We start from the raw sequence: 113,065 nt of genomic DNA, 5'->3' as shown, positions 1-113,065 counted from the left end.
CGGAGGATGAATCCCAGTTGCCTCCGCGTCTGAGATTGTCAACCCGTGCATCTTATAACGTGGCTTGTTGAGCGCGTTGCCACGGAGACATAGTGTATGTGGAGGCCTCACGCCATCCACCGCGGTAACCACGCTCAACTCACCATGCGCCCCACCGAGAACGAACCACATTATAGCGACCACGAGGAGGATACCCCATGTGACTCTACCCTCCCTAGCAACCGGGCCAATTTGGTTGCTTAGGGGACCTGGCTGGAGTCACTTAGCACGCCCTGGAAATCGAACTAGCGAACACCAGGGGTGGTAGCCAGCGTCTTTTACCACTGAGCTACCCAGGCCCCTGCTGAAATATTCTTCTAAAAATCTTTGTTTGTGTTCAGTAGAAGAAAGAAAATCATACACATCTAGGATGGCATGATGAGAGTAAATGATGAGAGAATTTTAATTTTTGAGTGAACTATCCCTTTATGAGCAATTATGGAGTAGAGGATTTTTTAGTAAACAACGTTTTAAGCTTTGGTCTGATTGGCACACAAAGCTATCGTATGTCTTTAAGTCTTTTACGGCAAGTCAATTCACTCGGTGGCCATCTTTGGAACGTTCCCGGGCAAGCTGGGCAGCTAATTTCAATGTAAAAATGTGGCATAAATTTACAGCTCGAAAAACGGTTGGTCAAGATTACGATCAAAAACTCAGATCACGCTAAAAAGCGCTATTTTTCAGACTGGTTCAGCTAATGTGAATATGCATTCTCGAGTTGACTGACAGGCGATGTCTGTATCTGAAAGGTGATTGGCTCGTTTACCTGCAAGGCAGAACTTCCTTTTTTACATCCATTGACCTTTCCAATTTCTCCCATTAATTTTAATAGCAGTGGTCTGTTTCTGCTAAACTGTCTCTGAAATAGTCAGAAAGTCAAATGTGGAATACTTTTATGGTGTGTCATTTTTGGAGCTTGACAGCCCCGTCCCCATTCATTGTCATTGTATGGAAAAGAACAACCAGGTCATTCTGCAAAACTTCTCCTTTTGTGTTAAAACAGCATGAGGGTCAGTAAACAATGACAGAATTTTTAGTTTTAGGTGAACTGTTACTTTGAGTCCAATGTGGAAAATGTCCTTATGAGGCAATTAGGAATATTTCAAAGTGAAGATCAACAAGGAGCAAAGAAAGGTAATTGTGTGTTTATGACATGAAGAGCACAGTAACCTGACAGCAGGTCAGTGTGTGTGTCTAAGTAAACAGATGCTCCAAGCCAGATTTCTACACTCCCTTGTGCAATGATCAGTCAATAAAACATGCCTCTTTGAGAACACACGCACAGACTGCTCTCTAACACTATCTACTTCTCAACATACAGTATCTCCCATCACTATATCACATTAAATCTATTAACTAGCCAGACACAGGATGCATTTTAGACAGCTTCGACCGCAGGTTATCACACCATATTACTACTGTTAACGCTGCAGGAAACAGCAGTGAAAATAGCATGTTAATATGCAAACTGCAAACAAGGCTACATAAAGGGGTAACAGGGTTTTATTACACAAGACAATGACGTAATAGTCATTTAAATCAAATACAAATAACATTACAGCTGTATAAAATGTACAACCACAGCCTATAAATATCTGAAGGTTTAAAAAACAGATTGCATGTATTCACATTTGAATTAAAAAATAGCAATTTGTCTTATAAAAATACATTATCAATCAGAAAAAAAATTATTCATAGAGGAGATAGGGAAAGGACAGATAAAGAGAGAGATGGGGTGAGAAATAGGCAGATGGAGAAAGGACAAAGATGGACAATAAATTACACAGATGGCATGGCAGCTTTGAGAGAACTGTTAAAGGGAGAGGAGAACATGAAATGCCACTTTCAAAATAAACTGTAAGAAATGATAAACCCCGTTCAGCACTGAATTTACAGACAAACAAAAGTGCAGCACCGTTATGAATGGATATGATGCCAGAAAGCACATGGCAACCATGAGATTTGATTTTGCAAGTTGTTTTTGCTCTGTAAAAGTATGCGTACGTGCCGGACTGTCTTAGTGTATTTGTGGGTCACTGTGGGTTATGAACACTTCCACACGCACACCGCCAAACTTCCTCCAAAGAACATGTAAAGCAGGTTCTTCACTTCGTGGGTAATCTCAAAACCGAAGCCCTCGCCAATCACCACGTGCCAAGAGCTTCCAAACTTCTTATCCATCGACTCCTTTATCATTTTAGCAGCACTCTGTTGAGAAAGAAAGACTGTTGACACTGCTGGACATTGTTAGTCTTAGGGATGTGCCACGGTGGTCGACTAAACGACTAGTTGTCCAACAACTGACAAGTTGCCGACTACTCACATTAATATTTTTAGTGGTGGTGGTTTTAATGGGAGACACAATTCTCAAATTAATTGAGAGACATAACACATCTGAATCGTGAGTCATCTGGAGTACTTTTATGTTGCCCTTATGTGGATTTTGGAGCTTCAAAATTTTGGCACCCATTCACTTGCATTGTATGGACCTACAGAGCTGAAATATTCTTCTAAAAACCTTTGTTTGTGTTCAGCAGATGTATGAAAGTCATACACATCTGGGATGGCATGAGGGTGAGCAAATGATCACAGAATTAGAATTTTTGGGTGAACTATCCCTTTAAATCCTCTGCTGTGAGAATTGTTCCCATATTTGTGAGATGCTTTGGAGAGATTAAAGTCTTTAGCTGATTCTGTCTGACACTGCTTAAATAAATAGTTGCAGCAAAAAAGGTTTAAACTGCTTGATGTCGTGAACTAGATGTGCACCCGCATTGTTATCTGTGCAGTTTTGCACTTTTGAATTTGCCGCAAGGATCATCCTGAGACTCCCAAGTGCTCTGGTCACATTGAAGCATGCCATTCTGTGTTCAGGATGCACATAAGTAGCTTTGTGCTGCTCAGTATTGGAGCATTTCTTATTTCTTACTTCTCTTACTTTGATAGTTTTGTACAAAAGGATGTTACAGTTATTTAGCTTATATTTTTGGTGAATATACATTAGTTACCATGTTGAAGTGCAGCGCTCAGCGTCCGTATATTCCTCTGAAACGTGTCTGATCGGGGTCACGTGAACATAACAGAGGCTAATTATACATCATTATCCATAAACCAAATAGTGGACTACTCATTCAAACAATCGACCAACTAGACGATTATGAAAATAGGTAGTTTTGCACATCCCTTGTAAGTAAGCACATTTTAAAAATGAATGAGAGTGTGAATTTTTATTTTATTTTTTTTAAACAGAATTTTGATTCACTTCAACTGAAGAAAAAAAAAAAGATTCAATGAAAGTGAAATTCTGCCTAGCATCTCCTTTTGTGTTGCACTGAAGAAAGATAGTCATACAGGTTCGGAAGAACATGGGGTTGTAAATGATGACTATTTTTTATATATCTCTTTAAAACTGAGAGAATGCAGTTAGAAAACCATCCACTGCACTCACACATACCTCATTATTAGAGGCAAACTTCTCACAGGCTGTAACACAGAGCTCCATGGTCTCTACTCTCATCTCTTCAGACATGTCTGTATGCTGTGGGAAGTAAAAAGCAGGCAGTTTGTTTTAAGGGTTTGTAAATTCTCTCATCATTTATTCACTCTCATGCCATCCCAGATGTGTATGGCTTTCTTTCTTCTGCAGAACAAAGATTTTTAGAAGAATATTTCAGCTCTGTAGGTCCATACAATGTAAGTGAATGGTGACCATATCTTTGAAGCTCCAAAAAGTACATAAAGGCAGCATAAAAGTAATCCATATGACACCAGTGTTTAAATCCATGTCTTCAGAAGTGATATGAAAGGTGTGGGTGAGAAACAGTTCAATATTTAAGTCCTTTTTTACAATAAACCTTCACCTTTGACCAGCCTTGACCAGTAGGTGGCGATATGCGCGAAGAATGCGAATCGTCAAAAAAAAAAAAAAAAAAAAAAAAGACAGATGTGAGTTTGAAAGTGGAGATTGTAAAAAAGGACTTAAATATTGATCTGTTTCTCACCAACACATATCAAAAGCGCTTCATGATATGGATTTAACCACTGGAGTCGTATGGATTACTTTTATGCTGCCTTAAGGCCTATTCACACCAAAGACTTGATGAATTTGCAAGACGAACTGCTGGCGAAAGGTCTATTCACACTGAGATTGTGATGGATAAAATGAAAAATAATTTTATTCCTGTAAAGTAGACAGCACTGTTCCTCAAACATATTTATATTGTTTACCTGCTCAGACTTTATTCAGCTGTCTGTGCATAAGATTATACATTTAATGCTGTTAAGGCATTTATTTATTTGGCATATCTGTTTCATTGTTATCTCCATGTTTTTGATGCATTTTAAGGAATATAGAATCTGTGTTTTTTAAACGAGTGAGATGAGTAAAGAGCGCTGTTGCATAAATATATGTACTCTTTATATTTCTACATGTATTTTGCAACGAGTATATTCCAAACGGACCCCCAAACCCAAATTCTCTTTTTTTAGTGCTGGATAATATTACACAATATAAATTATATTATCCATTATTTTATATATAAAGTGATATAAATAAATGTAGAACAATGTTCATTAAGGAAAAAACAGGTATAGACAATATGATGCATAACATTAAAAATTATATTAAAGAAAACACAGGCTCATGGGCTTTTCTTTATTTAATTATTGCATATTTGTATTGAATTCAGGTTGTCTTGTGCGTGGTGAGAAAAAGAGCAACGTTTCTGGAATAAGTTATGCGTTTTATTATCCTTTATTATGCTAAGAGCTTAATCCAAACAAATTGCCAAACCTCACTTCTATTTAATGCCTAGATAATATAAAAGGTACAGTGATACACATATTAAATAATGTACAAGAAAACCAGGTATATTTAAAAATATGAGGTGTCAGCACAGTACATAAATGTTCTAAAAAATATAAAAATGTGCTTGCATATTTGCATTGAATTGTGCATGAAACGAGTACATTTAGAGTATGGACATTTATAATACACAAATATTTATTATAGCAGACTTTCAAAATCAGACTGGGTTTATGTTTTAAGTACAAAGTGTTCATTAACTACAATTATTAAGTTTAAATTTTTCAGGGGTGTGTATCAGCTGCACGTCCAATGTTGTTGTTTTTTTTTTCAGTTGATTAGCGCTGGATTGAGCAGCTGCAGTCAGTTTTCAAAACAGTCTGAAGAAAAAAAATATGGGGACTGCTCTCCGTAAAAAAATTCTAAATTGGATTGTCGGCAGATGATTTGTCAGACCCCATGTGGATAGCGCCATAGGAATACAATGTTCCTAGTCAAAAGCTTGTTCGGAACGAACATTCGCACCGGGAAAAAAACGTACTTGGTGTGAATAGGACTTTAATGTGCTTTTGATCACCATTCACTTGCATTGTATGGACCTACAGAGCTGAAATATTATTCTAAAAATCTTCTTTTGTGTTCTGCAGAAGAAAGAAAGTCATACACATCTGGGATGGCATGAAGGTAAATAAATGATGAGGGAATTTTCATATTTGGGCGAACTATTCCTTTAATGCATGTCTTTGCTTTCCTTACAAGAGTCTGGTGAACACAGTGATAGCATATTACAAGATGCCATTTAAAGCCCACTTTTTAGTGTGCAGTGAAGAGTCAAATCCATTCATGCACCAGAAAGGCCGGGTTTTACCCGTATGAGAGGGAAGCTGTGCAGTCTCTTGAAGTCTGCCTCATCTTTCTTGATGTCAGCTGTCTCTGCCATGATAATCTGCTCTGGATGAAGAAATAAGGACAGATATGAAAGTTTCAAATAATAGGTCATATACCTAATGCATCCAAGCCAAATATTTCTAGGGCTAATGAAACTGTGGCAGATGGATCATTAGCTAGCTAACGGTGAACAAACAACAGTTTCAATGTAATTATTGCTCAACTAAAATAATACTTATAAGAGTATATATGTTTAGCCTAGTAGATGGTTACTATGGCTATAGTTTATATATATATATATACATATATACACTGTGTGTGTATATGTGTATATATATATATATATATATATATATATATATATATATATATATATATATATACACACACACACACACACACACACTTGAAGTCAGAAGTTTATATACACTTAGGTTGTCATTAAAACTCATTTTTTTAACCACTTCACATATTTAATATTAGAAAACTATAGTTCTGACAAGTCATTTAGGACATCTACTTTGTGTATGATACCAGTAATTTTTCCAACAATTGTTTACAGACAGATTGTTTCACTTTTAATTAACTATATCACAATTCCAGTGGGTCAGAAGTTTACATACACTAAGTTAACTGTGCCTTTAAGCAGCTTGGACAATTCCAGAAAATGATATCAAGCCTTTAGACAATTAGCTTCTGATAGAGGTGTACTGAATTGGAGGTGTACCTGTGGATGTATTTTAAGGCCTGCCTTCAAACTCAATGCCTCTTTGCTTGACATCATGGGAAAATCAAAAGAAATCAGCCAAGACCTCAGAAGAAAAATTGTGGACCTCCACAAGTCTGGTTCATCCTTGGGAGAAATTTCCAAATGCTTAAAGGTATCACATTCATCTGTACAAACAATAGTACACAAGTATAAACACCATGGGACCACACAGCCATCATACCGCTCAGAAAGGAGATGCATTCTGTCTCCTAGAGATGAGTGAAGTTTGGTATGAAAAGTGCAAATCAATTCCAGAACAACAGAAAAGGACCTTGTGAAAATGCTGGAAGACAAAGGTAGACAAGTATCTATATCTAAAGTAAAACGAGTCCTATATCGACATAATCTGAAAGACTGCTCAGCAAGGAAGAAGCCACTGCTCCAAAACTGCCATAACAAAGCCAGACTACAGTTTGCAAGTGCACATGGGGACAAAGATCTTACTTTATAGAGAAATGTCCTCTTGTCTGATGAAACAAAAACTGAACTGTTTGGCCATAATGACCATCGTTGACCAACCGTGAAGCACTGGGATAGCAGCGTCATGTTGAGGGGGTGATTTGCTGCTGGAGGGACTGGTGCACTTCACAAAATAGATGGCATCACGAGGAAGGAAAATTATTTGGATATACTGAAGCAACATCTCAAAACATCAGCCAGAAAGTTAAAGGTCGGTCGCAAATGGGTCTTCCAAATGGACAATGACCCCAAGCATACCTCCAAAGTTGTGGCAAAACGGCTTAAGGACAACAAAGTCAAGGTATTGGAGTGACCATCACAAAGCCCTGACCTCAATCCGATAGAATATTTGTGGGCAGAACTGAAAAAACTTGTGAGCAAGGAGGCCTACAAACCTGACTCAGTTACACCAGTTCTGTCTGGAGGAATGGGCCAAAATTCCAGCAAATTATTGTGAGAAGCTCGTGGAAGGCTACTCAAAAGATCTGACCCAAATTAAACAATTTAAAGGCAATGCTACCAAATACCAACAAAGTGTATGTAAACTTCTTACCCACTGGGAATGTGATGTAAGAAATAAAAGCTGAAATAAATAATTCTCTCTACTATTCTTCTGATATTTCACATTCTTAAAATAAAGTAGTGATCCTAACTGACCTAAGACAGGGAAAATGTTCTACGATTATACATCAGAAATTGTGAAAAACTGAGTTTAAATGTATTTGGCTAAGGTGTATGTAAACTTCTTTCTTCAACTCTGTGTGTCTGTGTGTGTGTGTGTGTGTGTGTGTGTGTGTGTGTATATATATATATATATATATATATATATATATATATATATATATATATACTACATATAAAGTTCTGCACACTTATAAAGATAATATTAGCTTTGTTTCGAAAAGCAAACAACAGCTAGCTTGCTAGCATTCTTAGCTAACCTGGTTGGCTAGGTCGCTGTGTCCGGTTTCCATTAAAGTGTTTTCATGACCTAGTTTTAGAACGATGCATAAAAACTAAAGCTGGAAATGTAAATAAACATTTACGTACCGTAATGAAAGAACGCTGAAGTTCGATGGACTTAAACCTACGTCGCTAAAGAGACATGTCGACCATGGCAACTGATGCTAGCCACTCCAACGCGACAGCTGTGTACGTAGCCCCGCCCCTCAACTTCGTGCATTTGTAGTGATTGGTCGGAGGGCGTGTCCTTCATTCATTCGGTCTGCTGAAACTGTGGTCGCTTCCTTTGTGTATCCTGGTAAAGGTTACTTTAGAACATTTATATGCGATGTATGTAAGATAAGATATGTCAAGGCGAGTTATGTGCTACCAAAATGCGAGAATGTGAACTAAACATCGTTAATTACAAAAGCCATTGTTTTTAAAGGAATAGTTTAAAATTATTTTATTATTATTATTATTATTTTTTTACTTTCTTCCACGGAACACAAAGGAGATACTAGGAAGAATGTTCATGATGTTATTTTCCATACAATGATAGTGAATGGTGACAGGTTTTGTTAAGTTCCAAAAAAATAAATAAATAAAATAAAAAAAAGTGAAATAATTAAAATAATCCATACAATTTATGCACTGTATTTCAAGTGTTTGGAAGCCATAAAATAGCTTTGTGTGAGGAACAGAAAAAAAATCAAGTTGTACTCATTGAAAATCTTATTTGTGCTTGTGCATATTTAAACTTGACACGCAGACACTTTTCATGTGTGCTGTAATTGATTCTAACACACTAAGTTTCAATATAGGGGAAGATTTTCATTTTGGTTTGTTCCTCATGTAACTGGTCCTTCTCAACCCACTCCGAGCGGGATTCAAACCGGCATCAGCAGGCATGGGAGGCGGGCGCACTAACAAGGAGGTTAAATGCTACAGCCCCTAGTGTCAGTCTCTAGTGCGCCTTTTGAGGGCAGGGTAGTGAGGTTTACACATACAGTACAGCTATCATGTACCAGCTGGCCCCGTTGCACTCACACAAAGTTATCATTTGGATTAGAGGTCTGAATGGACGTGTAGTTGAAGACCGAACCCGGCCCGTACCCAAGACTGTGTGGCCCAACCCTACTTGACTCAACTGGTAGTCAAATTTTTTGCCTGAATTCGAAATCACAAAAGGGAAAAAACTTTGGTTTACCATTTATCAAGTAACAGTCACATGAAGTCCTCTTTGCAACCTGAACTTCTTCAGAACGTTGAATCTTTGTGACAATGAATAAAACAGAATGCAGGTATCACAAGGTGAGTTTTAAAAAATTTAAGTTCTTATTAACTTCACCAGTATCTAAAAATGTGACGGTCCCGCACGAGGTGCTGTAAAAAAAAAAAAAAAAGCGAGATGCAGCACAACGTCCAAAGACATCCATCCAGCGTGTTTTTACAAAGAAAAGCAACTGAAAAATACATTCGGTGTGAACCCTAACTCTTCTGTTGGCTTCCGTTGTTTTTCATTCATTGCAAACCCAAACCCAACCCGAACCCGAAGATATTCTTGAAAAACCAACCAGAAACCCGAAGGTTTGGATTCGTATGAAATAGAGAGCACATATTGTATGGACAATGGCTTTTATGGGACTTTTATGGTGCATTTATTGTCCCTTTTGGAGTTTGACAGCCCCTGGTCACTATTTGTTTTCTTTTTAAGGAAAAGAGCAGTGTGAATAGTCTTCCAAATTTCTCCTTTTCTCCAATCCAAAGAAGAAAGAAAATCATTCATGTAATGACATGAGGGTTAGTAAATTATGACAGGCTTTTTATTTTTGGGTGAACTACTCCTTTAAGCTTAGTATTTTGATGAGCACAGATGCTAGCTTTGACGTGCCCCTGTGTAACCCCAATGCAGTCTGAGCAGGATGAATCCTGCAATCTAAATAAACAGCAGCTTCAGAGGTGTTTTGCTACATTGGTCCCATTACATTTATCTCTGTGCTGTTTTTTTTTTTTTTTTTCTCTCTCCCTCACTCTTCACTGACCTGTATTAAGCTTCAACTACATCTGTGCCCAGTGGGTGATTTCGCCTCTGCCCCAGATAACTGATACATGGAAATTAGACCGGTCAGAGATGCAGCACTGGTGCTCTGCATTGATTGAGATGTAAACTAAACACATCTATAGATTCTTATTTATTTTATACATACAATATACAGTATATATAATATGTTTGTAATTTGGGGGATATTATAACATCTCATTGGAGCAAGAGTAAAATGGCAGGTGAAGAATTGTGCCTTTAGAGGTGAGGAGAGGAAAAGAGAGGAGAGATGGCTTGCGACAGATGGGAAACTGTGAAAATGTACTCTAGAGGGTGGCTGTGCTCTGGGGATAAAAAGCATAGAACAAAATGACACTTACAGAGGGTTAGTACCTAAAAAAAAAATAAAATAATAATAAATAAACTGTTTCCAATTGCCACTTTATGAAAGTGTGGAATAGATGCTAGATTATGTCATGTACAGGGTTGGGAGGGTTACTTTTAAAATGTATTCCACTACATATTACAGGATACATGCTGTAAAATGTCATTTGTAACGTATTCTTTTAGATTACTCATTGTCAGTAATGTATTCTAAATACTTTGGATTACTTCTTCAGCACTGGTAGATTTTTTTCACTTGTTTTAACTTTAAAAAATCTGGCAGTACATTAAGACAAAATACACATGTTAAAAATGCATTCTCTAAAAAGACAATATCTTTTGCAGTGTTGTTTCTAAACAAGATAAATCAAACTGATCTTGTTTTAAGGATTTTTTTTTATATTTTTACAGAATAAACAATACAAAAATTCTCGTCAAGAATATGATTTTTGCCCTAATATCAAAGGTCTTAATATATAAAAAAAATTATGATCTAATGTGGATTTTCTTGATAAAAAAAAAATAATATGATCGTGTCTGGTAACATGTGCATGTAAAATGGCTAGAAAAAGCATTTTAGCTTAGCATAAAGCTAAATGTTCATGTGACAATTTACACAAGGTTTATTTCAATTTCTTCTGCTCCAAACTTACTTCAAACTTACTTCTCTGTCTGCACGTATGAATGTAACACTTCATAAGAAAGTGTTTCACGCTGTTCAATAACATGACATGGAACACATGACTATAAAACAGTAACTAAACTTCCAAAATAAAAGACATTAACACAAAACATGAACAAAAACACATGAAACCATGACAAATAAACAAATGTATAAATACATCCATCTGAAAACAAATAAAAATATTATTATTATCATTATTACTGCATAAATAAATAATGTAGCTATAAATAAATGTATTAATAAATGAATATCTATATAAATACTTAAATCTGAAAACAAATATACACATTGTTATTATTATTATTATTTCATAAATAAATAAAGGAAAATGAACACATTAGTTATTTATAAATTATTAAACATTAAACATTATTATTATTGTCATTACTATTATTGCCTGAATAAATAAATAAATGTTGCTATAAATAATGTATAAAAAATACATCTGAAAACAAATAAATACATTATTATTATTATTATTTTATTATTATCAATATTATTGCATAAATAAATGTATAAATAAATAAATCTGAAAACAAATAAATACATTGTTGTTGTTCTTCTTCTTCTTATGTATTATTATTTTAGGGCTTGTATATTAAATACTGAACTAATAATTTAACTAATAACAACAATATAAAGAAGAAGAATAAAATAGGAATAATAAATAAATCAGAAAAAAAAAAAAAAAAAATCACTGTGACCAGTAAAATCTAAATCCAAAAGAGGGTGTTGAAAAGTGTAAGAGAGAGACTTTTGCTGTTAACTGTGCTAAGGTGTCTGTCAGTCAACAGACTATTGAATCTGTTAAATTCTGATGCAAGGCCAGACATCCTGTCAAGTGTTTCATTAAACCTATCAATCCACAGATTAATCAGTCATCTCTTTTTTTTTTAATCCCCTCCCCCAGCACAATGTAAATACACATTAATAAAGACAATGCACTCCAGTATTCATTTCCTTCACTATTTTAATTGTTTCATCCACATTTTCACAATATCATCATAGATCCTTGGTGGTGCAAATATAAAGAAGCACTACACTGACATCACAGCTGATGATCGACCAAAAGCAAGAATCAAATAAATAGGCAGGCACTTTCCTAAGCTTTCTCTGTGACGGGCAAGGAGAAGGAGAACTAGGTGCAATGCAATGGTAACATGACATGATGCTGAAAGATTCTGTATTTAAACATTGTTTTGCGTTCATATTTTCAATGTGTGCAGCAAATCATACTCATTTGATGATGGCGATCATCTTCACATTTGTGTGTAGTTTAAGTTAATCAGATGCTTAAATTAACTTTTTTTATAAAAAAATAAATAAATAAAAAAAGGCTTTGGATTCTTGTTGAATTTGTCTTTTGAAACAAAGTCGGTGATGGTACACTGTGTAAAGAACTGTGATGGGTAAGTTGGGTAAGTAAAAAACAATCCACTAACAAATTACAGATTACTTTACTGTTTACTTAATCAAAAAAGTAATCCCATTACTAATTACTTCACTTTTTGTTACTTTCTAAAACACTTTTCACAGAAATGTTTTTGTTTTTCTGCTCAATGAATTCAAAAGAAAAAATAATTCAAATAAGAATTCACAATTTAAAAAAAAAACAACAAAAAAAAAACAACAGAAACCCAAAACAGACATACATATGAACCTCTGAATTCATATTTTATATGTATTATACACAGTGGTCGAATTTTGTGAGGGGGGGGTGTCAAACTGTTTGTTTTTGTTTTTAATCACACAAAAATCGCCGGCAGTCTTGCAGTGGTTTATTGGTTATTACCATACAATTTTAATACAAAGGTGTAATAGCCCAACTATTTTGCCACGGTTTAATGTGATGTTAAGAAACATGACAGTAAACTTAAAGTCAACATTAACTGGCATCTGCAACCCATTTTACATCTGTAATTTGATGCAGGATTTTGAATGAGGAAAAAATGTAAGAAGCAATTTTATTTTATTCATCAGGAATTGAATGGATTTTGAAACGTGGTCTGTATTTGTCAGCCGAGAAGGAAAGTCATTTCAGAGGCAGAGCAAGTTATTACATTTGTGATTACTGAGGAAAACATTTGTTTCTTTGGAAAATCGTGTGCTGAAAAATCCTTCTCAGACCAGGAATGTGTAATAAAGTAAATCATTATGGGATCATTTTGATTTCATGTTGACTTTAAGATGCTGAAATTTTCAAGGTACGTTTAGACTATAGAAATGACTCAAAGGACAGATAAAACAAACAATAAAGCAAAAGCTCCACTTTACACGAATAAAGCACACAGACGATTGCTGTGAGAATTATCTACAGCCATCTTATTAAAAACATTCTCTATAGTATATCTGAAGGGACCACAGTGCAATAATGTGTTGGGAAGAGGGGCGTGAAAGAACACAAGCAACACGAGACGAAAACAGGCCTTAAATCTTTCTGCAGCCACTCTATAGATCCCAGCTGAAACACAGTTCAAAGGTAAATACATTCAATACAAATACTGGAACCATGATACAATTATTATCTCTTTGTCTTTCAGCATTTCAAGCCTCTTTTTGTCTCATTTTATGCCCCACTCCTATAAAGAATGGTATCGACCCATGACCCCGCTCACTGCCGGGGATGGGAGCTGTGAACGCAGGGGTCCACAGGGTCCTTGACGGCCCCACCAAACACATCCACATCTCGGTCTGTCCAGGGCACCACGTTTCCCAGCTTTGGCGATTCTGCACAAGCCGCAAGAGCGGCCACCTCCGTAGGCGACAGAACACGATCCCACAGGTTAAATAACGACAGCTCCCCGACCAGAGCCTGGGATGCATCAAACCGCCCACCAAGGGTGTCCTGCAGCAGAGCCATGGAGAGTAGGAGGGTTACACATGGACAAACACAATGTTTAATATTCAGACTCTTCTAGCATTCACTGTCTTACTCACCTGTTCTTGTCCCAGCACCAGCATGCCCCCGGATTTGATTGGGTGCCATGCTGACAGCCCTTCGCCCCGTCCTCTCAACTTGCCACCCTGATATGCTTTCCAAACCCCATCCCGTAGAGTCCAGCTCACACATACATGCTGCCAGATGCCCTGGGGCAAAGAAAGGGGCAACTGTGCCACCTGGAAATGGGCAAAAAAGTGTTTAATGGCAATCGATAATCAAATATACTGTCAACAATGTGCAATTTCTCCCTGAAAGCAGTAATTTTAGGTGTAGCGGGTCTTACCTTATCATTAATGAGTAGTTCTGCAGGGTTATGAATGCCCTGAAGCAGGACAACTTCATTTGGTTGTTCTGGCACTGCATAGGAAAATGGTGTTCCAATTCCATTCTCAGTAGGCTTGAGCCACAAACATGCAGTGAAGGCATACATCTCGGGAATATTCCGCCGGACTAGCCCATACATGTAGTTAGTTCGCACAGTGAAGGAAATTTTATACCCTTGTGGGTAACTGTAATCTGTAAGACCTGTAAGTGAGAAATAAATAAATAAATAAAAAATAAATACATTTCAAAGCCATGTCTAAGAATATTTTTATCCAGATAAACTACTTTGGCATGGTGCCTTAATCCAGTACTGGGCTTAACATGTGTTGAGAGAATCAGGCTTACATCTGCTAAACCATTTCATCCACTTTTCCCCTAAATTTGACCCATCTTCAATCCAGGGTTTTTAAAGCTTAGAATTTCTAATTTAGTTTTATTTCTATTTTATTTGTTTGTTTTTATTTCTTTTTTATTTTTCGGTCCAATCTGTCCTTTCAATTTAGGCCACGCCCACACTAATACGCGTTCGTTTGAAAATGCATTGATTTCTCGCTATGTTTACGCCTCTCTCTCACACTAGAACAGCATTTTCCTCCACTGAAAATGGAATGTTTCGAAAGCTTTTTCCATTACAGCATACTCTGGAAAATATGGAGCCCCTTACAGGACAGTTATATGTTGCCTTGCAACACTTTTGCATTCACTCATAAACAGTTTTGGATTCCCTCGCAATCATTTGCTTTCCCTTCGCAATTTTGCCCTCCTCGCAATAGCTTTATCCATTCCTTACAAAAACTAATCTTCTTGGTTTTACTACATCACCCATTTTAGAACTATGGTATTTGTAGTAAAACCATAGTAACCACAGAATTTACGATGGTTTTACGACAGTAACCATATTTGGACCATGGTTAAACCATAATAATAATACAGGAAAATCATGGTAATGAAAGACTATGGTAATAAACAACAGTAATAGACTATAGTATTTAAAATCAATCATTCTGTCAAATAACATGGTTACTACATGATTTTACTATGGTAACACTATAGTTTAAATAAAAAGAAAAGAAAAAAAAAGAAACATGGTTTCCACCAAAAAACATGCCCTTCTGAAAATTAACCATGGTTTCACTATAGTAAAACTGCTGTGACCATGACTGTGTTTTTTTTTTTATTATTATTATTTTTTTTATCCCCTTTTCTCCCCAATTTGGAATGCCCAATTCCCACTACTTAGTAGGTCCTCGTGGTGGCACAGTTATTCACCTCAATCCGGTTGGCGCAGGACAAGTCTCAGTTGCCTCCGCTTCCGAGACCGTCAGTCCGTGCATTTTATCATGTGGCTCGTTGTGCACAACACCGCAGAGACTCACAGCATGTGGAAGCTCATGCTACTCTCCGCGATCCACGCACAACTTACCACGCGCCCCACTGAGAGTGAGAACCACTAATCGCGACCACGAGGAGGTTACCCCATGTGACTCTACCCTACCTTGCAACCGGGCTAATTTGGTTGCTTAGAAGACCTGGCTGGAGTCACTCAGCCCCCCCATGGATTCGAACTCGCGACTCCAGGGGTGGTAGTCAGCGTCAATACTCGCTGAGCTACCCAGGCCCCCCTATAATTCATGTTTTAAATTCTACATAAAACATTTGTAAATGTAAAACTTTTTGACTAAAAGTAATTTGATTACAGTAACTAATTACTTTGAAATCAGATTACACCCAACACCATAACTTTACTGAGTATCAAAAACTAAAACTAATTTGATTTTTATTTTAGTTAACTTTAGAGTCAAGAATTTTTATTTCAGATAACGAAAATGTTTTCTTTCAGTTTTCATTCACAATAATAACACTGGAGCCATCCTTACTCTGTTCCAGCTCTGCAATCCGCTCTTGCAAGGTGTTGATTCCCTGGTCGATGTGCTGATGGTGGTTCTGGGTCTCTTTCCGAAGGTTCTTCCTCTCCTTCTCCAACAGCCTAATCTTCTTTTCAAGCTCTCCCTCCAGATCCTCCATAGGCCTGTCGGGTTCACCCACCACCACACTGCCTAATGTGCTCACAGCATGCTCGGTGTGGTTTATCGCAGCAGGGCCAATCTCCATCTGAGAGAGAGAGAGTTATAAAGGGAGAAAGAGAGCTAAATAAACCTAATATATACCCTGTTCAGCATGTGTATCAACAAAATTAGATCCATTTGTGTTACAAAAACATAATTAAGAGTATGTTTCACAATATCTACAATTCAGGTGTGACTGCTGATAACGCTCCACCAAGCTGAGAACCTGTGCCATTCTCTGTCCTCTCTCATAATTTATATATGTGTTTTTCTACCTAGGAGACACTCAGCAGGACAAAGCTATTAAAATACCTATGAGCATCACTACCCTTAAGATTTAAATATAGCCTACCAAAACAGTTATATCACTTTATCTATGCAATTAATACATGACTTGTATTACACATAGCTAATTAATATTGGCATTATGTTCATGCTGTATAGCCAGAGAAGTCTGATTTCTCCCAAGGTTTGTTTGTTTGTTTGTTTGTTTTGTTTTCACGATCATCTTGTGGAGTTTTTGTTCCTTGTCACAGTCGTCGTTGGCTTGCTCACTGCACTGTAAACCCTAATGTGGTCATTTGTGAAAAAATCTAGTTGTCTTAATTAAACTACTTGAAATGTCAAGTTTTGGGCTCATAATTTAAATATCTATGTTCCTTTAACTTATTTAACTTTAAAATCCATATACTTAAGATTTTAAGTGTTGATAACTCAAACGGTGAGTACAAAATTGAGGCTATGGGGAATAATCCAACTAAATTTGTCAATTCAACTAAAATTATAAAGTAGAAACAACAACATGTAAATAGGACATTTGAGTTTAGTCTAATTGAATCTAGTTACCTTTACTTAAATAGTTAAGTTTATTCTATATGAACACCTAGTTCATTGAACTTAATTACACATGTTCTGCAGATGACACTACTCAGTTCAATTGAGGGAATGAGTTTACTCAATCAATTGAGTAAAGACAGCTTATCAGTGTTTTCGGTGTGGGGGCTTAGAGACCAAAACTTTAAGGCATGATTTTCAATGAAATTTTACAATGAAGCTGTTCACTGAGGAGTCTGAAGAAATTACAGATATTACAGGATGATTTTCTTTAAAGCTGCTTTGAAACAATGTATATTTTGAAAAGAGCTATACAAATAAAAATGACTGTTTTCATTGAACCAGAGGACCCACCTGTCCTAGGACAGATCTACTATAGTCTAAGAAATGGTGATTCGGATTGTTGGTCAGTCAAATTTAGATTTTTTAATTTCTTGAACTTTTACATTTGGTCCACCCATCCAATCTCGAACATTTAATTACATCCTTCTCTAAAGTGTAGTAACAAAATTGTGTCCCCTTCTGGTGCACCAAACGCCCAAGAGATTTTGTCATTCCTTTATCAGATATTTGAACTTTAAATTATAATTTCAAGTTTGAAGTATTTACACACAAATGGAAAATACTGTTTATTTTATTATTATTATTATTATTATTATTATTTTTTAAGAATTACGCATTTCAATTTCAGAACAAAATTCCTTCAAGTTGAATTGAGGAATCTTTAACTAAATCAAATTAAATAAAATATTTTACATTTAATTTCATTTTCTTTCATTTGATAGAATTTTGTTCTGAAATTGAAATGCATAATTGCATATATATATATATATATATATATATATATATATATATATATATATATATATATATATATATATATGTGTGTGTGTGTGTGTGTGTGTGTGTGTGTGTGTGTGTGTGTGTGTGTGTGTGTGTTTTGTTTGTTTTTTTCACTCTCTCCATACCAACCTCCAGCTTCTCTATACGGTCTTTCAGCTGAAGAATGGCTCTTTCCAGTTCTTCCACAGCCCGGGCGGTCTGCAACTGCACTGCAACCGAGCTGCTCACATCATCCCCGGCCATGTGGCGTCGGTTACCCGCCCAGACCCCCATACTCCGCTCATTGAGACTCCTCTCCTCCAGGCTGTTCTCGCACTCCGAGAGCTTCCCAGTGAGCTCCGTGATGGTTCTCTGGTCCATGAAGATCTGATCGTTCTGCTGCATGACAATCTGCCGGAGCTCCTCAGCGGTCGTGCGGAGGCTCCAGTCCTCCTCGTCCGCGAACAGGTCTTCGGCTTGTCTCAGACCCCTCGATTTGCAATCCCCAATGGGAACAGGGGTGCAAATGAGTCGGTTGAGGGTGAACTGTTTCGGGCTAGGGCCTGATACATCGCCGGTCCTGAGCTCGTTGAGCGACGGTATCTCCAAGCCGATGTCCAAACCGCCTCCATCGTAGGATTCAGCACCATGGAGAGCTCCCAGCGGGCCGGCGTGCGCTACGGATCCCGGGAGCGGCTCCAGCAGTGAGAGCGAGTGGTTGTCTGAGAACGCCTGGGGCGCGTCGGCCGATGATCGTGAATTCACGCTAGCGATAATGCAGATGACCGCACCAAGAAAAGCTAAAAAGCCAGCGGAAACTAAAACCACGACGAACTTCATCGCGCTAATTTAGATATATTTAGCAAAACTGATTATTTGATCTAACGTTCCATTTCACCATCAAAGCAGTCATTTTAAAGCAGCGCTTGACGAAATGAAGGTCGGTGGCTGTTGACCGAGTCGTGAATGATGCCGTGTCTCGCGCGCTCTCGGTCTCCTCCTCTCGTGTTGCTAAGCGCCCATCGTTCTCGTTACCATGGCTCCCGCGCGGGAGAGAGAGCAGTGAGAGACTGTGATCATCTATGAATGCTTTGGCACAAGATGTACATGTGAACAGGAGACAGAAGAGGAAAACAGAATTGGATCAAAGATGAAAAGCTGCATGGCAACAGGCTTAGTTTTCAAAAAATGTTTTCACACCTGATGATCCTTGTAGACAAGCCATTAGAATTTGCAAACCTCAGTAAGCCTATACGTTTGATTCTCTGCGGTGAAAAAAACAATACAAAAATATGTATTCGCAATAGAAATTTCCATGACTTTTGAAATCCAGATATGTTATCATCACCAACTTGAACTTAAAGAACTGTACTTATTGTTTTTCCCCAGACACAGTGGACAGTCGTAAAATAAATAAATATTGCAAAGTTGAGGGAAAGGCATGGATGGATAGGTAATACTTTTGCCCTTTGTTTTGTTTTTTTGTTTTTTACAAGTTTTGAAAAGTAAAAAAGAAAAAAGGAAAAAGAAAAAGGGCTCTGATTATATATATATCTATATACAGTACTGTGCAAAAGTCTTATGTCATATAAGATGTTTCACACAAGCATTTGTACTTAAGATGGTTATTTATATCTTCAGCTTTAGTGTGTCAATAGGGAATATAAATGTTAGACTCACAAACATTACTTTTGCAAATAGAAAAGATTAGAATAGAAGAACAGGGAGCCCTGCAACAGATGTCATGGCCCCCACAGAGCCCCCCACTGAACATCGAGTCAGTCTGAGATTACATAAAGAGACAGAAGCAATTGAGACAGCCTAAATAGAAGAACTGTGGTGAATTCTCCAAGAAGCTTGGAACATCCTATCTGCCAACAACCAAGAAACACTGTGTCCAGGTGTACCTAGGAGAATTGGTGCTGTTTTAAAGGCAAAGGTGGTCACACCGAATATTGATTTAGCTTTTTTATGTTTACTGGACTTTGTATGATGTTAATTTATAAATGAAAATAATGTCATTTTTATTTTATTTTATTTATTTTTTTTGAAGACATCCTCACTATGCAACATTTTTCACAAGTGCCTAAAACTTTTGCACAGTACTGTATATATAATATATATATATATATATATATATATATATATATATATATATATATATATATATATATATATATACACACACACACACACACACACACACTGGCTGCCAAAAGTTTGGAATAATGTACAGATTTTGCTGTTTCAGAAGGTAATTGGTACTTTAATTCATCAAAGTGGCATTCAACTGATCACAAAGTATAGTCAGGACATTACTGATGTAAAAATCTGCACAATCACTATTTGAAAAAAGTCATTTTTGGTAAAATCTAGACAGACCCCATTTCCAGCAACCATCACTCCAACACCTTATCCTTGAGTAATCATGATAAATTGTTAATTTGGTACTAGAAAATCACTTGCCATTATATCAAACACAGCTGAAAGCTATTTGGTTTGTTAAATGAAGCTTAACATTGTCTCTGTGTTTGTTTTTGAGTTGCCACAGTATGCAATAGACTGGCATGTCTTAAGGTCAATATTAGGTCTAAAATGGCAAAAAAGAAACAAGTTTCTTTCTCTAGAAACTCATCAGTCAATCATTATTTTGAGGAATGAAGGCTATACAATGTTTGAAATTGCCAAAAAACTGAAGATTTCATACAAAGGTGTACACTACAGTCTTCAAAGACAAAGGACAACTGGCTCTAACAAGGACAGAAAGAGATGTGGAAGATCAGATGTACAACTAAACAAGAGGATAAGTACATCAGAGTCTCTAGTTTGTGAAATAGATGCCTCACATGTCCTCAGCTGACAGCTTCATTGAATTCTACCCGCTCAACACCAGTTTCATGTACAACAGTAAAGAGAAGACTCAGGGGTGCAGGCCTTATGGGAAGAATTACAAAGAAAAGGCCACTTTTGAACAGAAAAACAAAAAGAAAAGGTCAGAATGGGCAAAGAAACACAGACATTGGACAACAGATAATTGGAAAAGAGTGTTATGGATCTTAACCCCATTTAGCTTTTGTGGGATCAGCTAAACTGTAAGGTGTGTGAGAAGTGCCCGACAAGACAGCCACATCTATGGCAAGTGCTACAGGAAGTGTGGGGTGAAATGTCACCTGAGTATCTGGACAAACTGACTGCTGGAATGCCAAGGATCTGCAAAGCTGTCATTGCTGCATGTGGAGGATTTTTTTGACGAGAACTCTTTGAAGTAGTTTAAGAAGTTCTGAACATTTTTATCAAATTGTAATAGTAATTTTTCACGTTATTAATATCCTGACTATACATTGTAATCAGTTGAATGCCACTTTGGTGAATAAAAGTACCAATTTCTTTCCATAAGAGCAAAATCTGTACATTACTCCAAACTTCTGGCCACCAGTGTACTATGCATATGCAAAAATACTTGGAAATTCTCAGTATGATGGCTGCCTCGGTGTGGAGCTCCTCAGTTCTTTTGTTGTTTTTGTTTGTTTTTCCTGTGTTTAGTAATCTTTTTCCAGTCAGTTTTAACAGAGACGAACTGCTGAACATTCGACAGCATGTACCAGACAATCTTTTCAAATATTCAGATATTTTGCTATACATTTTAGTTGGAGCCGCAGCCCTGCTGTTCAAGAGACGCAGGTGAGGGACGGATTCTGAACAACGCTGCCGAGTATTCACTTAGCGAATCTCCGCTCTCTTCCTAACAAAACGGACGAACTTCATCTCCTCACCTGCACAAACAAGGACTTTCAACCTCTGCTGCCTTGTGCTTCACAGAAACCTGGCTGAGTGAAGCCATTCTAGTTAATGGGGAAAACGAGAGGCTGTGGAACGTGCTTTTATATCAATTAAAGTTGGTGTACAGATGTAACAACGTTAAAGAGAATGTGCTGTCCTAATTTGGAAGCGCTCTTTATTAACTGTAAGCCTTTCTACTCGAGTGTGTATATCGCGCCAAACGCATGTTTGAATGCGGTGCTGCAACAGCTGGCTTATCAAATCACCTCATTTTAGGGTTCCCCCACCTCCGAAATCCCAATTTAACCCCTGCTTACAATGTAAGTGAATGTGGCTAAAAGGTTTAAGGTTTAAAAGGGTTTAAAAGCAGAAATGTGAAGCTTAGAATTTTATAAAAGCACTTACATTAATTCTTCAGTTAAATCTCATGTATTATTTGAGCTGTAAAGTTGTTTAAATCATTTTTAACAGTCGTTTTAGGTTTTGTTAAAGTCACCATGATTTCAAAATTGACAATTCGTATTTTCTTATTGGATGTTTCTGTTTTTATTATAAACGATTTATCCGTGCATGCTATTTTTTTTATTTTATTAAATTTTTTATGGTTTGCCCTCTTTATCTTTAATCAAAAACAATATAAAACAAAATTTATCCCATGGTCTCATCACTTTGTAACAAGTGTAAATCATCAGAAAGCACTTTGTTTCATTTCTTTTTGGTCATGTTAAAAGATCCAATCATTATGGGAACAAATATTCAGATTCCTCTCATACTAATTTGGAGCCTGATCCTTGCCTGGGAATTCTAGGAGTGATCGAACAAATCTGTAATAATTTCAAAGCACAGGCCATTTTATTTTGCATATTAGCAAAAAATCACATATCACAATTGTGGTAATCAGAATCTGTTCCTACTTTTGAGATGTGGGCAAGAGAGCTGGGTTGTTGGGAACTTGTATCTGGAAGAAATAAGATATGTAGTAAGGGGCAAATTAAAGGAATATTTCACCCCAAAATGAAAATTCTCTCATCATTTACTTACCCTCATGCCATCCCAAATGTGTATGCCTTTCTTTCTTCAGCAGAACACAAATGAAGATTTTTAGAAGAATTTCTCAGGTCTTTTGGTCCATTAAATGCTAGTGAATGGGTGCCAAAATTGTGAAGCTCCAAAAATCACATTAAGTCAGCATAAAAGTAATCCATATGACACCAATGTTTAAATCAATATCTCAAGAAGCAATTTGATAGGTGTGGGTGAGAAACAGATCAATATTTAAGTCCTTTTTTATTATAAATTCTCCTCTCTGCTCAAGTCATGCTGCACTTCAACTTTCACATTCTTCTTCTTGTGTTTATCGCCCCTTACAGGGCAGGGGAAATAATTTCTAGCGTAAATTGACTTAAATATCGATCTGTTTCTCACCCACAACTATAATATCACTTCAGAAAATATGGATTACTTTTATGGTGCCTTTATGTGATTTTCAGAATGTCACAATTTTGACACCCATTCACTTGCATTGTGAAGACCTACAGAGCTGAAATATTCTTCTAAAAATCTTCATTTGTGTTCAGCAGAAAAAAGTCATAAACATCTGGGATGGCAAGAGGTTGAGTAAATGAGAGAATTTTCATTTTTGAGTGAACTACCCCTTTAAGCATTTTTAATAAAATTTGGAAACATATTAGATCACACTTTGAGGGAGATCTAGTTTAGGGACTCATATATTGTGGTACTGGATCTGCAGGAGCACAGAGTATGGAATGTGTGTTTCTTTTATTTCCTTGTTTCTATTTTTTTCTTTCTAATTTCATCTTTATTTAAGCAGGTAACTGTGTATAAATATTGTCAATTTTTGTTTATGTAATTTTTCGTGAAGAGTGTATTTATTATACAAATTCTGTTCAGCTGTGTAAGAAAGCCTTCCAGATAGTATTGAACAGTTTAAAGGAATATATGTAACTGTTACAACAACTTTTAATGAAAGTTCCCATAGGTGTGGTTTGTTTGCACTGCTATTGTACATGTATTCCTTGTACATGAAAAACTAAAATAAAGGCGTAAAAAAAAAAAAAAAAAAAGGTGTCATCAAACAAGCCCTTATTAATGTTGCCTCTTGTTCAGTTGATGTAGTCAAGCTTCATCGTTAAAGCTATCATTGTTCAATATAAATAAAAAGATATCTTCAGTGGCATCTAATTGATGCATGAAAAAAAAAAACACTTTCAAAACAAGACATCTGCTCGGCTGGTCAGAAGTCCAGCCACTCCGCCATGTAAACAGTTGGATGGAGAGATCTCACCCCCTTCGTGACAGTCATCAAACACCTGGGGCAAACAGAGACATGGTAAACACATTATACCATTGTAACAATAACATAACGTAAGTTATATACAGTATATAATGAGTTGTGTTACAACTCCGTATTGAATTCATATACCGGGCAGAGACCACATGGTGTTTTGACCAGGCCCGTGAGCTGGATAATGGGGTTCACTCCCCTGTAGAGCTTCATCTGTCCGTCTACACTCCCCACAATCCCTTCTTTAGCAGCGATTATGGTCATCTCCAACTTCCCATCAAAGATCAGTGTGTTTAAAATGGTCTCGATGTCCTCCATGGACAGATCCACCTGCACACAGGTTCACTATTAACCGTAACAGTAATATTAAACCTATTGAACAGACTGAATTTAACTAAGAACATTATTCTACAGAGGTACTGAGATAAAGGTTTTACACTCACTTTGCTGATGCCGAGCTCACAGATGTACTTCCAGATTTCATGAGAGTTGGCAAATGAGCTGTTTCTCTGCACCACAGGACTCTGCTTACCGTCTCTTGCTGCTTCTGCCTAAAAACACACACATTAACATCAAAGTAATATCTACACTTTTCAAGATCAAAGACTTTGAGAGAAATAAGAAGAAACATCATGAAACATCTCACCTTACCCTGTAGGAACTTAAAGCACTGCTGGTTTAGAACTTCCACAAACTCAGACTCAAAATCCTGATCACTATACCACGCTCCTCCTGTCACAGAGCGATCAGGTTGCAGGTTGTACAGCATGTAAACCTTCTTCTTGGAGGCCTGGATGAAAGAGTTTGAGCCAAAGGAAAACAGCAGCTTTTGTTTTGAGATGTTTATGTCTCTTTTTGTTTTATCTCTTTTATGGAGATCAACTCACCGCAACGGACTTGACTGCTTTGATGAGTTTCTTACTCTCAAGGTTCTTGAGGATTTTATTGATTTCTGTGAGCGGAAGGTTACTCTTATATCTTATGTCTCTGCTCCAGATTCCTGAAGTAAGCAAAACAGACAGTCAATGACAAGGCTTCTTTAAATGGACAATACAGCAATCAAGAATGACTTTTCACTTCACCTTTATTTCCAGCATCCTCTGATCTGGTACACTAGTTTTTCTTGGTTATCAGAGCCCTTTACTTTACTGTTAACAGACAAAACATTCATTAGAACACAAAAGGTGCAATATCAATGTGTTAAAAAACAGGTGACCCATAAATTACACTTCTGTCATTATTTTCTCACCTCATGTAGTTCCAAGCCTATTTTACTTACTTTCTTAATTTCAGGTGGACTACCAGGTTATTTTTGGTCAATAATTTAATTTGGTCTGCTCATAGAATAGACATAGACCAGTGTTCATTTTTTGTTTTAGACATAGTTTTAGTCTTCTGACGAAATTGTCCTTAATTCAAAATGTAAGTCCAAACGTCAATCGAATATTGTAACATTTAGAAACAAATTTATAAACATTTTCTTAAAGGTAGAGTTCACCCAAAAATAAAAATTCTCTTTCTTTCATCTGCTGAACACAAAGATTTTTAGAAGAATAATTAATCTCTGTTGGTCCTTACAATGCAAGTGAATGGTGACCAGAACTTTGAAGCTCCAAAAAGCACATAAAAGGAAACATAGAAGTATTCCACAAGACTCCAGTGTTTAAATCCATGTTCTTTTTTTACAATAAATTCCCCTCCCTGTCCAGTAGGGGGCGATATGCACAAAGAATGTGAATTGACAAAAAACAAAAGAAGAATGTGAAAGTAGAGATTATAGTAAAAAGGGACTTAAATATTGATCTGTTTCTCACCCACACTTATTATATTGCTTCTGAAGACTTGGATTTAACCACTAGAGTCATATGGATTACTTTTATGCTGCATTTATATGATTTTTGGAGCTTCAAAGTTCTCACCACCATTCACTTGCATTGTAAGGACCTACAGAGCTGAAATATTCTTCTAAAAATCATAATTTGTGTTCAGCAGAAGAAAGTCATACACATCTGGGATGGCTTGAGTGTGAGTAAATGATGAGAGAATTTTAATTTTTGGGTGAACTGTTCCTTTAAACATGTATCAAATAAATATAAAAGAAAACAAAATACTGTACAACTGTGCTCCTAAAATAATAGGATATAATGAATATACTGTAGTATTAGCTACTCTTAAGAACTTAGTCTACTATATTCTGAATTCTTCATGCTTTAGATCCTGTTATTAATTTTCCGTGTTTAACCATTTTAGAATTTTGCATTGCATGTAGCACTTTTACGGAAGTGGCATATTCACAAACCAAGTTATGCATATTATGACAACCGCGTAACATAGTTTTCATCATCAGCACACTGGTAACACTTTACGATAAGGTTCCATTCGTTAACATTAGTTAGTGCATTAGGAATCATGAACTAGCAATTGAATCATATCATATTACAGCATTTATTGATCTTGGTTAGGTCATAATGCATTAACTTAACAAATACAACATTTTAATTTTCAAAATGTATTAGCATATAGGTATTAATTAACATGAACCAAGATTAATAAATGCTGTAAAATTATAGCTTATTGTTAGTTCATGTTAACTAATGCAGTAAACTAATGTTAACCAATGGAAACTTATTGTAAAGTGTTACCAGTATGCATTAAAGAAACATTTTCTTATTCGTTATTGTCGACGAAATAAAAAAAATAAAAAAACCTTTGTCAACAAATGTTTTCATCAGGGTGTTGAGATTAACACAGAATAAAGTGCAAAAGTTATACAGACTATTCATAAAGTACTTTAAAGCGCTTTTTGTCATTTTTTTAGTTTGACAGAACCCGCACCCATTCACAAAGTCATATAGGTTTGTAATGACATGAGGGTGAGCACATAATGACAGAATTTTCACCCTTTAGGTGACTATAGGCCCTTTCCCACCTACAGTCCTCTGGTACTTTTTCCTTATTATACTTTCACACATAGCGACTAACTGTCCTTACCTTGCAGATTGCAAATCCTTTAGCCTGTATAAAAGGCCATTGCTGTTTCGCAGCAAGTCTTACTGACCCTGAGAACATAAAAACAGAATTTGACATGAGTGTAGAGAACAGATCCTCCATGCACGGACAGTTTCATGCAGCTGAACATCTCACCACGGACAGCAGCCTGTTGATGGCCGTGGCTCGCTGCTGCGCCTCCACATGAGGGATGACATTCTGAATGACCTGGTCGGTGATCCCTTGAGGAAATTGCTGACAAAGCTCCTTTATCCTTCAGCACAGAAAAGACGTGGTGGAAATGGCATGTGTTGGTTTGACATGTGTCAGAAAAAAAGACAGAAGAACAGAATTCTCCTGTGATTCATGTGTAAACACTGTTGGACATTGCTAATAGACAAATTCAATAAACTAGTAAGAGTGTAAAAAGTGTCCACATGACCAAAAGTGCCCATAATTGAAACATTAATGAGGTAAAAGTGTCCGGAACTTACCTATTCTCTATATCTACAGGGTCCGTTGACTCTTTCTTGACTTCTGTCATTGTTCATGCGAAAGGAACGATTTGACGACAGAGTTCGGAATGTGTAGAAGAAAACGATTCATTTGACGATCCATTTCAAGTAATGTGCAACGCACTGTCAACAACACAGCATGCACTCAGGGGTCCTACGACCGACAAAGATTTCCGGTGTATAAAAGTAGAAGTCCCAGATTTCGCCTGTGTGAAAGGTCAATTCATATTTATTTTACAGATTAGTTAAACTTTCTAACGCTTAATGAACCCTGCGTGGGATAAACTCAGTGTTTATTATTATTATTATTATTATTATTATTATTATTATTATTATTATTATTCAAAGTACATTGGCGGCCAAAAGTTTTGAATAATGTACAGATTTTGATCTTATGGAAAGAAATTGGTACTTTTATTCACCAAAGTGGCATTTAACTGATCACAATGTATAGTCAGGATAATAAAATGAAAAATTACTATTACAATTTGAAAAAAAAAATAAATAAATATATATATATATATATATATATATATATATATATATATATATATATATATATATATATATACACAGGTGCATCTCAATAAATTAGAATGTCGTGGAAAAGTTCATTTATTTCAGTAATTCAACTCAAATTGTGAAACTGGTGTATTAAATAAATTCAGTGCACACAGACTGAAGTAGTTTAAGTCTTTGGTTCTTTTAATTGTGATGATTTTGGCTCACATTTAACAAAAACCCACCAATTCACTATCTCAAAAAATTAGAATATGGTGACATGCCAATCAGCTAATCAACTCAAAACACCTGCAAAGGTTTCCTGAGCCTTCAAAATGGTCTCTCAGTTTGGTTCACTAGGCTACACAATCATGGGGAAGACTGCTGATCTGACAGTTGTCCAGAAGACAATCATTGACACCCTTCACAAGGAGGGTAAGCCACAAACATTCATTGCCAAAGAAGCTGGCTGTTCACAGAGTGCTGTATCCAAGCATGTTAACAGAATGTTGAGTGGAAGGAAAAAGTGTGGAAGAAAAAGATGCACAACCAACCGAGAGAACCGCAGCCTTATGATTGTCAAGCAAAATCGATTCAAGAATTTGGGTGAACTTCACAAGGAATGGACTGAGGCTGGGGTCAAGGCATCAAGAGCCACCACACACAGACGTGTCAAGAAATTTGGCTACAGTTGTCGTATTCCTCTTGTTAAGCCACTTCTGAACCACAGACAATGTCAAAGGTGTCTTACCTGGGCTAAGGAGAAGAACTGGACTGTTGCCCAGTGGTCCAAAGTCCTCTTTTCACATGAGAGCAAGTTTTGTATTTCATTTGGAAACCAAGGTCCTAGAGTCTGGAGGAAGGGTGGAGAAGCTCATAGCCCAAGTTGCTTGAAGTCCAGGGTTAAGTTTCCACAGTCTGTGATGATTTGGGGTGCAATGTCATCTGCTGGTGTTGGTCCATTGTGTTTTTTGAAAACCAAAGTCACTGCACCCGTTTACCAAAAAATTTGGAGCACTTCATGCTTCCTTCTGCTGACCAGCTTTTTAAAGATGCTGATTTCATTTTCCAGCAGGATTTGGCACCTGCCCACACTGCCAAAAGCACCAAAAGTTGGTTAAATGACCATGGTGTTGGTGTGCTTGACTGGCCAGCAAACTCACCAGACCTGAACCCCATAGAGAATCTATGGGGTATTGTCGAGAGGAAAATGAGAAACAAGAGACCAAAAAAATGCAGATGAGCTGAAGGCCACTGTCAAAGAAACCTGGGCTTCCATACCACCTCAGCAGTGCCACAAACTGATCACCTCCATGCCACGCCGAATTGAGGCAGTAATTAAAGCAAAAGGAGTCCCTACCAAGTATTGAGTACATATACAGTAAATGAACGTACTTTCCAGAAGGCCAACAATTCACTAAAAATGTTTTTTTTTATTGGTCTTATGATGTATTCTAATTTTGAGATCGTGAATTGGTGGGTTTTTGTTAAATGTGAGCCAAAATCATCACAATTAAAAGAACCAAAGACTTAAACTACTTCGGTCTGTGTGCACTGAATTTATTTAATACACCAGTTTCACAATTTGAGTTGAATTACTGAAATAAATGAACTTTTCCACGACATTCTAATTTATTGAGATGCACCTGTATATATATTACTTCTTAAACTACTAAGAGTTCTCATCAAAAAATCCTCCACGTGCAGCAATAACAGCTTTGCAGATCCTTGGCATTCTAGCTGTCAGTTTGTCCAGTTACTCAGGTGACATTTCACCCCACACTTCCTGTAGCATTTGCCATAGATGTGGCTGTGTTGTCGGGCACTTCTCACACACCTTACAGTCTAGCTGATCCCACAAAAGCTCAATGGGGTTAAGATCTGTAACACTCTTTTCCAATGTCCGTTTCTTTGCCCACTCTAACCTTAAGACAATGTTAAGCTTCATTTAACGAACCAAATAGCTTTCAGCTGTGTTTGATATAATGGCAAGTGATTTTCTAGTACCAAATTAGCAATTTAGCATGATTACTCAAGGATATGGTGTTGGAGTGATGGCTGATGGAAATGGGGTCTGTCTAGATTTGATCAAAAATGACTTTTTTCAAATAGTGATGGTGCTGTTTTTTTACATCAGTAATGTCCTGACTATACTTTGTGATCAGTTGAATGCCACTTTGGTGAATAAAAGTACCATTTTCCTTCTGATACAGCAAAATCTGTACATCATTCCAAACTTTTGGCCGCCAGTGTATATTTGCACAAAGACGTCATTATTTATGTATGTCAATATACTACATATGTTCTATGGATTTGTATATATTGTATGCTATAATAAGAATAATTGTACTCTGTTTATTTTAATAAGTAGTTCCTATACTAAATTCCTATATAAAGTATGTTAGCACGACACTCATATTAATACGAGTTTTACTCTGAAAATAGATTGCTTTTTGTACAGTATGAATTAATGCTCAGTATGTTTTACTCTGTAAAGATGACAATTCTATTCTGTATTCTTATAAATACTGTATATTTTTGCACATGCGCTCAGTTCATAAAATGTTGTTTGATGCAACCACAGATCTTCTCTACTGAAATACAACTTCTGCGTTTTTACCATAGGAGAGAGCGTAACGGTCAACTAGCATGTTACGACAGTAAGTCACCATTTGCAGATATCATGCAAGTGAATGTGGAGAGCCGTAAATTGACACCTACCTGTCGCAATATCCTTGGCTTTTCTGAAAAATCAGCAATCGTTTGCTGTAGATGGACTGCAGGTCAGGGAGTTTGATGTGGGTGATGCGCTCAGCTGATCGCACCACTCTTTATAGAGCCAGTCTATCTTGTTTTGTGCAGTTTCCTGTCAGGATGCTCTCAATGGTGCAGGTGTAAAAGTTTTTTTAGCACCATAGAGGGCAGATTAAAGTCCTTTAAGCGCTTGAGGTGGTAAGGACGCTGATGGGTCTTCTTCACCATGGTGTTAATGTGGCAGGTCCATGACAGATCGTGTGAGATGTAACTTTATATTCAATTCAGGATTTTTATGTCGCCACTGCACCATTTATGAATTTGAAGGGAAGTGAAAATGGAGCTGGTGATTCCTCTGTTCAATATATCAGTATACCTATAACCCGTAAAATGGGTTATTTCATTAAGCTGATTTTGTATTGGTGTGCATGTATACACGCTCATTGTGTGTTCACAGATCAATATTTAGGTCCAAGAGAAAGTCATAATTTATGGTGTCGAAGGCAACACTAAGATCTAAGAGCACTAGAAGAGAAATGAAGTCGCGATCAGATGATAAGAACAAGTCATTTGTAACTCTGATAAGTGCAGTCTCTGTACTATGATGGGGCCTAAATCCTGACCGAAATTCTTCATATGTTCATTTTATACAGAGAAATGGTATATAGTTGTGAGGACATCTTTTCTAGTATTTTCAACATACTGTAAATGGGAGATTTGAAATCCGTCTATAATAAGTAAATTCTCCTGGGTCAAGCTGTAGTTTCATGATAAGTGGTTTGATAACTGCAAGTTTAAAATTTCTTGGGACATGCCCTAAGAATAATGAGTTAATAATACTAAGAGGTTCTGAGATTACAGGAAACACCTCTTTTAGGAGTTTAGTCGGTACTGGGTCTAACATTCATGTTGTTGATTTTGATGTTTTGATCATTTTTGTTAGCTCTTCCTGACCTATAAAAGCAAAGGATTAAAGTTGATCGTAGGGAATAATTTTAGTCTTCTGGGGTGCTGTGGCAGATGGATGTGTAATTCCAATTTTGGAATTTAAAGAAATTCATAAAATCATTACTACTATGCTGCGATGGAATATCTGGTTCAATCGAAGTTTTATTCCTAACCAATTTAGCCACAGTTCTAAATAAACACCTAGGATTGTTGTGGTTATTTTCTGTGAGTTTGCTCAAATATGTGGACCTGGCAGTTTTTAGGGCCAGTCTGTAGTTAGAGACACTATCCTTCCAAGCACCCAAAATACCTCTAATTTTGTATTCTTCCACTTACGCTCCATTTTCTGAGCTGCTCTCTTGAGAGCATGAGTGTAATCATTGTACCATGGTGCGGGATTTTTCTCTTTAACTTTAATTGAAGGGGGGCAACACTATCTAGTGTGTTAGAGAAGACTGTATCCATATTTTCTGTGACAACATCAAGTTCTTCTGAACATTTTGGCTTACTGAGTATTTGAGACAAATCTGGAAGATTATTAGTGAAGCTATCTTAAGTAGTTGAAAGAAAAGTTCTACCTGAATGATAACGTTGCATAGATTGCATGACCTTTGCTAAGCGCAGCATACAAGAGACGAGGTAATGATCTGAGATATCATCGCTCTGTGGCAGAATTTCTATATTATCAACATCAATTCCATATGACAAAATTAGATCTAGCGTATGATTTTGGGGATGGGTTGGACCTGTCACATTTTGTCTAACCCCAACAGAGTTGAGAATATCGATAAATGCTAATCCCAGTATATCATTTTCATTATCTATGTGGATGTTGAATCGTCACCTATGATTAAAGCTCTATCCACAGCCTACCAGTAGATCTGACAGAAAATCAGCAAATTCTCAAAGGAATTCAGAATATGGCCCTGGTGGTCTATATAATGTTGCAAGAACAAAAGATGACAAAGATTTTTATTTATATCTGACAATTTCACATAAAGCATTATCAGTTCAAAAGAATTAAACTTTGAGTAACAGTAAAAATATCACTGTAAAGTGTAGTGTAACACAGTTCAATGGAAAGGAGGCGGCGAGAACCGGCTTGACAATATAGATAAAGGCTTAATGATAAACTTAACCAAAAGGACACAAACACACTCAGGTGTTGGACAGCTGTCCGTAACTCTCTCTCTCTGTAGCACTGCCGTCTCCGGTCAGCCTTAGCCTTATTAGGGGCCGGGGAACCTAATCTAGGTTTTAGTCAAACAGATCGAATCCAAACTATGATGTGTAATAATTTCATTTACAGTTACTGATTTGTATGACAGCAATCTAATGTTTAGTAGCCCTACCTTTCGGGGAACAGACACAGTCTCTATATGATATATAGGTGATTCATTCTCTATGTGTTGCAGTTTATGTGACCTGTATGACATCCCAAGGCAGCTTGCAGATGGATGGTTAAGCCATTCTGTCTGCTTCCTGACTTGGCCCCCAGTTAGTCAAATACTATCACTATTAAGACTATTAGCCATGTTACTAGAATGGAGAGTGGCACCTTCCCTGGAGGGATGGAGTCCATCTCTCTATAGCAGGTCAGGTCTTCCCCAAAAACTCTTCCAATTGTCTATGAATCCTATGCTATTCTCTGGACACCACTCAGACATCCAGCCGTTCAGTGACACTAATCTACTATAAACCTAGTCACCATGATGAGTAGGGAGGGGGCCAGAAATAGTTTTTGCAAGTTCACACACCTCTTTAAAATGATCTTTAGTGATCTCGGACTGGTGAAGCCGGACATCGATAGTACAGACTCTACGTTTAGCATTAGTCAGCACTTGTAAATTTGATCTGATGTTAGACACTCTGGTACCCGAAATGCATTTAACAATAGTGTCTGGAGTCTCTATTTCCACGTTCCTTACAATAGAGTCACCAATAACAAGGGTGCTTTCAACATGATTCTCAATGGGTGCATCACTGAGTGGGGAGAATCGATTGGAAATCCTAACAGGAATGGGAGAGTGGTGTCGCTTTGCCCTACAAGTATGCTGCCAAGACGTCTTCCAAACACCCTGCTGCGGGGACTCTACAGCCGGTACCAAAGTGTGTGTGTACTACCCATATCCGAAACCGTATCTACCAGCTTCTCTTTCTCACTGACCTCCACTAACATTTGTATACATGTCTCTAACTCATCTTCTCCATCAGCTTTACTAATTTCTTTACATCTACATTTAATCCCTCACTGCTGATTGAAGAAGCTATAGTAAACATGTGACGTGGTAGTATTAGCGATAATGTGAGGTGATGCCATGACTTACCATAATTGTTTGTTGTTGTTGTGGTGGTGGTTTTTGATCAACGGGTGTTTGAGATCGATGTGAATCCCTCATGTAATTGTTGTGGTGGTGGTTCCTGATCACCAGTGGTTTGAGACTGATGCAATGATCCTTGTAAAAAATGTGTGCACGCAGTTTAATCATGATAAAAGTAGAAAGGCGGGTGTGCGCAGTAAAATGCATGTAGCTGTATCGCGTTAAAAAGTATAAAAGTGGGAAAAACAATGCTCACGATAAATGGGAGAGATTAAAGATTAAACACTGAAAATAGAAAGATAAGCAATGCTAAGCAGGCTAGCAGGATACAAACACGATCACTAGCAGGAACAGGAACCTCTTTTGTTGCCCTGGACTTGTTTTGACACCGAGTGGTATGCATGCAGCATCACTGAAAAGTAAAAGCTATTGATATGACTAGATTCTTCATCTTATGTGAGTGTACATTGGTTTAAACATATAAAAATGTTTTTTTTCTTTTTAAATTAGGAATTACTTAAATTTACTGAGTGCACCATTAAACTTATTCTGCACTATATGCTATGGATATGAATGACACCTCAAATCATAAGGCTTGTTGAGGAGAAGTGAGCTATTTAATTTCTAAGGAGACCTGGCTGGAGTCACTTAGCACACCCTGGATTCGAACTCGTGACTCCAGTACTTGCTGAGCTACCCAGGCCCACCCTGGAGGATTAAAAATGGCTGAAAAAAATCCCCTAGATTTACATAGGAGGACCCCAAGCAAAATCTATGGACCATAATATCACAGAAACTTGGTGTTTGGCTCTTCTGACTTAAGCCAGTAAGTCACCACCCAGAAAACCAGTGTATTTCTAAACATTCCCCAGTAATGTACATACTTGCTGTGGCTTTTTCCACAGATGGGCCTCTGTGTGCATTGTAAAACCATGGTGCCTCTCAACACAGCCACGTGTGTAGTGTGTGAGTCTCCACTAGCTCAACAACTTGAGCCACATGCCAGTTCAAAACTGCAGGTATGTACTTCAAATTCTCTATAGTGAAATGATTGCAAATGCTATTATACTCAATAAAATAAGGACTGCTTGTACTATGATGTGTTCTCTCTCAGGATAAACTCATCTTTCTGTCGTGTGGGACTGGAATCCCCTCTCACATCACTCATTGTGTCACTTGTGAATCCAGACTCCTTCAACAAACCACTGTGAGTGCTTTTCCTACCAGATTTCTGCAAAATCTCTATGCGCCCTGCTGAGTGGACAGAGAGCGGCACCTCTACCCAGCTCAGAAGGCAAACTGGTCTCTTGCTCCAAGTGCAATCGAGTCAACCATTCAGACGCTCAATTCTGTGACTGGTGTGGGGCAAAGGTAACAGCCCAAACCTTTAAGTCCTTTAGAATCTGTATCAGGGGTCTCAAACTACATGCCCGCAGATCAAATTTGGCCAAAAAGATAGCTTCAAATGGCCCCTCTAGTAGTTTATTCTTATATCTGGCCCGCAAATACATTTTTGCTTTCGCCATTTTTGTTTGCCATTCAATGTTACCTTTTTGGGAACTCATGTACACTATGCTTACTGTATTGCTGTGCTAATGACTATATTTCAGTCATGACAACTCTGTAGATAAATTTAGGGTGTTATAATGGATATGGCATGGATCTAGTGGTGCTGGAGAGGAGGAGGGTTTCAGAGAGAAAACTCTTAGCACTGCAGTGAAACCAGCTTAACTGCTAACAACTACAGCAACTTAAATGTGACAAACAGAGAGTACACATAAAGCTGAAGTGTGTATCTTTTATTGTTAAAATACGTTCTTCTTTCCCAGCAGAGACAACTATAAGTAAACCATTTGTAGGTTGAATTCCTCGAAAACTGTAAATACTGTGTCTCTTTGGCACTATAACAATTGCTCTGTTTGTTTGAGCATCCCGACCACCTGACACAGCCTCATTGACTCAACCAGTGGCATCAGTTTGTTCGACCAAATGAAAGACAAGGAGCATTCAGGGGAATGTTTTTTGAAATACCATTCGGTGGTGCTAGTGGTGCATAAATTACATGCTTAAGGTGCACTTTTTGTTTGTCATCTCGGACTTACACTGACACCTATGGCGTAGATGCATCATTCAAATACAATAGTTTTCAGCTACCAATGCCATTGGAGAAATTCACTTTTCACAATCAGCCATAATTAATTTCATCCATAAGTGAAACTGTCCAATAACAGCATAGTTACTGAGATTAAGTGAGTAGTATTCATCTGGCCATGTGATCTCAACATGGCTGCCCCCAAGAGGGGACCCTCTCCATGTAGAATAAACAGCTTTCATAATGTTACTGATATGACTACAGTTCTCATCTCATCAGAGTGCTCATGATTTTATACATAGATTTTAAAATTGCACTTAATTTCTTTAGGAGTAGCCTAAAGAAGCATTAACATTCATGGCTGTACAAACACTTAGTTGTGACCATGTGGCTAGTGACCCCAAAGTAGTTTGATAACCAGGGCCGCTGCTAGAATGTGATCTTTGGTGGGGGCATTTTGATCTTTAGGGTGGATAATAGGTTCTCTATTTATCTGACCAGGGGGTCCCCCTTGGTTGTTTCGCCATACAATTAGGGTGGCACAAGTAAAATATATAGCCCCACTTTAGACCCGGGCATGTCTATAACCCTGATCTGTGTCTAGAATTAGAAATTAGACTGAGAGGGAGTTCGTGCCAAAATGTATATCTGGCATAATTTATGTGCCATTTGTTGTCACAATATCATGTGCAGATTTTCTTTGTACTGAAATTAATCAGTTATATTAACTCAAATTGGTTTGTGTGTGTGTATACATGCAGCCTGGCCACACAAGCAACACTGTGATGTGTTCTCAATGTGGAGTGAGCAGCCACCCGTATGCTAATTACTGTGGGGGCTGTGGTGTCATTCTAGACAGCCCACCCAGGACGCCCTCACAAACCAGCCCAGGACAGGAAACAGAAAAAGTACAGTACACAGCCTGTTTTGCACTCAAAAAACCCCCCCAAAAAAACAGTATTAGCACAGAGAAACATTCACCCATGCACATACAGTGGCCCTAAAAATATTTGGACACTTAATGTCTGAATGTCATTGCATCAGAAACAATATCAAACCTATTGGCATCTGAAACCAAATGATGCTAGAGATTTTTTCAGAATCAAACACTTTTCTGAGCCATAGTTGTAATTAACTGTGGTCTTGGTGAGTTTTAGTGGATGAAGTCAGTTGACTTTGTTTACACAGTTGTCCTAGCAGAGTAACCACAGAGATCACATTAACTATGGACATATTCAAAGTTTGACAACCAGAAAGTGTCCAGATATGTTTAGTCTTAATTTTGACCTGTAGGCCTTTATCTAAACTGTATTGTTCTCTCTCATATAGATGTCAGTCACCTGACAGGCAATGCCTGCACATGAAATCACCAACTAGGCCTCCAGCAGAAGGTTTGCACATGTGTGCAGCTGCTCAGATAGTGGGTCTGTTTTGCCCATCCAGCACTGAGCTGAAAAAGCAAAGCCAGCAGAGGGAGGCAGAGTTTAGCAGACAGGAGCAGATGAGTGACAGGACTGCCATCAGCCCATGCACTTATCTTTTTCTTTAAGATATTACTTTGAGATGTGTTTATATGTTGAGCATATGATTGATTGCAGGGTTCTGGAGGAAGCAACTTGATCATTTGTGCTCATCTGATCAGTTATACTCAGAAAAACACTGAATTCAGAGTGGTGATTGGAGAACCTTGTCTAGGCAGAGTAAGACCAGAACTTTCCATATTAAGACAGCAACACAAAGTACACTTATTTAGATGAAACTTAAGATAATTCATGCTAGTGTAACACCAACATGGGAGCTGTGATGAACCCAGATGCAGGAGTTTATTTCAAGAGATCACAGGTGAAACAGGCTAGTAGTGTATTCAGAATATCACAGGATAGGCATAGAGTCTAAGACAATAAACTTCAGTTAAACAAGACAATGACAGTAGGCACAGATCCATTATAGGTAACAATGCATGGCACTTGCTGAAAAGGGGAACTTATGCTTCAAGCTGACATAAAGGGGAGTTTCACAATGTTAACAGTCACATATCCAGCAGTGACACAGCAGGGTGAAGTATAACAAGGAAGTAACACTCAGGCAATGAGTCATTCATAAATGTCTATATGTAGGGGTCAATCAGGCTTCACGTTAATCTTGTGAGAACAGAGCAGTTCATCAAAACACAAGTGGGGTAAATACTAGTAAGTTGGCATGCCATACACTCAGTATATTCAAAGTCACTTATCTTGAGAACACTGAACAGATCAACAACATGCAGAGGTGCCAAAAGTCACATTGTCAGAGCAGAGGGAGAGTCCATGATGCCTACAATAAGGCTACATGCTGACTGAGGCTGAGAGTGCGGTTTAAGTATGTGTCCAAACGAGGTGAAGATGAGCTGCAGGTGTGAATGATTAGAATGCATTGGAGTGAGAGCCAGTGGCTGACGGGGAGGGAGAGCCTGGTGCCATCGCGACACCTAGATGAGATATATATATAACCTTGTTATTATATTATTTTATATAATATATTAATAGAATATGTGTATTTTAAAAATATCTTTTGAAATGTTTAATTTAAAAAAATTAAACGCAAAATAATCAGATTTCTTCATACATAAACATAAACACACATCTTTCACATTTGGTACAATTTGTGTTAATATTGGTTGTCAATATAATAACTTATATTTGATATTTATATATTTTGTAACAGATGTGTGCATTATAATTATTTTGTTTGTGTATTATGTACATATTATTGATTATAATTTCATTTGTTGCTGTCCAGATGATCTCTGCTGTTACTCAGGGCAGCTATGAAGTCAGCCTGCACATCAATTTCATTGCTGTCTCACCTGAGTTGTCCAGGGTATTAAATATACATTATATAATAATAATAATAAAAGGTCATATGTTGAGTCATAAAAGACTTTTCATGTGCAATGTATGTTTTTCATTGTCTGTATGTGTGCACTCATGTACAGTATGTGATGTCTTTTTTCAGTCGTCTTCCGTGGGACAGTAGAGCAAATCTGTGGCGTCACTCAGCCAGCCCGGGTAAACACGTACTGGAAATTTGTATACATTTCAAAACGGCTATTTTAGAACTTATGAACTATATTTGAATAATTTTCATTTAATTTTAATAATAAATGTTTATGATAAATATTATAACTATGAGATTAGAGCTATAACTATACATTATTATACTTTTTCTAAATATATGTATCATTAAATGATCATTTATTAATAATAATTTAATGATATAATACTAATATATGAACAGTAATAAAATATTATGCAGAGTAATAAAAATCAATAATATTTATATAGACTGTATATATAACTTTGGGTCATTTCGTCCCAGGGTTGATTTTTCATCAAAGCCAACAGATCTCAACTTTTTTTCTTTTTGTAATGTGAGGGTTTCATTAAAACTTAATTAGAAACTTTTTACAAGGTCTTTCTTATTTATTTGTATTATTTTTAAAAGGCCTTTTATGTATAGATTTTATAGTTTTAGTCTTGTCCCAGACACAGACTTTCAATATTATACTATGAAAACCCATTATAAAAATACAAATTATTACATGTTTAAACTTACACTGCCTGGCCAAAAAAAAATGGCTGTTTGGATTTAAGGCAGTGTTATGATCTGGGGTTGCTTCAATTTATCAGGTCTAGGCTCAGCAATGTTATGCAGCAATAAAATGAAGTCAGCTGACTACCTGAATGTACTGAATGACCAGGTTATCCCATCAATGGATTTTTTCTTCCCTGACGGCATGGGCATATTCCAGGACGACAATGCCAAGATTCATCGGGCTCAAATTGTGAAAGAGTGTTTCAGGAGCATGAGGAATCATTTTCACAGTTGAATTGGCCACCACAGAGTCCTGACCTTAACCCCATTGAAAGTCTTTGGGATGTGCTGGAGAAGACTTTATGGAGTGGTTTGACTCTCCTGTCGTCAATACAAGATCTCGGCCAAAAATGAATGCAACTTTGGATGGAAATAAATGTTGTGACGTTGCATAAGGTTGTGGAAACAATGCCATGACGAATGTGTACCATAATCAAAGCTAAAGGCGGTCCAACTAAATATTAGAGTATGCAACTTTGTTTTTTTTTTTTTGGCCAGGCAGTGTATGATGATCTAAACAAAAAGTGAAATAAACAATTTCAATATTTATTTCATGAAAATGATTTACATAAATTTTCCCCAAATTACGACTGTCCCGCAGTTGCAGCTTCATTTCCACCACACCAAACCATTTTGTCCCTATCAAAGTTTTTTCAAAAGTTAGTGTACTTGTTACCCAAGTCCAGGGTTGGGAGTAACAAAATGCAAGTAATGGGAATATGCATTTAAAATACAAAATATAATTAACTATATTCCACTACAGTTACAATTTATATAATTGGTAATTGGAATACAGTTACATTCAAAAAGTATTTTGATTACTGAAGAGATTACTTTGCATTTTGTTGTCATTTGTTTCATTTAATATTTAGTTCTTTCAGATGGAAAACATTTATACATATTGTATAAATGATGTGATCCAAAGTGCATTTGAACAGCGGTGAAACACTTTCTTATGATGTGTTACATTCATACGAGCAGACAGAGAAGTAAGTTTGAAGTAAGTTTGGAGCAGAAGAAATAGAAATAAATCTTGTGTAAACTGTCAGCTTTACGCTAAGCTAAAATGCTATTTGTAGCCATTTTACATGCACGTTACCAGGCACGATCATATTTCTTTATCAAGAAAATTCACGTTGGATCATAATTTCTTTTTTCTAGTAAAAACCTTTGATATTAGGGCAAACATCATATTCTTGATGATAATTTTTGCATTGTTTTCCTGTAAAAATATCTAAAAATCCTTAAAACAAGATCAATTTGATTTATTTTGTTTTAGAAACAACACTGCATAAGATATTTAGGTTTTTCAGAGAATGTATTTTTAACGTGTATTTTGTCTTACTGTATTGGCAGAGTTTTTATAGTCAAAACAAGTGAAAAAATCTACCAGTGCTGAAGAAGTAATCCAAAGTATTTAGAATACATTACTGACCTTGAGTAATCTAACAGAATACATCACAAATTACATTTTACAGCATGTATTCTGTAATCTGTAGTGGAATACATATCAAAAGTAACCCTCCCAACCCTGCCCAAGTCAACAAATGTGACCATAAAGAGCATGTTTAATATAAAATAAAAGGCAAGTGAAGAAAAGTTTGAAGAAAACAAAGAAAAATCTAGGTAAAATTTCACTTGCAAGCAGAATATTTTTATTGGGCGTCATTTCCAAACAAGCTGTATTTTTGCCATATTTTATTTAGGACACATAAAATGTTAGCTATGAAATTAGCCTTAGCAAGACAAAGCATTACAAATTGTTGTTTCCAACAGCCTCATTTCCAGCACAGAATTCTATTAAAGGAATAGTTCACCCAAAAATTACAATTCTCTCATGATTTACTCACCCTCATGCCATCGCAGATGTGTATAACTTTCTTTGCTCTGTTGAACATTTCATATTTCAGCTCTGTAGGTCCATAAATGCAAGTGAATGGATGCCAAAATTTTGAAACTCCAAAATCCACATAAGGGGACCATAAACGTAATCCAAATGACTCCGGTATTTAAATCCATGTGTTCAGACACAATATGATAGGTGTGGGTGAGAAACAGATCGATATATAAGTCATTTTTTGTCATTAATTCTCCTCCCTGCCCATTAGCGGGCGATATGCAAGAAGGATGTGAATCACCAAAAACATAAGAAAGAGAATGAGAAAGTGAAATTGGAAATTGACTGAGCAGGGAGAATTTATCGTAAAAAAAAGGGACTTAAATATTGATCTGTTTCTCACCCACACCTATCAAATCGATGGATTTTAGAGCTTCAAAAGTTTGGCACCCATTCACTTACATTGTATGGACCGAAAGAGCTGAGATATTCTTTAAAAATCTTTGATTGTGTTCAGCAGAAAAAGAAAGTCATACACATCTGGGATGGCATGAGTAAATGATGAGAGAATTTTAATTTTTGGGTGAACTATACCTTTAAACACAATACAGAATTTGAGATGTGCTGGGAATTTTCCAGACTTTAAAAAATAAATAAATAAAAAATATGATATACATGGACATTTCTAGTAGATAAATAATAATAAAAAAAAGACTTTACTTTCTTAGAAATCTACTGTGCTAACAGAGCCCAAAGTTAAAGAAACATAAGACTGTTTTCTGTTGTGTATGTTTTTCTATATTGTGTGCTTTATGCCTTAAGATGTGTGTCATGTGGACAAAGAATCAGAGTGGTACAGCAGGATCCTCCTCCAACAGAAAGAAACAGAAAAAGACCAGGACACTAGACACTAGACTGAAAACAAGCCAGTCAGTACCACACAAATATGTTAATGTCATATGATGCTTCAGTCCCATAAATTTGGGGGAAGTTTGAGTAGATGCAGCTGTATTTCGAAGAAGTATCGCAAATTATCTTAAAAGCACCATTTTACCTACATTGAAATTGTCTGTTACTACTCATGTTTAGAAAGAGGTTTAAATTATAATGTACAGTAATTGTCCACTACCATTTGTACACTGAATAAAATGTCCAAACAATACACTTCAGTTTTATTTAACAATCCAGGTTGTTGTACTCGTTTATATAATACAATAAAAAAAAAAGAAAAAAAAAAAAGTTATTTTAAATTTTTGTAAAAGTTTTATAAAATAATTTTAATGTAAAATGTAGGCTAGTTAATATATATATATATATATATATATATATATATATATATATATATATACCACTGACAGGTGAAGTGAATAACATCTATTATCTCGTTACAATGGCACCTGTCAAAGGGTGGGATATATAAGGTAACAAGTGAACAGTCAGTTCTTGAATTTCATGTGTTGAAAGCAGGAAAATTGGGCAAATGTGAGGATCTGAGCGACTTTGACAAGGGCCAAATTGTGATGGCTAGACGACTGGGTCAGAGCATCTCCAAAAGAGCAGGTCTTGTGGGGTGATCCCGGTATGCAGTGGTTAGTACCTACCAAAAGTGGTCGAAGGAAGGACAACCGTTGAACCGGCGACAGGGTCATGGATGCCCAAGGCTCATTGATGCATGTGGGGAGCGAAAGGTAGCCCATCTGGTCCGATCCCACAAAAGAGCTACTGTAGCGCAAATAGCTGAAAAACTTAATGCTGGCCATGATAGAAAGGTGTCAGAACACACAGTGCATCGCAGCTTGCTGCGCATGGGGCTGTGTATCCGCAGACTGGTCAGAGTGCCCATGATGACCCCTGTCCACCACCGAAAGCACCTACAATGGGCATGTGAGCATCAGAATTGGAACATGGAGCAATGGAAGAAGGTGGCCTGGTCTGATGAATCACATTTTCTTTTAGATCATGTTGACGGCCGGGTGCATGTGCATCATTTACCTGGGGAAGAGATGGCAGCAGGATGCACTATAGGAAGAATGCAGGCCGGCGGAGGCAGTGTTATGCTGGGAAAACTTGGGTCCTGACATTCATGTGGATGTTAATTTGACACGTACCACCTAAAAATTGTTGCAGACCATGTACACCCCTTCATGGCAACAGTATTCCCTGATGGCAGTGGCCTCTTTCAGCAGGATAATGTGCCCTGCCACACTGCAAAAAATGTTCAAGGATGGTTTGAGGAACATGACAAAGAGTTCAAGGTGTTGACTTGGCCTCCAAATTCACCAGATCTCAGTCCGATTGAACATCTATGGGATGTGCTGGACCAACAAGTCCGATCCATGGAAGCCCCACCTCCATGGATTACAGGACTTAAAGGATCTGCTGCTAACGTCTTGGTGCCAGATAGCATAGGACACCTTCAGAGGTGTTGTGGAGTCCATGCCTCGATGGGTCAGAGCTGTTTTGGTGGCACAAGGGGGACCTACACAATATTAGGCAGGTGGTTTTAATGTTGTGGCTGATCAGTGTATAAATATACACTGGCGGCCAAAATTTTTGAATAATGTACAGATTTTGCTGTTTCAGAAGGAAATTGGTACTTTAATTCACCAAAGTGGCATTCAACTGATCACAATGTATAGTCAGGACATTACTGATGTAAAAAACAGCACCATCACTATTTGAAAAAAGTCATTTTTAATCAAATCTAGACAGACCCCATTTCCAGCAACCATCACTCCAACACCGTATCCTTGAGTAATCATGCTAAATTGCTAATTTGGTACTAGAAAATCACTTGCCATTATATCAAACACAGTTTAAAGCTATTTGGTTCATTAAATGCTTTAAAGGTGCAGTATGTAACAATTTTCATGTAATATTCGCCTTTTTTTTTGCCAATGTGTGAACATCTTGTAACGCAACTTAAAAAATGAGCCCTTCCCGGACTTCCTAGGTTGCCTATTAAAGCCTGTAGACTGATTTTCATGCGAAGGGAGCGGGCTGCTTTTGCCAGGAAAATCCAAAGGATGTGACGTTTATGCGCGCTCCCGAGAGCCTTCTACTGAATCTAGCTAAGTGGGAACGTGATCGTGGTCGAGCGAAAACCAGAATGAACATAGGCAGGGCATTTGATTCCTGGAGGGACATTCATTCGGTTTTGGGGATCAAAACTGACCCTGAATTGGCGTTCTTCTTATTGGACAGGTAAGCTTACATAACTGCAAAGCATGTGAAATATAGTGCCATAAGGATTGATCTGTGTAATTTTAACTAACTTGATCTTGCCTACTAACGCTGATGAATTGCAAGCTACCTTGCTTTGTAACTTTCAAATAATTTCAACAATCTTCTCTTTATACTAAAAGACATGTATACAGGATAAATTTAAGCAAATACGCTGGTTTCTTGATCGTAGTACAACATATGACATACAAAATATACAACAGTGCAACATAACAGTGCAGTGCAACAGTAAACTCTCTGGTATAGTTATGGTAGTATGTAGCTGTATGTGTTTATCAGTATGCTCTGTTAGCTGATAAGTAGTTTTAGTTTAATCTCAAAGTTTGTAGTATAACTTTATAATTTATATAATTTTAATTATGCTACCTCATCTGTCATCATGATGCCGGTGGATCACATTCAGTCTCTTTGTACGTTACGTCATTGTTTTGGCCGATGCTTGCTCATGTCCCTATGGAGTGTGTGCACGAGCATGAGCAACAGGTAGCTGGCTGCAGTTCACTTAACGTGCATTAATAACAAGGGTTTCATACTTACAAACTGCACCTTTAACATTGTGTTTGTTTTTGAATTGCCACAGTATGCAATAAACTGGCATGTCTTAAGGTCAATATTAGGTCAAAAATGGCAAAAAAGAAACAGCTTTCTCTAGAAACTCGTCAGTAAATCATTGTTTTGAGGAATGAAGGCTATACAATGTTTGAAATTGCCAAAAAACTGAAGATTTCATACAAAGGTGTACACTACAGTCTTCAAAGACAAAGGACGACTGGTTTTAACAAGGACAGAAAGAGATGTGGAAGGCCAGATGTACAACTAAACAAGAGGATAAGTACATCAGAGTCTCTAGTTTGAGAAATAGATGCCTCACATGTCCTCAGCTAACAGCTTCATTGAATTCTACCCGCTCAACACCAGTTTAATGTACAACAGTAAAGAGAAACAGAGCCAGCGTTCTCATCAGAGTAAGACATCAAGTAAATCGACCCCCGCTACCCAGTATTCTACTGGCAAATGTTCAATCTCTGGAAACAAGCTCTGCGAGCTGAAAGCGCGGATCTCTTTCGAACGAGAGATGAGGGACTGCTGCATTATCTGCCTTACAGAAACTTGGATGTCTGCTGAGATCCCAGATTCAGCCATTGAACCCACAGGGTTCTCCGTGCACCGAGTGGACAGAGCGAAAGACCTCTCAGGTAAAAGCAGAGGTGGTGGTGTATGTTTTATGATCAACAAATCATGGTGTGATCAGAGGAACGTACATTCTATCAAGTCTTTCTGCTCTCCTGATCTGGAATTTCTAATGCTTCTGTGTCGACATTCTGGCTACCGAGGAAATTCACAGCGGTCATTATCACTGCTGTGTACATCCCGCCACAAGCCGACACAGACCGGGCACTCAAGGAACTGTACGGGATTATAAGCAAGCAGGAAACAGTGCACCCTGAGGCCGTGTTCATTGTGACCGGGGACTTTAATAAAGCCAGTTTCAAATCAGTCGCACCAAAATACCACCAACACATCAGAGGACGTCGTTCTGACCAGAACAATACGGATCTATCCGAACCAGAAGCCATGGATTAATAGCAATGTTCACGCGGCACTTAATGTGCGGACCTCCGCTTTTAATTCCGGGAACGCGGAGGAGCATAAAAAAGCCAGTTATGCACTCCAAAAAACTATCAGAACATCAAAACGTCAGTACAGGAACAAGATTGAAGGACAGTTTAACACCACCAACTCTAGAAGCATGTGGCAGGGAATTAACATCATCACAGACTTTAAAGGGAATAAAAACTCCACCATGAACACCGCTGCCTCTCTCCCGGATGAGCTAAACACTTTTTATGCTCGTTTTGAGGGAAATAACACCGCCCTCGCGGAGAGAGCTCTCGCGGCCGAAGCTACAGAGGTTAGTTCAGTCACTGTAGTGGATGTAACCCGATCCTTCTGACGGGTGAATATCTGCAAAGCCGTGGGTCCAGACGGCATTCCGGGCCGCGCCATCAGAGCATGCGTGAACCAACTGGCTGGTGTTTTTATGGACATTTTCAACCTTTCCCTCTCTTTGTCTGTAGTCCCCACATGCTTTAAAACATCCACCATTGTGCCTGTTCCAAAGCAATCCAAAATCACTTGCTTAAATGACTGGCGTCCTGTTGCTCTGACCCCCATCATCAGCAAATGCTTTGAGAGACTAATCAGAGATTACATCTGCTCTGTGCTGCCTCTCTCTCTAGACCCAATGCAGTTTGCTTACCGCAACAACCGCTCCACTGATGATGCCATTGCATCTACAATACACACTGCTCTCTCCCACCTGGAAAAAAAGAACACTTATGTGAGAATGTTATTTGTAGACTACAGCTCAGCATTCAACACCATAGTGCCCTCCAAGCTTGATGTGAAACTCCGGGCTCTGGGCTTAAACAGCGTGCTGTGCAGCTGGATCCTGGACTTCCTGTCAAGCAGACGCCAGGTGGTTAGAATAGGCTGCAACATCTCCTCATCACTGACCCTCAACACTGGAGCCCCACAGGGCTGTATTCTCAGCCCACTCTTGTATTCCTTGTACAAACATGACTGTGTGGCAACACATAGCTCCAATGCCATCATTAAGTTTGCTGATGACACGACGGTGGTAGGTCTGATCACTGACAATGATGAAACAGCCAACAGAGAGGAGGTGCACACTCTGACACACCGGTGTCAGAAGCACAACCTCTCCCTCAACGTCAGTAAGACAAAGGAGCTTGTGGTGGACTTCAGAAGAAAAGACAGAGAACACAGCCCCATCACCATCAATGGGGCACCAGTGGAGAGAGTCAGCAGCTTCAAGTTCCTGGGTGTCCACATCACTGAGGAACTCACATGGTCCATCCACACTGAAGTCGTTGTGAAGAAGGCTCATCAGCGCCTCTTCTTCCTGCGACAGCTGAGGAAGTTTGGAATGAACCGCTACATCCTACATCCAATATTATTTGTATATTGTGTTGTGTGTAATTATGTGTATATTAGACTTTATGTTGTGTTAATCTGATGTTTATTATAAATTGGTATATGTCTCATCAATGTCACGACTGCTATGTTGCTCGGAATTGCACCCAAGAATTTCACACACCATTGCACTTGTGTATATGGTTGTGTGACAATAAAAGTGATTTGATTTTGATTTGATTTGAGAAGACTCAGGGGTGCAGGACTTATGGGTAGAACTGCAAAGAAAAAGCCACTTTTGAAACAGAAAAACAAAAAGGTTAGAGTGGGCAAAGAAACACAGACATTGGACAACAGATAATTGGAAAAGAGTGTTATGGATATTAACCCCTTTGAGCTTTTGTGGGATCAGCTAGACTGTAAGGTGTGTGAGAAGGGCCCGACAAGACAGCCACATCTATGGCAAGTGCTACAGGAAGTGTGGGGTGAAGTGTCACCTGAGAATCTAGACAAACTGACAGCTAGAATGCCAAGGATCTGCAAAGCTGTCATTGCTGCACGTGGAGGATGTCTAGTAATAATCAGGTAATTCACATTAAATGCATATTGTTTTTTGTCTGATGGAAACAGGTTGAATAACACTGCAATGCATGAGGCTGCATCTCTGGGAGATGAAGGCCTGAAGTGTGTCGAGACATTGTTTGGGTGAGCTTCACAAACATTGACCATGTTCAAGTCATAAGGCTTGAACTTTAGATTACAATGGATCCATCCTGATTACAGGTAAAGTGATAGTCCATCCAAAAATGAAAATTCTGCCATAATTTACTCACCCTCACGTCATGCCAAACACATGATTTTCTCAAATCAGACACCATTGGTCATGTTACAAACAGTAAAGACAGTAGAGTTTGTTTGACCAACCTCAAAGACACAAATTATAAAAAACGAGAGAAAACATGGAGTACCCTAAATTTAGCTCAAGCATGTTGTCTGTCAGGTAAACAAAATCAAGAAAAATGTGCATTTTTGCAGATGATATGGCTTATAAAAGGACCAGTCTATTACATTTAAATGCACTGACATTTTTAAGAAACGATGTAGCATTTTTGTTGTTCTCTGTGTGCAGGTGTAAAGCAAGAATCAGAAAGCAGAATGATTGGGGCCAGACTTCGTATGATATTGCCGTGGTCATGGGGAGCAACTCTGTGGTCCCTCTGATGACAGCTCACTTGGGGCAGGGTCTCCTGCAGTGACACACCATGGCCAGAAACCCCTCAAGACTGGATACATTCTCATGAGATAGACTACCATCGAGACCAAACATTTATCAATGACAATACAGCGTGTTCTGTTTTTGCCATGATCATTGATGTATGACTCAGTCAATTTTTAAGAAGAGTGTTATTTCCTGGTGGTCATTGTTATAGTTCACCCTAAAATAATAATTCTCATCATTTACTCACCCTTATGTCGTCTCACACTCGCATTACTTTTTTTTTTTTTTTACTTCTGCAGAACACAAACAAAGATATTTTAATGGAGATATGATGTGAATATATCCATATGCATGTCAATTTGGACCAATACTTCCAAATATAATTATAATGCATTTGGCACATTTTGGTCTGTTCTATTACTTTACGAGAAATTGTGATTTGTATACACTTGATTCAAAAAGTTAAAAAGGAAAATGAATTAGGAAGCAAAACGTACAATATAAAACATTTACATATTTATTAAACAGTTATGTGACAAGATTCACGACATGGAGGACAACATCTCCACTGCTGGTGTATAAACTGAACCCTTTGGTTTAAACATCAAACAAAAAACAAAACAAAAAAAACAGTCTGACTAACCCTCAATAAACATGAAGTAAGACAAACGTGACTTTGTGGAATCACACAAATAACATAGAAATAAACACTCCCAAGCCGACATCTTAGATCATCTCCAGTTTGTGCTGTGTGGATCATAGTGATTCTTCAGTGCTGTGCCACTGGACAACAATGTACCTTTTTTAACACAACTGGCACAACAATGTCCTAAACCTAAAATGGAGGTCTAAACTGTCAACTCAAGGCCAAAGTATACGTCTCGTGGATAAAAGATTATACTCTGAAAGGCTAGAGCAAGTCCATAGCTGTTCAGTCAGATCTCAAGGATCCTCAGTGTCGCAAACGCAGGAAGAAGGCATGTCTACACTCTTTACTATCCACTGGGTAGTATTTATCATAGAAGTCTAGGATGTACTCCTCGGTCTTAAAGCCGAACTTCTGGTAGATAAGCATGGCAGGGTTGCTTGCTGACACATGTAGAGTCACATCCTTTCCCATACATGTCTACAGAGAAGAGACGAAACAGAGAACAAAGATTCCTCAACTATTTCCCATACCATATGCTAGGAAACTCAGCCCTATGTTAATCAAAGTGAGTATGCCTTACCTGTATGAGATGGTATATCATGAATGTGGCGATACCAGCTCGCCTCCACTCCGGATGTACCAGCAAGAAGGAGATGTAGGCCTCATTGTACTTCACATCCGGCACCATGAAGCCAAAACCAATCACAACTTTCTTATAAAGCACAATCACGCTGAAGTCTGGGTACTGCAGGCACTCTGACAGGTCAATTCCTGTTGGATAGAACAGCTTGTTATGCACCTAAACCATCAGGAACTTATATTAAGTAGTCATGTCTGGGAACTTAACACAGCTGTCAAAGAAAATCTGCATGATGGTACAGTGAAGAAATTTCAGATGAAGAATAAGCGATGATTACCAGGCCAAAAGATGTCTCGACACATTGAGTTGGCGGAAGGGATGTGATTGGGCCGTACATAGCAGTAGTCTATAGGTGCGTCAGGTTCAGGTACCCAGGAAGGGTCGTTCCTGTGATGATATGCTCGGATCTCAGAGAGCAGACGTAGCTTCAGTGGCCGGCTCTCATAGTCTCTTCTGCAGAAAGATTAATTTTTATACACATTCAAAAGCTAACCATAAAATGGATCTTTTTGTTTAAAGTCCATTTATAAAGTTAGTTGAGGTGTCTATAGTGCATCAAACTCTGTTTCCCACGATGTGTCCTCTTTAAACTGCGTAGTCTGAGAAAGTACCTGATATATAGCTTGAGCACTCTGGATGTGTAGGGGCTCTTGATACTTTGATCCATACACGCATCAGATCCCATTAGCCTGTGCCAGAATGACACTGTGGGCTGAAAGAACCCTTTCCATACAGACACTGTTGACTGAATAACAACACCAAACAGAACTTTGTAACACATTACTCAGCAAAAGTCAGCATAATAATGTAGCTTGTATACTCTGTTGTGCTCTGAGGTTACTGTGAGTTAACTTGAATATGTTACCTGAAAGCGATCAAGTACACAACTTGAATATGTTACCTGAAAGCGATCAAGTACACACAGGTCCTGGCTGGTCTTTCTATATTTCTCTTCTCCACTCGTCCTTTGGCTGGCCAATCCCCCCTGTGCCCCATACACACCCCCAACCAGGCTTAGCGTTGCACTAACAGCCTGATCCACATTCAGCAGGGGAAGCCCTCGCTCCCTTTTCGCCTGCCGCACAAGCAGTTTGCGATGCAGTCGTTTGGCCTGCGGTGTGATGGCCAGAGCTTGTGGACATGCCTCCAGATTGTGGAGTAGCATGCGTTCCTCGTAGAGGCTTATGAATGTGTAGCGAGGGTTGAGCAAAGACATGCAGCCCTCGCCCTTATCCTGGAGAACCTTCCTCCGCTCCACAACACGACCCCGTTCTGTGGGCAACAAGCTGTCTCTGGCCCGCTCTTCATCTTCACTTTCAATTTCCTGTTTGATCAGCTCGGCTAGACACAGCTTTCTCCTGACCATGATGGTGCCAGTGGCCAGACGCATGCTGGGTGGAGGAATATACTCCATCCCAGGGTCGATAACACCCTCTGCATCCAGTTCCTCATCATCTGATGGAAAGCAATACAATAAGTCTCAATTAACAAGATACTTTAAAGCCCAAAGTATACTTCGGTTAGACGTGAATGCTTGGCGTCTGCATTCAGGATGCGTGACACAAATTTCGTCATCAGCAGAGTGTTCGAGCCCTGAAAGCGTGCGACCCATACTCTGAATGTGCAGTATACACCTGGATTTATTTGCACTAATTAGTCAGCCCACAAGGTGGCAACACACAATTGAACCGTTGCCATCACAAAGAAGTGCTCGAAGATCTAATAAACAGAAAACAACAACAGTGGACGTGTACATCAACAGCACGTGTGTAAGGAGGTCAGGAAATACCTGCATTTGTATAACTCGTGTCTGAAGGAATATAAAGACATCTTTATGGGTTTAAACTCCTGAGGAGAAATAGTCCAGTATCTCATAGCAGTCGTAGCGCACATGCTCCAATCACCTTTGTATGTGCACATAGTCAAATGAAGTATACTCAGGGATCGTACAGATGCTTTAAAGTAAAATTCAAGGACTTTTCATGCACATTTTTGTTTTCAAGGACTATGCTTGAGATGTCATTAAAACTAATTCTTTATTTGTTAATTTTAAAAATATTTTATTCATTCAGTTAATTGATTTTTATAAAACAGCACTTATTACAAGTACAACATATCTCAATGTGTATCTTTAACTACATATTCTCACAGTAACAATTCTTGGTTCATTCATTACGAAATTGATGTGCAATTGTAGTGCGCTCCCTTAAAACGCACTTCGCGTTCCAACAAAAGTGAATAACTGGGTCCGTAAACAGTAGTCCATATGACTCATGCTGTATTCCATGTTTTCTAAAGTCACACAACAGATTTATGCAAGGAACTGACCGAAATTGCAAAATATTGAAATTTTCCATTCAGTTCAGTTTTTGCCTATAAACGCTGAGGGTAAACATATTGTAACATGTTGACATAAATTTTTATTCATAAAGGATAACTTGGCTGTTGTTCTTTTATTATCTTTTGTTTCACGAACGAAGCAAGTTAACACTAATGAGGGTTAAATGGGTTACAACACCACATTTTAAGGGTTTAATGGGGTACAACAACAAATATTTTTGTGAATATATTAGTTAAAATGTGATTTAATAACTTTTTAACATACTGGGGGGAAAAAAATCACTTATTTCACTTATGCTTATTTAAGCAGCTTTGACCTTAAATTATTTCCCACAACTTTTTGTATTTAAAAAAAATAAATAAATAAAAAAATAAAAAAAGGTTTTAACATTGATAACACCAATGCCATGAAATCAAGGGACAAACTATCATTTTTAAATTATTTAAATTAGTAATAATAATTTTGTTTAGCTTTTCTGCACACTTGTTCGGCCTTGCACTAATGCTTTTATTAAAAATAAGTACAAAATAAATCCATAAATAACTTTACATGTCATAGAAGTGGTGTACCAGGTGAAGGGGACAAGGATTTTTTTCAGGCAATTGACAATTTCAAATATATTTTCTAAAACATTTGCAAAACAGAGTCAAGCCATTTCATATCATTAAAGGTTAGGTTATAGAATGATACCTTTATTTATTGCTATTTGAAAGCTTTTTCATGACTAAAAAAGTCAAGGGACATGTTAGTCAACATATTTTGATATTGACCCAGATGTTGTCAGAAATAACCTATTTTGTGAGACACAAAGCTGTCTTTACGTTTCAAATTCTTGTCTTCTGCTTCACAGAAACCTGGCTTAGTGAAGCCTGTAGTATATTAGGTGCAGAAGAATGAACAATTGCTATGCAAAATGACTTGAATCCAGGAAAACCCAACCTTTTAATTCTGGAAATTTCTCAAAGCCATAAAACTAAGAGACTGCCAAAGATGGTGCCCTTTAGGTGCACCAGGCAGCAAAAATTCCAAAGGACACACAAAGCAATAAGCGGAACCTTCTGGAGGAATAACCTTAGGGCCTTTCCAGGCCATAAAACTATGAATCTATACATTTGGTGCCAAAAGTCTCCCAGCTGCATCCTGTGGCCCCTTTCACTGAACAAAGGAAGATATTTTAGATATTGTTAGACTACCTTATGTAATGTTATATATAATGATATAAACAATTTGCTACACTTAAATTAAAACTAATCAGGAGATCACGAGACATTGTAATCATTATTCTGCAAACAGCAGCTAAAAAGGAATCCATGGTCATTTCACACAAAGTCACAGTACTTGTGGTTTAGCCTTCAAAATGCACAGAACCTACCTGTTTGCACCAAATTTACACAATACGTAGCCTTCCTAGATAATTCTGAAAATTATGTTATGACCTGTGATCACTTTTCTAATGGACAAATTAATGATTATAGCCTGATGTACCTTTTAAAATGTGTAGTGATTTGTAATCAATTATAACTGACAAATCGATGATTATAATCCTTAATCTTGTATTATCCATGTTGTAAAACTAATTAATCATTATGATTTTTAATCAGGTAATTTCAGGTTTTGCTACTTGCACGTTGAATATTCAAAATATTTAGAACGTAAATGCATGTTTGTTTACGTAGAGAATGTTGAGGTTAACGAATGTCAAGTCTCTTGCACCATTTTCAAGATATAAAAGTTCATGATTAAATATTGCCCTATTCTGAGTGGGAAACAGGAGCCTTCACAGACAAAGGCTCATCAATCATCAATCAGAAGGAGGGACAGAAATGACCATGTGACTGAAAAGGCACTTCTGATTGGCTCAGAACACCTTTGGGGTGTGGCCAATTTCAGCTCAAAAAGTTAATATAAGGAAGAACTCTTCTTCTTCACTACCTCTTCAGCTCCTCATCCTCCGCACTCTGTTGCTCCTCAAGTCCCGTACAATGTAGTTAGGAAGGCTCGGAATTAAGTTCCGAGGAAGCTCTTCTCTGCGCTACAACCCACACACTCCCTCACGGAAGGCCTCGCTTCAAAGCCTCGCCTCATCATCCCAGCAACAGACATCCACGATCTTAACAGAGGTCCAAAACATCGATGGAACAACCAGAACTTTCTACAAAGAGCCAAAGAACCAAGCAACGCAAGTACATCTCCAGACTTTGCTGAAAGCGCTGGTGTCTCTCTAATATAATTCAAGTTACCCGATTGCAAACCGAGTTAGACTGAATTAAGTATCAATGGTTCTCAAGGCATTGTCTACAGCCTCCATAAAGTTCATTTTCTCTGTACAGATCATTTCCATTCAAGCTACTTTCACTTTACTCACCAACCTGTTTCATGTTTGTATGTGTTAGATTCGTTTTTATGTTTAGATTAGCAATAAATTCTTGTTTGTATTCAAAGATATTTGACTGTGGTATATTTTGATAAATAATCTTTTTATTTGATTTTAAAAGATCTTGCTTCAAAGCTCATATCTAAATTATTTGTGATATTTTTAATAAGCCATGAGAATTATATTACTCTGAGTGAATTTGTCATAATTCCCTTATTAAAGCTAATTCCTTACAATAGAAATAGTGAGCGCATACAACAAGACGTTGTATTACGATTTTAATGGTGGAGAATTTGATTCAGACAAATAATCTAATTATCTGTAATTTATCTTTCTTATAATGGTTGTCAAACGCGACTAATTCCATTATAAAATTTCCGTAAACAATAATGTAGACATGTGGACAGTTTAATTTAATTCCTAACACACATACTGTTCCCTACAAGCCGTTCTGGACAGCGTATTACATCTGCCGGGCTTTCAGCTTTTCAGAGCGGATCGCATTTCGGAGTTAATGGGGGAAACGAGAGGTGGTGGAACATGCTTTTACATCAATGAAAGTTGGTGAACAGATGTAACAACGTTAATGAAGATGTGCTGTCCTAATTTGGAAGCTCCCTTTATTAACTGTAAGCCTTTCTATTAGCTGCGGGAGTTTTCCTAGATTATTCTGGTGAGTGTTTATACTCCTCCACACGCGTGTGTGAATACAGCGCTGCAACAGCTGGCTGATCATATCACAGACACGGAACAACAATACTCGGACTCACTTATTATTATTCTCTGTGATTTTAACAAAGCCAACCACACCCGTAAATTGCCAAAATAAAGACAGCACATTACATGCCCCACCAGGGACAGAAATATACTGGTCCACTGCTACACAACATTAAAGGATGCATATCGCTCTTTATCTAGAGCAGCTTTGGGACTCTCTGATCATTGTCTGCTTCATCTTCTGATCTACAAGCAGAAACTAAAATCAGCTAAACCTGTAGTAAGGACTGACAGTTTCTGTGAGGATATGTACATTCCTACTAGGACTTATTTAACATTCAACAACGACAAACCATGGTTTACAGAAAAACTCAGACAGCTTCATCATGTCAAAGAGGATGCTTACAGAAACGGGATTAAAATCTTGTACAATCAGGCCAAAAACACACTAAGGAAATTAAAGTGGCTAAAAGAAGTTACTCTGAGAAACTGAAAAACAAGTTTTCAGCTAACAACCCTGCATCAGTGTGGAGAGGCCTGAAAGACATTACTATCTTCAAGACACCATCCCCCAACACTGTAGGGAACCAACAACTTGCTGACGACTTCAATGTGTTTTACTGTAGATTTGAAAAGCCCAGTCTCACACCCCACACCCGCTCTGACCTTCACTTCACACAAACACCTCCTTCCAGCACTTGAGGAAGTTCAACCTGCCACAGGTGCTGCTGATACAGTTCTACTCAGCAGTCATTGAGTATGTCCTCTGCACTTCAATAACTGTCTGGTTTGGTTCAGCTACAAAATCATTATTATTATTATTATTTTCCAAGTCCAAGAACATTCAGTATACAAAGAACTCAAGACAACATGAGTTGTGGAAAATCAGATGTGATCTAGGAGCTTTATACAGCTTTATACAGTTTGTGCCATTGAAGAGATGGTAAGTCTATCCCTCACAGCCTTGTCATTCCCATTAAAAATCAAAGATGGCGCTAGTGTGAATATGTGTTCTGAGTGGTTGCTAGTACACTGCTACAAGGTAGCTAGAGTATGGCATTCTAAGGCAGTTGCTAAGGTGTTCTGGGTGGTTGTTAGGGCATTGCTATACTGTTGCTAGGGCAGTGGTTCTCAAATTTATTTGGTCACACCCCCCTTTGAAATAACAACAACTTTCACACACATTGAGAACCACTGTGCTAGGGTATAGTGGAAGCTAAGGCATTGCTAGGGTGGTTGCTAGGGCATTGCTACAAGGTTGCTAGAGAATGGCATTCTAAGGAAGTTGCTTTGGTGTTCTGGGTGGTTGTTAGAGAATTGCTAGACAGTTAATAGGATACTCTAGTGGTATCGAAGGCATTGCTAGGGTGTTCTGAGTGATTGCTAGTGCATTGCTAGAAGGTTGTTAAAGTATGGTATTCAAAGGCAGTTGCTTTAGTGTTCTGGTTGGTTGCTAGGGCATTGCTACATGGTTGCTAGGGTATTCTAGTGGTAGCTAGGACATTGTTAGGGTGTTCTGTGTGGTTGCAAGGGCATTGTTACAAGTTTGTTAGAGTATTCTGGTGGTAGCTAGGGGGTACTGAGTGGTTGCAAGGGCATTGCTACAAGGTTGCTAGAGAATTCTAGTGGTAGCTAGGGGGTTCTGAGTGGTTGATATGGCATTGCTAGATGGTTACTAGTTTATGGCATTCTTAGGCAGTCACTTTGGTGTTCGGAGTTGTTAAGGCATTGCTGGACAGTTAATAGATATTCTATTGGAATCTAAGGCATTGCAAGGGTGCTCTGAGTGGTTGTTAGGGAATTGCTAGATGGTTGCTAGGGTATTCTAGTGGTAGTTAGGTCATTGTTAGGGTGTTCTGAGTGGTTGTAAGGGCATTGCTAGTAGAGCCCGACCAATATGGGATTTTTGAGACTGATACCGATTTTAGAGAGGGAAAATTCACCGATTACCGATATATATTTTTGAGCTCGAATGAAAACAGACCTTTTCTATGTGGATTTTTCACCAATTTTGCACTGATATGACTATGCAAAGGTACTAAGAAGGCTGCTTTCTTAAACAAATATTTTTATCAAAGAATATTTGAAATTATTATTATACATTGTCAACAAATTCTAGAAATGAACACTGAAATAATAAAGAATAAATAAAAATACAATAAATAGCTTAATAAACATCAGTACTGTATGTTTAGTATGTCAACTGCTGACCATTAAAATAAAGAATAAATAAAAATACAATAAATAGCTAAATAAACACCAGTACTGTTTAGTATCAGTCAAATGCTGACCATTAAAATAAAGAATAAATAAAAATAAAACAAATAGCTAAATAAACATCAGTACTGATTAGTATCAGTCAAATGCTGACCGTTTAAATAAAGAATAAATAAAAAAAAATAAATAGCTAAATAAACATCAGTATTACTGTTTAGTATCAGTCAAATGCTGACCATTAATAAAAATAAAATAAATGGCTAAATAAACATCAGTACTGTTTAGTATGTCAAATGCTGACCATTAAAATAAATAATAAATAAAAATAAAATAAATAGCTAAATAAACAACAGTACTGTTTAGCATCAGTCAAATGCTGACCATTTAAATAAATAATAATAAAAATATATAAATAGCTAAATAAACATCAGTACTGTTTAGTTTGTCAAATGCTGACTATATTAATACTGCAGAGTCAAGATAAACAGATAAGCAGTGGTGTTACACTGTATTCTGCTACACAAGTTCAGGGGAAACTTTCAACAGTGGAAAACTAGACATTTAAATATTACATTACAAAAATGCTACGACTGGAATTGCTCAGTTAAAGGGGGTACCAAACTGTGAATCCTGAACAAAACAGTTTGGTGAATACATGTTTACACATTAGCTTCCACTCAGCTGACAACAATGAAAGTAGCTATGTGATTAGCTAGTTAGCTATAAGCTCGTTGTCAAGGAGAGTAAAAGACGGACATTGTTTATTTTACTTTCCAGCATTGTGTCTCACCAAATAGGTAACAACATAGCATGAAATCAACACTCATCAGACACAATCCACCACTGCACTGTTGTCTGTTGAGCTGCAAATAGATGCTCTGATGTTTACCTTTCAATCTGCTACATTACTTACTGCACTGACAAACTATAGCTGGCTAACAGCAAACAGACATGAGTGACATGGTTGTCAGGGACAAGGTTAATGTTATATTAGTTATACTGAAAAGGGAAAATGCTGGGGTCATTGTTTATTAAGTTTCCAGAATGTATTTAGCAAACTAGTTAACTTACCAAGACACAGCTCAACTCCACCCTGTCTGCAGAGCCACCATCAGCTCAGCTCTGTAAACAATGGAGTCGGAGCGTGCTCTGCTGGACAAACTACGCTATGACACCAACTCTAAAGCATTGTTTTCTGCATTATATGTTCTGAAAAAAAGTTTTCATATCGGCGCATATCGGTAAAATATACGGCGATACCGATATATCGGTGACAGGCTAATAATACCGATATATTGATCGGGCACTAATTGCTAGATGGTTGTTAAAGTATGGCATTTCTAGGCAGTTGCTTTGGTGTTCTGTGTGGTTGATATGATATTGCTAGGTGGTTGCTTACTTGCCCAAGTCCAAATATATGTTTTTCAAGACCCTAGATACGGCTGGGGTCCCTCCTTCAGTGTAAATCTATGGGACTATTTTGCCTGTTTTATTGTCCGCCAGGTGAAAATTCGGAAGTCCGTTTGATTTGAAAATTGACTTTACTGTAATACAAGTAATATTTACTGTAACATGAACTAGTATTTGGTTGGTTAGCAAGCGCAGCTTCTCACCATGGAACAGTGCCTGAGGGGGCATGACGTCCGGGATCAGATCGGCCTCTGACAGCAGACTGGGTGTAGCAGAGGGTGAGGCCGGCGTTCCTGGAGCAGAAAAGTCAGGTGAAGGAGAAAGAGAAGGAGAGGTGAGAGGGGTTCTGTCTGATGAGCTGAGGGAGAAGTCAATGACCTCGCCCTTCTCCAGATATGGCTCAGACCGTCGCACACGGTTGCCCAGTTTCACGGGTGTGGATGAGGCACTGCGGTCAAGAAAGCCAGCTGCCTCCTTCTGTGCGCGACGTATCTCTTTCGCCTCTTGCGTGCGGGAACGCTTTTCTTTCAGCTGCATAGCGCTCTCTACTGGGTTTCGACCTCCACGCTTCCTCAATCCCTCCACTGTGATGATGGGATCTAGGGACGGCTTTGACAACGCTAGGGGAAAAAGACAAGTAGACTGTTACATACATTGCATTCAGAAAGTATTCAGACCCCTACATTTTTTTTCACATTTTGTTGTTGCAGCCTTATGCTAAAATTCTTTAAATATTATCAATCTACACTCCATACCCCATAATGACAAAGCAAAAACCAGATTTTTGATAACTTTGCAAATTTATTAAAAAGAAAAAATTGAAATATCACATTGGCATAAGTATACAGATCCTCTGCTATGACACTTGAAATGTAGCTCAGGTGCATCCCATTTCTCTGGATCATCTTTGAGATGTTTCTACACTTTGATTGGAGTCCACCTGTGACAATTGACTGGACATGATTTAAAAAGGCACACACCTGTCTATATAAGGTCTCATAGATGAAAATGCATATCAGAGCAAAAACCAAGCCATGAGGTCAAAGGAACTCAGAGACAGGATTGTGTCGAGGCACAGATCTGGGGAAGGCTACGCAATTTTTTTGGCAGCATTGAAGGTTCCCAAGAGCACAGTGGCCTCCATAATTCTTAAATGGAAGAAGTTTGGAACAACCAGGACTTTCCCTAGAGCTGGCCCCCCGGCCAAACTGAGCAATCGGTGGAGAAGGGTTTTGGTAAAAGAGGTGACCAAGAACCCATTGGTCACTCTGGCTGAGCTCCAGAGATCATGTGTGGAGATGGGAGAAACTTGCAGCAAGACAACCATCACTGCAACACTCCACTGATCTGGGCTTTATGGCAGAGTGGCCAGACAAAAGCCTCAACTCAGTGCAAGACACATGAAAGCCCACTTTGAATTTGCAATAAAGCACCTAAAGGACTCTCAGATTGTGAGAAACAAGATTCATCAAACTCTGGTCCCATGAAATGAAAATTGAACTGTTTGGCCTCAATTCCAAGCGTCATATCTGGAGGAAACCAGGCACCACTCATCACCTGCATAATACCATCCCAACGGTGAAGCATGGTGGTGGTAGCATCATGCTGTGGGGGTGTTTTTCAACAGTAGGGACTGGGGGACTGGTCAGGGTTGAAGGAAAGCTGTACGCAGCAAAATACAGAGATATGCTGAATGAAAACCTGGTCCAGAGCACTCAGGACCTCAGACTGGGCCGAAGGTTAACCTTCCAACAGGACAATGGCCCCAAGCACACAGCCAAGACAGTGCAAGAGTGGCTTAGGGACAACTATGTGAATGTTCTTGAATGGCCCAGCCAGTGAACCCAATCGAACATCTCTGGAGAGACCTGAAAATGGCTGTCTACCAACAGTCCCCATCCAACCTGACAGAGCTTGAGAGGATCTGCAGAGAAGAATGGCAGAAATTCCCCAAATCCAGGTGTGAAAAGCTTGTTGTATCATACTCAAAAAGACTTGAGGGTGTAATCGCTGCCAAAGGTGCTTCACCCAAGTACTGAGTTAAGGGTCTGAATACTTCTGTCAATGTGATATTTCAGTTTTTTATTTTTAATAAATTTACAAAGTTATCAAAAATCTGGTTTTTGCTTTGTCATTATGGGGTATGGAGTGTAGATTGTTTTGAAAAATATATATAATTTAAAGCATTTTAGCATAAGGCTGCAAAATAACAAAATGTGAAAAAAATAAAGGGGTCCGAATACTTTCTGAATGCACTGTACATCTTTAAATGAAGGTGCAAAGGTTGCATTGGCAAAGCCAAATTTAACATGAATTTTGGACGAGACAGAGAAAAACCACACAGTATTCAAGTGACAGACCGATATATTGGCTAGGCTGATAAACCCTATAATGTTATATGTATCAAATATGATACACAAGGTTTGACGGCTCCTGTCTCACTCTGTTCAAGCTAAAAAGCGTATGGTATGTTTCACGTTTATTGCACCATCTAGTAGTAGTGGTGGGTGAGGTGACCAAAATCTTATATCACGATATGAGTAATTTTATATCACGATAAAGATATATATCGCAATATAGTAATTTTTTCTGGAAAACCAATACAAATCAGTTAAAATAATAAATAACCATATTGTAATGCCTATTTCTGGAAAATCTAGTCAGTGAAATAAATACTTTTTAAATGAAAACTAATTCCTCTCATATAATTTTCTCTTTATTTAGAAGTTGACAAAGTTAAAAATAAAATAAACACTCAGTTTTAAAACCAACCTTACTATAATACTCACAATTTGCCACATTTCAGTCTGATATGTTGTTGACCAGTATTATTATACACATTCCTCAAGAAACTGAAGATATTTTCAAAGCGAAGTAACAAAGAAAATATTACATAATTTTAGTTAAAAAAAAAAAAAAAAAAAAAAAAACACATAACGAAAACAACACGTCTTGCAGGAAATAAATGTAAAATATATATACAAAAACAAAAAGATGAAAAAAGACGGAATTACTGCGGAGCACATCTTTTGGCTTTCATAATATTCTTTAGTGTGCTTAATTTTAAGGTGTTAAAACAGATTGTTTGTATTACCACAAGTGATTATCGTCGCGTGAAAGTTTGCAGATTACATTTTTCTAATCTGTGTCAGTTTTTGTGAACCAGATGTCGCACCTGTTTTAATAACGAGCTCCCCTTCATTTTCTTAACTTTTATTTTGATCACATCAGCAAAAATTCATCAAATGATGGAGACGTACAGATGTGCAGTGTAGTCAAATGCACCTCGGCATGTTAAAGAGATGATCCAGGTGTCTGGATCACAGCGACGCTGTCCCGGCAGAGCGTGTCAGTCAGATCACGGTGGACTTCTGTATCCTTCGATGTAGAGTGCTCAGAACTGGCCCGCAAAATCAGAATTGCAAAGAATCAGCCATGAGTTTGTGAGCGCATTTGCGGCGTTGCCTTTTCTGCATAATTCCTTTAATTCCGTTAAACCAGCGTGTACAAATAACCATCGAATTCATTCCCCGCTCAAGCCTGGCTTCAGTTTCACATGAAGCGTGCCCACAGATAGTCACGCTGAGCACATGGATAATTACAATTATTATATACACGATATAGCAAAATCTGTCGATTGACACTTTATATCATCACCACGATATATAGCGTCATATCACCCAGTCCTATCTAGTGGTTATTTGTGGAAAAAGTAGTTTCAATGTTTATATCGATCTATTTAAAATGGCAGCGGACTTCTGCAAAAATTACTTTTATGTTGGGATAAATTACAGCTTATTTTAATAAAATAAAAGTAATGGTTATATTGTTACTGATATTTTAAAATGAATATTTGCTGAATGTTATTATAAATCTTTATTTTGATAGAACAGACTGGAGCGTGTATGCTTAGGTAAACATGTATGTTAGCTTCATTAACAATTGCTCCAATTTAGTATATATAATATAACTTATGTTTGGTTAAAATTTTGTATATTATTTTATTGAAAAAACATGTTGAAATTACATGTGTCAAATATGATACAATAGGCTTTTGAGGTATACCTCTCAATCACCATTGCATTCCATTCATGCCCACTGTAAAAATAAACAAATTAAAATATAAATTACAGAGCTTTGAAGATTCTGACATATACTTTTTATAAGGTATAAAGTGTGAACTAATATTTCTGTGCATTTTCATATATGCAGCCTGCTCTGTCATTATAAAGATCTCATTATTTTACATTACAAGCTATGATGATGTCATCTTACCATAAGTTTCTGAGACCCAGGGAAAAAAGTTTTACAATTCCCCTTTTTTAAATGTCAATATAGTGTTTGGTGCATAAAATACATCTGATAAAAATTGTTTATTGAAAAAATATTTTATTCATATTGTATTTGATGTGCTGATTTAACCAGTGATACATTTCAGTCCATATTTATAGACCAAGGAGAGGAAGTTGTCGTGGCCAAACTCTCAAACATTTGGTATATCTGAAAAGCCCAGGGAGTCCTCTGATAATACCCCAAGATTTACCACTGTAGCATGTATGGGCTTAAGAAAAGAAAAACTTAAATAAAAAATGTCCTACGCCAAAACGAATTGCTGGGCCTCAGGGGGATAATGACTTTCAAAGCCTAATGTATCAAATATGATACATACAAAATTTAATAAGAATTAGATTTATATTTTGTCTAATGGTACTAAAAACAGTTTAATGTGAATATATCATATATCATCACCTGCGCAATATATCAGGATTTACAGGGTTAATCACTCATTATGAGATTATGGGCCTGAGTATTTCAGTACTATATTGTATATAAGCCATCGGCCACCACACTCTCTAGATAGTGGTATTAGCTTGGGGCATTGCAGAGCCCAAATGGCATTAGATTCCACTTGTGTAAACCTAATGGGGTGCAAAAGGCAGTCTTGGGCCTGTTCCTGACCTGGTTGAATCCACTAGCCAAATCACACATTTAAAAACCCATTTTGGTCAGCCACTATTCAAAACATTGATCAATCTGATGTAATCTGGATTATTACTACCCTTGGCCTTGAGAGAAGCAGAATTTTTGTCCCCCTCAGGCCGTAGAGTAGGTGGGCGGTTTTGCACTAGCTTCCACCAGCCAGGCTCTCCAAACTCCTGCGCCCCTGAACGGAAGAACATTGGGCTGCCAACAGACAAACACCCAGCCACTGTGCTCCACCATGTGGAGGTCTTCTTTCTAAATATGATTAAATACAGTATAAAAAAATACTCCTGAAACTCAAGATGTGAATGAGACCAAAATTCGTCTAATACTTAATATCTACAAAATACTAACATCTAGTCTATAAAACACGTGTAGGAATGTAGGTGTGTAAGAGGAAATCAGCCCCTCTCACCTGGAGCCAAGTAGAAAGGTCCATTGCCGACTAATAAATGCACAAATATCTTCCTTCCATCTGAAGTAACCTTGTCGTCCTGTGCCCTCAAGAGACAGGTTGTACATGGCCAGCATTACAACCTATAGATATAAAGACACCGTCCAGTCATCAAAATTCATAATGCAAACACAATACTTCTGTTAACACCAACACCGAAAAAATGGTCACTACATAAATCTGATCTCTATAAGTATGACGGCTACCTGAAAGTAAATGATGAAAATAACTGGACACGAAAACGACCTAAGGGCGAACTCGAACCCCCTTCCCCGCTCCTGAGAAACAAAAACAAAAAAAAGAGGCCCCTCCTCCTAACACCAAAATGGCCGAGTGGGACCCTTCCCCCCAAAGGCAAAAACAGGGGGGCAAGACAAGTGTTTGCACTGGGGCCAGTAAGTTACGGCACAAGTTTTATGTCTATTTATATTGCTGTTCAGACAGATAGTTGAATTATGTAAAGCACTGAAGTGCTTATTGTTGATGCAGTTGTACCTTAACACTAGCTAACCAAACACATTTGACACTTTAAAACATTGTTTTATGCCATCAAGATCTCTCAAGCTCTCCCAAGAGTGAGTACCTGCTGCCAGGTGAGCCTCATTCTCTCAAAACTTTCCTTCCCGTCTTCCGTGCAATCCGCGCAGGTGAACTTGAAGAAGTTGTCTCCTTTTAAGTAGCTGGGCTGCTCTCCATGAAGCTGGGCTGAATCATGCATGGGAAAATAAAGAAAAAACAAGAAAGACAGCTCTGAGACCAGGCACTCTTTTTCTTTTCAGGGTCAGTCTTTATTGAGACTCCAAAAACACGACACAACATTGTGTCTCCAAACAAACACATAGACAAAACGTGTCAAAATCAGAAATCTTTTTGTTTGTATGATGGCATTGTATCAGCCATTGACATGTTGTCCCCTTGTATTGGAGATGATTGATCTTCTCACCGGGTGGGATCCACTTGTGGCACTTGTCGCAGTAAAAGGACATGTCCTCATTCCAGCTTCCCTCCCCATCCTCCCCGACATCACTGTTCAGCGAGTCTTCGCTCTGGTCGTGAGACAGATCCACAGACGCCTGGTCCTCAGACTCCACGATGAGGAGAGTTTCTCCCTCCACCTCGCCCTCCTCCAGACCCTCGGATGCTGACATGCAAATGGTCTCCTCATCCTGTCCTGCAAGACTCCTTTGGTCCCCACTGTCCATGCCTCAATCTATAAAGATAAAGAAGCAGCCGATTAGACTTCTACAAGTCCATTTATCCTGACAGTAATTAATTTGCGAGAGGTCGCAGAAGTTGCTCGTTACACTCTGCTCAAATTGTCACTAGAGGTAGACCAGTTATCAGCAAAAGTCTATGCCGATTGTTGCAGATAGATTTTTTTTTTTTTTTCATCAATGAACCTCATTTGGTGAAATTTATATATACACAAAACTTTTCATCTGATGAATATATAAGCTATAAAAAGCTTAATTTAGTACATTCTTACATATCATTGCTGTCCGATGAAAACACGCATCTCCACTTTCTCCAGTCACGATTTTGACTTTTTACCTTAGACGGAATGTGCCGAATGACCTCTTCCTACTGTCTGAATTGTGCATCGAAATGACCAATGTAAAGATGTTTAATTAGGCCATCTGTTTAACAAGTATCTCCATTGGCCTTGAGAAGTGCCCATCAAAGCTGCGTATGTCCCGCCCTTGTGTTTTGAAAAGCGTCAACTAATTTACCTCACTTGTCTGGCTCTGTGATTTCCCTGACAACCAAAGCCATTCATGCACGCACAATGTCAGGTGGCTTTAAAAATTAGACAATACCAGCCATATACGGTTGCCAGATTTCCATCTTTGCGAAACTGCGAGTGAAAACTAATTCTGACAGGCAATTTATGCTTTGGACCAGGAAAACGCATCTTGAAACCGAACTACCCACTCAACAACCTGACAAGAAACCCTAGTCATAAAACTGATTTAGATCTAAAATAGTAAGTGAAAGCTCAGATTATATCCAAAAATAAATTTTCTAGCAATCAATAACCTACCAACTGAGTTCTGGGAACACGAATAGTTAGACTCGAGTCTGTAACTGAACATGTGCCACTGGAACCCATAATAAGAAAAATGTGATGTCCATGTTCACTAACAAAAATCCATATTAAATTAACAGTTCACTAATAGATGTGTAATGATAGAATTCTATTTATGGTGCTAAAGGTGACTAATTATGTTATTTTTTATTTATTTTGTAAGATTGTTTATGAGAAAAAGAGGTTTTCCATGCTCTTGAAAAATTAATTTGTTGAAGATGCGTGCTTTTCACCAGACAGTGACGATATACAGAGCATTGTAATGGAGTCAAGTATTAATCAGTTATCGGCCTTTTGCACCACCTTCGTTATCGGCATTTACATTTAGTCATTGAGCAGATGCTTATATCCAAAGCGACTTACAAATTAGGAACATAAGCAATTTGTCATACAAAAGTCAACAATATCTGCAGTATCACACTGCCAAGTTTTCACAGTGGCTGGAATAGTAAAGATGCTAGTGCAGAAGAAAGAGACAGAAAATGATTTTTTTTAACAGTTAAATAGTAAGTGCATTTAGTGTGGATTGGTTAAGTGCTCATGGAACAGATGTGTTTCAGCTGTTTCATGAATGCTGAGATGGTGATTTGAAGCTCATTCCACTATAGAGGAACAGAAAGAGTGAATGATCGTGAAATGGACTTTGTGCCTCTTTGTGATGGGACCACCAGGCACCGCTTGTTCATTGACCGCAGAGAGCGAGTTGAGACATAGACTTGGAGGAGTGAATTTAAGAGGGTGCTGTTCTATTGGCTGTCCTGAAGGCCAGAGTCAAAGCCTTGAATTTAATGTGGGCAGCTACTGGCAGCCAGTGGAGTGAAATCAAGAGTGGGGTAACATGAGCCCTCTTTGGTTATTGAAGACCAGACGTGCTGCTGCATTCTGGAACATCTGCATTGGCTTAATCGTGCTAGCTTGGAGGCCAACCAACAGAGCATTACTGTAGTCCAGTCTTGAAATTACCAGAGCTTGGACCAGGAGCTGTGTAGCATATTCAGACAGGAAAGGTCTGATTTTCCTGATGTTGTAAAGCGCAAACCTGCAAGACCGGGTGGTTGTTGAGACATTGGCAGTGAAGTTAAGCTGGTCATCCACCATCACTACCAAGTTCCGGGCTGTCTTGGTTGGCATTACCGAGTTGAACCAAGATGAATAGAGAGGTTGTGGTCAACAGACGTGTTGGCTGGGATCACGAGAAGTTCGTCGACCTCTAATTGACAGTTAAAGGGATAGTTCACCCCAAAATGAAAATGTAGTCATTGTTTACTCACCCCTGTGTTGTTATAACCCAATGACTTTCTTTCTTTTTCTTTACACAAAGGGAGAAATTGTGAAAAAATTTTGTGTTCAGTGATGTCATACAATGGCATTTTAAGGTGACCACCTCTTCAAAAGCTTCAGAAGGACGCAAAAGTATAATTCAGAAGTCTAATAAATAATTCCATGAGACTCATGTTTGTTATGAAAGATTATGTTTGTTGAGAAAAAAATCGAAATCGAATGCATTACTTAGTGAAACTCTGCAAGCTCATAAGACTGCAAGAGAGCAAGTTCAAACAGCCTCCGCTCATGAAATGGGGCATTCAAGCAAAAACTCATTTTGTTTATCTAAAAACAGGTCCACCACAACGATACTAAAGAACAGAACACAGCTGCACACAAACCAGAGAACCGAATTTACTAAATATGTTGGATGAGTTTATAGTCAAAGAATAGCTGCATTTCTATGCCCACTGCCCAGCATCATTTGTTTGAAACAGAGTATTCAATCAAACAGAGAGATAGAGGAAGCAGGAATGTCTCATCTCCATTCTGAACTGGTGAGCATTTGTGACAGACCTCCGACTGAAGAGATCGATACCTCAGCGAAAACATTCGGTAGGCATAACTTTCTCAGCCAAAATCAAGTAGTTTTTAACTGGCTAGTGAGATGTGGGCTTCAATAAACTGTTATGAGAAAGCTTTTGGATCGATGCCAGTTAACGGCGGACAGGTTTCCCACCGCAATGTGAAAATTGAAACCAAGCGATCGACAGAATGTACTGTTGCTCATCACATCTGGTTAGGACAAAAACTCTGATTAACATAGAAAATATACTTGTTATGTGTCATTTGCTGTCAGGTTAAGACACAGTGTGACTGTAGCTGCCTTAAGCCTCCTCTGTCTGTCTCTCTTAGTTTGATTGAGATCTCTCCAACTACAAACTCATCAGACATATTTAGTAAGTTCGGTTCTTTGGTTTGTGTGCAGCTGTGTTGTGTTCTTTCTATCGCTGTGGTGGACCTGTTTTAGATGAACAAAATGAATTTTCGCATGAACGCCCCATTTCACGAGCGGATGCAGTTTGAACTTGCTCTCGTGCAGTCTCATGAATGCGCAGAGGAGAGCAAGGTTGGTCAACAGTTTTTGCGTCCTTTTGAAGTTTGAAGAGGTGGTCACCATAAACTGCCATTGTATGACATCACTGAGCACAACTTTTTTTTCACAAGTCAAATGTGGTTTAAACAACACAGGGGTGAGTAAACAATGGCTAAATTTTCATTTTGGTGTGAACTATCCCTTTAACCAATGTCTCTGTCGCTTCAAATTCCAGTGAAACTCTCAATGAAAATTAATGTCTTGCAAATCACTGTAAGTGTGAAATTAACACCCCTTAAGGTGAGGACTGGACACCCTTTCTAAAAAAAAACAACCACAGTTTCCATCAAAACACCACAGATATTGATATAACAGATATTTTTACTACTTCAATCCACGTTAGAATCATTGTTGGGTAAGTTATTCTAAAAATAAAACTACATTACATCTTCTACAGTGTAATTAGATTACTGTACTAATTGCTCTGTCTGAAAAGTAACTGCATTACTTATTACTTTCTCCCCTTTTCTCCCCAATTTGGAATTCCCAATGTGCTCCAAGTCCTTGTGGTGGTGTAGTGACTCGCCTCAATCCAGGTGGCGGAGGACGAATCTCAGTTGCCTCCGTGTCCGTCAATCTGCGCATTTTATCACATGGCTTGTTGAGCGTGTTACCACGGAGACATAGTGCGTGTGGAGGCTTCACGCTATTCTCCGCATAATGCACAACTCACCACACACCCCACCGAGAGCGAGAACCACACTTTATAGCGACCATGAGGAGGTCACCCCATGTGACTCTACCCTCCCTAGCAACCGGGCCAATTTGGTTGCTTAGGAGACCTGGCTGGAGTCATTCAGCACGTCCTGGATTCGAACTCGCGACTCCAGGTGTGGTAGTCAGCATCTTTACTCGCTGTGCTACCCAGGCCCCCGCTAATTAATTACTTTCTAAATCCCTTATCAACCTTGACCAGATGAAAAATACAAGGATAGACATGAAACTATTCTTTTAATTCTTTAAAAAAAAATCATATAAAATCAAATAAAATATTCATGATCTGGCCTAAGAATTTAAGGGAGCTGTATTAAATTAGAAAACATTTTACATTATACATTTTAACATTAGACGTTAAATTTCGATTTTAAATTCACTATTGTTTTATATAGAATTGTTCTATAGCCTATACAGTATATAACACAATTACATCAGTAGTAACTGTAATTAAATTACTGGAACATTAAGAGTAATCCCTTACTTTACTTTTTTTTCAATGAAAAAGTAATGTAATTACAGTAAGTAATTACTTAGTAATGCATTACACACAGTACTGGTTAGAAATGACTTTTTTCAGGACACTGTTTTGCGGACACATACCATGCTTGTTCCATGGTATTCTTTCAAGTACTTTGGAGTGCTACATACTGTACACCATGGTATTATTCCAAAGTTACCACAGTTGTATTGTAGAAACTGAAGTAGCTTTAGTATTCTGGTGAAACTATCATTACCATGGTACTTTTTGTGAGGGGCCTACCTCTGCCAAAAAGTTGAGAAAGTCAAAAGAGCTACCAGAGCAATAGTTCTTCAGCATGTAAGTTAGTTGTAGCTCTGTACACTGTGGGTTTATGAATTGTCTGTTCCTGCCGTTTCAGCCTCTCGTCGGTCGCGTTCGGCCACAAGCTCTCTGGTCAGCTGGATCTGCTCCTCGAGCGTGCGCAGGTTCTCGCGCTTGCGCGCCACGCGCTCCAAATCCCGCAAAACACCCTCGTGCAGCCTCTGCGAATAATGACAAGTTATTATAACGTGACCCTTATGAAAAAATGAAAAAAAAATAAAAATAAAAAACAAATAATAATAATAATAATAAATTGCATAGTAACCATAGTGGTTTAATTTACCACAATTAAAAATTGTTTGTTTGTTTTTTGTAGTAAGAACAAGTAAATCATGGATAGCTCATTACCATGGCAAAATGTAAGTTTATTTAAATAAAAACTGTAAAAAAAATTTTTGATATGAATAGTAGTTTTGTACTTATTAATATACTTATAAACAACAACTTCAACACCAATAATTTAATAATAAATTACTAGCTATGAATCTACAAAATTTTATCAAAAATACCATATTTACTACTGTAAAATGTAGTTACTAGTAATAAAATACTTTGTGTTTACATTAGTAATATATATATATATATATATAAAGGCATTAGAAAAAGCACTAAAATTGTCTTTTGTCTTTATTTTGATAGAACAGACTGGATCGTTTATGCATATGTAAACATACATGTTGGCTTCATTAACAATTGCTCCAATTTAGTATTTATAATAACACGTCAGCATTTAGACTCGTGTACTGTCTGGAGTTATTTCTAACGTTATGAGACGTCTGAGACTGCATGATCTCATTATGAAGACATGGTGCTAGTGGGGCAAGAGTGTTTTTTTTTACCTGTCTCTCCCAGCTCTGCTTGATATGAACACCTGCAACCGTGCTGATAGTGAGTATTATCGATAATCCCAAAACAAACTTAGAGGCCGTAGACATAGTTGTGGGGCATTACTATGAATTAAACAACAGCAGGATAATTGCAAGCAAGGGCACCAATAACAGAACGGAGCAGATTCTTGTTCTGCGGGGTTTACAATTGGATGCTAGGCGCTTTACTGCCATCTACCGGACAGGAGCGGCGGTGTAGTTAATGGCACAGATGTTGGCTGTGTTCGCGATGGAATATTACCGTATTGCATACTGCGCAGTATACACTAATTAGAGTATGTGCAATAGTACTTATTATGCAACGGTAAACATTTCAAACAGTTTACTACATGGTTGTCACATGACCTCATTGCGTTACAGCATTGTAGTGTTTATCTTCAGTGATGCTTACAATCTATAGGCCAACAAATAACGCGTTTATCAACACAGAAGTCCACTCATCTAGTGTAAAGACTTGTAAGACTTTATCAATCTGTCACCTTGTAAACTTCATTGAATGGGCAGTGGGTTCCCTTTACATCTTTTATTAATGGGTCTTTCATTAAAGGTGCACTCAGTAAGGTTTTGTTCACATCGTTTTGGACTTACACTGACAGGGGTGTGGATGCAGCATCATCCGAACACAGGAGTTTTCAGTTAACCCTTAAATGCATGGTGATTTTCGCTAACACTCTTACATATTCGGGTCTTTAGAGACCTGGAACTTATATCTATCAAAATTGGATGTACAAAATGCCCAGATAGTGTAAAATGTTCAAAATACCTTCAAGACAATTAGAAAATAAAATAATAAATACATATATTTTGATGTTTTAATTTTCATAATTAAAGAGATAATGCAGCAAATCTAGAACAGTATTCATTATTTAGAGAAAATAATTAGCCACATTGAGAAAGAAATAACATGTATGATATGAATGTGTACACGCATATGGGATACTGATAATTCACCTTTGTTGATAATTCATTGTTGCACAGAAAGTCAATATGATATATTATTTATTTGTATGAATATAGTACTCATTTCTCTTGAAATAAACAAAGAAATAGATATCATGTTATAGTAAACTTAGATATGAAATAATCATAAAAAATTAAATTTATGGAAGTGCAAAATAATTGTTTTAATTTTTTTATTATTTTTTTTTAATTTATTTTGACTTTGTGTGTGTGTGTGTGTGTGTGTGTGTGTTACACTATTTATAAGAGATAGATTGAGGAATACTAAAAGGGCGTGGGTACAAAAAAAACAAAAAAAAAAAAACAAATGGATGAGTTACAGGGGGTGGGATGAGGTCCCAGGTCTCTAAAGACCCGAAGTATCCATTTAAGGGTTAAAGATGCTATTGTAAAATTTCACTCTTCACAGTCAGCAATGATGGATTAAGCTTTAAGTAACTGTGATCAAGCGAGTAGTATTCGGCTGGTCATGTGATCCTAACATGTATGGGACCCTCCCCAAGTAGAATAAAACAGCTTTATAAGGTTAGTGATATAACTGCAGTCTTCATCGCATGCGTCATCATGATTATATACATGTTTCAAAATTGCAATTAATTTCTTTTGGTGTAAAACTTTTTTAATGAGGAAGAAATTACCGAGTGTACATTTAATGTAGAAATACAAAGAGGGGTTGTTTAGTGAAATATCTTTTGATGGGGATTAGATGAGACTATCCAATATACTGAATATTGTGTGCTATGTAGATATCTCTGCTACTTTCTCTTTGATTCTGTTTGTCTCCCTTATCTTTCGGTCTTTCTTTTCTCTTTCTGTCTGTTTTGCTGTATCTGAATCCAGAGCCATAATGTATTTTACACCTCATCCGTACCTCCCCGTTCTCTACCCTCAACTCCTCCCCCTCCTGCAGAAGTGTGGTGGACTCCTCAGTACAGTACACAATGTTCTGAACTGGACTCCAGCCTCCTCTGTGTGTGTGTGTGCGTGTGTGTATATGTCACATCTGAGTCAGTGGGTCATTGACAAATAAGGATGTCTGAGATTATTAAAAGAAGAAATCTTTTAAAATTTAGTTTAATACACATGTGGTAAGTTCTTAGAAATGTAATCTTTGTATTCATGTTGGTTTCATACATTTTTAAAATAGGTTTATGCCATTTTCGATGTAAAAATATATTAATTGGCTGTAAAACTGTCAATTTTGGTGTTTTTTCCAAATCACAAAAAAAAAAAAAAAAAAAAAAAATATATATATATATTATTAGAATAGATGCTGTTGAGTCAAACTATAAGTGTTCTATCACACATTGTTACTTTGAAACAAAAATAACAGTACTACTGAAGAGAGCAATTCTTTTATCTTTTAGAGATAGCTAGGGTTGCCATCTGTATTGTATTAGCTGGAACGCCCTGCATTTTGGCAGAAATTAAGACATCCCATACTGTATGCCACTTGTCTCATATTTTAGTGGTGAAACTCGAGGGCGACCACCCCAAATCCCACCCCGTACGGTGAGCGAAATATCCCAAATTGAAGTGCTCAGTATGCTTAAGCATCCCCTGACACTGCAGTCACATGACAACAAAATGGCGATCATACGTCTTTCAGATCTTAAAGCTGAAGGGTGTAATATTTGCGCCACCGAAAAGAATAGCAAAATATGCTGTTGATTAATCAAATAGATAGTCGGTTGAGTCAATGTTGTTGTGTTGGGCTGGATGGGTCGCTCAAAATAAACAGAACAATTTTTCATAGCGCAAAGAGACTTTTCAAGGATTACCTATTATGCATTTGCATTTTAAGATGGTATTGGGGATTTCAAAATAAAAAAAGTTATACACTTCAGCTTTAATATTTTAATACAAAACTGTTTTACTATGTATCCCAATATTTCATATTTCAAGAATTTCAGGCTTTTAATGAAACTTTTTACTTTTACAATCTCTTTAAATAATAATAATAATAATAATAATAATAATAATAATAATAATTTTCAGTGAGAAACTGAATGTGTATTCAAGTCTCTTTTTTAGTTTGTTTGTTTTCTTCCACATAATTTGTATTTTTAATGTATGTTTGAATAATATCAATAGATCTGGAAAAAAATAAAAACGTGCATCTTGTCAATGGCCCCTGTACAGTTTCCACCAAATAGTTATTCTAATGATTATACCATTGAATGCTCTATGAGAACACTTAAATGGATGTCTGATTCAGGCCTTAGAGTCAGAAGGATGAACATGCACATCTGGTGCTCTCGAGTTCCCAGCTGCTTGTCCTGTGAGGCTGCCTTAAAGGTTTGTTTGATGGAGCACCCCTCGTCAGTGACAGCTAAAGCAAACATCCAGCTTTCCCAAACACGGCGTACCCCACCCACTCACCTCCACTGCTCTGTAATTGTGCTTACCGCTGCTGGCAGATGTGGCTGTTCCCAAAGGCTGTAAACTGGTGGGGCTTAAAGTACTTTAGTTCTTCAAATACAGTCTCATTTAGTGTGATTTTGGTGATGAGCAGAGGGAATGTTATCTCTAAAATGTTGCAATCATTTTTATTGGCACATTTGTATAAACAAAGCCAAGCTGAGCAGGTATTTGGTGGTACTGAGTGGACAGGAAATTCAAACTGTCAGCCCAAGCCAAACTGTGTCATTATTTTTATGTGGGTTTTTGTATGTTAAATAGGCAAGTTTGTTGCTGTTTATACATAGCAAAAGCAACTGACTACCTTTGGATCTATCTATCTATCTATCTATCTATCTATATACTGTATATATACACAGTATATATAGGACAATCTAACTGTGACGAGGAGGAGGGCGTGGCCGGGCCGTGAGGACGCACGCCCGGCCCTGAATTGTTCTAATCAGCTGGGAGGGCGATAAAGATGAGCCGGAGGCGCCAGTTCAAGAGAGAGAGAGAGAGAGAGAGAGAGAGACATGCGGTCACTGTGTGTGTGTGTGTGTGTGTGTGTGTGTGTGTGTGTGTGTGTGTGTGTGTCTGTGTGTTTAAGTTGATTTAAGTTGATTTGTGTCGTTAAAAGTTTCGTTGACTGCTCAGCCGTTTCCCGCCTCCTCCTTGTCCATCCATACCCGTTACACTAACATAATCATAAAAAAGAAAGAAAATTATAAAGACACACACACACACACACACACACACACACACATATTCCATGAATAAATAAATACAGTAAATTAAATTGCAAATAAAAATAACTCAGAACATCTTCTTGGCATGTATTCGGTTTTTACAGTTCCTATATATTTACCTTTAAACTGACATTTACATATATTTTACAGTAAAGAACCACCCAAAATATATTTGATTAATTTTTATTTTCTAAATTTTAAGAACATTGAAAAATGATTCAAAATGCTGTCCCTTAATCTAGACCAAAAAAAAAAAAAAGTTCTATTTAGTATCCCTTCTTTAGAAATACTCCCATAGTAAAGGATGCTAAAAGGGAATAGAAGTGAAGGCTAGGATAGGAGCTATAATTTTTTTTTAAAGGGATATTCCAGGTTCAGTACAAGTTAAGTTCCATCGACAGCATTTGTAGCATATTAATTAATAGTAATTAATACAGATTAGATTAATAAAAAATAAATACAGTTTGACACTTACATTGGAAGTGAATGGGCCAGTCCATAAATAATAAAATACACTATTTCAAAAGTATAGCCACATAAGTATATGTGTTAACATGATTTTAGTACTGTATGATGAAATCGCTTATAGGGTTTACCAGCGTTGCATCGTCATGGCGATGAAGTTATTGGATATAACTTTATATAACTTGATATGGTTAGTAAGCAATTTTATCACACTATTTAAGACAGAAAAGAAAAGAAACAATTATTAATTATCAGTCAATATTATAACATTACTTTTAAGCAGTTCCCATCTATGGTCAAATTTCTTGCTTAGATTTCTAATAATACATTTCTATTTCTATCTTTCCTGATGTCCATTATGTGCCATCCCATCAACACACCTAGAAAGAGAAGAACAGCATGTTGTATTGAAATCAGCATGGGAGTGGATCTCTCTGTAGGCCTACTAAGTAAATAGATTCCCTGGCTGTTTGTTGATCTGCAGACTATCTTTTCCTTCATCACGTCTGGAAATGATGTGTGAACTGTACCCCTCCAGATGAGCTCCAATGTTTTACCTCGCTTTGTTCTAAACTGAGAAAAAAAACAGTCTATTTTAGTACATGTGGGTATGAGTAAGTGGATGTATACTGTGTTTTAGATATATCATTAAAAAAATAAAAAAATAAAAGACCTTCTGTGCACAGTTTTGGGTGAACAATTGATTCAGGGTTTAAATAGCAGTTGATTGAATTTAACCCATGTCTTCTTTTTACTATGTTGTAATGTTAAAAAATCGTTCAACTAATGATGTGTGAACAACGTTTTTACGATAGCATTTTGAGAACGTTTATCAATGACAGAAAGCAATGAAAGAACGTTGAAAGAATATACCTCACTCCCCTGGCCTCAAGTGGCGCACTAGTGACTGATGTTAGATACTGTAGCATTTAGCCTCCTCATTAGCACGCCCGCCTCCCATACCGGCGTGACACTGGTTCGAATCCCGCTCAGAGTGGGTCGAGCAGGACTGGTTACACATGGTCAATGTTGCTAATGTGTTGTAGCTACTAGCTTTTAGCTTCAAACTACTTCCACACCTATCACCACACATATACATGCGATATAGTTGCTCTGGACCATCTATGCAAGTACACAATTTCCCAAATCTGTCCCGACAGCTCTAAAATATAAATAATTATTATAGGCTTACCATAGTGAAAAACATGGTTCGGAAGACGGATTGTTGGTGTACTTGCTCATTAATTAAATTTTGTTCATTTCTAACAAAAAAAAATCTTACATAGTGTAGCTTTAACATAACTGCAGGAATGTTTGTTCATAACTTTTAGAGAACGTTAGCCAAAGTTCTGAGAACTGTTATAGTAGCTAATAGATATGGCTCAGGTCCCTCCTTCAATGTAAGTCTATGGGATTTTTCTGCTGTTTTATCGTCTCCCAGACAAAAATCTGTAATTTTCTAACTCTCCTCGATAAGGTGTGTGATTTGAGGTATCATTCATGTCCATTAGACAAACTGTATGGGAAAGTTTAATACTTACTGTAGTGTAAGGGGTTTGTTCAAATCCGTAACCCTAAAGTAAGGGCAATAGAAATAGTAGTGCTTGCTAATAATTGCTAACAATAATAACAAAACTTACAAATTTACTATATGATTGTTACCAAAGGCTATAACCCTTAGCAAACAGACAACACGGGCATTAGATCCCGTAATGACGGTGGTGAAGGATTAATCAGTAACTTGATTAAAACCAAAGGACGTACTTTTTGGGAGGAGTTTCAGTCAATTATTTTCCATCTTCACATCAAGCCCTTTCAACACACACACACAATGTGTGTTGAACATAGTACGTTTAACACAACCTATTTTTTTTTACTGATACTATCACAACATAGTTTATGTGTACTGTTGATTTTTGTACACAACACAAGTGACAAATCTGTTACTCTTTGACATTTCTCTGCTCTCAGGGAGAATCTAATCTGCCTGTAGATGAGTTAAATTACTGGAATTCAGAGCTAATAATTGCATCACCTACACACGTGTGAGGGGAACATATTGGCATTGCGCATTATTGAAGTTGACTGGGGAAAGATAATGGGTTCTGCAATTGCAAGCTTGTTCTTTTCCCACATTTCTCTTCCTCTTTTGCAGTCAAAGCTGACATTCCATGCTTTTTTGCACCAAAACTCAGTAATTAGTGTTGCTTGTTAAGGCAAGCATCACTATGAGTATTGCTCATAAATTAGGTTTAAGAATTTGAACAAACATTTTAGACTTTTTTATTACATTTAATTTTCTCACTCTCTAAGTCCCAACTTACAAATTCTGAAATGAGAGATGATAATCATGAACATGTGCCAATTAGTTCCCACATATAACATTTTTGTCTTTGCCAATCCAGATTTAACCAGCATTTAGGCAAATAAATGTTAAGGACATGTGCACCCAGTACAGAGTACACTAGAAACAAATATTTTGTGGTGAAGTAAATATAACAGAATAGATTACTTTCAACACTGAACAAGTCAGTTTAAGCTTAAACAAATCTGATTTAAATGGTACTTAAATAAACTTAGTAAAATTTAAGTGAACATTTTATTAGAACATTTCACACTTTTAACTTTCCTTTTCAACATATTTTTAATCATGACCCACACAACATCTGGAATCCTTCCATACAATTAAAAAAAATATATTTGTCTTTAAAATATTAATTAAATTCTATATTTGTACTCAATTCAAACATGTAATGCTCTAGCTTAAAAGTAAATATTATTTATGATTGTTTGTTTTCTTACAATGCACCATCATGTATCAGTCCTAAAGTAGAAAACCATGTCATATTTATTTGCTAATTTGAGTAAATTTCCCAGGTAAATAAAACATGTACATTTTATTTAACTTTTTGAAGATGGTATTTTCAGCATGCAACCGGCTTTAATAATTAATGAGCTTGCATGGTTTCACTGTTTTTATTGTTAATTTTGTTGTTACGTTTGGTAACTTCCTGTTTCATGAAGTAAATTTTCTTCTCAATATTACCTATTTATTATAAATAAATAAAAAATACCTGTTGATTGTTACTATCATAGTGTTTTGTGCACCAAGTGTTTTGCGAAATCTTGCTCTGTTGAGGTAACAGCTATGTACGGTATACTGTGTTTAAAGTGATGCTGTTTAATAGAATACCAAACACACAGGAAAGTTAAACATGTGAAATATTCTAATAAAATGTTCACTTAAATTTTACTAAGTTTATTTAAATACCATTTACATAAGATTTGTAAGTTTCTGCATTAACTGATATGTATATGATATGTTACACTTACTCATTAGCTTATCAATATTATGCCATGAAGTTAAGTAGATTTTACTTAATTTTTACCATTAAAATTTACTTAGAAAATGGGTGCGCAAAAAACTTTACTTAAAAAGATTAAGTACATTTTACTTGTCATTTTTTTCGTGTAGACCTACAGGAAACTAAGTAGACAGTGTGCAAAGGTCACAGTGATGACGAATATTTTGAGTCTCATGCAACATGGTATAGACCTATGGTAATGAAAATACACCTGATGGTTCTAATATTATTTCTACACTAACAATTAAGCATCATAGAGTACCATTGTACTACCTTTATTTTTTGGACATTTGACTAGCCTACCATGTTTTCTAAACCATACAGCTTTAAAATTTTTGGATATGTATCATCGTAGTACCATAGTATTTACTGGTGTACCATGTAAATACCATTTTACATGAATTTGGTAATCATTCAGTACAATGATATCAAAGTACCAAGGTATTACCAGTTACTGATACTGCCATAGTACGTTTAGTACAGGTGATATTAGAACGATGATGCCTATTATGCTGCTGCAAAAATAAATAAATACATACACACATGCTGTCTAGGTAGGCATCTCACCAGTTTTTGAGATACAGCCAGAGTGTGCATATACTTCTAAAAGTGTTTTTACATTTAAATTTTTTTTTGGAACAATCTCTCTCCTTTAAAAAAAATATTTTAAAGGATATATGATTTATATTCCACGTTTTTCATCACTTATTTTGTTTTAGCATTAGGATGTCCCACTCAAAACTCAAAGAATCCCCCCATATGCCTCCAACAGCATACTAACAGATATCACGCGTGACGTGATTGGTTTAAAGGGCTTTGATTGACAGGCTTTTAGCCAATCAGATGCCAGCGTTGCAGCGTCTTCACAGGCGGGCGCTGCACCAGCTCACAGAAAGTGCCACGACTCCAAAATTCAGCGGCGATTCACAATCATCATTTGGTCGCAGGTAAGCGCATGTCTTATATCACCTTTTATTTGTCGTTTGATGAATTATGTAGTTGTTATTTTGTTCTGCTAAAGTTATCTAATTATAATTCTCGCTGTTGTTGCAAAGTTGCTTTTCTGATTGTATTGGAAAATATTTGCATTTTCAGATGGTTTGAACTTGTGCATCGTTGGCATCCTTTTCAAAGAATGTTTCTTCTGTGCGAAGCATTACGTGTCATTTGAAGATACTTTAATTGACTTTGGTATCTAGCTGTGCTCAATAACGCAACGGTATTGTTTGCTTTGTGCATTCAAGTATGGAATTTTGTTTGCGTTGCGTATTTAAAATGCAATTATTTCAGAAAAGATTTTTATTGGAGTAGAGATAAACCTTTAAAATATGCTAATTTTTATTTTTTAGAGTATAACACTTTGACTTATTTTCAAAGTGCATCTTTGCAACTTCCTAATGAATTCAGTTAAATGGATCCATCCAGATGTCTTGTTGCTTTTACTTTCTACAAAGGTTATATTAACATTTCTTTGAAATCATCATGGGAATATGTTAATATTCTCTGTATGGTTGTTAGGCTTGTAAGGCAATTCATTCGTTATTTTATATATAAATATACTTTTTATAAAAACTATTTTGTTTTGTAGGTTTACCTGGATAAGAAAATACATGGGGCAAAAGTCCCTACTATAGCAAAGTGTTCCCATAAATTAATGAAAGAGTGTGTGAGCAAGAATTCCTTCAGATGGATTATTATGTGATGTCACGTCACTGGTTTTGCTGAAAGCATTAATGTCTGACAGTAAAGCAGTCCCTATTTACTGAGATTCACTACAGGAACTCTGTATAACTTTTCTGAGTCATAACTGTTTGATTTTTTTTTTTTTTTTCTCGTGAATCCAAAAAAAATTTAGAATTGCAGCATGTAATTTGGTGGGTGAAAGTAGTCTTGCATTGTTTAGCATAGTAATACAGCCTTTTTTTGTTCTAAATTTGAGTGATTCAATATCATGTACAATTTTTCCTCTTGCAAAAAAAGAACAAAAAAATACCATTTTTTTTTTGTACATGTACCATGGTAGTACCTCGCTATTATTTGAAGTATATCGGAATGCCACATAAATACCATGGTACATGGATATGTTAATCAGTCAGTACCATGGTATACGTCAAAGTACTGCAGTTGAAACCGCATCTGATATAATAAACAAATAAACTAAACTTAATGCATAAGATATGTACGGTAATGTATATTGATAATGTGCATGTGTTTTTGTTTATGTTTTGTGCAAAGGGTTGTGTTTCCTTTAAGCCCAGTCAGCATTGTGTTCCCTTGCTTACCTGAGGCAGATATTTAGAGATCCCCTCTGTTGGAATTTCAGTCAAGAGTTTCACTGGCTAGTGCAAACATGAGGATGGGGGGAGGTTATTGTGGTTCGCTGCACTTAGACCTGTCCTTTGGATACTGTATTGGGGGGGTTGGTATGTTGAGAAGCATGGTCTCTCGGAGGGGTGTTGCATAACCTGGGCTCCCGTGGGGAAGAGTTACGGAGATGCCATTTTCATTGTAAAGAACTCTAACATTTGCACGGAGATGTTTCACACTGTCTTTAGACATTTTTTTTTCTAGCAACAGCTCGGCACTGTGCAACCTGCACTTTAAAGATGCACTTGAAGGAATAGTTCACCCAAAAATGTGAGTTCTCTCGTAATTTACTCACCCTTATGCCACCCCAGATGTGTATGACTTTCATCTGCTCAAATTAAGATTTTTAGAAGAATTTCTCAGTTCTTTTGGTCCATACAATGCAAGTGAATGGGTGTCAAAATTTTGAAGCTCCAAAAATCACATAAGTCAGCATAAAAGTAATCCATACGACTCCCGTGGATAAATCCATGTCTTCAGAATTGATCTGATAGGTGTGGGTGAGAAACCGATCAATAATTAAGTCTAGTTTTACTATAAATTCTCCTCCCTGCTCAGTCAGTCTCCACTTTAACCTTCACTTTCACATTCTTCTTGTGTTTTTGGTAATTCACATTCTATCGCCCCCTACTGGGCAGGGAAAAGAATTTCTAGCAAAAAAGGACTTAAATATTTATCTGTTTCTCACCATCACCTATCATATAGCTTCTGAAGATGTGAATTAAAACACTGGAGTCATATGGAATACTTTTATGATGTCTTTATGTGCTTTTCGGAGAGTCAAAATTTTGACACCCTTTCACTTGCATTGTGAGGACCTACAGAGTGAAATATTGAAATACTGAAATATTCTTCTAAAAATCATAATTTTTGTTTTGCAGAAGAAAAAGTCATACACATCTGGGATGGCATGAGGTTGAGTAAATGATGAGAGAATTTTAATTTTTGGGTGAACTATCCTTTTAAGTATTTTCCCCCACAAAAAATATGGTGACCACCGTTTTGAGAACACATGACCTGCCAATCTCAATGGCATTGTGTCAGTAACTAAAAATTTGCTTTTGCATGTTGCTGCATCCTTGCTAGTTGGTGTCAGTACAGAGACTAAGACCACTGTCATTTCAGCCAGCGGAAGAGTAACAAAACTTTGTCCACCTTTTAGATGAATATATTTAAAAACAATCTCTGAAATGTTAAGCTTTAGTGTTGGTTCTTTTTTCTGTGCTAAGTTTTAAAATGTAACTTCTTGAGTGAAACACTGAGGATGATGCATTCATTAACATAAGTAGTTCTTGCTTGCTTGCACTATTAGTGTGTCAGTGGCACATAGCCTTTTTGTCAGGTACTGATGGAGTTTATGCTGTTGTAGGATCAGGATTAGGAGGGACAAGACTGAGCAAAGATGGATGTGTATGACCCTCAAACTCTTGGAATTGTGGTGTTTGGTGGATTTATGGTCTTCTCTGCCATTGGCATCACGCTCGTCTCGACTTTTTCCATGAAGGAGACATCTTATGAAGAAGCCCTGGCCAAACAACGACAAGTGTCAAGCAAGACCCCAACCCAACGCTCTGACAAGAAGAAAAAGACATCTGAAAAGAAAAACAAGGCCAAGAAGAAGGAGGACAAACCCAATGGGAACCTTGCAGAATCTGAACTCGAGTCCAGCCCTGAAACGGAACCTGTTGTTGAGATCAGTGAACCTGAACCAGAACCCCAACCTGAATCTATGGTCGTTCCCGAGCCTGAAGTTTTATCCAAGCCAGCTGTACCTGAACCAGTTCCTAAGGTTGTTAAGTGTACTTCCCCTCCCGATGTAAGTGCTGTGGTGGCCCCATCTGCTCCTTCCCCAAAGGAAAAGAAGAAGAAGAAAGTGGCCAGGGTGCAACCAGCACCTTTCAAGCCTGTGGAGGTCCCAGAGTTTGTAGTTAAAGAGGAACCAGTGGGCACCAAGGTGGCTGTGAAAGCAGAGGTTGCTCCCCCTAAGCCTGAAGAACTCAAGCAAGAACCCAAACCTGAAGCTTCAACCAAGAAGAAGTCCAAGAAGAAAGCTGATCCAGGCAAGTGTCAAGTGATCATATTCATCTAGAACCTTAAATATTAGAACCCTGAGTATTTCTTTAAGATCATCCTAATTTTATACGTTTTTCTTTAAAGTGGTGACTGTAGAGACAGTTGATGCCCCCCAGCTGTCACCATATAAAACTCTGGTCTCCAGTCTGAACAGTGCATCGCTGAATGAATCAGAGATGCAGAAACTCTTGGAGATCATCAGCAAGAAGGCAGGAAAGGACTCCTGGCAATTGGTACAAATTGTCAACTTAGCATCAAAGCAAGACAATACATGTCTTCATTTTGTAGCACTCATGGCTCTTTCTTTCCCTCTGATTGGCAGGCCTCTCAGAAAGGTGACCCATTAGCAGTGTTAAAGAAACAGCTTGAGGACAAGGGAAAGCAGTTGACTTCTGAGCAAGACAACGTAGCTGCAGCCAAGACACGTGTCCGCGAGCTTACCAAGGTGACACCTGCAAATGCAGATTTTACAAGTGAACCAATTATGGGTTCAAACTAGTCTCCATTCATGACTGAGTGTTGATTGAAGTGTCACCATTTTTGGCAAATAAGAAAATCTTTTGTTGGTCCTGAAACCACATTTACGAAACACGGTCTTAACCATATCCCTAACCGTACCCTGAAATACCCCTTAAATCAGAAAGAAATGCATGGTTAATAAGAATATTTTTATAGTCCCTAACTCCATTTCTAGCCTTACCCCTACCCCTATCCCTAAGATCTAATTGGTTGATCAGAATTTTGTCCCAGGACCAAAACTGATATTGATCCAGGAATATGTCACCCTGAGGAAAGAGGTTTTGAAATGTGTCTTTGAATATCATTGCTCTGGCCAATAGGAGCTGAGTTCCGCAAAGAGCAAGATTACATCTGTGGAGACCCGTATGAGCTCTGAGCTGAGTGCCCGTGGGCAGGAGATCACAGCTCTACAGGCTCGTATGCAGGCATCCTACAAGGAGCACGTCATTGAGACACAGCAGCTCAACAGCAAGGTCAGAGGACATTTTTTTTTCATGGTCTTTCTCTCTAGCCTAGGTAGTATGTAGTCAAGTTATTGAATGTTTCGTTTGTGTTTGGGGACAGATCCAAAGCCTGCAAGAGCAGTTTGAGAATGGACCAAATGCTCAACTTGCCCACCTGCAGCAGGAGAACTCCATTCTCAGAGATGCCCTCAACCAAGCCACCAGCCAAGCAGAGAGCAGGTATTACACACAATGTTTTTGCTATTCATTTTGGGGTTGCTAGTGTTACAGAAATTACACACTTCACATTTCAAGTTTTTCATCTTTTGTAACTGTTGTCTAGCAGTTAGCACATGTGCTTCAAGCACAAGCCTTGGTGGTCATGTGGTCAGGTCTTGGTGGGAATATGACCTCCACTATATCCAGATTCCATTTCTTCCTGTCTATCCCAAACCATTTTTCTGTCTCCTCTATACTGTTTTATCTGTTTTTTCATGTGACTTATTTTGCACTTTTTCACACATACAGGCAGAATGCAGAGTTAGCAAAGTTGTGTCAGGACTGTGTGCGTCTCAACCAAGAGTTGAACGAGCGCACAGTTGCTCAGCATGCAGATGAAGAGCATAGAAAAGCTCTGGACATAAAGATGGTGGCTGCTGAAGAAAAGCTTGCACAAAGACAAGTAAGCCCTAACTTCTGACCTCTTTCCTGTTATACAGTTGTGCTCAAAAGTTTGCATACCCTGGCAGAAATTGTGAAATTTTGGCATTGATTTTGAAAATATGACTGATCATGCAAAAAAACTGTCTTTTATTTAAGGATAGTGATCATATGAAGCCATTTATTATCACATAGTTGTTTGGCTCCTTTTTAAATCATAGTGATAACAGAAATCACCCAAATGGCCCTGATCAAAAGTTTACATACACTTGAATGTTTGGCCTTGTTACAGTCACACAAGGTGACACACACAGGTTTAAATGGCAATTAAAGGTTAATTTCCCACACCTGTGTCTTTTAAAATTGCAATTAGTTTGTGTATAAATAGTCAATGAGTTTGTTAGCTCTCACTTGGATGCACTGAGCAGGCTAGATACTGAGCCATGGGGAGCAGAAAAGAACTGTCAAAAGACCTGCATAACAAGGTAATGGAACTTTATATCGATGGAAAATGATATAAAAAGATATCCAAAGCCTTGAAAATGCCAGTCATTACTGTTCAATCACTTATTAAGAAGTGGAAAACTCAGGGATCTCTTGATAACAAGCCAAGGTCAGATAGACCAAGAAAGAATTCAGCCACAACTGCCAGAAGAATTGTTCGGGATACAAAGAAAAACCCACAGGTAACCTCAGGAGAAATACAGGCTGCTCTGGAAAAAGACGGTGTGGTTGTTTCAAGGAGCACAATACGACGATACTTGAACAAATATGAGCTGCATGGTCGAGTTGCCAGAAATAAGCCTTTACTGCGCAAATGCCACAAAAAAGCCCAGTTACAATATGCCCGACAACACCTTGACACGCCTCACAGCTTCTGGCACACTGTAATTTGGAGTGACGAGACCAAAATAGAGCTTTATGGTCACAACCATAAGCGCTATGTTTGGAGAGGGGTCAACAAGGCCTATAGTGAAAAGAATACCATCCCCACTGTGAAGCATGGTGGTGCCTCACTGATGTTTTGGGGGTGTGTGAGCTCTAAAGGCACGGGGAATCTTGTGAAAATTGATGGCAAGATGAATGCAGCATGTTATCAGAAAATACTGGCAGACAATTTGCATTCTTATGCACGAAAGCTGCGCATGGGACGCTCTTGGACTTTCCAGCATAACAATGACCCTAAGCACAAGGCCAAGTTGACCCTCCAGTGGTTACAGCAGAAAAAGGTGAAGGTTCTGGAGTGGCCATCAGTCTCCTGACCTTAATATCATCGAGCCACTCTGGGGAGATCTCAAACGTGCGGTTCATGCAAGACGACCAAAGACTTTGCATGACCTGGAGGCATTTTGCAAAGACGAATGGGCTGCTATACCACCTGCAAGAATTTGGGGCCTCATAGACAACTATTACAAAAGACTGCATACTGCCATTGATGCTAAAGGGGGCAATACACCGTATTAAGAACTAATGGTATGCAGACTTTGAACAGGGGTCATTTCATTTTTTTTCTTTGCCATGTTTTGTTTTATGATTGTGCCATTCTGTTATAAGCTACAGTTGAATATGAATCCCATAAGAAATAAAAGAAATGTGTTTTGTCTGCTCACTCATGTTTTCTTTAAAAATGGTACACACATTACCAATTCTCCAAGGATATGCAAACTTTTGAGCACAACTGTATCTATCAGGTGGTTGTGGTCTTTGTACCATGATAGTTCTGTTTCTCCTAGGTAGGATTGGCACTGTACATTTAACCTTTATAAGCAATGGCTATTTGTCTTTGGGATCACTGGTATTTCTCTTAGAAAATTGTGTTGCATCTTTGTTTGAGTGGGTATTTTTTTTTATGCAAGAAATGTAAATGCCTGTGGTTAAAACTCCCACACTAGCCATTGAGTAACGACACTCCTTGCATTTGAATCAATGCTTATCAAAAAAAATTGCACAGAATCAATCCTGCTGTTGGGACCAAGTAATTTATTCTTGATTCCGGAAGGGTCTCAAGACTCATTTTAACTATCAGACGAAGACACACCCCATATGTGCCTCATTCCATATCTCACTGTCTGTGAAGCATATTTTGTTGCACTGTGATATTTCTATTCTTCTCAGAAAAAGGCCATTTTGCTGACAGCCTTAAAGTCAGTCCAGAATCAGTTATAGCGTTTTGTTAAAAATGGATCTTAATGTTATATAGACATTTTATATAGGTTTTTATTAGTTTTTAACTATTATTATATTTTTGCCTGGATTTGCCTTGAAAATAGCCAAAGAAATTGGCATGGCATTTAAAACAATCAAACTTGGATTTTATATTAAATACACTGTGTGTGTGTGTGTGTGTGTGTGTGTGTGTGTGTGTGTGTGTGTGTGTGTGTGTGTGTAGGCATCTAGTGTGGAGGCTGAGCAAGCTCTGCAGCAGAAGCTGGATCGAGTCAGTGAGGAGCTCCGTCAGGCTCAGGACAACAGCACTGCCCTACAGGCTGAACTAGACGCAGCAAAAGAGCAAACAAAGACCCTCACTGGTTAGAATAAACACAAACACCTTGCTATCACTTTCAAAGTTGGAACGCATTTGAGTGAATTTGATCTCATGATCTTAAAACCCTTTTGATCTAAAGGTTTCTGCTTAAATGCTTGAGATTTTGAGTTTAGTAGACTTACACATTTGACCTATGTATGAATTATTTTAATAAAACATTGGTTTTGGATTTGATAGTAAAGGAAAAGCAGCCAACAAGGGTCCAGCATACATGGGAACTCCTTCAATACTGTTTAAAATGCATCCCAGGATGTACATCACGAAGTTGGTTGAGAGAATGAACAGAGTGTGCAGATTTGTAATCTAGATGAAGGGTTTAAGCTACTTTGAAGAAGCTGAAATTATAAGAGTTTAGTTTCATGTTCAACCGATATGGTTTTTTCAGTGGCCAATGTCGAAACCAATATCTGGTGAGGAGGATGACTGATAGCCGATATAAATGCAGATATCAATAATAAAATTTTATAGCAACACAGATGCGCCCAAAATTAATCAAACAAACACTTATTTGTAAAATATTTACTCAAATTTAAACATAAAAACTTGAATCCTTAAAAATGTTTAGGTAGATTTTGGAACTAACACAAAGGAAAGTTAACACTTTTGTTAATCGGCCAAGTGAACACTGTTATCGGCCGATGCGATAATCGCAAAATGGCCAAATATTGGTTGATTAATTGGCCAGGGCTGTGTTTCCCAAATTGTTAGTCAACTGTGGGTGCAAGTTCCATTGTTACCAACATAGTTCAACGATTTGGTGTTTCCCGAAACCGTTGTTCCAATGAACATTCGCAAACAGCATTGTAAAGTTGAGTGGTTGGAACTATAGCTCTTTACCTGTGGTTAGAAGCATAGTTTCTTATTAGTTTGCTGTGTGGACATCATTTGACATCGCAGAGGCTTCTATATCCTTCATTCCTTATATATCTTTCATTGTCAACACTCTGTCACACCGAAAGCAATGTTCTGAAACGTCACGTAAACGCGAATGCAGCCGTTGAAGGGATTAAAGGCTGTTAAGAGAAAGCACTTTATCACATGGTTTCTGTCGTAGAATGCGGCTTTTATGTGTTTGTTAACGTATAAGTGCCGTTTATGTTTTTAAAAAATGTGCATGTGCATATGCGCTCAAGTGTGTTGGGAACACCGAAGTTTAATGTAGAGGGAAACCCCACTATTGCAGTGTATGTATCTGTTGCATTACACTGTGCATGCAGCTTTCTCTAATTAAATGGTTTTCTGGTCTACGTGTATGAGCTATAGTAATTTTAATATTCACGGAATTCATTCATGTGATTAACGACAGCTCTATATTGTTGAACCAACGTAGTTCGAATGATGAATGTGCGACATAGTTACTACGGTTACAGGAAACAGTCATGACTAGCTAGTTTATTTCTCCAACGATGGATCGTACTGTGGTTGTAAAGCAGTGAATTGCATCATTGTACGAGAAACACCCCTGGCCGATATATTGGCCGATCATTAGTTTTGTTAAAAAAAATTTGGTTATTACATACCGTAATTGCCTTCCGTTTTGTTTTAAAGTTTTGATTCCTTTTATTCTGAAGTGTGGACAGTAGTTAAAATTAACGATAAGTAGGTGTTTTCAAACATTTTGCTTGTAGGTTCAGTACAAAGAATATGAAAATAAAAACACCCCAAAACATTGACATTTTTATATTTTAAAAAAATAAGAAACAGTAGGTTTTATAAAACTTCTGTTGTATGTGTTAAAATATTGTCATCATGTTCTCTATTTCCAGAGCTCCAAGAGCGTATGCGTGTTACAGAGGCAGATCTGAAGGACAAATGTGAAGAACTGGAGATGCTGAAAGCACAGCTGTCTCAAACAACACAGGGCACGAAGGAAAAGACCACTGTGGAGACAGAAGTCCCTGAGAGTCTGGTATAGAGATCTGCCGCTCGCATTTAATTACCACAGTAATGCACCAAAATAGCATCTTTCACCACATGGACATTTTTTAAAATGCTTGCCAAGATTTGATAACACATACCATAGGGCTTGTATAATTCTGTATTGCTCACAAAAAAAGGAACTTTATCACATTAATCAAACTTTATACTTTTTTGGTTCTGTACAGAGAGACAATTTAGAGGAAGTTGAACAATTGAAAAGCAGGTAATGTGGAGTCAGTTCATATGATCAATATGATCAATGAAAAGTTAAATATTTGAAGTGGAATGGTAATATTGATATGAGTATATTAATGTATTGTGTGCAGTCTGAAAGAGAGGGAGGACCAGCTGACATTGCTGGAGGCGGAGCTTGCGCAGCTGAGGGAGGAGTTTGACACAGTGCAGAAGGATCAGGCTGAGGCAGCTCAGAATAGGTACTGCCCCTACTATCCTTTAAAGTCTTAACATGTAAGAAAGTAATACTATACAACCAATATACACCGATCAGCCACAACATTGAAACCGTCTGCCTAATATTGTGTAGGTCCCCCTCGTGCTGCCAAAACAGCACCAACCCGCATCTCAGTATAGCATTCTGAGATTATATTCTTCTCACCACAATTGTACAGAGCGGTTATCTGAGTTACCGTATACTTTTTCAGTTCAAACCAGTCTGGCCATTCTCTGTTGACCTTTCTCATCAACAAGGCATTTCCGTCCACAGAACTGCCGCTTACTGGATGTTTTTTGTTTTTGGCACCATTCTGAGTAAATTCTAGAGACTGTTGTGTGTGAAAATCCCAGGAGATCAGTAATTACAGAAATACTCAGACTAGCTCATCTGGCGTCAACAATCATGCCACGGTCCAAATCACTGAGATCAAATTTTTTCCCCATTCTGATGGTTGATGTGAACATTAACTGAAGCTCCTGACCCATATCTGCATGATTTTATGCACTGCTGCCACACAATTGGCTGATTAGATAATCGCATGGATAATTGTTGGTGCCAGACGGGCTGATTCGAGTATTTCTGTAACTGCTGATCTCCTGGGATTTTCACACAACAGTCTCTAGAATTTACTCAAAAACAAAAAACATTCAGTGAGCGGCAGTTCTGCGGATGGAAACGCCTTGTTGATGAGAGGGGTCAACAGAGAATGGTCAGACTGGTTTGAACTGACAAAGTCTACGGTAACTCAGATAACTGCTTTGAACAATTGTGGTGGGAAGAATAGCATTTCAGAATGCTATTCTGGGAAGCGGGTTGGCGCTGTTTTGGTAGCACGAGGGGGACCTACACAATATTAGGCAGGTGGTTTTAATATTTAATCCTGACTAGTTTCATTTATACATAATCCTGTTTGATGTATCGCTCAGTCCTATATGTTATTGTTGTACTGATGTTTAATCATCTGAGAATGTGGTGCTTTCTGGAATCTAAACGAACCTGTTTTTCAGAATAAATGAGGCAGAGACAGAGAAGAGAGAATACACAGCTGAGATCGAACAACTGAATACAAGGTATTCAATACAGCTGAAACTACTTTCCTTAGGTACATGTAAGTGATTTGGATAACATTTTCTTTCTTTCTTCATCAGTCTGAAAGAAAAGGAGGATTTGGTGGCATCCCTGCAGGCTCAAATTGAAAAGATGGAAAGTGTGAGTGGAGTAAATATAATATTTGATTGATATGTGCATTTGTTGTATAAATCTGTTTGTAATACAAGTGTGAACTGAATCATAATTTCATATCCACAGACAGAAAATGTTGAAGCAGAGCCACCATTTGAAATGTAAGAGATGTTTGGGTTAATTTTTTTAATTAATTTTTTTTAGTCTGCCTAAACCTAGATGTTCCTTATAATGACTGATTTTTGTTTTTGTGTCCATCAGTCTGGAGAAGGATGCTCGCATGATCTCACTGGAGGAAGAGCTTCAGCAGCTGAAAGAAGAAGTGGAACGAATGAAGACCAAGAGCAATGTAAGTCTGTCTGTCTGATTATTCATCCATTGTAGGAAGAAAGGAGATGTTAATGTTCAGGCTGCTCATTTCCAAACTGTGACAATGGATGGTGATTTACACTGTCAAGCTCCAAAAAGGACAACAAAAAAAGCATAATAAAGTGCCATAAATGTAGATCGTATGACTGGTGTGCTGTATTCCAAGTCTCCTAAAGTCGTTTCATAGCTTTGTGTGAGAAACAGTAAGTTTAAGTTGTTAATAACTGTAAATCTTGGTGTGTTTAGGAACTGCGGGAGAAGAACTATACCGCAGTGGAGGCTCTGGCTGCTACTGAGAGACTGAGTGAAGAGAGACTGAACCAGGCTAGGGCTGCACAGGTGACACTGAAACACACTCGTATATCTACACAATACACAAAGGGTATGAAGAATGCAGTCTTCATAAACATCAGGGTTGTGTAGTTGGATAAAACAATTAAATATTTGTCTTCTCATGCAAGACCTCAACTGATCAAAGTGTGTGTGTGTGTGTGTGTGTGTGTGTGTATGTAGAGTGAGGCGGAGCAGCAACTGAGCTCTTTCCAGACAGATGCAAGAAATGCCCTCCAGAAACTCTTCCCTCACATCACAATTGAAACACATCAGGTTAGAATTCCCCTGTGTATATATTTGAAGATGCAAATTTTAGATGTATATTTGTAAATCTTATAAAATGTAATTTAAATTAAGTTAAAATACAATGTAGGTAATTTTAACTAATATTAAAACTAATATAATCCCGTACTTTTTAATTAAAATAAAAATTACATTTTTAGTTTTTTACTTATCAATTTGAGCATAATTAGTCATTTATTTTAAATAATGTAAATAAATGTAATTACTATTATGCTTATATTTTAGTTATTTTAATTTATTTTACTTGTGTAATTTGTACTTTTTAGTTCACTTTAGTTATGTTTTAGTGTGTATTTCTAATGCGTAATTAGTCATTTGTTTTCAATAAAGTAAATAATTATTTGACTGATTATCTTATTTTAATGTTTTTTTTATAAATATAATTTGTCATTTAATTTATTTTGTTAGTTGATTTATTTTACTTATGCATAGTAATTTATTTTAAATAAACTAAATATTAAGCATTTGACTGATTATTTAACTTATTTTAAACTTATTGTTATTTGTGTTTAATATTATTTGTTTTATTTTTTGTTTATTATACTTATGCAAAATTAGTCATTTATTATAACCCTTGTGTGACATTCTGGGCATTTTTGTCTTTTTTTTTTTTTTTTTTTTAATCATTTTGACTGTGTTAATGCCAACAGCATAAATTTAGCCAGAGGTGTGTTTTTTTGGGTGAATTTTGATATTTCAACCTCAGTTCCTATAATACACTGTGTACACAAAATAGTCACACTCAGGACCTTAAGGACAAAAATGTCCCCATTGAAACCCATTAATATGGCAATATATGATCCCAGTGCCATTAAAGCATAAAATCATGAATTATTTGATATTATGCTTCCATTCCAGAGCCCTGGCTTCAAAATTTTTGTACATTTTCTTTTCCACCAGATGGCACCATTTTTCTCATGTTTAGCCTATGGAGCAAATACATGCTTTTTTCAGATTTTCTGTTTGCTGTATTATTGAGCACTGCAGGCCAATTGAATAAATGATACAGCTAAAATTGTGTGGGTGTGTTGGTATGAATGTCAGAGTGTGTTTTGTATGTGTGTATTGAAAAGTGAATGTGTGTGTGTGTGTGTAAAAAAAAAAACAAAAAACAAAAAAAAACAACAGTGGCATTATGTAAACAAACTGGCCTTTTATAGAGTTAAAATCCTGAAAATGAATTAATATTTGGTAGTTATGATCAGGACTGGTGTTGGTTAAAAAAAATTAACTAATAGAAAGTGGAAAATAATATTAATATATAATATTATTATGGCAGTTTTTGACGCAGAAATTTTTGTCCTGAGTAACTTTTTTTAAAATTGATGCACAAGGGTTAAATTTAATAAATGTAATTTGTATTATGTTATTATATTTTACTTTAATTTAGATGTTTTTTTAACTAAAATAATGGGTACTTTTTTGTTTTTATTTTTAATTTCATTTATTTTACTATTCCATAATTAGTCACTTTAAAGTAAAATAATTAGTATTTAACTGATTTTACTTATTTTAATTTATTGCTAATATAATTTAATAATATAATTTGTTCCTTAATTTTTAGTTCCTTTGTTTAAAATTATTTTTGTAGTTGATTTATTTTACTAATGCATAAGTAGTCATTTATTTTAAATAAAGTAAATAGTGTTTTACTGATTGTTTTTAATTTAGTTGATTTTTTTTTTAAATATAATTTGTATTTATTTTTATTTTACTATTGCATTAGTCAGTCACGTAATTTATACAAATAATTAGTTTTTTTACTTAAATTTTTTTTTACTTATTTACTGTATTAAATGTGTTTTTCTTTTTAATATTTTTTATTTAATAAGTCTTTTTATTTATGAATATTTTGGCTGAATGTCTATTGTAGAGTAACTGGCTGGAAGCATTCACACATGAAGCTCAGGTGAGCCTCACACACAATCAGCAGAGTCGAACAGAACAGCAGCCAGAAACATCAAGCACAGAATTGACGGTGAGAGAGATCCTCTGGACACACACTGAGGGGCAGTTTCTAGTCTTAGAACGCTTCACCTCTCATGTCCCATGTTCATCCATATATCTGTGTCATACAGGAACTGCAACAGAAGCTCGCCCAATCAGAGGAGAGTCAGAGGTCGATGCAGGCCGAGTGTGAGCAGTACAGATCCACTCTCAGTGAAATGGTACAGCGACACTCGCACATTTTTCATTCAAACGTTCAGTATACTATGCTTTATTCTTAAAGGTACAGTAAATAATGTTTTTGTATTTATACAGGAGAACATGCTGAAAGTTCTGCAGAAGAGTGTGGAGGACGGGGAGCTGGTGTGGAAGTCAAAGATCTCCAATGCAGAGGAGCAGAAACAGGCGGTAAGAACTTTACAACACTGACTTTTGTTGGTTTTGTGTGCCATTTCTGCATTCTTGCTGTTGTGCTGAATTTGTGGGTATCTCATACAGGCCCTGGATCAGGTGAAGGTGCTGGAGGAGACAATCGAGACGATGAAAGCGGAGAGACAGGATACAGATCAGGTTCATATTTGTACAACGTTCCTGGTCGAACAACACTTTTTGGGGCAATCGACCTAAAACATATTGGCCTAAATCAGTTACTTATAGTTGTCTCTGCATAATAAACTGGAATAGGAGAAAGTATTTTAACATAGAAAAAAAAAATTCATGTCACCTTTTCAAGTTTAGTCCTAGACTAGACGTAGTCCAGGACATGACCAGAATTAAAATGTGTCCCATTGTCCTTTTATAGATGTTCCATAGATTCATGGTGTCTGTTTAGAGATGAACTCAAACTCTGGCTTGTGGTTTCTCTGTTCACGACAGCTGAAGGGTCAGGTGATGCTGCTGGAGGCACAGCTGGAGAAACAGCTGGAGTCCATAACCATCAGTCAGATGTATGCAGAAGAAATGTCTCAGGTAAAACAACTCACTAATGTGCCAGTTTTTTCCCCAAGGTTATTAGTATTTTTATTTTAGTACTTTACAGTTTACTTTACATTTCAGTCTAGTTTTAGCTTACAGTTTGTTTTTATATATTTTAGTTTAAGTAATTTGTAGTTAAGGAATCGGTTGAGGAACCAACAGAACATGGTTGGAGTTTGTATTTACACAATCACAATCATGGGAAACAACGCATCAGCTCAATGTACAGTATCTACTGCTTGTGTTTTTGTGTACAAATGCCATTTACTTAGCATTATTGTATTTTTTTCAGTTGTAAAAATGTTTTGGCGATTAATCGTCCAATCGTTTTCAATTTATAGACTGTAAAAAAAGCCTTTCCTTACTCTGGGCACAGACACAGAGGCTACAAGAGTCCAAAAAGAAATACATTCCCAGATGCAGTTTATTGTGCAACCAAAATCCAAATAATTGCTCAAAAAAAAAATTAAGATTTGGAGCATAACACTGGACTACGAACAAGCCCGAAATATACATACTTATTTCAGGACTTATTTTGGCTCAGTTACAATGCTCTATATTTAAGTATTTGCTTTTTATAGCCTATATATTCACTAGATTAAGTATTTGTGTGTGTGTGTGTGTACAGTATATTTCACTAGTTTTACAATAATTATTCACAATAATTGGTGATGTAGTGGACTAAAGCACTGAACTGATAAGCAGAAGGTTGCTGGTTCAATGCCCACAGCCATCACCATTGTGTCCTTGAGCAAGGCACTTAACTCCAGGTTGCTCCAGGGGGATTGTCCCTGTAATAAGGGCACTGTAAGTCGCTTTGGATAAAAGCATGTGCCAAATGCATAAATGTAAATGTAGTCGCAGACTTCTTTACGTGCCCTCGCTTCAATTAAGAACAATTGATTATCTAATCAAAATGCCAAAATATGCATTGAAGTGAGGATAAACGCATTGATGAACACTGTCAGTGAGTGATGGTTTTTATTTTGCCTCTAGAGGCCACTGCAATAATTTCTAATTGTAGAATCCCCTACCGCAGGCCACAGAGGAACACGGAGAAATAAAAAAGCTATCGGCATAGATTTTTGTTAGTAACTGAGTTTCAAAATGCAACTAACTAGTAAAACCGATGTATCTGTCAACTTCTAGTTTTAAGGATATGTTAATATCTGGTTATGTTAACATGTTGAGTATTTTGTTATAGTGAATGTTTTGTCATATTCTACTTTACCTCTTTCAGATGAATGCATTGTTATCAGAAACTCAGAGCCAGCTGGAATCAGCCAAAGCAGAGGCTCAGAAACAGAAAGCAGAATTTTTATTGGTAGGTTTAATATCTCATTAAATTTACACAATTAACACAATCACATACCAGTGTTGGGAAAAATTTACAATTTAAAACTTTAAAACTCCAGTTCATGAGATTTTCACGAACTACAAAATGTTGAATTGCTATTTGAATTAGAATGACAGGAAGAGGAATTTTCTGCATTATAATTTAAAGTGATAGTTCACCTAAAAATGAAAATTCTCTCATCATTTACTCACCCTCATGCCATCACAGATGGATATGACATTCATTCTTCTGCAGAACACAAACTAAGATTTATAAAAGAATATTTCAACTGTGTAGGTCCATACAATGCAAGTGAATGGTGACCAAAATGTTTGAAGCTCAAAAAAGCACACAAAGGAAACATGAAAGTAATCCATAAGACTCAGGTGGTTAAATCAATGTCTTCAGAAGCGATATGATAAGTGTGAGAGAGAAACAGAACAATATTTAAGTCCTTTTTACTATAAATCTCCACTTTCACTCTGTTTCACATTCTTTGTGCATATTGCCACCTGCTGGGCAGGGAGGAGAATTTATAGGAAAAAAGGACTTTAAAATGTATCTGTTTCTCAACCACACCTATCATATGGGTAAATGAACATTCAAATTACAAATCTGCATCCTGTTTGTTACCTATATTCAAATTCAGGAGTTTAATTGGAATTTCAGAGGCATTCTCAATTCTCAGTTCATTTGTCACACACAGTGAATTAAGAACATTCAATGTAAGAGTTATCCAGGAAAATACCCTCTCCTTTTTGTCTAAATGAGGGAGGGGCCCAGTTGCTGTAAAAGTGGCTTTCTATTTTGAGTGACAGCTGTGCGTTACAGGTCAGACAGGAGCTGCAGGAAGTGACTCAACGCATACAGAATGAGGAGAGCACACAGTCCACTCAGGTCAGGCTAGCGGACGGCACCCTGCTCCGATTCATGGGAACCACCAAACACAAACGTGTACAGCTGTTACCACTAGAACCCTTCACATTCCGATATTAAAAATGAAATAAACTCGGAGAGTGATTTATGGTTAAAGTAAAAGCGGATGTGTGTAATTTCTTTCTCGTATCCCAGCTTAATATACAGCGTCGGCTATAAGGAAGTAATTTGTTGAAAAATTTATTGAAAGTAAATCATTTCCAGTCCCTGTATCGCTGATCTCTCCTGTTTGGTGGTTACCTTAAAATCTGAAGCCTACTAGTTGGCATTAACCTTGGTGTGCGTGTGTGTATTAACAGTGTGTTGCAGCGGCATTTTCTAACTTTTACTTCTCCAGTTGTCAGTTGAATGTTCTGTTGTGTGTTTTGTAGCACACGGTGAAGGACAGACTAATGGCTGAGAGTGTATTTTTGTTTTTATTGTTTTTCTATGTATTCATTTGCTTGATTGCAGTCACCTGACCTGAAAACTGTTTTCCGGAGTGCTTTTTGTATTTATTCACCTCTAACTTAATCTCTTCTGCTGTTACAGGATGAAGTCATATCCTAACCCATGTCATCATCACTAACCTCCATATGTACATACACATGCTACAGTGTTTGTTTACTGTGATGTGTAGCTGGCTTGTATTTCACTCGCTGTTGACCTTTACAGGTGCAGACGCAGCTGGAGGAGGCAACGCATAAACTGCAGACAGATGAGGACATTAAACAGCAGCTAGCAAATGACTACGAACAGGTAACACATTTATGAGGGCTGTTTGTATGTGCTTTGATAGATGACAGCATAGAAGTTAGTCCAATTAGTAAGTCTCTAATTTAGATGACTTTAGATGGTTTTTGTTTTCTTTTAAATTATTTAAATTAACTTGTTAATAATATATTTAATCATTTAAGTACTTTTATTTTATGAAGTTATACAATATTATCTATTTATAATTATTTATTTGTTTTTTTAATTTGATACATTGATTTCATTTTTAATTAATGTTTTATTTTAATTGAATTTACTGTAGTTACATTTAAATTTTTATTAATTACATTTATTAATTGTTAATGTTTTATAATAATGAAATAATGAGATTTAATATCAGTCTACTATTAATAATTTATAATGTATTAGTGTATTAATGAAATTTAATGTCTACTATTAATTATATACATTTAATATGTTGTGTGTTATATTTATTAGAATTTATTTAGATTTAACATTCTAAGAAAATTATTAGATATGAATTGATTAAAATATAAGAATAAAAATTAAATTAAAATTAAATCAAATGTAACAATCAATTAAATGAAAATAATAAATTCTAAACAACTAATTAAAACAAATTTTAAATGAAATCAATTTATCACATGTAATCAAATTCAAGTAAAAATGTAATTAACTAGATTTGTATAACAAATAATTTATAAATATATAATGATTTAGAATATAACAAATATTTAATGAATTTATTAATTAAAATTAAATGAAAATATACAAAATCTAAATCAAATGTAATTTATTTTTTTATTACAAATTCATTTTTATAATAAAATTATGAAATTTTAATATCAATCTACTAATAATGAATCTAAATTTAATTGGTTTTTAATTGATTCACTTTAATTGCATTGACAAAATTATTTCCTTATATATAATTTTTATTTTAATATAAGTGTACGAATTTTTCATAGAATGTTAAGTTGCTTAGAATGTTAAATTCTGGGCGTGGTTAATTTTGAGGGTGTTCATTTATATGTCTGTTTCCACTCAGGCACAGAAGTGTGTGCGGGATCTCGAGGTCCAGTTAGAACAGTTGAAATCTGCTGAAGAGGGAGCATCTGAAGAGCTCAAGGTTTATAATGCTTTCATGACTTCACCATCTCAGGTTAAACCAGCGTATGAAGTAGCTGTGGTCTCAAACGGTGTGTGTTTCTGTGTTAGGAGAGACTGGAGAAAGAGAGGAAATTGACGCGAGATCTTGGCCAGGCAGCCACTAAACTGCAGCAGCTTCTGAAAAGCACTCAGGAAGAGCTGGCCAAAGAGAAAGAGACAGTGAAGGGTCTACAGGAACAGCTAAAGGACAAGGTACATTACAAACACCGTGACTCTCTTCCTAAACCTAGTGAACTGCCAATGCTTCCTCGTGCTAAGTCTCAGCACAGGATACTCGAATCACAATTGATTTTGATGGAGTTTCCATTAGCATGTCACTAAACTAACAGTGTGATACTCAAATAAGCATAAAAATTAGGGCTGTTAATTTAGTGTGATTTATTTTTTTAAAATTATACGTAAAAAAATGAACTCAATTAATAATGCCTCCTGACGCATCCATAAATTCTGTAATAAAAGTATGGATTTTCCTACCAGCGAGAACTGGACACATTGACAAACTCAGTGCTAAACAGATTGCTGTCAATGATATGAGAATAAAACAACCAAAATATCGTCATACTCGGCAATAATTTAATTTAATATTTTATTGGTAATTTTTATTTTAAATTATATTTATAACTGACATGTCTTTTGGTTCGGTTGCCATCTCGGTTATATTTTTTTCACTTGGCTCACCAGAATAAAACGTAGAAGATTAATTTACATTTCAAACACAGGCATTCAGGACAGTCTGATTCATTGAGGCCAGCCCTGCATATTTATTGCATGTTGGATGACAGACAAAATAGGAGTTAATTTTTCTAATGTGTTTTCCTTTTTTCTGTCTACAGGAAGTTGAAGAGACAAAAGAAGGGACATCTGTCTGACAATAAATTCAATCAAATAAACAACCCAAATGCCATTAACTGTGCCTATGCATTATTTGCTTTGTATTCTCTCTTACTGTTGCAATTTAGCAAATATTATGTCTGTTTAGGAAATTGAAAAACAAGGGAGCAAATTTTTTTTTTTTTTTTTTGAGCCATTAAAAGGTGACTGAAACGTTCCCACAAAACCGTTCTCATTGTTAAAGAAAAGGGAGAAGTGTTCATGTGAGCGATACATGACTTGTGCAATTATGTCTTTTGTTTGTATGCTCTCATGGGATTCAAAAGAAGGAACATTTCATCATGCAGCAATGCAAACTTTACACTTTGTAGTTGTCTGCTGACAAATGTGATAAAATTATAATAAAAAACAAAATACTTGTTGGATGATCATTATTCTTGTTAAAATTGCACTCAGTAACTTTTGTTTCACACCTTGGACTTACAGTGACACCTAGTGGAGTGGATGCAGCATCATTCAAAATCATTAGTTTTCCGTTACTGATGTAATTGTAGAAATTCACTATTCACAATCAGCCATGATTAATTTAATCCAAGAGTGAAAGTGTCCAATAACAAGACGGTTACGGAGATCAAGCGAGTAGTATTCAGCTGGTCATGTGATTGTAACATGGCCGCCCCAATGAGGGGACCCTCTACATGTAGAATAAAACGGCTTTTATAAGGTTACTGATATGACTAGAGTCATCTCATGTGAGTAATCATGATTTTATACATATGTTTAAAAATTATAACTCATTTACTGTATTTAGGAGTAAAACAAAATTACTGAATGTAGATGGCTTACAGGTGCTGGTCATATAATTAGAATATCATCAAAAAGTTGATTTATTTCACTAATTCCATTCAAAAAGTGAAACTTGTATATTATATTCATTCATTACACACAGACTGATATATTTCAAATGTTTATTTCTTTTAAGTTTGATGATTATAACTGACAACTAAGGAAAATCCCAAATTCAGTATCTCAGAAAATTAGAATATTACTTAAGACCAATACAAAGAAAGGATTTTTAGAAATCTTGGCCAACTGAAAAGTATGAACATGAAAAGTATGAGCATGTACATCACTCAATACTTAGTTGGGGCTCCTTTTGCCTGAATTACTGCAGCAATGCGGCGTGGCATGGAGTCGATCAGTCTGTGGCACTGCTCAGGTGTTATGAGAGCCCAGGTTGCTCTGATAGTGGCCTTCAGCTCTTCTGCATTGTTCTGGCATATCGCATCTTCCTCTTCACAATACCCCATAGATTTTCTATGGGGTTAAGGTCAGGCGAGTTTGCTGGCCAATTAAGAACAGGGATACCATGGTCCTTAAACCAGATACTGGTTGCTTTGGCACTGTGTGCAGGTGCCAAGTCCTGTTGGAAAATGAAATCTGCATCTCCATAAAGTTGGTCAGCAGCAGGAAGCATGAAGTGCTCTAAAACTTCCTGGTATACGGCTGCGTTGACCTTGGACCTCAGAAAACACAGTGGACCAACACCAGCAGATGACATGGCACCCCAAACCATCACTGACTGTGGAAACTTTACACTGGACCTCAAGCAACGTGGATTGTGTGCCTCTCCTCTCTTCCTCCAGACTCTGGGACCCTGATTTCCAAAGGAAATGCAAAATTTACTTTCATCAGAGAACATAACTTTGGACCACTCAGCAGCAGTCCAGTCCTTTTTGTCTTTAGCCCAGGCGAGACGCTTCAGACGCTGTCTGTTGTTCAAGAGTGGCTTGACACAAGGAATGCGACAGCTGAAACCCATGTCTTGCATACGTCTGTGCGTAGTGGTTCTCCCCCACATTTTTGAATGGGTTTTGTTTCACAATCCTCTCCAGGGTGCGGTTATCCCTATTGCTTGTACACCTTTTTCTACCACATCTTTTCCTTCCCTTCGCCTCTCTATTAATGTGCTTGGACACAGAGCTCTGTGAACAGCCAGCCTCTTTTGCAATGACCTTTTGTGTCTTGCCCTCCTTGAGCAACGTGTCAATGGTCGTCTTTTGGACAACTGTCAAGTCAGCAGTCTTCCCCATGATTGTGTAGCGTACAGAACTAGACTGAGAGACCATTTAAAGGCCTTTGCAGGTGTTTTGAGTTAATTAGCTGATTAGAGTGTGGCACCAGGTGTCTTCAATATTGAACCTTTTCACAATATTCTAATTTTCTGAGATACTGAATTTGGGATTTTCCTTAGTTGTCAGTTATAATCATCAAACTTAAAAGAAATAAACATTTGAAATATATCAGTCTGTGTGTAATGAATGAATATAATATACAAGTTTCACTTTTTGAATGGAATTAGTGAAATAAATCAACTTTTTGATGATATTCTAATTATATGACCAGCACCTGTATACTAGCATATGAACACTACTATGATGATACATTTGTCAATATTTTAAGATCCTGTGTGTATTGAATCCAGGGCATGCTAAGTGACTCCAGTCAGGCTTCCTAAGCAACCAGTTGGCCCGGTTGTTAGGGTGGGTAGAGTAGCGTTATGTTGACCTCCTCGTGGTCGCTATAATGTGGTTCTCGCTCTCGGTGGGGTGCGTGGTGAGTTGTGCGTGGATGCCGCGGAGAATAGCGTGAAGCCTCCACACATGCTAGGTCTCTACGGTAACGCGCTTAACAAGCCATGCGATAAAATGCGTGGATTGACCGTCTCAGATGGAGGCAACTGAGATTCGTCCTCCGCCACCCGGATTGAGGTGAGTCACTACGCCACCACGAGGACCTAGAGCACATTTGGAATTGGGCATGCCAAATTGGGGAGAAAATAGTAAAAAAAAAAAAAAAAAAAAGATCCTGTGTGTATGTTAATATGATATGAAGCAATTAGGACTAAAAGTAAACAGAAAAGTTAAAATAAAATTCATCAAATTTTATGTTCTTCAATTAGAGTAACATATTTAAAACAAATAACATTTAAAGAACTTGTAAATTTGCCTTTACATTTTTACTCAGCTCTTTGGGTATTGGTGCGCTACATGTGTGTACATTAAGGCATATTCTGGATTCAATACATGTTAAGTTCAATCAACAAAAATCAGCAAAAATCTAGGTTTCATTTAAGCACTTACAATGGAAGTGAATGGGGCCAATTTTTGGAGGGTTTAAAAGCAGAAATGTGAAGCTTATAATTGTATAAAAGCACTTGCATGAATTCTTCTGTTAAAACTTGTGTATTATTTGAATTGTAAAGTTGCGTAAATTGTCGTTTTGCGGTGGACTGCTGTTTATAGGCGGATGAACTTCTAGTTCCCTTATGACTCAGTGCACTTGACATTGCGTGCTAATGCATATGGGGAGTTGTCCTTCCACAAGACCTAGTTGAAACCTCTACAATGACACCAATATTCTAATATTGGCTATGATGTTTGAGCCTCGCCCTTTTAGTCACGAAGCTATTCGCTATAATAGCAGGTGCACAAACAACCTGCGTGAAGTTGGCCCCCCACCCAACGCAAAATGTTGGCAAAATAGTCTCAGTCGTTTGTGCTCCGTTTGTGCTGTAAACATTTTCGTTTGTGCTGCTTCGGTTTTTTAGATATTAAAAGAATATTTATAGGTCATTCTGAGGTCACTCAGTCCCCCCACATGCTCCAAATACACCCCAAATAGTCTCGTTTGTTTGTGCTGGTTTGTGCCGGTAAAAGTTTCGTTTGTGCTGCTTCGGTTTTTAAAGTATTAGACATTTAATTATAGGCGAATTATAAATGCTGATATTTATTGAATACAATACCGACAGAATAAAATAGATCACTTAATGGTCACAAAAATCAAATATAGGTTAGTAGCAGTCTCGGTCATTCTGATTACTATATATTAGGCTACTATATTATATATTTCTAAAATAGGTCTATCTTGTTTTGTGTGTAGTCAGTACGATTTATGAGCAGTGAGCATTTAATTTCGGGTTTGTCATTTCAATCTCTTACCAAAATGTTGGATGAAGATGTTTTAATACAACAACAACTCCTTATCAATGTTTTTGTAGTCGCTATGGTGTTTATTAAAAACTTACTGGTGTTCAGACAGCAGCAGCTCAATATTCATCTGGTGTCTGTTGGACTCTTTTTCTGTCACTCACTTTCGCTCAGCTCTGAGCACGAGAACAAAAGCGCAAATCTCCTCGATGTGAACACACTTTTAGAATCGAATTGCAGAAGACTTTCTGTCAAGACTAATCATCACATCATTTGTTCAATAAACAATTATCTTTACTTCATTCACTGGTCTTTCCTGATTGAACTTTTTATTTATTTATTATTATTTATTTTATATGCCAGTCAAATTACAAACAATGAACATGACAATAGTCATTCCAGCACATAGTATAAAATATAGAGCATATATAGACTACAAATATAAAAAAGAATATAGAGTATAATCTATAAAATAAACAATACAACTAAAATAAACAAAAACAAAAATGAAATTAAAAACAAACAAACAAACCATTGAAGACTGGAATAATGATACTGAAAATTCAGCTTTGACATCACAGAAATAAAATTACATTTTAAATTATATTAAAACAGAAAACAGCTATTTTAAAGTGTATAGTTTCACAATATTACTGTTTTTACTGTATTTTTTATCAAATAAATACAGCCTTGGTGAGATTAAGAGACTTCTTTCAAAAACATTTAAAAATCTTAATGTTTCCAAACGTTTGACCTGTACTGTATAGGCCTACACACACACACACACACACACACACACACACACAGAGCCTATGCATGTATAAACACAGAGCTACAGCAAACAGATTATGGTGCCTGATTTATGACAATGTTAATATTACTACTGTTATTCACATAACTACATACAGTAACAAGTAAAAACACTTACCTTGGAGTTTGTGTTACATTCCACACATCCTGTGATCCGTTGTGTCCATTAAAAGTTTTAAACGCACAGTGGATAGGTAACAGTTAAGTGAATGAGACTATTTATGTGATTTTGTGCTTATTTTGGGTGAATTTGGAGCATGTGGGGGGGCTGAGTGACCTCAGAATGACCTATAAAAATTAACAAACTAAATTTTTTACAGCACAAACGGAACACAAACGATTGAGACTATTTTGCCGACATTTGGCGTTGGGTGGGGGACCAACTTCATGCAGGTGTTAGACCTTAGGTATTGTAATTTACGCTTCAACGAAAAGAACTAGATAAAAAAATAAAAAATAAAATAAAAGACAGCCAGTTAATGTCTTACAACTCATATTCAGCTCTTTAGTATATAAAATAGGAGATCAGCTTATTTACTTATCTATTAGACTCAATATACACAAAAATGTATACAATTTATCAAATTAATAATAAAATTCTCTGAACTTTATTCAGTCAAGGACAGTTGTTCCACTTGTTTGAAATGAGCTTTCTTAAATTAAAATTACCATGCAATTTCAACTTAAATACTTTAAAGGTGTTATATGTCATATTTTTACTGTACTAAATCATAAAATGACCATAAAATGTCATTAAAGAATTAGGAAACATGCTAAGTTGAAATACTGGCTTCTCCGATAACAATGCTACAGCCAGTATATTCTACTTTGAAGTTTCCATTCTGGGCTGGAATTTCTGTTTATGTTTTGGCCTGTGTGATCCCGCCCACTGCCCACTCACTAATAGTATTTTGACACCGCCGGGTTGCCAGATTTGAACAAGTTTGCAGGCAAACAACACTGCGTGCTGCAGCTATGGAAGCGTGTCCTCATTCTGGAAACCCGCATGAGCTTCGAGTCTGGGGTGGAGCAGACAACTCTCCAATATTTTGAATTTGGACTGCAGTACCCATGTCAAATGCTTGTTGTCAATCTTAGATATAGCACCTTTAAGTAGAAGGAACCTAACTGAATGAAGTAAACCCAACAAAACTTAACATGTCAAAGTAACTCAAATGAAACTTTTAGTGATATGCTAATTAGTGAGAGTAAATGCTAAATACTTTCCGATGGGAAGCACTACTGAGTGCAACTTGGTCACTAGTGATGTGACATTCAACACGGAAGCTTCGAAGCTTGTGTCGAAAAAAACAACACATTTCACACTGAAGCACTGTAACGGAGCTTGATTCGTTTTGGGAAAAACCACATGATCTGTTACGTCCAAAGCTTCATTCGTATGTGGTTCAGAAGTAGCGCAAACCCCAGTACAAGTTTGAACACAATACAGTCACATAAGCACATTTCACTCCCCTGTTAATAAAATGTTACTGCCCAGCCAATAAGCATATTTATTTTCCAATCTACATGTTAATAATCAGTTATTTAGTCTCATACATTATTTTTATTTTTAACATAACGAAGTAACTTCTTAACTCTTATATGGAGTCCTTGAAGCTTAAGCCTTCACGTAGTTATTATATATTATTTGTTTATTTATTTTTATAAACGCTGTAGTGAACAAAACACGAAAACGACAGAATAGCGTTGATAATGAATTATATAGCTCCAAAACTTTGTCAGCCACAGTGGCTTAATAGGTGAGCTTAATTTTTTGACCACCAGATGGCAGTAATTTGACCCATGTACAGAAGCTTCGAGTAATTAACTATTTACATACATTAGTATTGAAAGACTAGATGCTTCATAAAGCTTCACTATCCCATCACTATTGGTCACTATGTTATGGTTAGGGGTTCAATGGATAAAACAATATGTGAAACACTCAAAATTTATTGGTTCTCAACCTTGGCCAATCTCCACTCTTCACCATGATGGAAACCCCCACAACTACAACATAGCAGAAAGTCTTCTAAATCTCAACAAAACAAAACATTAAACATGAACACACCTCTCCCTTTATATTCATCTGCACAAAGACACATAAAATAACACTTAATTTTGACATTTTACTCTCCCTGTCGAGAAATCCTCTGCCCAGTTTCATTTAACAAAAAAAAAAAAAAAAAAAAAAAAGAAAATTGTCCCAACGCAAATGGATTAAGTTAAGCTGACAATCCTTTTTTTTTAGTTGAATCAACTTAATTTAAGTTCCCTTGGTAACATGAATTTTTTTAGTAATATGAACATAGGATTAAGTATATCTGAGAACATTAAGAACAGGTACTAAACACAGGTGTTTTAACACCAATTGATTAGTGACACACATTGCCTCTTAAAGTCACATGACATTCTACATTTAAAGAGACATGACAAAATTAACATTAACATGGCTCCTGTGGTAGTTGTTTTTAAAGAAAGATAGAACAAACATCTTTTTCAAGCAAAACATTTCACACAAAAAAATATTTAGGTTTTAAATTAAAGGTGCTGTAAGCAATTTTTTTAAGGGATGGTTTGCAGAAAATGTTCCTACTCCCTTAAAGATATCACTGAAATAAGTGTCCTGAGATATCTCATATTTGGCTGACAGCACTAGACTGTGTAAACAGCAAACAAAAATGTGGCCACGTGCCAAACATTCTTTAATCAGCCAATCAGGAGACTTTGTTGTGCTTTCTGCCTGTCAATAATTTTACAGGTTCTCAGTGTGGTAGTTGAAGCTATCATTCAGGTTTAGTGCCATTTTCAGATTCACAGTTGTCAGTTGAGGGTGCTATTTTGCTACTTTTGTGTTTGAAAACCCTTTGAGAAGACACTGTTGCTCTTTTGCAAGGTGACTGTTTCAACAGCACAATGATCTCTGGTTGGGGCATCTAATTCAATGGCTCAGTCTCGTGGAAGTACCTTTAAAACAATAGATGTGCTGTTCAAAATTAAAGCAAAAACTACTTGGAAACTTTCTGGTTGTTCATAGTTTTCCATAGTTAATATGATGAACTTTATCTGTGGTTACTCTGCTAGTATAGCTGTGTGAACTTGAGTGGAACTGACTCAACAAAAATTGAACCTCATGCGACCCCACGTCCACATGCGTGGACGTTGTATTTTTGCTTCGCTATACGCAGCACATAAATATAATTAATTTAAACTGACTGAATACTGTTCACAACATGCAGGGGTGTCAAACTCAGTTCCTGGAGGGCCGCAGCCCTGCAGAGTTTAGTTCCAGCCCTGCTCCAAAATGCCTCCTTGTAATCTTCAAGCACTCCTGAAGACCTTGATTAGCTGCTTTAGGTGTGTTTAATTAGGGTTGGAGCTAAACTCTGCTGGACTGTGGCCCTCCAGGAACCGAGTTTGACACCCCTGTCCTAGACTGTCATTTAAGGGTTTAACTTCTGGCGCACCATGTCACGTGACACAACAGCATGGCGTCGATTTCGGTGAAGCGCTCCAACGATGCTGCGCCAACAAAAGTGCCTCTGGTAAGAAACCTCTTTACATTTTGATTGAAACCACCTACCTATTTGGCCTGTTGGGTGTGAAGAGTAGCATCTCTCGTTTTGTTTGATATGTCACATTAAAAAATTCCTTCATTTTACGCATGTCAATGCGCTGATAAACATGATGTCCACATACACCGATCAGCCACAACATTAAAACCCCTTGCCCAGTATTGTGTAGGTCCCACTTGTACTGTCAAAACAGCTCTGACCCGTCGAGGCATGGACTCAACAAGACCTCTGAAGGTGTGTTGTGGTATCTGACACAAGACGTTATCAGCAGATCCTCGAAGTCCTGTAAGTTGCGAGGTGGGGCCTCATGGATCGGACGCATTGGTCCAGCACATCCCATAGATGCTCAATCGGATTGAGATCTAGGGAATTTGGAGGCCAAGTCAAAACCTTGAACTCTTTGTCATGTTCCTCAAACCATTCCTGAACAATTTTTGCAGTGTGGCCAGGCGCATTATCCTGCTGAAAGAGGCCACTGCCATCAGGGAATACCGTTGCCAAGAAGGGGTGTATGTGGTCTGCAACAGTCTTTTTAGGTAGGTGGTACATGTCAAAGTAACATCCACATGAATGCCAGGACCCAGAGCATTACACTGCCTCCGCCGGCCTGCCTTCTTCCCATTGTGCATCCTACTGCCATCTCTTCCCCAGGTAAATGACGCACATGCACCCGGCCGCCCACATGATCTAAAAGAAAAAGTGATTCATCAGACCAGGCCACCTTCTTCCATTGCTCCATGTGTAACGGGAGCCAGCTGGTATGTGATAGCTGTGCGATATGTGTGAACCTCACTCCCCTGGCCTCAAGAGGCACACTAGTGACTGACAATAGAGGCTGTGGCCTTTAGCCTCTTCGTTAGTGCACCCGCCTCACATGCTGGAGACACCGGTTCAAATCCCACTTGGAGCAGGACCGGTTACACATGGTCCAGTTCTGACACTCATGTGCCCATTGTAGGTGCTTTTGACAGTTGGACAGGGGTCAGCATGGGCACTCTGACTGGTCTACGGCTACGCAACCCCATATGCAGCAAGCTGCAATGTACTGTGTGTTCTGACACCTTTTTATTATGGCCAGCATTAAGTTTTTCATCAATTTGTGCTACAGTAGCTCTTCTATGGGTTCAGACCAGACGGGCTAGCCTTCGCTCCCCACGTGCATCAATGAGCCTTGGGCATCCATGACCCTGTCGCCGATTCACCGGTTTTCCTTCCTTGGACCACTTTTGGTAGGTACTAACCACTGCATACCGGGAACACCCCACAAGACCTGCTGATTTGGAGATGCTCTGACCCAGTCGTCTAGCCATCACAATTTGGCCCTTGTCAAAGTCGCTCAGATTCTTACGCTTGCCCATTTTTCCTGCTTCCAACACATGAAATTCAAGAACTGACTGTTCACTTGCTGCTTTATATATCCCACCCTTTGACAGGTGCCATTGTAATGAGATAATAAATGTTATTCACTTCATCTGTCAGTGGTTTTAATGTTGTGGCTGATCAGTGTCTGGAAATTAGGACCACATTCCCTCAAAAGTAAAAAAAAAAAAAAAAAAAAAAAAACAAAAACAAAAAACATGTTATATCTTTTATTTAAGGATAGTGATCATATGAAGCCATTTATTATCACATAGTTGTTTGGCTCCTTTTTAAATCATAATGGTAACAGAAATCACCTAAATGGCCCTGATCAAAAGTTTACATACACTTGAATGTTTGGCCTTGTTACAGACACACAAGGTGAAACACACAGGTTTAAATGGCAATTAAAAGGTTCATTTCCTACACCTGTGGCTTTTTAAATTGCAATTAGTGTCCGTGTATAAATAGTCAATGAGTTTGTTAGCTCTCATGTGGATGCACTGAGCAGGCTAGATACTGAGCCATGGGGAGCAGAAAAGAACTGTCAAAAGACCTGTGTAACAAGGTAATGGAACTTTATATCGATGGAAAAGGATATAAAAATATATTCAAAGCCTTGAAAATGCCAGTCATTACTGTTCAATCACTTATTAAGAAGTGGAAAATTCAGGGATCTCTTGATACCAAGCCAAGGTCAGGTAGACCAAGAAAGATTTCAGCCACAACTGCCAGAAGAATTGTTCGGGATACAAAGAAAAACCCACAGGTAACCTCAGGAGAAATACAGGCTGCTCTGGAAAAAGACGGTGTGGTTGTTTCAAGGAGCAAATACGACAATACTTGAACAAATATGAGCTGCATGGTCGAGTTGCCAGAAAGAAGCCAATGCCTCAAAAAAGCCCAGTTACAATATGCCCGACAACACCTTGCCACGCCTCACAGCTTCTTGCACACTGTAATTTGGAGTGACGAGACCAAAATAGAGCTTTATGGTCACAACCATAAGCGCTATGTTTGGAGAGGGGTCAACAAGTAATTTTTTGCATGATCAGTCATATTTTCAAAATCAATGCCAAAATTTCACAATTTCTGCCAGGGTATGCAAACTTGAGCACAACTGTATATGTGTGTGTGTGTGTGTGTATATATATATATATATATATTAGTCTATTGTGTATTCTATATATACCTTTTTCTTTTCAATATTTATCTATTTTTTTTATTAAATTTTAATTATTTTTTAAAAGTCTTGTTGCTGTTTTTGTATTGTGTACTGGAAGCTCCTGTCACCAAGACAAATTCCTTGTATGTGTAAGCATACTTGGCAATAAAGCTCATTCTGATTCTGATTTGGGTAAAAACTAGGTATTATCATGGTTTTCATGGTATCAGGTTAATGGGATTCTTTGTTTGTTTACCTTGGAGTGCCATGTAAATGCTATGGTATATAAATTGGTATGGTATATTAAAGTATTACCATTAATATGGTAATAACATCACTGTACAATGTTAAAGGTGAAAAGAAAATATCCACCTGAACCAGCAAGAATGGGCAGTGAGAAGTAGAGGTCGACTGATAGTGGATTTTGCCGATTCGATAAACTGGTGAAAAGGTGATAACTGATAAATCAGTCGATTAACCACGCAGCTCAACAAACGCCATGTGGAGGGAGTGATTGCTTTTATTTCACCTCTAGAGGCCAATGTTATACTGGAGAACCAAGCCGTTCTGCAACTATTGACGTTGATTTTTGCAGAAAAAGCAACTATCGGCACTGATATATTAGTAAAACTGATACATGAATGCTGATACTCTGAATGTGGTGTTGATTTTTATTCCACCTTTTCTGTCCCCTGTGTTGTTGTCACTGTTAATCAGCCTCAGTTGCCTGGTTGCTGCATCATAACCTGGGCTTCCCTCTTGATCTCATTGACCTGATGCTGGAGGAGAGAGGCAAGAGCATGGACAAAAAAAAGAAATGGAGGTCCTTGAAGATGAATACGAGAAGGTATTAGTAGTCCTTGCATTATTTTGTTACATTTTTTGGCTGTGAAAGTAGACAACAGAGTGGCTTTCACAACCAAGAACTTGAATGGTAGATTAATTAATTATGAGTTTATTTATTGTTAAGCTTGCTATTTGTATATATTTGGGTTTTTCTCAGTTGAGGTGTCAGTCGGAGGGGGATGATGGAAACAGTGTGGACCAGCTAGATGTCCATAGTCTGGCAGAGCTGCAAAACTGAGGAGTTCCTCACACAGACGACTCACCGAAATACTGCTACAGCCTGGGGCCGGATAGACGATATGGTATTGAAAGTGAAGAGGGAATGTATGCAGGAATTTGCGAAGCTGTGAAATGTATTTCAAACTGTGTCCTCCTCATCGGTTGTGAGGCTTCCAGTTTTTAGCATTAACCCTTTTGTTGTGTTTGTTTTGTGCAAACGCATTTTGTGTTCCTGGTCAAAAATGACCGGCCCACTATGATTGTTTATAAATCTCTC

General features: G+C 37.4%; 5 protein-coding genes and 2 pseudogenes across 10 annotated transcripts; 2 read left to right on the top strand and 5 right to left on the bottom strand.

The window, feature by feature from the left end:
• Positions 1-1,524: 1,524 nt before the first annotated feature.
• LOC127439184 (dynein axonemal light chain 4) lies at positions 1,525-8,126 on the bottom strand. Of its 3 annotated transcripts, XM_051695319.1 has the most exons (5): positions 8,010-8,122; positions 6,483-6,625; positions 5,712-5,794; positions 3,494-3,577; positions 1,525-2,247 (listed from the first exon to the last, which is right to left on the bottom strand). In XM_051695319.1, the coding sequence occupies exons 3-5, from the start codon at positions 5,781-5,783 to the stop codon at positions 2,083-2,085; spliced, it is 321 nt and encodes a 106-aa protein (XP_051551279.1). In that variant the 5' UTR covers positions 5,784-5,794; positions 6,483-6,625; positions 8,010-8,122; the 3' UTR covers positions 1,525-2,082. The 3 variants fall into 3 exon arrangements, with proteins under 3 accessions (XP_051551279.1, XP_051551278.1, XP_051551277.1); XM_051695318.1 differs by lacking the exon at positions 6,483-6,625 and having other exon boundaries at positions 5,712-5,789; positions 8,010-8,126; XM_051695317.1 differs by lacking the exon at positions 6,483-6,625.
• Positions 8,127-11,972: 3,846 nt separating this feature from the next.
• On the bottom strand, positions 11,973-23,317 carry LOC127439186 (neuronal pentraxin receptor-like). Of its 2 annotated transcripts, XM_051695321.1 has the most exons (7): positions 22,696-23,317; positions 19,202-19,266; positions 18,152-19,090; positions 16,157-16,391; positions 14,239-14,480; positions 13,952-14,131; positions 11,973-13,859 (listed from the first exon to the last, which is right to left on the bottom strand). In XM_051695321.1, the coding sequence occupies exons 3-7, from the start codon at positions 18,839-18,841 to the stop codon at positions 13,626-13,628; spliced, it is 1,581 nt and encodes a 526-aa protein (XP_051551281.1). In that variant the 5' UTR covers positions 18,842-19,090; positions 19,202-19,266; positions 22,696-23,317; the 3' UTR covers positions 11,973-13,625. The 2 variants fall into 2 exon arrangements, with proteins under 2 accessions (XP_051551281.1, XP_051551282.1); XM_051695322.1 differs by lacking the exons at positions 19,202-19,266; positions 22,696-23,317 and having other exon boundaries at positions 18,152-19,143.
• A 718-nt stretch (positions 23,318-24,035) lies between these two features.
• Positions 24,036-27,742, bottom strand: LOC127438966 (DNA-directed RNA polymerase III subunit RPC6-like; annotated as a pseudogene).
• A 6,069-nt stretch (positions 27,743-33,811) lies between these two features.
• Positions 33,812-49,111, top strand: LOC127438883 (double zinc ribbon and ankyrin repeat-containing protein 1-like; annotated as a pseudogene).
• A 457-nt stretch (positions 49,112-49,568) lies between these two features.
• Positions 49,569-70,990, bottom strand: LOC127439100 (cysteine-rich protein 2-binding protein-like). Of its 2 annotated transcripts, XM_051695150.1 has the most exons (11): positions 70,842-70,990; positions 65,803-66,069; positions 65,443-65,564; positions 64,821-64,942; positions 64,482-64,660; positions 59,626-60,042; positions 51,265-51,818; positions 50,975-51,108; positions 50,641-50,816; positions 50,304-50,494; positions 49,569-50,200 (listed from the first exon to the last, which is right to left on the bottom strand). In XM_051695150.1, exons 2-11 carry the CDS (start codon positions 66,059-66,061, stop codon positions 50,027-50,029), a joined length of 2,328 nt encoding a protein of 775 aa, XP_051551110.1. In that variant the 5' UTR covers positions 66,062-66,069; positions 70,842-70,990; the 3' UTR covers positions 49,569-50,026. The 2 variants fall into 2 exon arrangements, with proteins under 2 accessions (XP_051551110.1, XP_051551111.1); XM_051695151.1 differs by lacking the exon at positions 70,842-70,990 and having other exon boundaries at positions 65,066-65,564; positions 65,803-65,825.
• Positions 70,299-71,937, bottom strand: LOC127439101 (protein PET117 homolog, mitochondrial-like). Its single transcript, XM_051695152.1, has 2 exons — positions 71,762-71,937; positions 70,299-71,083 (listed from the first exon to the last, which is right to left on the bottom strand). The coding sequence occupies exons 1-2, from the start codon at positions 71,855-71,857 to the stop codon at positions 70,931-70,933; spliced, it is 249 nt and encodes an 82-aa protein (XP_051551112.1). The 5' UTR covers positions 71,858-71,937; the 3' UTR covers positions 70,299-70,930.
• An 8,700-nt stretch (positions 71,938-80,637) lies between these two features.
• Positions 80,638-101,242, top strand: LOC127439099 (ribosome-binding protein 1-like). 2 transcript variants are annotated; one of them, XM_051695148.1, is made up of 28 exons: positions 80,638-80,695; positions 83,485-84,175; positions 84,273-84,421; positions 84,511-84,633; positions 85,028-85,180; positions 85,272-85,390; positions 85,679-85,832; positions 88,200-88,338; positions 90,122-90,264; positions 90,461-90,498; positions 90,602-90,709; positions 91,737-91,799; positions 91,878-91,938; positions 92,038-92,072; positions 92,173-92,260; positions 92,527-92,619; positions 92,794-92,886; positions 94,790-94,894; positions 94,995-95,084; positions 95,179-95,271; positions 95,362-95,433; positions 95,740-95,832; positions 97,079-97,162; positions 98,006-98,071; positions 98,765-98,848; positions 99,873-99,953; positions 100,043-100,186; positions 100,828-101,242. In XM_051695148.1, the coding sequence occupies exons 2-28, from the start codon at positions 83,518-83,520 to the stop codon at positions 100,861-100,863; spliced, it is 3,165 nt and encodes a 1,054-aa protein (XP_051551108.1). In that variant the 5' UTR covers positions 80,638-80,695; positions 83,485-83,517; the 3' UTR covers positions 100,864-101,242. The 2 variants fall into 2 exon arrangements, with proteins under 2 accessions (XP_051551108.1, XP_051551109.1); XM_051695149.1 differs by lacking the exon at positions 98,006-98,071.
• Positions 101,243-113,065: the final 11,823 nt, after the last annotated feature.

This window comes from Myxocyprinus asiaticus, chromosome 50 (genome assembly GCF_019703515.2).
Source record: "Myxocyprinus asiaticus isolate MX2 ecotype Aquarium Trade chromosome 50, UBuf_Myxa_2, whole genome shotgun sequence".
NCBI lineage: Eukaryota > Metazoa > Chordata > Actinopteri > Cypriniformes > Catostomidae > Myxocyprinus > Myxocyprinus asiaticus.
Note: the sequence above shows the minus strand (reverse complement) of the source record. Positions and strands in the feature narration are given on the sequence as shown.

Bases quoted from the DNA above. Each gene is read 5' to 3' on its own strand.
- LOC127439100 (XM_051695150.1), bottom strand. From the start codon at position 66,061: ATGGACAGTGGGGACCAAAGGAGTCTTGCAGGACAGGATGAGGAGACC. The intron at 60,043-64,481 runs GTAGTAATAATC...TTTTTCCCCTAG, and splicing joins TGCTTCTCTCAAGGCCAAGG to CGTTGTCAAAGCCGTCCCTA. The intron at 50,817-50,974 runs GTACTTTCTCAG...ATCTTTCTGCAG, and splicing joins GTGCTCAAGCTATATATCAG to AAGAGACTATGAGAGCCGGC.
- LOC127439099 (XM_051695148.1), top strand. From the start codon at position 83,518: ATGGATGTGTATGACCCTCAAACTCTTGGAATTGTGGTGTTTGGTGGA. The intron at 92,261-92,526 runs GTAAGTCTGTCT...TGGTGTGTTTAG, and splicing joins GAATGAAGACCAAGAGCAAT to GAACTGCGGGAGAAGAACTA. The intron at 99,954-100,042 runs GTTTATAATGCT...TTTCTGTGTTAG, and splicing joins GAGCATCTGAAGAGCTCAAG to GAGAGACTGGAGAAAGAGAG.
- LOC127439186 (XM_051695321.1), bottom strand. From the start codon at position 18,841: ATGAAGTTCGTCGTGGTTTTAGTTTCCGCTGGCTTTTTAGCTTTTCTT. The intron at 14,132-14,238 runs GTAAGACCCGCT...GCCCATTTCCAG, and splicing joins AACTACTCATTAATGATAAG to GTGGCACAGTTGCCCCTTTC. The intron at 13,860-13,951 runs GTGAGTAAGACA...GCTCTGCTGCAG, and splicing joins TGGTGCTGGGACAAGAACAG to GACACCCTTGGTGGGCGGTT.
- LOC127439184 (XM_051695318.1), bottom strand. From the start codon at position 5,783: ATGGCAGAGACAGCTGACATCAAGAAAGATGAGGCAGACTTCAAGAGA. The intron at 3,578-5,711 runs GTAAAACCCGGC...TACTTCCCACAG, and splicing joins ACAGCTTCCCTCTCATACGG to CATACAGACATGTCTGAAGA. The intron at 2,248-3,493 runs GTATGTGTGAGT...CTTTCTCAACAG, and splicing joins AGTTTGCCTCTAATAATGAG to AGTGCTGCTAAAATGATAAA.
- LOC127439101 (XM_051695152.1), bottom strand. From the start codon at position 71,857: ATGTCTACGGCCTCTAAGTTTGTTTTGGGATTATCGATAATACTCACT. The intron at 71,084-71,761 runs GTAAAAAAAAAC...CATTATTCGCAG, and splicing joins AGCAGAGCTGGGAGAGACAG to AGGCTGCACGAGGGTGTTTT.